The sequence below is a fragment of the Pteronotus mesoamericanus genome, unplaced genomic scaffold (genome assembly GCF_021234165.1).
Source record: "Pteronotus mesoamericanus isolate MK-2021 breed Mesoamerican mustached bat unplaced genomic scaffold, CSHL_Meso_final contig_164, whole genome shotgun sequence".
Lineage (NCBI taxonomy): Eukaryota > Metazoa > Chordata > Mammalia > Chiroptera > Mormoopidae > Pteronotus > Pteronotus mesoamericanus.
This window is the reverse complement of record NW_026555065.1, coordinates 23,999,431-24,137,748: the sequence shown is the minus strand read 5'-3', so window position 1 is coordinate 24,137,748 and position 138,318 is coordinate 23,999,431. Positions and strand designations below refer to the sequence as shown.

The following is a 138,318-nucleotide window of genomic DNA, read 5'->3' as shown; positions in this document are numbered from 1 at the left end:
GGTTTCTTCCCTCCCTCTTGCTGGCAAAGTCCCCATCGCCCACTGGCTGCATTGCTGGTAATGGGTGCTCAGGAAGTGTTTGTTGAATTGAGAGAAACCACAGCTTGTGCAGAGTCTGGATAATTCACCAGACGGTGGGCCTTGGAGGAGGGGCAGGAATGAAGACTTAAGTAGAAAGACAAGTCCTGATGCCCTGTTTAGCTGGAGTCGCTATCTCTTATCTCTCAGAGCCTGCCTGAGTCCTTGCTTTTGCCTGACCACGGTTTGGCGAGGTGGTGGGGAGAGGAAGTAGGAGATGGCAGGAAATGACCCTGGGCTACAGGACTGCTCTCTGACCCCCATTTAGGGTACTCACTGTCTGACCTGGCATGGGGACAGGGTTCCCTCTTGGTAAGCTCTCCCACCTACTGTAGGGAGAGGAGACTGTCTCCTCCCCACCCAGCCTCACCCCTTTTCAGAGAGGAGACCTTTCCAGGGGAAGCCTTAGCTCTGCTCTTTCAGCCCCAGCTCAGCCCCTGCCAACTGTGGCCTCCCTTTCTCTGGCCTTCAGCCTCCTCAAGGCTTCTGGCTGACTGGTGGGATTCCCCTGGTTCGGCCCTCCTGAGTCTGGGGCTGTGAGTCAGCTGGGCGCAAGGCAGAGGTGAGGGCAAGGACCCAGGCCTGGGCTGGTCATGCCAGCTGCTGAGGCAGCCTGCACCGGAGGAGCTGGCAGCTGGAGAGGGAGGCAATGCGAGCCAGGTGCTAAGTGCTTCTCAGCCTTGCTTTCTTGCCATGAGGAGTAGGGGGGAAGCTTGTGGCCTAGGCAGCAGTAGACCCAAGCAAGACAGGGCTTACCAGCCTCAGAGACCAGGTGTGGCAGGGGAATACACCAGGGGCTGTACCTGCAGGTGAAAACACTCATGTGCACGAAGGTGTGTGCACATGAGGTATAGGGAAGGACAGCTCCCTGCCCTCACAATGTCACCGGGCCAGAGAATTTGCCAAACTGCTCAGCTAGACTGCCACAAGCCACCAGCAACAAGACACCCTTCACAAAGAAGGCTCTTGACTCTGTTCTTCTCTCCTCCTCTCCCCAGCCTGGCCCTCCTTCTCCCCGGAGCTTTGCTCAGCATCTCCCTGTGGGGCCAGGGACCCCTGTCCTGCCCCTCACACCTCCTCTGCCCCTCACTCTTTGGCCAGTTCCTCTGGGAGGCCTGCTTCGTGGTGCCAGGCCCTGCTGGGCCTCAGCCTTGCCAGACTCATCTTTTCTGGGTTCTAAGGGCCCTGTCCCTTTTTGTGACTCAGAGTAAGTCTGGACTTCCTGCTCAGCCCGGGAATCATTCCACCCCAGGGGCTGCTCGGAACCATCCGGCCAGGACGTCGGACTCTCCTGGGCCCCAGGCCTTGGACTGAACACACCCACGCTCTTCCCAGGCCCAGGGCTACTGGTGCCTCCTAGAGATAGGTCAAGGGGGACCAAGTCAGAGGTTAGTGCAGCGCCAGGGGCCGGGCTGGCTGTTGGAGCTCCTGACTCCCCCTTTGGCCCCTCTGGGGATGCTGGAGCTGGGCTGGTTGCCGGGGCACTCGGGGGTCTTCCCTGTTCCATCCTGCTCTGTGTCTGTGCATGTTCCTTCTCGTTCAGAGTCTGGCTGGTGCTTTGACTTCCCTGAAACAAGAGATTGGCCCTGCTGGCTGGCAAATCCAGGGCTCATGTCCCTAGCCCTCCCCACTCTCTGTCCAAGTACCCACCTCCGGGCTTTCCACCTCCTCCTTATCTTCCTTTGTCTCCCACCTGTAGAAACACAGCACAAGGCAGGCCCCACCCTTCCCACCCCACATCATGCCACCAGTACCGTAGTTGGTGGCCTATGTTCCCCAGGGTTCAGGAGCATCAGAGCCAGAACGAGGCTCCTGGATGCTTCCCTTCCAGCCCAACCCGCTCCCCAAATTCAGCCGTTTCCTCTGAGCATTGCCCTCCTTAGCCCCATCCCAGGTCCCCAGCTGCTGTTTATGCCAAGCCTGCAGCACCTTGAGTTCTGTGGAGACTGCAGGCGTGTCCCTGCCTGCGCTGCCTGGGAAAGGCACCTGACTTCCCGGGGGAAGGTAACTGCTGTAATTACCACCAGCCTCCCTGGGCACCAAGCTCTTGCTGCTGCTGCTGCTGCTACCGCTGCTGCTGCCGCCACTGCCGCAGCCTCTGCTGATGGCCTCTCCCTGCATCTTATTAACCTGCCACCAGGCAGCAGTCAGCAGTCAACCAGGAGGCAGAGGCCCCAGGGAGGGCTGGAGCAGGCACCAGGCCAGTGCGGGTTCTCAACTCCCAGGGCAAAGGAGAGCCAGCAAATCAAGAAGCCCAGGTGCCTCCCTGATTTTGCCCTCTGCCACCTGTTACCTTCGGGCCCTGCCCGTCAGCCTCTCCGTCCCTCGAGCTTTGCTGCATACAGCTGGTGCCACCAAGGCTCTGCTAGATTGCCCACCCCGAGTAGTGCCACCTGCAAGAAATGGCCCACAAATCAACGAGTGAAGAGGCCCTTAGCCGCCCAGCTCCTTCACCAGCTCATGGGGTCCTGCTCCTCCTTCTCTCCCAACTCACCTTTGCCGTCAGGGGGCAATGGTGGAGACTGTAGTTTCCGCTGGCTCCTGGGACCTAAGCAGGGCAAAGGAAACAGGGAAAGGGTGTGGTAGCAAAGGAACCAAACACCAGTTTGGAGCAGGAACACAAGTTCTTCCAGGGCCAGGAAGCTGTCGGTCCTTCTCTTGGTCCAGTTCTGGGCTTTCTGGCCCCCTAATAGAGCCCTGGCCTGGAGATCAGGAGAGCAGGGTCCCTGTGCTCACTGCCACTCCTGGCTAAGTGACCGGCCAGCCTCTCCAATGCCAGCCTCCCCATGCGTAAAATAAGAGGACCGGAATTCGCAGAGCTCTGTTCCTACAACGGGTCAGGCCAGGGAAACTAGGGCTTTCACCCCCGAGGAACCAACGACTCAGCGGGACCCCAGCACAGACTTCCTCATGAGCCTTCTCCGCAGATGTTCAGGGGTCAGAAGTTGGGGCAGAAGCTGCGGTTTTGGAGGGTGGACAGGGAGGTCATGGTGTCCTACTCTGATAGCAAGGGAGAGGAAGGAAGATTTTCTGGCGTGCTTCCTACCAGCTCTGAAAATGAGGGGTAAACCAAAAGACAGAGAAAAGAGAGGAAGAGGGGGGCAAGGGGTAAAAACGCCAAGGGGGGAAGGGGTCTGAGGTGGGGCGCTGGCTCACCCCTGGTGCCGCCGGCCCTGCCCGGGCCCTCTTCCCGAGGCTTGCTGGGGCCCTGCCGTCTGTGGGGACAGAGAGGGCAGTCAGGACGCTGGTGCAGGGCAGACAGAGGCTGCAGCAAGATCCATACCAACTCCTCCTTCCCCACCCCCAGCCCCAGAACTGAGGGCAGCAGGGAGACGGTGGGCCCAGGAAAGACGGGGGACCCAGTGCCCGCAGAGCCCTGACCCGAAGGCCCAGGCAGACCCTCACCACCCTGGGGAGAGTGCCACCAGGCCTCCAAGAAGCACCCACAGTTAGCCCTACCCCAGGCCCCACAGCATGTCTGCCCAATACGCCTCCCAGCCCTGCCACCCACGTGGATTTGGCCTTGTCCAGGTCCCACGGGCGGCGCCAGTCACCCTGTGCATCTCTGTGCCGGGCGAGGCGGGCCAAGTCGATCTGCTCCCGCTCCTGCTTCCACTGGGCATAGTCCCAGCCCTGCTCCAGGGGCCCCCACGCTGGCCGGTGGGCGGCTGAGCCGGGGGCCTGGCCTGGACTCCGGGGCTCCCGAGCACCCTGCTAGGAGAAGACACTTGGCACCATGGGGTAGAAGCAGAAAGAACCCTGGGCTTGGAATGGAAATCCAGAGTCTACTAACCCCTTCCTCTCTCAAGGTTTTGCCGTCCCCATATAAAAATTCGGTGTGTTCCATCTCTAATGTGCTGTTTGCCATAGGCACGGTTTCCATCCACTTGCTAGCTGTGTCTTTTGGACAGGTTACTAAACCTCTCTGTGTATCATTTCCTCATCTGTAAAATGGGGATAATAATAGCACCTGTCCACAGGGTTGCTGCAGGGGTGTGTGGCCAGGCCCGGAGTGGAGAAGCACCCAGCAGTTCTGAGCAGAGCCAGGACTAGGGGCTGCTGCCACCTAGAGGTCAAACCTGGCACAGGGCCAGTCCTCTGCACCCTCCTGGCCCCACCCACAGCCCCCACCCAGTAGCCACCAGAGGTCCAGGTAGGGGACGGAGGTGGAGGTGGATCACACCTCTGGCTTACCCTGTCTCTCAGGGCAAGGCCCACCCAATGGGGGGGGGCTGGCCCGAGGAAGAAAGGATTCTTGCTGGGGCTGCCTGGGCATGTCCCCACAGATGGGGGGCATATGTGACTCAGCGTCTTGGCCTCTCAATGGGTACCGCCACATCCATGTCCCCATCCCCTCTTGAAGACACACCTTCCGTGCAGAATCCAAGCTGGCAGCCATCTGCATGGCAGAGCTCCGGCCCAAGCCCTCGCCGGGTGACCCTTCTGCTCCCTGGCTCCTTGTTCTGGTGGGCTTCTCACTGACGATCCGTTTGGCCTGGAGGCGGTGAGTGTGGCAGTGTGGCAGAGCTGGGAAGAAGGGGCTACACACCTGATATCGGGCCTCCCGCGCCCACCCTGCTCACCTCGGCTTTGTTTTCCATGGTCACGGCCAGCTCCACCCGCTCCCCTAAGCAGAAGGTGTCAGTGTGGTCCTCCAGCTCCTCATCCGTGAGCGTCTCGTTGGCTGCTCCAGGCCCAAGGGGGCTCCTTGCCCAGTTCTGGCTGACTACCCGCTTCTCCTGCAGAATGAGGTGCTCTGTCCTCAGGTCATGCGGGCAGGGCTGGGCAGGAGCTGGGGGCTGGGTCCTTTGGGTGGTTCCCCAGGCCAGTTCCAACCCTGGCCCTCCCTGGAATGCCCACAGAGAAGCTGACTCCAGGGGACGTTCACATGCCAGTGGCATTAGGTTATCCAGGCCCAGGGCCACTCTGGGGCCCAAGATGCCACAGTGACCCGTCATCTCCGAGCTGGGAAATCCAGAGCACTCAGACAATGAGACTTTGTCCCTCGTCCATTGTTCCTAGCATTCAGCCCCATTTCTCTGACCCCTGGGGTTTGGGGTTGAGGAGTGGCCTATGCTTTGAGGCATATGCACGGGGCTGTAGAGCTGGAAAAGCGTATGAGGAAGCTTCCATTTGTTGGCCTTTCAACTGTGGCCCTTTGGTGATGGGAGCACAACAGTGACCTGGGCTGCATGAGATCGGGAGCTGGAGAGTACCCAGAGCTGTAAGTGGGAGAAGCAGAGGAGCAGGGGCAGTCGTCCCCCCGGACATGGGGCGGACACCTCCGTGCCGCCCTGCCCTGTCTCCCGGGTGGGGCTTACCCCGGGAACCTGGCTGATGGTGATGGTGAGGCCGTCGGGTCGGAGGAGCTCCGGCGCGGTCACAGCCATGCCCCCCTGCTCCGCCTGCCGACGGTCTTCCTGGATCTCCTGTGGGAGGGCCTGGGGTCAGCACAGGCCACGGCCCCCCAGAAGTACAGAGACACAGACGCTGACAGGCCTACACAGAGAGACACCAGTGGGACACCAGGGGGCAGAGACACCGCACCACGGAGTCCCCCAGACCCTCACAGAGCCTCTGAGATGGACCACACCCACCCTCACCCTGTCCCCAGGCTGAGCCTGCAGGGAGAGGCCAGCACACAAGGGTCTGTGGGTGACGCGGGGAGCGCCAGCCCCGTGAACCCTCCCAGCCCCCGGCACAGCCCACTCACCTGGTACCTGCGTAGTAAGGCCTGGTTCTTCTTGCGAAGGGCAGTTATCCTCCGGTCCAGCTCGGCATCCTTCTCTTCCTGCCTGCTCATCAGGGACTCGGTCCCGTGAGGCACCTGCAGAGGGCCCAAGCTCCTGACCGCGGGGGTCACCCCTTACCAGTGGCCCAACCTTCCCACCTAGCCAGGTTCTTACCACCTGAAGAACAGACCCCAGACCTAGAGCTAGGGTCACAGGAGGAGATGACACACAGAAGGCCCCAAGCCCCCACCCCACTAGGCCTGTCTGCCTAGCCCTCTGCATTCTCGGGCTCAGGTCAGGGCCTCGTACCCAGGCCCACAGCTCCCAGCAGTGGGCTGCCCCTCCCCCGGCTCTCTAGGGAGCTCCACTGCCGAGCACAGCCTGGAATGGGAGTTATAAATGGCTCTGGCAGTGGAACCTGCCGTGACTGGGAAGTTGCCAGGGGATTCAGGAGGTCGAGGAGGGAGCTGTTTGGCTCCCAGGCCCAAAACCACAGTAAGAAGAGAGGCCCCTGATCTGTCCTGAACTCCCAGGCCCCAGACCCCACTCCTCAGGCCTGTGCCCAGCCTGTGGGAAAGAGCCACTCCCAGGGGCCCAGCAGCTCCGGGCCGTGAGCTGCTGGCAGCGAGGCACAGGAGACAGCCAGCTCCAGGGAGGCCCAGGTCCCTCCCTCTCTGCCCGCAGGATCTCCTTTATCACCCATGCCCCTGCCCAGCCCCCCCCCCCCCCCCGCCTGCCTAGGCACAGCCCTCTTCCTCCCAGGCCCAGCTGTCCCCAGCTGCTCCCAGAGTATGGCTTCCCGGTGTCCCAACCCTCTCCCAGCCCTAAGAAGCCCTCCGAGGGTGAGGTGCCACTCACAGCTGAGTGCATGGCAACAGCGGGCGCGAAGAGAATTCCAGAGCAGCCCTGGGGGAGCGAACGCAGGAGGGACACGGGAGCCACCGGAGCCAGGCCTCTGCCGGCCTCTCCCTGCCGGCTTCGCTGCTCAGCACACGAGATCATGTTGTGATTACAAAAGACTCCTCTGGGCTCCCAGCCAGGAACGCCTTGGCCACTGCCCCCACCCATCCACTCTCAGAGGGCGAGGACCAGGGCACTGGCAGCCAGCTGGCCCTGCCCAGCACCTCTCCCTGCCCTGCCCCAGTGTCCCTAGGCAGACCAACAGGGACCTCTCCCTGGCAGGTTGAGCCTACACAGGGGACCTGCGGCCCCAGGCCCTGCTTTCCCCCAGGCCCCGCGCCCCAGCCTGGGCCTGCCGGCACACAGATGGACGGCCCACGTAGGCCTTCGCCCCTCCCAGGAGTAGAGAAAGGCCTACAGGACCCAGTCCATCCGGCTCCCTAGCCCGGGGGCCCCCGCCTCAAACAAGCCTCCCCTCACTCTCCTCACCAGCCCTAGTTAAAATCATTTGAAGAGATCAAGAAGCTCACCTCCCCTATGCTACCAAATACTACCTCATACCTAAAATAACACCATTAGTCATTCATTCCTTTAGGTTGAATGTTGTCTTTCCTGTATTTTAAAGTACAACCACCCCTGTACTTTAGAGGCTCAGCTGTTCGTGCCTTTCTTTGGTAATGGGGTGAAGGACCTTTGACACCACAGCTCACAGCCGGCCCCCAGCCTCCCCTCCTCAGGCTCCTCGCCTCTGGGCCCTTCCTTGGCCTTACTCTCTAGGGCTGGCCCTTTCCCCCACTCCAGCCCAGAGAACAGAAGCAGACTTTCCTGGGAAGGTCCCTCGCGAAACTTTCCCTGTACAGCTGAGGCTGGCCCCTCTGCCTGGGGGAGCAGCTTACCTGGCCGTCCCGCCCTGAGAGCCTCTGGGACCTGGGCATGGGGTACTGGGAAGAGGGGTGGTGTGTCTGTGCCAGGAGCGTCCGGGGTCTCGTTCAGTAGTTACAGGGCCCTCACCTGTGGACCCTGAGGGTGTCAGAGGCCCCTGCATTCCCTACCTCCATGATTGACCAGGCCTCAGTTTCCCTAATCTCATGGCATAACTTGTCCCTTTCTGTCTCCAGAGCAGAAAGCCCCACTGCCCTCTCCGTCTTCCCCAGACCAGCCAGAGACCCAACCTCTGCTCCCCTTGAACCGCCTCTTCCTGTCCACTCTCCCCTCCTCACCACATTTAGTCTCTTTCCTGGCCAGGCCTTCACACAGCGCCCCTGACCCTACACCCCATCTCTGCAGCCCCAGAGTTCCCATCCTGCTTGGAAATGCCACTGCTCTCTCCCCTCCTTTCCTGCCGGATGTTCCCACTGAGTCAGATGCATCTACTTCCCCAGCAATATGACTCACCCAGGCTTCTTGTCCTAGGCCTCTCTCTCACACATCCTCGCTCCCTCTCCCACCTTCTCTGTACACTGCCCCCCACAGGCTGCAGAGCCCCTGAAGTCCAGGGGCAGGGCTCTGGTGGGGTGGCAATTAAGCTTCCCATCACCTGCCCACACCGTGTTGTTGGAGCTGGGAGGCCTGCAGAGCATCAGCCTGCATCATCATCAGGGGGAGATGCAGCTGACATTTAATGTTCCCCATCATGTTTGGAACCCAGGCTCCCAGACCTGAGGAGGAAGGGTACAGACAGAAGGGGCTGCAGGGATGAGGCAAGGTCAGCTGTCCCCCTCAGTCCCGCTCCCAGCCAGGGGAACAGGAGGCACTGGTAGAAATCCAGCCACCCCATGCAGAGGGTGACCCACCTCTCCTGGAAGCGTCTGCAGGGAGAGCCTCCGCTGACCTCGTGGCAAAGGCCTATAAGCCCGTCAGGCTGGAGGCCTGTGTGCCCAGAACAAACCAACAATCAGTCAGACAGGGCCCCACAGTTTCTGGCCCTGTGCTTCCCAAGTGTTACAATATCACACCTTGGAGCAGCCTCCACGTTCTCCTATTTTCTCCAGAGTCTGTGATTTCCTTGTCTGCCCTCCCACCGGACAGAGGCTGTCTGAGGGCAGAAATGGTGTGCCAAGGGCCTTTAGATCCCCTTGCAAACTACAGACCCTCCCACCACTTGCAGAATGAATACATGAGCGAATAACCCATGCAAGCCTGGGCACAGTTGTGAGTATCTTACATATAGGCTGTGACTGCCTTTCTTTCACCCAGAACCCATGCAGCCCTGAGGCAGGCCGTCACAGGTAAAGGCCACTGTCTGGGGGAGGCAGGGAGATGACCAGCATGTTGTTCGCCCTGAGACCCTGTCTCTGTTACTCCATGCCACCACTAGGGGCAGCAGAGTTCCAAAAGCCCAGTTTTGAGGGTGGGAGGGGTCTTCCCCGCCTCTCCTGCGCCTGCCGCAGCAACTCTACCTCAAGTCTCCATAAGCCCCGCCTCTCAACTCCACCAGGCTGGAGAAGTTACGCAGTTCCAGATTTATGTTATTAATGGGGAGGCCTAGAAAGATAGCCTCTTCTGCCTAGGCTGCGCAGCCTGTTTGAAGCACAGATGCGGCTAGAAGCCAGTAGGGCACCTGCCTCCCTGCCTGGCACTCTTACTCCCCGCAGACCCACCAGCTGCCCAGATACTTCACAGGTCACATCTCCTCCCTTTGGAAGGTATTATGGGCCTGTGGTACAGACCCAGAGCAAACCCTGGCAGCAAGTCTGGGAATTCTTGTTGAGGAAGAAAAGAAGAGGGAGGCATCCAGGGAGCAAAGCCCCTGTGGACCACACACCGAACAGGGGAGCAGAGACCTGGCAGAGGCCCCACCCATGCAGCCTGCATTACTCAGACCTTGTTCTCTGTTTCCAGAATGGCCGCCCCTGAGGGTGACTGATCATTAAATATAAGCACTCCAGCCTTTGCCCTTGTCCTAAAATGAGACAGAGTGGAAGAGTGGATTCCAAATTAACTTCGCCCCTTACCGGCTGTGTGGATTTAAGTAAGTCCCTTCTGTCTCTGGTCCTTATCTGTAAAATGAGGTGTACTTAATCCACCGTGCCACTGGCAGATGACATGAAATAACCCGGTAACACCCCTATGTATCTAGATTCTAGAACAACATGTGACCCAGAGTAAAACTCAAAATAGTTTTCTTCTTGCCTCAGGTAACTGTGATAGCCACCTTCTGGATGTGACCCTCACAGTACCCTTTGAGGCACCCCAAGGCTGCCTCCCGCCAGCCTTCAGGGGACTGAACACACTGAGGACCACCAGGCCCTAAGGTATGGACACCTATTGTGAGCTGGCTGGGGAGATCCTGAGGCACGCCCTCAGCATTCTCTCTACACCTTCCTTCACGTTATTCCCTGCCCCACTGATCCTGCAAGGCCAGGCTCCTGCCCCGCCCCCTCCAAGGAGTCCTCCCTGCCTGCCCCTCCCCCATGCCCTGTCCCCTCTGAAATCCTCTCTGGCTGCCACCTCTCTCCAGCCAGCACTGGCGCTCCTGGAAGCAGTCCCTATGCTTCACCTGCCTCTCTATCCCACCAGGCTCAGGTCCAGGCTCACATCCCAATGCCTGGGAACCATTTGTTTTGCCTGGGGCTGAGCCCTTAGAGGTCACTGGTGCCACTTGCCAGGCCTGGGTGGGTGGATGAGCATTGAGAAAGAGGGTGAGCAAAGCTGGCGTGCATGAGAGCCCTGCTATTAGGCAGCAGCCCAGTGAATGGGAAGGGGCAAGAAGGCGGTTTAAAGTACAGTGTTCCTTTCCTACAAACCCACTCCCTCCACTCCCTGCCCTACCCCCACTTCCACCGTGGCCATACCTGGGTCAAGAAACTGCTGTGCGAACTTCTACTGACTAAAGTATGTGCAGGCCTTACAGGTCAGGCCAGGCCTGGCCCTGGGTGGAGGAGACTCAGAATGCAGGAGATCTGGCCAGAGGGACCGGCCCTAGGCAGGCTCGAGGCGCCAGAGACGAAGCCCCGCCCCACCTCCCCCCAGAGCACAGAGGCTAGAGTAGGCCAGGGCCAAAGCCCTCTGAGGCATCAGGAAGCAGCAGGGAAACTGGTCTGGGGACCTACCCTTCCATTCTGCTCTCCAGGGCACACCCTCTCGTGCTTTCCAGCTTCAGGCCCAGCAGTGGGCGGTAAACCCTTGTGTGGCACTGGACCCCTGGGGTCTCCCTTGTAGGGGACTTTCTTCTCCCTGGTAGCTGCGAAGGTGACTCAGACTGTTTTTCCCAGACCTGCCCACATCAGAGGCCCCTGTCAGTGCTGGCCCATGACAGTAGCAGCACCTCCTGTGTGCTTCACCTGGCTGAGGCTATGCGGGGACAAGGAGGTGAGCGCCCAAGCCCCACTTCAGAGGCACTTGCAAATGCCAGGCCAATGCAGGAGGAGAGTTTTCCAGGAGATGAGCTTTAGGGGATGAGCAAGACTCAGCAAGGGGATGGTAGGGAGAGGACATCCTGTCAGTGCAGCGGGGGAAGTGGCGGTGGCTCTCACCAGCAAGACTGTTAGGTTAGGAAGGTGCAGACCAGACCAGAAGGACACTGAACGGCAGATCAAGTGGGTAAAGTGGTCCGAGAGGGGCTCAGTGGAGGTTTTACCGCAGGGTCTGAGGAGGCTGCGCAGCGGCTTAGGAAGCTGAAATCAGAATGGGTCACCCAGGTAAGGCATGGGGGAAGCGAGATGGGGCCGGAGGGAAGCATACGCATAGGAAGCTGTGCCTGGAGCCTGCAGGGAGGGGTCTGGGCCAGGCAGAGCAGTGGGGGCCTAGGCAAGAGTGAGCAGGAGGCGAGGCCTCAGGGCGTTAGCAAGGCCGGGGGTGGGCACGGCGGAGAGGGGAAGGGCCAAGACAACATCAAGGATTCAGGCCTGCAGACCCTCATGGATGTGGGGAGCAGATTGGGCTTGCCTGTGTGTGCCCAGGTGCTCCTTCCTCTGGGCAGACAGAGAGGGTTGACATGAGACAGACAGGCTGTCTTTTCCCTTGACGCTCATCCCAGAGGTCTCTCAAGGGGGTGAAGTATAGGTGGGGTTACATCTTCTCACGAGAGGGAAGAGGTCTCGCACAGTTTTGAGGTACAGAGAGGATAGAAACCCAACAGGAGCCTGAGGGATTGGTGAGGTCTGACTGGCCCCACTGAGAAGAGGGCAGCGTCTCGGGAATGGCCCGGGGCGGCATGCCCCATCGCTGGGTGGCGTCCCTGGATTAGAGGATCCAAGACAGGTAAGGACAACTAGGATGAGAGAAGAGAAATGCTGAAATGCCTAGGATACCATATTCACCAGAGAGAAGAGGAAGCCACCTGAAGGTGGGGAGGGCAGTAATGTGACCGACTGTCCCAGTTTGTCTGGAACTGACCCTGTTTTAACACTGAAAGTTCTCCATCCAGAAACCCCTCAAAACCTGGACAATTGGTTGATTTCGGGGGAAGCAAGGTGTTTGTTGCCAGAGCCTAGGACAGGGAGGGAACTTCTCAGGAGCCTGTCAGTGAGATACTCTGAGTGATGCCAGGGGCCAGAGGTGGGGCCGCGTCCAGCAGGAAGAACCCTGTGTGAGCAAGAGAAGGAATGGAGAGGCCAGGGACTCAAGTAAGGCCTCAGTGCTAACCCTGACACAACACCTTGCTCTTACATCTGACATTGCCAAACCCTCGCACATGTGATGCCATTTGATCTCATCAAGCTCTGAAATCTGTTAATTAGCCAGGACAGGTGTTATTAGCTTCTCTTTGGTGATCAGGGTCGGTGACCTGCCCAGGAGTCTGGGTGGAGGGGTGGAGGCCTTCCCACAGCGACTGCCCCAATCACTCAGGCCGACGCCCCAGCGCTGCAGCACGCTCTCCAGCGCATGCCCAGGGCTGGCCACGTTGGCTCTCCTGCAGTGAGAAACCTGTCCAACCAAACCATGTAAAGGAGCCTGGCCATCCTGCCTCCCTCTCCACCCAACAAGGCAGCCCAGGAGCAAGGGGCCTTGCTGGATCTGCTGAGAGAGATTGGAGGTCACAGAAAGGGACATCCTGCATTCTGGCCTTCACTGTCAGTGGGCACTCTCCCGAGACCCCTACCCATAGCCTCTACCACTACAGGAGACGCCCTTGAGCCTCTCCTCTCCCTGAGCTGAGCCTCTCACCCCAGCAACGTCTCCTTTGCTCCTTAGGGCTCCTTCTCTTCTAGGTGGTGTCTTTCTGGCAGGTAAGTGCCACCTCTCTCAGCCAGACCATAAGTTCAAGCACTTGGTGAGTGCTTACTACCTGTAAGGCACAGTGCGGAAGGAAAGAAGGGACACACTTGCGGCTGACGCTCTGCTTGCCCACAACACCTTAGGGCTTGGTAGGGAAGATCCAGAACATCGTAGTCAGCTGTAAATTCACTCCAACATGCTCACCCTGCTGTGGGCATCCTCACCTCCCTCGGGCCTCCCGCCCCGCCCAGGCTGCTGAGCCTGTCCTAGCTTCTCTATCCACCTCATCAAGACAGTGCTACAGCCTCTGTACTTCCCACAGGGTTAGCACTGAGGGAAGTACTCCGTACTTTCTGTGGTGACCAGGGCCCCGGGCTCAGACCCTGTTTCCAGAGATGATGAGAACCCCTGAACCTCAAGACCAGAGCAGTCCTCAGCCCTGCAGCCCCTCAGTCCCCTTTGAGGGTCCGAGAGGACACAGGCCTCCCCTTCTAGTTTCCTGCCATAGCTGAGCCCTGGGGTGGGGTGGGGAGGTCATGCTGTCAGGGTCCCTGAAGGGGAAGAGGAGGATTCCTGGAAGAGGCGGGTGTGGAGGGCCTGCGTGGGTGCAGGCAGGCCCTGCGGTTCAGGTGGCGTGGGCTGAGCGGTGGGAGCACTTCGGGCACCCCCGCCTCTGTATGCTGCCCTGTGGACCTCTGCCCTCCATGCCCTGGCTCCCCCAAGCAAACGTGTAGGTGACACAGTAATAACTCCCCACCTGGTCATTGACCAAAGCTCTTTGCCCGCAATGTTACCAAAGAGCATGAAATTTTTCAGAAGAGCGTTTCTGAAAGGAGAGACAACGGTAAGGCTAGACTCAGAGGGTGGTGACTGGGACTAGCTGTACGCTGGCTGGGTGACCTCAGGCAGGTTTCTCAATTTCTCTGAGTCCTGGATTTTTAAAATCTACAAAAGAGGGGAAGAGAACACCCATCTCCAAGAGCTGTTGTGAGATAACTGATGTTATAAAAGAACCTGACACACTGAAATACTTTTCTGCGGACCATGGAAATAATGGAAAATTACTTTTTCCTTCTCTCCTTTTTTCAAGTTACTTTCTGATGTGGATATTATTTGTTTTTTACAGCTCTAATTGAGACCAAATTGGCATTCCATAAACGGCACAACTTGTGTGGTTTGATAAGTTTTGCCATACGTATAATCTATGAGACCATCACCAGAATCAAGACCATGAAAATACCCATCAAACCCAAACGTGTCCTGGTGTCCCTTTCTAACATCTCCTTCCATCCGCTCCCCATTCCCACCCATGTCCCCAGGCAACCATTGGTCTGCTGTCATTATAAGTACAATAGTTCACATTTCCTAGGATTTTCCAAAATTCTAGCATTTTCTAGACAGAATTATACTGTATGTGTTCTTTATGTGTTGCTTCTGTGACTCAGCAGTTATTTTGAGATTCAATCATGTTTTAGCATATAGCAAAGTTCTTTTTATTGGTGAGTAGAATTCTATCAAGTGCATACACAACTTGTTTATTCATTCACCTATTGACAGACATTTGAAAAGTTCCCAGTTTTTAGCTTTCTCAAACGAAGCTACTCTGCACATTTGATTATACACCTTTGTGAGGATCTGTTTTCATTTCTCTCAGATATGTTACTTTTTTCTTTTTTTATTAAATTATTTTTCAATTATAATTGACACACAATATTATATTAGTTTCAGGTATATAGCGTAGTGATTAGACATTTGTACCTTATAAATTGAACACCGCAGTAAGTCTAGGACCCATCTGGCAACAGGTATGTTACTTTTTATTTTATTTCACTTCATTTTATTGGGTTTAACAGTTTATTATGATTTATAAATGTCATTTTTAAAACATTAATCCATTAAATCACATAGAAATAAGTGTGCAAGAAGTCTGCAAAACAAAACATACTTTAAACATGTGTAAGTATAGAGATTATCCAAAATTCTGCATTTTTCAGTCACTTCACTGTTAGGCAACGGCAGCCGAGTAATCCTTGACTTCCGCCGGAGCGAGCCTCCTAAATCCAGTTCCATTGCAGATTCCAGCTTCAATGTTATCCTCTGTCACTTGCCCTTCAGAGCTCTCCGTTAGAGTTAATATGGCTGTGTGAATGGCATCTTCATGTTCTAGATATTTCTTGTATCTTTTCTCAAGGAAAGTTTTCCCAGTCACATGGTTCTTTTCCATTGCTATGGCTTTCTGAGCAAAGTAAGCTCCGATGGATCTGACAGAAATAAATGTGGTCATCCCTCATTCCAACCATAAATGAGTAAAGTAACTGCAATAACGATAATATACCTGACTAGGTATATTTCTTGCGTCCCAGAAGCTACCCTCTGTACCAGCTGAGCTGTGGGCATGGGTTCTTAGTAAACAAGATAGTGTCGCTGAGCTAGTTTCGAGCTCTGTGCACAAACACTCTGTCATCTGGGCCTATGCCTACGTGCTTGGTAATTGGCTCCACTTTGTGTACACTTTGCTCATCATACAGAATGGATTTCTGTTTCTTCTCACTTCTAATACCGCATGATTTGCAGCTTTAATTCCCACTGAAGGGGTTCCTCCAGTTACAGCAGCCAAAACACATTCTATCTGGACAAGTTTACCAGATGGGCTGAACATAGTCAACGAAAAGCTCTGCCATCTTTACCCAGAGACTAAGTATATTACTTTTTAAAAATGAATGCAATGCCATTCATGTGCAGATAGTTCGTTCAGGCTCTTTACAGGAAAATCTGGAACAGCGACTGTTTTAACTTCTCTGCTTTCTTTTTCATGATTTCAGCTTCGCATGGTTCTTGCTCTCCTTGATGGAAACAGAGGCCAGCCAAGCCCTTTGCCTACCTGCGAATGGGAGTCTTAGCTGGCCTCAGTTTCGCCCTCCGTTGTGAGCTCAAGGGCGGGCAGCATGAGCTCAGGTCACCCAGGGGCTGCAATCATGGAAGACATTCTCCTCCTTTATCCAGAAAAAAATTAATTTTTAAAAATATGTAAAAGAGACAAAAAAATGAAACATAAGCCACAGAAATGGAAGCATCAATATTATAATACTTCCATTATTACCCGATAACTACACTCCGACTTCACCAGGTAACTGGGCGCCTGCCGAGTGGCAGGAGAACTGCTAAGGGCCAGCCTCTGTAAATACAAAGGCGAGCAGACAGTCCAGCCGGGGCAAGAGGCATTAGAAGAAAGGATTCAAGGGGATAGCAGAGCCTGTACCAGGCGTAGCTGGTCTGTCTGCAGGGGACAAGGGGCAGACAGTGTGGCCAGCGCACACAGAGCAAAGGGTTGTGTCCCACAGCAGAGGTCAAAGGGCTTCGTGGAGGCCAGAGCACAGGGGCTTGCAAGGTGCAGAGCAAGCTGGCAGCCTAAACTTCAAAACCCCAGGTTCCCTTCCCTCTTGTCTAGATTCCATCGTGGAAGTGCCCTTTTCTGACTTGTTTGATTTCCACTCACAATAGGGCTCCCTGGGTGTGGGCAGCATATTGGAGAACCCAGGACCGGGGCTTGGTGCCCGGGGCAAAGATCCTACCAGTTTCTTCCACCAGGGTCACTACATCCTCTTCCACCCAAGGAAGCAGGTGAGAATCCTATCTCTTTTGTAGGAGTCAGCGGGTTAACTAAAGCGCGTGAGGCTCAGGGCCTGGCATTCAGGAGCAGCTCCACAAACATTTACAGCCAACTGGGTGCTGAACAGCCTTGCCAGGGTTTGGGACCCCTGCCTCGGTTCTATGCATCTTCTTACCAGACCCATCAGAGAATGGGTTGTTTCCAACTCTCTCTGCCTGCCCCTCCCCCCACACGCAAACTGTTTCCAGCTGCTCTTTGCCCAGATAAGATTAGCCCATCCCCCTCTTGTTCCCTCACACCCTCTGCCCATGATCCTTCCTGTGTACCTGACCCATACCACCTCCTCCCCACCCTATACCAGTGATTTTCAAACCTTTTAATCTCATGGCACACATAAACTAATTACAAAAATTTTGTAGCACACTAAAAAATATTTTTTGCCAATCTGACAAAAAAATAAGTGTAATCTTGATTCATCCACACCAGATGGCTATTGCTGTACTGGTTGTTGTCATGGTTTTATTTGACAATCTAAGAGAAAGGAGGTCAGTGCCCCCGACTAAATAGTCAAGTAACGCATGTTTTTAAGAATTCTCGTGGCACAGCGGTGTGCTGCAGCGCGCCATTTGAAAATCACTGCCCTGTACCAACGCACCTGAGGACGGAGAGCCTCAGACTTCCTCCCGCCCCTGTCCTGCACTCTCAGGTAAGGGCCCCGCTCTGCTGGCTGTGGGCAGGGGACAGAAGGGGCTCTCTGAGAGAGTGCGTGGTGTGCCTGTATGGCCACGGTCTCTCTGGGTAAAAGTGTGTGTGCACTGAATTGGTATCGGTGCCCCTGTGTCTCTTTGTGTGGGTGTCGTGCATCTGTGTGTGTTAGTCTGTGTCTCTCATGAATACAATGTGGGTCTGTGTGCCATATATCAGTGTATCTGCATCCATGTCTGTTCACCAGCCCTGGTCCCATTCCAAGCCAAGCCCCTGAACATCCGCTTTCTACTTGAGTTATAATTGAATTTACAGCCTCTGCCATGTCAGGCAGAGGGGTTTTGCTGAGGATTGAAGGGATTGGATGACTATTTTCCTTTCAGAGCCACCAACTCCTGGTCCCTCAAATACCCTGGGCTGAACTGGGGAGAGAGAGTCCAAGGCTCCCTTTTCTTGATGTTTAATTGATACAAAACACATTAGTTTAAGGTGTGCAACAGGCTGTGCCTTCTGATCCTCTTCACCCATTTCATCTACACCCTACTGCCCTGTCCCTCACCACTACCTCCGATAAGCACCAATCCATTCTCTGTGTCTATGAGCTGAGGGTGGTTTTGTTTGTTTTTGTATTCTGGGTTTTTTTAGATTCTATGTATAAGTGAGATTTGTCTTTCTCTCTCTGACTTATTTCTCTTAGCATTATGTCCTCAAAGTCCATCTATGTTGTTGCAAATGGCAAGATTTCCTTCTCTTTTATGGCTGAATAATATTCTTCTGTGTGTGTGTGTGTGTGTGTGTGTGTGTGTATGTGTAATCACATTTTCTTTATCCATTTCATCTATCAGTGGACACTTAGTTTGTTTCCATGTCTTGGCTATTTTGAATAATGCCACAGTGAACATGGGGGTGCATATCTTTTCTAGTTAGTGTTTTCATTTTCTTTGGCCAAATAACCGGGAGTGAAATTGCTGGGTCACAAGGTAGTTCTATTTTTAATTTTTTGAGGAACCTGTTTCCATCTGTTTTCCACAGCGGCTGCACCAATTCACATTCCCACCGACAGTGCACAGGCTTCCCTTTTCTCCACATCCTTACACTTGTTATCTCTTTTCTTTTGATGCTATCCATTCTAACACGCATGAGGTGGTATCTCACAGTTTTTATTTGCATTTCCTTGACAATTAGTGGTGTAGAGCATCTTTTCATGTACCTGTTGGCCATCTGTATGTTTTCGTTGGAGAAATGTCTGCTCATGTCCTCTGCTCAATTTTCAATTGACTTGTTCGTGTTTTCCCAAAGCCTATCTTTTCTCTTCCAAGGCATATTCTGACTTGCCCTAGGTTTTCTTTAATGCTCCCTTTCCCAAGCCCAGCCCCATGGATCTCTTCCAGACTCATAACTCATGAAAGCCAAGGATCAGGTGCAGGAAGGACCGTGGACATAGCTTGGAGGCTCACTTCAGATGAACATTTGTGGTACAAGTAGAAGCCAACAAAAATAGGTGGCTCAAGAGATGCAAGGGGCCTGTCTTGCAAGGGGCTGGACTCTTGTACTGTGTGTGTGTGTGCATGTGTGTGAACATTTGTGTTTCTATGTTCAGCAGCTATATGAGTACCAGAGACCTCAGATGTCAAGTATTTGGTCTTTATATTACATAACGTATTCTGATTTGTGGGTCAGGGAAAAAAATGAATGTACTGTGTGTGCACTTGTTCCATTTTGGGTTGTCCATTGTGACCTACACACCAGGACCAAACAAGATAAGGCCAACCTTGGCACTAGGGTACCTCAACAGCACCATCCAATGAGAATACACTTATTGGTAAATGACAACCTGGCTCAGACCCTAGGCCTCCTGCCAACTTCTAATCCTGGTGGGGAGAGACAGGAACAAGTAGCCAGAACCTGGGAAGGCTTTCTAGTCACCTGCAAAGATCTTCAGGTCCCTGGATCTTCCATAGACCCCTACCCACTAACCCTCTCCTGCTCTTCCCTGCTCTGGGCAAACTGATCTCACCAAGCCACCCTCTCCCACCTTTATGCCAGGTGTCTACACAGGGATAAGAATCTATAGGGACTGAGTACCATGACCCACAACATGAATGATTAACATGACTGACAGTGACCCAAGTGAAATTGAAGTAATACAGGATTGTGAGTCTGAGGTCAAGTGTGAGTGTATGGGGTTCAGGGATTAGTACACAATGTTTTCATGTCTCTACCCACCATGTGGGTGAACCCACTGTATCCATTCACCACCCATGCCTGGCACCTACTCAATGGCCAGCTCAATACTGGGTACAAACTAAGCCAAAGGGAGCAGTTTTATCCCTTTTAGTCCTTGAATGGACTGTGTGTTCACATCCCTGGGCGGGAATCAGGAAAGACTGAGATTTAGATCACAGTAAACTAAAATTTATCGGTTGAACCACTAGTCACTCTCTTTTGTCACTCTCTGTACTTGCCCAATAAAAATGGAGCCAGGTAACTGCTTGGCTGGGAGGCTGTGGGGTGGAAGAAGGAAGAGAGAAGGAAGGAAATGGTAAAGGCAGGGAGGGGCAATCAGCGCCTATATCTACTGCATGCCAAGAGCGTGTGTTTGTATGAAGGGGGTGATAAGGTTCCAAACGAAAACAATCTCTTATACTTTGTAGAACACTGCACAGTTTAAGAAACATTCTCAGGAGTAAAGCAGACAGGTGCTTCTCCCATTGGACATGTGAGGCCCAGAGAAATTATGGGTTATACTCAGGGTGAGGCTATGGAGGTGCAGCTAGGTGGGGGGCCCAGAACTCGGCTCTCAGTAGCTGTGCGGTTGGCTTCCCTCAAAAGGGACAAAAGCCCATTCTGGCCCTCAAGGAATATGTCTCATCGAGTAGGCAATTCCCACCAAGAGAGCACTTTGGAACACCCAGGACCACTCGCATTGGTTACTGAAGAATGACCCCCTTGGACCTGCAACTGGGCAGGCAAGGCAGGTGGGGTGGCCCAATCCAAACAGACTCCCTGCAGGAAGGCAGCACAGAGTTGAACAAGAGAGATTTTCAAGTGGCAGGAGATATGAGCAAAGGTTAAGAGAGAGGAACAGAAGGTCATAAGCAGGAGCCAAAAAACAGCTGAGGGTCTGGGCAGAAATGGGGCTGAGAAAAGTGGGATTTGTGGGAAGCGGCGGATGGGAAAGCTGGATGGGGCCTTTCTGGAGGTGGAAGCAGAAGAATCGGGGTTTGCCAATCAGAGTATCTCCCTTAGTGTCATAGGATTTGGCTGAGGTTTGGAGGGCAGGCAGCTGACAGGGTGGGGACCACAACCCACACTTCCTAACCGACTCCACCCCACCCAGGAGGACTCAGCCAGCTCCTGAACAACCAGGAATGCACAGCTGAACTCTCCATTGACTTTCAATATACATATATCTGTTGTTGAGTGAACGAAGGAAGGAATGATGGTCAGGCTCGTGAGGAGCCTTGGAAGTGGGGGCGGGCACAAAATCAGTACCAGGGAGAGGACAGACCTCTCACTGCAGAACCAAAGGACAAAAGCTACTGCCTTCTTTTTCCCTTCCTCTTCCACAGACCAGGAGATAGGAAAGTTTCCCAGTCCTCTTCCCTTTTTCCTCCCTGCTGCCGTGTTCTCCAGACCTCTAGCCATCATCCTAGACCTTCCCAAATGAAGAGCAGGAAGCGGGCTCAGCCACCAGCCCCGCAGCGCTCATCCACCCCCTGCTGGCTACAGCCTTCTCTTCAGCTGCTCTCCTGTTTTCCCATCTGTCTCTCTCCTTTCCTCACATCCTCTCCCTGCCCCAGCAGCCCATCCTCTCTCCCGCTGCTTCCCCGCCTGTTCCACGCTTCCGTGCCTTCCCGGCTACCCCCACAGGAAGCCTGCTTTCCTGGATGGCTGACTTGCTCCCAGACCCCAACCACACGACAGGGCCCCCCGTGACCTGCCTAGGCCAGAGAAGGGAGGCTGCCAGCTCCCCTCCCTGCTCCCCCAATCCCTCCGTGGGCCACCACTGGCAGACCCAGCTCCCAGGCCTGAAACTGGTCCCAGCATAAAAAAAAGAAAAGAGTCATAGAAGGAGAGGCAGGCAGGGGAAGGGGCTCTTTCCAGGCAACTGAGCCTGGATGGTGCAGGGGCTGCTCTAACATGGTGACAGGAAAGCCCCTAGTCCTGGAGCCTGCCCCCTACCCATGACCACCCCCAGCCCCCGAGACTTTACCAGGCCCGAGGAGGCAGAAGCAGGCTAAGAAGTTATCCCGTCCCTAGAGCAGGGGCATAGCCCTACCCCTGCTCCCTCAGGACCTCAGGAAAGGTGGTATCTCTGACCTCTTCCCTGCCAGGTGTCTACACAGGGACAAGAATCTATAGGGACTGCGTACCATGACCTGGCATGTGGTAGACCCACAACATGAATAATTAACATGAGTGGCAGTGACCCAAGTGAAACTGACGTAACACATGATTGTGAGTCTGAGGGTCAAGTGTAAGAGTATGGGGTTCCCTGGGCCTGTGGCAAAAGGCAAAGAAACTCCTCTGGCCTTGGGGCCTCAAAAGTGTTTTCAGCCAAGACAGAAGGTTACACCATCCTTTTTCCAGGTCTCTTCTGGCTGAGGCAGCGAAGCCTTGATTTTATTTTCTATTCTTCCTGGCTTCTTGAGTCTGGCACCTATTGAGAGACAGGCACTGGCTCACACACACTCCCATTATCTTGTACATACAGCCATGCACAGGCACCCATATGCATGTATCTGTGTACACAGCAAACATGTATATGCACCCACCCATGCACATGTACACAGATATAGCTATTTGTATGTAAATTAGCATACACACTTGTACCTACACATATGCATGCACTACCGACACAGTGAACATGCACACCCTTGCCTTGCCACCTCTTGCCTTTGATCTCTTCCCAGCCTCCAGCTGCCTTCTTCCTCCTCCCCTGCTCCGCACATCCGCTAACACTGCCTCCTGTCTCTTCCTTGCCTTGGGCCCACAGCGAGCTCTTCTGTGGCCGCCTCACTTCTAAGTACAGTCAGCTTGCAGTTCCCAGCATGGCAAAGCTCTAGTCACTCTACAAGGATTCCTGGGTGATGGAAGGGAGAAGATGAGATAATTCTGCTTCTTTGTTACAGATAAAATGAACTGAGGTCCAGGGAGTGGAAATCATTTCGCTGCTCAAGGAATGGAGACCAATGAATCTAGCTTCCTCCTGTTTTGTCTGCTCTGTGCTCTGGCTTCATCAAAGCAAAAGGCCCAAAGCTAAGAGCTGCCACTGCTGTCCCTACCTCCCAACTCTCCACCATGATCCCTTGCTAGTGCCCAGGAATCTTGAGTCCTCTACAGAGGGAAGGGAGAAGAGGAGGGGAAGTTGACTTGGGGTGACATTGGCACTGACTCAACATCGTTTATTTGGCTTCCCCCAGGAGCACTATCACGGTGGTGGGCACGGCCATGCCCCTGGCCCTGGACACTGCCCTGGAGGAAGCCATCCTCTAGGGCCCTGTGAGCGCCCCCCACGGCCACGGCCAGGGCACTGTCATGGGGGAAGCCCCCCCAGGGCACTGTGCCCACCTCCGATGCACATGACTGAGTAAGCAGAAAAAAACAGGACCCAAGAATTGGGAGCCTAAGTGGGTTGCCCTGCTGACCTGACATGGAGCCTGAACCAGAATCTTCTTTTCCTAATAAGCAGTCTCCTAAAGGCCATGTTTTATACTTAAAAAAAGTCTGTCTTCCTTTACATCCAACCTGGCACTCAGGAACCCAGTGGTCTCTCTGTTCGCTAGTTATGAGAATGGGGTACCCAGCCAGGCATTCTCAGAAGCTTGACTCAGTTGTTCCCATAGCATATGGTTATATAAGGCCACCTCCTTTCTTTTTCACTTTGCTTCTTCCCGTCAAAGGGCCTAAAATGTGGCCTCATCACCTCTAACCCATCATATATACCCAGACCTAGTGGGCCTTCCAAAGTTCCATCTTGCATGCCTCACTCTATAGACCAGAAGCCTTTTATGCAGGGGTGTCCAACACTTTGGCATCTCTGGGCCACACTAGAAGAAGAACAGTTGCCTTGAGCCACACATTAAATACATTGTGACATGTAATCACAAAAAAAATCTCAATGTTTTAAGTAAATTTACAATTTTGTGTTGGGCCACATTCATAGCCATCCTGAACTGCATGTGGCTCATTGGTTGCAGGTTGGACACCCCTACATAAACTACTGTCCAGATGTATTTCTCACCATTCCCTAAACATACATTGAACTTTCCAGCTTTTTTAACTTTACACAATTCCCCACCCACCCACTCCACACCCAGGTCAGTAATGCCTTGCTTCCAAGCCAGCCGAAGCTCTACCATCAATATGAAGCCTTCCCCAAAGCCCATTAGGAAAAGAGAGGTCCTCTGAACACTGCCTCATTCTCTACAGCTTATGTCAACTATTACATGGGTATGACCACACCCTACCCAGTCAGCACCAGCTCACGGGCTAGCCTTTTATTTCTCCGACAGAACTGAGATACTCAGGGCAGGCCCACCACTTCTACACTCTAGATTCTCCCACCTCATTCTCTACTGATCTGTGTCTTTCACAGGGTGGTGTTTGCACACAGTTTAGAGATATCTATACTCCAAACGCTTTTGGGTTCTGACTCTCTCCCCAGCCCCATTCTTCAGCCAAGGTACCTCCCTGCACAGCCATCCAGTCTGCTTGTTGTGAAACCCTTTCTGCTCATGCAAATCCCAGACCCTCTGCACTTGCCAACTCCCAGGCTTCTTCCACTGTCCCTATCTATTCTAGAGCTACCACAGCCCTCTAGCCAGGCCTGTCCACAGCCCATCACTCCTCCCCTCCCTCACAATCATTCCCTTACGGGGGAGACAGCAAGTGCCCTGGAGTAAGTGGCTGCTAGGTACTTCCCAGGCTGAAGTGGGATGATTATAAGAAAAGGAACCAGGGATTCTCTGACTATCTCTCTTCCCCCTCCCCTCCCCACCATAGCCACACTTGAATAACGGAATTGAGGTTCCATGGAGTCTGATGGGAACAGACTCAGGTCCAGGTCCAGATCCAGATGAACGTGAAGGAAGACCCAGCTTGAGCAGTTGCCTGAACGGAGCCGAGAAGCATGCGGGACTAAAGTCATCCGACCTCTCGACCCCTCATTGTCCTGGGTTGTGAAATGCAGGCGTGGAGCTACTCCTTCTTTCCCACTGAAAAAGTCTGCATTTCAGGTTGTGAGGCTCCCTGATGCAATCTTGGGGGTCGCGCTTCCTGGTTCCTTACGGAAAGACCGTACCAGTCAGGAAAAGCCAATGTACTGACTGCAGCCAGAAGGCCAGACTCCCAAAAGAAGCTCTGAGACTTGGCGTGATTAGAGGAGCCCACACCACCAGCCCACCAGCCCACCAGCCCACCAGCCCACCAGCCCAGGGGTCTTAAAGACAGCAAGTCTACAGCTCCAGGCAGCCGAGCGGCGGGAAGCCTCTGTGCCCGCCTCCGGCGCCACGCCCATTGGCTGGGATTCTCTTCGGCTCCGCCCAGCGAACACGCCCGGTGCTTACGCATGCGCAGAAGCCCCCCACCGCCACCAATTCAGCACCAGCGCCCGGACAGCGGCGCCGCCCACGGGCATGGACGGAGGTAGCTGCAGCAGCGGTAGCGGTCCGGCTCCCGGCCCAGGTCCGGAAGGGGAGCAGCGGCCCGAAGGGGAGCCCTTGGCCCCAGATGGCAGCTCCCCGGACAGGTAGGGCGAAACCTCCCCAGACCCAGCTCACAGACCTTCCCAGCACCCCCGCCCCAGGTATTCGCAGTAGCCGCCATACATCGCCCCATTCATTCTCTAGCCCCTCTCAGAGCCTCTTCCGGCGCCTCCACCCTCCAGGCCCCCTGGCCACGCCCTCGTTCTGCCAAGTCAATTTTCTTTCTCCCGGCTACCCCCTACCATCAGCCCCACCTTCGCCCTCACCGCCCTGGGTTCTTGCCCCACCCACTGTTCCAACCTTACCCTCTAAGGCCCGGGGTTCCCTCCCTCTGGCCTTCCGAGCCCCTCCCTCTAAACCCTGCCCCTCGCATCTCTTCTGTAAGTCCCTAGCCTGCGGCAACCTCAGACTGGGCTCCTGTGTGTCAGTGGGCTGGAGGGTGCGTGTGTATCGCAGATGGAAGGTTTGCCAAGGTGTGTGTCATGGGGAGGGCAGATACTCGGTGGCCACGCCAGGGACTGTCTTTGTCCATCACCATCATCTCCACTCTGCTCTGCATGGCCAACTGCACACGTGTGGGCCACAGTCCCTGCATGTGGCGTCTACCTGCACTCACAGAAAGCACTAAGGTGGGCAGGCTCGAAGGCTCAGGCTACAGTCAGAACCAACCCTAAAGGAGCCCCAGGCTGGCAGGACAGGAAGAACACCTTTCGGCTGAAAGCCCAGATCTTGGTGCCTATCCTCTCTCTTCCTCCACCATATGTGTGAGGGACTGCCCAGCCAGGTAGCAATATGGCGCAATTTCTGTGCCCTGCTTGGTCTGCCACCTCCAGAATCCTTCCCCTGACATGACACTGCCTTTCTATTCTGCCTGGACTAAAATAAGAGGCATTCTTTGGAGGCAAAAAGCAGAGATAGACACATGGTCTCCAGACTGCTTCAGTTAAAATGTGCATTCTGTACTTAGAGCAAGAGGAGCCCCACAAGTGAAATATTTTCTTCCCTGTATTGTTAACAACACATCAGCCTGGACAGATTTAGTCACGCTTTCTTATGGAAGTCACAGGGATCTCTTCAAAGAGATGGGACACAGGATGGATGTGTTCCCTGGACCAGGGTCTGCGTGGGACCATGGCTTGACAAAAGAGCCAGAGGTAGACAGGACAGAGCAGGGATCTGGGGCCAGAAGCCTCCCTAGAAGGTGCTGGAAAGTCATTTCTTCCTTGGATATTTTGCCAAGGATGAACCCTGTCTGGTCTGCTTGCTTCCCCTGCACATGAGGGCCATTCTTGGGCACAAGAACTACTTTCTCTCCTCTAAAAACTCCTGGGCCCTCTGGCCCCTCTCTATACTTCTCCAGAGACCCTGGATACTAATCAGGCAAAGGGACTCACTTAAATTCAAAAACACATATATGCTCCTGCTGAGCTACGTAGAACTCTGAGGATAGATACACAGTGAATATGATGATGTGCACACACACAGTCCTTTACTAACACACTGACTACAGAGCAAATTGAGATAGTTCATTCTTTGTTTTTAAAATTATCGTTTTATTTTCCTAGTGGTGTGAGCTACTTCCCTATCTATCCTGGCCACTCTGCAGGATCACATGGATGTCCATATGGCTACGTGTCTGTGGGCTTGGGGGCAAGGTTGATGACATATACATTGTCCCTTATGAGGGTCCCAAGTGGGGTCTCTGTCTGGGGCCCCGTCAGCTAGGCACTGACTGCTGTGACTTTGGCCCCTTAAGGAGGTCTGCGTCACTACTGTCCATTCCCCTGCCTGCCCTCCTCAATCACTTCCTTGGCTTACAGGCCAGCGGGTCCAGACAGGCAGCCGAGGAAGCTGCTCATCCCAGTCAGAGCCATGGAGCTGAGAGGGTGAGAAGGAAAGCCCCCTGGGGAGGCAAGGCCTGGAGTGCTTAACTCACGTTATTACTAGGTCTCCTGAGAATGGAGGGCAGCAAGGGCTGGCAAGAGAAAGCTTTTATTCTAAGAAGAGTTTGGCTGTTCTCCTTGAAAGAGTTGAGGCAAAAGCCCGGTCCTGCAGCAGTCATAATCTGGAGGATTTCAGATTCTACCATATTGATAATGACGGGCACAGTCAAAAAGAGTGAGAGTTGGGAACAACTAATCCTTGGTCCCTGGAGAGGAAAGAAGGGGTTAAAAGGAAGAAGACGGGGCCAGGAAGACCTCAGTAGAAGCAAACCAATGGTAGAGGCCGGAATCCCCCTTGAACAGAAGCCACCTAAGGAAGGAATTGGGCTTAAGGTTTGGAAACTGGTAAAGGGAACATGCTTATGTTCTCCTCTAGCACCTTCTTAATGAAAAAGAAGCTGACACTACAAGCAGGAGCCTGGCTCCTAGGACAAGTCCAGTGTTCAGTGAGTGTTTTAAGCAATGGAAAGTTAGAATAGATGCCCTGGTTGCCCCACTCTCCTGACCTCTGGAAGGCAGGCCCCACCCTAAAGAGGGAAACCAAGACTCATGGGTCATCTTCATGCCTTCAGGATTCAACTTAGACCGAGCAGTGCCCAGCATGTGGTAGGTGCTCAAAAAAACACCTGCAGAATAAAAATCTTAAAGAGGTAGATGCCCGCACTTATACACAGAAACGCAGGCCATATATCCAGCTTCTTTTTGGTCCATGGTGATGGGCCCAAAAGATCTTTTAACTGCAAGGGTACTGGTTGCTATGTTATTAACTTTATGGTGTTATCTGAGGTCTTGATTTAAAACAATTTTGTTCAAATTCCTATTTTTCTAAATGTTAAGTTAGTAAAAAACAAATATCAGTGGTTTAAATCATGAGATCAAATTCTGATGCAGCTTTGGGATAACAAAAAGGAAAGCATTTATAATTATATATGTAGTGAGATTCTCAAGGTATGAGGAGTCCTCAAATAGAGATTTACTATCTGAGGTGCTTAAAGAGGCCAAATTGTAGATATAAATATGCTTCTTAAAAAGAAAAAAAATATGCTTCTTAGACTACATGTTCCCTGCAGCCCAAGTGTGAGAAGGGGCAGGAAAGCAAATGTGTCTTCCACATGCCAGGCTCCATGCCAGGCACCTCACATATGTTATATCAGTTAATACCAAACCTGGGAGGAGTCACTATCACATCCTCACACAGCCGACTTGGATGCCAATGCCCCAAGAATTGTGTGCCTTTCCCAAGGTCCCAGAGCTAAAGGATGATGGAGCCAGGAGCACACCTCCACCGCTTCCCCCATTTTATTCTGAGCAAAAGGGCCATCCTCCCCCAACTGCTATGCCAGCCAGCCTTCTTGGAGGAAGAGGATGAGCTTGCCTATTCTTTCCAGTTCTTTTACTTGGCCTCTAGGCACAGCCCAGCCTCTGTGGGCTATGGTCACTTGCATCAGGACTCTGACCCACAGCCCCTTCAGCAGTGTAGCTGGCAGGACTCGAAGCCAGGGTTGTTGGTTCAGTATACACCTGGCCGCTCCAGGGAGCTCTGCAGGCTCTCATGAGCCAGGTGAGCCAGGGAGATGGAGGGAAAGAGACAGGGCTATGCCAAGGTTGCCCATCCCAGAACCCCTAGGGAGCTCCCCACTCTGTTCTGTGGCCACGTTCTCTTATCCTGGGTCTGGCAATCCCATCACTGGGGTGGGATCCATCTACCCCCACACCGAAGGAGTGGGGCTGGGTCCCTACACTGAGCCCTGCCTTCATTAGGAATTTTGGAAGAGGAATCTATTTCTGACTCCTCCCTAGCAAGTTCCTTCGGGGTCCAAACTCCATTTCCCATCTATGCATTCCCTTGCAAAACAAACGTTCTTTCCCATGGCTCAACGTTGGTGGAAGAGCAGCAGCGGCCTCTGCCAAACTCTCCCTGACTGCCCCCAGCCCTGTGACGGTCGGGCCCTCCTCTGGGCTCCTTCAGCCCCCTATGACTTCTTCTCTCACAGCACCCAGCATGGTAGATTGTCCATATCTCCCACCTACTGTGAGTACCTAGAGGACAAGGACTGGGCCTTCTTTATCCTAGCACCACTATTAGCAGCCTTTCTGGCTCTCAGTATTCATTCAACAAACATTCTCTGGGAACCTCTTGTGTGCAAGGCACTGAGGATGGAGAGATGTACCAACGCACCGGGCCGCTGCTCTCCCAGAGCTCACATTCCATATGAGAGACAGGCAATAAACACGACAACTATAATATAACGTCCAGTTGTGGCAAATGCTCTGAAGAAATATAAAGCAGGTAGGGGGATGGAGAACTGGTAGGTGATTCTTTTGAGAGGGTAGTCATGGAAGGCTTCTCTGCAAAGGTAGTTGTTGAACTGATAATGGAATAAAGAGAGTGTGAACCATGCAATTATCTGGGAAAGGAGCAATGCTCTGTAGGGACAACAGTGCAGCAGGTGCTCAATAAATGTCTAAAAAGAGAATGAACTATGACAGTAGCAGAAGGAGCCCAGGACTAGAACTGGGTTCAGGACCCAGCTCTTCACATCTCACTGAACCTCAGTTTTCAAATCTATAAAGGAAAGCACTTCTTCAGTAGGTTTTTGTAAAGAGTAAATTAGATCATACATGTAAAATCACATTTGTTGCTTAGCACAGTGTCTGGCGTATAGCAGGCTGCCAATAATTTTTTTTTTTTTTTTTTTTTTTTTAGTGTATGAGTGAATAAGACAATGGACCCTAAGAGGTAGGCAGGGGATGTAGACACACAGCCCCCATCCTCTTTGCCTCTCCCCCAGGACTAGCAATAGAAAAATCCTACCAATGTGCCCCACCCCAATCTTCCCCATCTCTTCTCCCCCCAGGTCCCAGAGCAAGGATGTGGCCCCTGAGGCAAGCCCAGAAAGAAGCTGTTCCCTCCACAGCTGCCCCCTAGAGGACCTTTCCAGTTCTTCGGGACCTCCACCAGCAACTTCTACCCTCCAGCCTGTGGGCCCATCCAGTCCCTTGGCCCCTGCCCACTTCACTTATGCCCGGGCACCACAGGAATCCCGGGGGGGCAGTTCCCTGCCAGGGCTTGGGGACCGGGCAGCTCTGTGCTCCCATGGCTCCAGCCTCAGCCCTTCCCCAGCCCCGTCACAGCACGATGGAGCCTGGAAGCCACCATCTGTGCAACGCCATGTGGTCAGCGTCAGGTAAGAGGGGGTTCGGCAGCCTGCCAGCTGCCACTGGAAGGTAAGCAGGGCTAAAAAGTGGGGCCAATCCCCTGGGCTCTGGACTCCATCATTAGGAGGCAGTCCAGGATGTCCTCTGCCTCTGATGAAGGAGGCAGCTTGGATAGAGAGCTTGGAAGAATTGTAGGTGTGGTGTGGGAAAGCCTAAAAGGGTTAATGCCTCTACCTCCCTACCCCCACGTCCCACCCTATAAGAGGACTTTGGCAAGCAAGTAAGTGTCTTTCCTTCTATTCCACAGGCAGAAACAGGCCTTCCGGATGCCAAAGAGGTAGGCCTAGGCCTTTTCTTGACCCCTAGGGTGGCCAGGCTGTGCCCAGTATAGCCCCACCACCCCTTCTGGGTGGCTCCTAAGCTCACCCAGCCCCTGCCACCACAGGCAACACTAATTCATGCGGGCTGTCTTCCTCTTTCCCAGCTATTCCCAGCTGATTGCTGAGTGGCCAGTGGCAGTGCTGCTGCTGTGTCTAGCTGTCATCCTCCTCTGCACCCTGGTTGGACTCCTGGGGAGCCACCTGCCCGACTTCTCCACGCCCTTGCTGGTGAGGACCCAAGGGGAGGGAGGAGGCCTCCACATCTGGCCACCCCAGCTCAGTCAGGGGCAACAAGGTGGAGGGGCCCAGCTGGGGATGGGGTGGCAGTGGTGGGCTCTCAGCCCACAGAGAGTGTAGGGAAGATGGTATAGAGGTGATACTCTTGTTCAGCAATCCAGGCAGGCAGGCTGGCCTTCCCTGCTCCGGGGAGCCAAAGGGGTAGAGCCGAGAAGGGCCAGACGGAAAACCTCGCCTCCTGCTTGCCTGATCTTCTCGGCCTTCCCCCTACAGGGCTTTGAGCCTCGGGACACAGATATTGGGCGCAAGCTAGTGGTCTGGAGAGCACTGCAGACCCTCACGGGCCCCAGGAAGCTGCTTTCCCTTTCCCCAGACCTTGAGCTGAACAGGTAATGGGTTCCCATCTTTCCACACCATTGGGGGAAATGGAAGAAAAAAATGAGGTGTCTAGGGAGAGGCCATCAAGTGACCTCCCCAAAGGCAAGTCAGAGGGGCTTGCTGGGGACCTCTGGGGGGTAATGCATAGCCTCCTCTGAGCACCCCACCCCTTGACGGTGCTTGGCATTGGTTTTCTCTGTACCTCAGCTCAAACCCACATACCACCCTGAGCCCTGAACCCTGGAGCAGTGCCCAGGAGGGCATGGTCCGGCCCCGGAGGATGGTGGAGCCCCTAGAGGACAGAGGGCAAGAAAGTTTCTTCTGTGGCCCCCCTGGTAAGCTTCAGCTTTACCCCCTGGTAAAGCCAGGAACTGGCTTTACTAGGGGTCCCCACCCCACCTCATAGAACAGAAGGGCCCAGGAGAACAAATTTGAGCAGACAGAAAGGAAAGGAGGCCAGCTGGCCACATTCAAGCCAAGGAAGTTGGGTTATATCTAGGAAGATGAGGCAGCTCCCAGGTGATCCTGCCAGGTAGGGTCAAGCTGGGTGTGGGTGGGCACAAGAGCTGGGATGCAGGCCCAGGACGAGGCAGCCAGGAACAGGTTTCAAGCTCCTGAGAATCTGAACCATATATGGCTCTGGGTAAGAATCTTTCCTTTGGTAGGCCCAGGATCTGGGGCCAAAGGGCTGAACTCTGGGGCGTGTGTTGCAGAAAAGAGCTACGCACAGCTGGTGTTCATGTCCACCTCAGCGGGCAGCCTGTGGAACCTACATGCCATCCATTCCATGTGTCGCATGGAACAGGACCGGGTGAGTTGGCTGGGGAGGTATCAGGGGCTGGGTGTGGTGCAGGGGAACAAGGACACCAAGGAAACACCACTGAGCCAGGACTGCCAGGGTGGACTGGGGAAGAGCGTTCCCTGCTTAGAAAATTATTCCAATGCAGCTGAAAGGCTCCAGGTTGGGGTAGGAAAAGAAGAGTCAGCTGTTTTCAGAAGAGCCAAAACACAAATGTTGGAAGACAGAACATACAGAGCTTGGGGATTTCCTGAAGGTCCTGAAAAGGAGCCTCAAGGTCTGTGAAGGTGGCCCCCGCCCAAGGCCCCCAGCCCCAATCAATCCAAGCAGTGCCAGTGCAATCGTTGCTGACTAGACAACCACACACCATAACATCCACGGAAGGGTTTGCTGTTAAAAACAGTGTGAACGCCACAAAGTGGCCCAAGCCACTCACTTCACAGAAGGGTGTCCAAAGTGCCAAAGACACTGGTTAAGAACAGGTGCTCTGAAGGCAGATGCCTGATTTCAAGGCCATCTCTAATACTCCCTAGCTGAATTCAGACTGCTGACTACCAGGTGCCCTCCCTCAAGCTGTGTGACCTCAGGCATGTTTCTTAACCTCTCAGTGCCTCAGTCTTTGTACATATAAAATGCGATAAGAATGGTACTTTCCTCATAGGGATGTTGTGACAATTAAGATGGAATTTGTTAAACTATAACATAATGACTGACAATAGTATTTGCTCAATAAATGTTACTATTGTCACCATGATCTCAGACCCAAGGCCATACATCCAGTTGGTAGCAGAACAGAGCCTCTGGTTCCCAGACAGGTGCTCTCTGTAACTGTACCAGCCATTGTGATGTCAACAGCAGGGGGAGAGAAAAGGAAGCAGGAGGTCTGAAAAAGAAACAGTGCTGTGCCTAAGAGGGTTAAACAGCCTAGCAGACAGAGGGAAGGGGCTAGGGTTTGGCAGTGACCCTGATCCTGGAATGTTTTAGCCTCCGCTTCTCTGTTTGCTTCCACTTTCCTAGACCTTTGACCCTGTTCCATCTGTGGCTGCCACTTCCACTCATACTCCCGGCTCAGGCAGTGCAGAGTTGGGGTGTGTGACCTGCAGGGGCCCGTAGGGCAGGACCTCTCAGGCTGGGGCCTCAGCAGTGTCTCTGCAGCTCCTCTTTGATGGGGTCAAAATGTAACTGCTGACACCTGGGCCAAGAGCCAAAGGCAGCCCTGAGTCAAGCCAGTTCTGCTGGGCTGTTGGGATACCTATCTGCCTCTGCCCTGCCGCCCGAAAGGAGGTGAGAGGGCCTTGGGCGGGTCTGGGGGAACCTGGGCCCCTGCACTGCCCCTGAGCTCTCTCCTGCTCTCCGTGCCCTATAGATCCGCTCCCATACTCACTTCGGGGCTCTGTGCCAGCGCACAGCTGCCAACGAGTGCTGCCCCAGCTGGTCCCTGGGCAACTACGTGGCCGTGCTCTCCAACCGCTCCTCCTGCCTGGACACCACTCAAGCAGACGCAGCGCACACACTGGCCCTGCTTCGGGCCTGTGCCCTCTACTACCACCGTGGTGCCCTGGTACCCTCTTGTCTGGGACCGGGGCAGGATAAGCCCCCACGCTGTTCCCAGGTACCCACCAAGTGCTCCCGGAGCAGTGCCATATACCAACTTCTGCACTTTCTGCTGGACAGGGACTTTCTGAGTCCCCAGACTGCTGACTACCAGGTGCCCTCCCTCAAGTACAGCCTGCTCTTCCTGCCCACCCCAAAGGGTGCCTCCATGATGGGCATCTACCTGGACCGCTTAGCCACCCCCTGGGAGCTCTCAGACAATTACACGTCCATCACCGGCATGGACCTGGGCCTCAAGCAGGAGCTGCTGAGGCACTACCTGGCCCAGGATACAGTGTACCCCTTGCTGGCCCTGGTTGCCATCTTCCTCAGCATTGCCCTCTACCTGCGCTCTCTCTTCCTCACGTTCATGGTGCTGCTAGGGGTGCTGGGCTCCCTGCTGGTGGCCTTCTTTCTTTACCGAGTGGCCTTTCGAATGGCCTACTTCCCCTTCGTCAATCTGGCGGCCCTCGTCCTGCTCAGCAGCGTCTGCATCAACCACACTCTTATCTTCTTCGATCTCTGGCGTCTCAGCAAGAGCCAGCTGCCCTCTGGAGGGCTGGCGCAGCGCGTGGGCCGCACCATGCACCACTTCGGCTACCTGCTGCTGGTCTCCGGACTCACCACCAGCGCGGCCTTCTACGCCAGCTACTTAAGCCGTCTCCCAGCCGTGCGCTGCTTCGCCCTTTACATGGGCACAGCTGTGCTGGCGCACCTGGCGCTCACGCTGGCCTGGCTGCCTTCCTCCGCGGTGCTTCATGAGCGCTACCTGGCGCGCGGCTGTGCGGCCCGGGCGCAGGGCCCGTGGGCCGGCAGCGCACCCCGGCGGCTAGCGCTGGCGCTGCACCGGAGGCTCCGCGGGCTTCGGAGGGCCGCGGCCGGCACCTCGCGCCTGCTCTTCCAGCGCCTCCTGCCCTGCGGCGTCATCAAGTTCCGCTACATCTGGATCTGCTGGTTCGCGGCGCTGGCGGCAGGGGGCGCCTACATCGCCGGTGTCAGCCCCCGCCTTCGGCTGCCTACCCTGCCACCGCCCCGCGGCCAGGTCTTCCGACCCAGCCATCCCTTCGAGCGCTTCGATGCAGAGTACCGCCAGCAGTTCCTGTTCGAGCTGCTACCTGAGGGCGAGGGAGGCCACATGCCCGTGGCTTTAGTGTGGGGTATCCTGCCTGTGGACACTGGGGACCCCCTGGACCCTCGCAGCAACAGCTCGCTGGTAAGTGACCCTGCCTTCTCAGCCAGCAGCCCTGAGGCCCAGCGCTGGCTGCTGACCCTCTGCCACAGAACTCGGAATCAGAGTTTCTTTGGTGCCCAGCCCGAGGGCTGGCCCACAGTGTGCTTCGTGGAGACCCTCCAGCACTGGATGGAGAGCCCTGGTTGTGCCCGCCTGGGGCCTGGCCTCTGCTGCGGCCACTCAGGCTTCCCCTGGGCACCCCAGCTTTTCCTGCACTGCCTCAAGATGATGGCTCTGGAGCAAGGCCCGGAGAGCTCCCGTGACCTGGGACCCCGCTTCAATGCCCAGGGCAGCCTGACTGCCCTGGTCCTACAGTTCCAGACCAACTTCCAGTATAGTCCAGATTACAACCAGGCACACCGCTTCTACACTGAGGTCAGCCACTGGCTGGCAGCAGAGCTGCGCAGGGCACCGCCCGGCCTCCGCCAAGGTTGGTTCACCAGCCGGCTGGAGCTGTACAGCCTTCAGCACAGCCTGAGCACCGAGCCTGCTGTGGTGCTGGGCCTGGCTCTGGCGCTGGCCTTTGCCACACTGCTGCTGGGTACCTGGAATGTCCCACTTAGCCTGTTCTCTGTGGCAGCTGTGGCAGGCACTGTACTGCTCACCGTGGGGCTCCTGGTTCTACTTGAGTGGCAGCTCAACACTGCTGAGGCACTCTTTCTCTCTGCCTCTGTGGGCCTCTCGGTAGACTTCACTGTCAACTACTGCATCTCCTATCACTTGTGCCCACACCCCGACCGCCTGAGCCGCGTGGCTTTCTCACTGCGTCAGACCAGCTGCGCCACGGCCATGGGGGCTGCAGCCCTGTTTGCGGCTGGTGTGCTCATGCTGCCTGCCACAGTGCTGCTCTATCGCAAGCTGGGCATTGTCCTCATGATGGTCAAGTGCGTCAGCTGTGGCTTTGCCAGCTTCTTCTTCCAATCTCTCTGCTGTTTTTTTGGACCGGAGAAGAACTGTGGTCAGATCCTCTGGCCCTGTGCCCACCTGCCGTGGGATGCTGGAACGGGGGAGACGCGGGGCGAGAAAGCAGGCCGCCCACGGCCAGGGCCATCAGGAGGGGCGCCCGGCTCTTGCTCAGAGCAGTATGAGCTACAGCCCCTGGCACGGCGCCGGAGCCCCAGCTTTGACACCAGCACAGCCACCAGCAAACTGTCCCACCGGCCCTCAGTGCTCTCCGAGGATCTACAGCTGCATGACGGCCCCTGCTGCTCCCGTCCCCCACCGGCCCCTGTCTCCCCAAGGGAGCTGTTCCTGGACCACAAGGCAGTCTTCAGCCAGTGCCCAGCCCTGCAGACCTCCTCCCCTTATAAGCAGGCTGGCCCCAGCCCCAAAAACCAGGCCGGGCAGGACTCCCCAGGACAGAAAGCTGAGCCTGCGCAAGCTTCACCAGACGCCCCAGACCACGCCCCGGAGCCTGAAGCCGCAGAGCCACCTGATTGCCTCTGCTCCTCAGCCAGCACCCTGGAGGGGCTCAGCGTCTCCGACGAGACCTGCCTAAGCACCTCTGAGCCCAGTGCCCGTGTGCCAGATTCCATGGGTGCCTCCCCAGAGGACCTGGATGAAACTGAGCAATCAGTACCTGAGCGGGGCCAGCTGAACGGGAAGCGGGACACCCTGTGGCTGGCGCTGAAGGAGACTGTGTACGACCCATCACTGCCTGCCTCCCACCAGAGCAGCTCGTCCTGGAAGGGCCGTGGGGGGCCCGGGGATGGCAGCCCTGTTGTGCTGCCCAACAGCCAGCCAGATCTGCCAGATGTTTGGCTGCGCAGACCCAGCACCCATACTTCAGGCTACAGTAGCTGAGGGAGGCCCAGGGAGGCCAGACCAGGGTACAGAGCCTGTCAGGGATGACAAGGCAGGGACAGCCATCCAGCTGGAGCCTGATGGTACTTCCCCATGTCAGCATGGAGAGGTCTCACCCTCCAGCTGTGGACTTTAAACCCTGCCAGGTGTCTGGAGAATTCAGTGGGCAAAGTCTTTGGAGGGAAATGCCAAGCTCTCCTTGTGACCTGCTGAAGGCTTCTGTGCCCCCACAGTGCCAACCAGGACCCACCCTGAGCAAAAGAGTCCTGGGGAATCGCAGCAGCCTCCGGGGCCTCACACTTTCCAGGAGCTCTTTATCAGAATCTCTTTGGGGAGATTCTTTGTGCCAGAATTGGGCTGGGGACTCTGTCCTGAACTGCCCTTCCCCCTTCATGTACCCCAATCTGACCAGAAGTTCACAAGGCCAGGCAGAGATGGGAGGAGCAGAAGGAGGAGGGCTGGTCAGCCTCGGGCCATCCCTATGATGTGGCAGGCTGGTCCCTCCTAGGAAGCTGCTGTGGCAGGGAAGAGTGGTCTCCCCTGTTAACAATCAGAGTCCTTTCCATCCCTGCCTCTTTTAATTTACAGAACACTTCTGTTCCTGTTGTCTCCTTGGGCTGTCATTTCACTATGGGGTAGCCTGCAGTCGGCCACGTTCTTTTGCCTCCAATTCATAGGTAAAGATGTTTAAAATAAGTAAAGTGAAGTGATTTGCCCAAAGTCACATAGCTCATTAATGACAGAGCAGGTTTCCACACTCACTCCACCACTGCAGTTCCCACTCTCCTCCTCGTCACCTACCCCAAGGACATTGGTCTGTGGCTCTCCTGATCTTTCACCCCCAGCACCCTCCTGTGACCTGCCTTCTCAGGTGTCTCTGAGTAAGCTCTCCTCCAGCCTCCTTTTAGGCCTCCATCTCCGGAGAGAGCTGTGCTCTGAGCGAGCCTGGAGTTCTTCCGCATCAGCCGGCTGAGACGCCTACTGGCCATGGGGTACCCTGGCTACCCCGACTTCCAGGTTCAGAGTCAGTGGCGTCCTCTTCCATGGCCACAGTATATGGAGAGTCCCTGCCAGGAGAGACACTGGGGACAGTGGAGGTGGAGCAGAGTTCAACTAAGGCAAGAACTCAGGGCTGCCCTTTCTGGGACTACGTGGACCTGAAGCTATTCTCCAGGGAGGGTCCCCAGCTTCCTAAGGATGGGTCGATCAGCAGACCAAAGGTTGATTCCTCCCTGCTAAATCAATGAGTCTCTCTGAAAGGTTTGATCCCATGTAAGAGCTCATGACACTGGGAGCATCAGCAAGCCTACGGAATACCTGCTCTGCATTTGGCACTACCAGGAGGCAGAGATATGGAAGGAGAATCAACATCTTCCCTCGAGGAGCCCACCCTCTAACTGGGGAAATGGTTCGCATGTCCATGCAGACATCAGTGGGTCTCTGAGGGACATATGCCTGTCACTATCAGTATTGCTGAAGCTCAAGTACCTGAGACTGGGTAAGCAGGAAGGCTTTCTGGAAGAAGAACGACTTGAGCTGGGCTTCAGAAGTCTAAGTATCTGATTGGAAGGAACTTTAATGATCATCCATTCCAGGAGTTTTCAAATTTGGTAACCTCAGGACCCTTTCTTCAAAGATTCCTTGTATGGGAACACAGTATATAAGACAGATAAAAAGCAGCTACTCTGGTGGGTGCTGGGTGGGAGGATATAGAGCCTCTCTTTCTGCTGTGCCTCCCTGGAAGCCCTGGGGAACCCTCAAGCTCCTGAAGGCTCCACAGAATTTGGTGTGAAAACCCCTAATTCAGGCCATTTTACAGATGAGAATCACAGAGGGGAAGAGAGTTTTCTAGGAACAGTCTGTGGCTGAGCTGGAGACAAGTCAAGGAGTGTTTGGTTTTGTTTGGCTTTTTTCTGTATTATTGAGACTCACCATCCACCACAAGTAACCCATGAAAGGTGGGACAGAAACCCCAACGAGACATGGACGTTGTGGAAGACATAGAAGACCGTGGACAGGAATGACAGAATACTTTGCAAGATAAATAAATGAAATGTATTTGACTCCTAGGAAGGGAGGGTGATGACGGGGATGTAACTTGGACCTGCTCCCTGAGGGATCTGCTTGGACGTCTCTCCATGTCCAAGTAGAATTCGGCCTCTCTGGTCTAGGGCTGCTCGTGGGGTCCTGCCTTCTCTGCACCAAGGACTGTGTCCCTCTGTTATCACACAGCCAGGCTGGGAGAGCCCTGGGCTCCCCTGGGACAATCACCATCCTAGGGGAGGATGGGTGAGCCCTTCCTCCTAAGCATGAGCAGACGTCTGGCCTTGACTCAAAAGAGAGTCCAACATCTTAGTTGCTTCTCAGCAACTCACCAAGTCTCTTTGGCCCCATGTTGTGGGAGGACAGCAAGGACCTGGACCAAAAGAACCTGCTCCCCTACACCCTTTTTTGTATCTGACAAAGGAAAACATTGGCGCTTCAAATACTTTGCCTGAACACAACCACCGAAATGTTCTAGCATGGGGTGGCGGGTCACTGGGGGTGCGGGCACACCCAAGGCCCCCTCAGGGATTCTGGGCCTCATTCTTGCAGGCCATGGCCACAAAACCCTATAGGAAGGCAGGTGAGCCAGAGCAGTTGAGGTGCTGACTGGATTTGTTCTTTCTGCCTCCAGGCCCAAAGGACTGGAAAAATCCAGTGGCCATCAAAACACTTCACCTTGCAACAAGGATGGCCCAAACCAACAGCAGGCACCCCTCTTCAGTGGGTAATTCAGCCCACCTCTCTAGCCCCAGTGTTGGAAAGCAGGACTTAGCATTTTCAGTTTCCTTTGACTTTAGCAGGTCTATTCACTTTATGATTGTTATGGGTGGTTATGGTGAGAGTGTGGCCCCGGACCCAGGTGGGGAGAGGCTTGCAAGCATGCTGTGAGGCGGGGGAAGACCGGCCAAAGCGTTCATGTTTGCTCGGGAAAATTCAAGAAATGGTTTCTTAACGCTGAGACACTTTAAAATAGAACTATGTTAACACTCATTTGGGAATTGAGAGTCCTTCTCCTATTTGTGCCACAGATGCTTGAGCTCACATTCAGGGTATGTGTGCCATATTTTAAAAATGTAACTTGGTATAGCCTGTGACAATGGGAAAGCCCATCCTTCCATGGCTGTGGCGCTTTGATGACAGTGGTAGGCACAGACTGATGTGACTGGAAGAATGTTAGATTATTCTGGCACACGGCATATCCCATACCATAATATTTAGTCAATATCCCAGCCTGAGCCTGAGTCTGAAAGAGACATCTCATAAGAGGTTTATAAGCCAAACTTCCTCAGCTCCCTCCAACTCATTTCATTTTTTCCCCCAGTATACAGCAGGACAGGGAGGCAGGTGAGGGGTATCAGGAAAGAGGATAATGCGTTGACTGATTTACAACCTTCGCCCATTATCCAGAGAGTTTCTGATCTTTTCTTCCATGGTGGCCTTATCTCAGCCTTTGATAACACACGTGGGCATTGACAAGCTCTCTGGCACCCCAGGCCATGCATCAAGATCCTCTTTGCTTGGGAACAGGAAAAACAGACATTCCTCACCCTTTCTACCCTCTCCCTTGTCCACAGGGGTGACTGTAACTCAAGGTCTGGAGGTGTTTATGCTTAAGAGAAGAAATTGTAATGCAGTTCACTGGGAAGATGAGAAACAAAAGAAAGCTATTATGTTCTATGTAAATGGCTGGCAGTCCAAAGCCACCTTGTACTAAAGAGCCTGGGAACGACCTTGATAAACTTAAAATTATTATCAGGCCTCTTTGTGATTATTCACGGAAACCCTCAATAGAGAGGAAAGATAAGGGTCTTACCAAATGCACAAACATCGAATAAGAACTTTAGTATTGCTAAAGAAAATCACACAGTGGGGCAGATTGATGTAGGTCTGAATTCATGACCACCAACCTCCAACTGGACCTTCAGCCCTGCCTAGCTAGTTTCCATTCTAATTACTAGTTTCCATTCTTTGTAAGGACCATTTCATATTTTTTCTACCTTCCTCAAGTATCTGATACCCACCTCCACCTTCTGCAACCCCCCTGTCAGTAGACAACTCATTCTTTGTAAAGAAAACTGGAAATTTACTCACCTTCAAGGCTTCAGGTCTCCAACTTACCTACCGCTGCTCCTGCCTACTTCTCTCCCCATCCCTTCCATTACAACAAAGGAAGCAGTAACGGTACCATCTATGACTTCACACACTGCACCCAGGGCCTTCAAATGAGGGCTTGCGTTTCCACAGGGACCTGAAGACTTTCTAAAAGGTATGTGGACACAGACAGTTTTAACGGAATCGACTTTCAGAGCTTCGTCCTTCACATGTTTCCTTTCTTTGTATTGATCAGCCTGAGAAGGAGCCTTAGGTCAGTCAGTTCTCTATCTCCACTTTCCCAGTTGACCACTTCCTTCATTTTGAACCCTACTCTGGCAACTCACTCTGCAGTACAAAAAGAAAAAGGAAAAGGAAAAAAAAAAAAGGGCTACTTGAGAATGCTGTGCTTGAGCAAGTCCTTGGGAAAGCAAAGTCTAGAGAACTTCTATAAGAATTTTCAAAAGGGGCATCCTTATAGCTCGGTTCTGTGCCTTCCTCATTTAATTCGAATTATTTGAATTGAAAAAAAATTAAAAACAAAAAAATTTAAATAAAAAACTCAGGCTTTTTCTAATAGAAAGTCAATCTGATTTGGCTGATGGGCTTGACATAGAGGCCTGGCTTTGCCAATAAGATACATGGTAGATATCTTTCAAAAGTGGATTCATTTAAATCTAATGCTTCATGGTTTGAACAAAACATATTTAAAGTACATATACAACCTCCCCTTCTAGCCAAGATGAAGTAGCAGGGACCAGATTTACTCTCTTTCCTGAAACAACAACCAAACAGAAAGAAAAAACATGAAACAGTTTGATGACATTGGGTATCAGACAACAAAGGACAGTGACCCGGATGCCCAAGAAACAAAGGAGGTGGGCCCTGCCGCTGCTCAGCTGACTGCCTGAGGGCGATTCCAGGGTACAGTGCAGGGGGGAGAGCCCAGGCAAGGCCATGCAGACTTCCTGAGCTGAGGAGATGGCTCAGGGTTTGGGGCAGCCAAGGGAGCTGGAGCGCTCAGGACAGGATACTAGAAAGGAGAAAGGTGCACAGAGAGAGAGTTCTGGAGATCTGAAAAGGAACCCTCGACGATTCTGCAGAGCACTGCTCGTCATATAAATGTGAGGGAACCACTTGAGACCAAGGAAAGAACCACCCAAAATGATTAGAGGGAACAGTGGCCACTAGTCACACACGGCTGGAACATTGCCTATTCCCATTAGCTACATGGGAAAACCTCATAACTTAAGGAGCATTGGTTAGAATTTTCAAAATATGCGTGACTCAGTAGTGGAGACTCGTTAGTCCTGGTCTAAACATTGATTGTTCCCACCTAACGAATCTTTAAAGCAAAACCTGAAGGGACCATATTGTTTCTAAGTAATGTAACTGCAGCCCAGAACAATCTTTCAGAATATTTACAGGAATACAAAAATAACCAGAACCCAAAAACATAAAATTCACTATGTCCAGAGTCTAGTAAAAAATTACCAGGTATGCAAAAAGGCAGAAAAATATGACGTATATTGAGGAGGAAAATCAATTGACATCAACCTAGAGCTGTCACTTACATGAGAATGACCTGACAAGGACATCAAAACAATTGTAACTGTTTTCTAAATGTTACCATAGCTAAGCAGAAACTTGGAAGATATTTTTAAAATACCAGAATTGAACTTGGAAAGATACAAACTAAAATGCCGGAGATGAAAAACTACTGGATGGAACTTACCAGTATTTTAAATTATGAAAAAAATTAGTCATCAACTAAAAATGGATGAGAAGGCACATAATTTTTTGTTTCATTATTTTGTGGGGTTCCATGAACAGAAGAATTTGAAAATGCTGCTCTAGATCCCATCTTCCTTCCCTCTTTCTCTGTGACTTTGCTTCTTTGATCATCCCCTCCCCCTTCTGAAGCATCTTTTTCTTCCTCTCAGGTGGCTCATTCCCAGCAGCACATGTATTGACTAGTATCTGTATCTTCAAGATGTGCCCCGCTAACCCACCTTCAGTTACTGCCCAAACGCTCTACTCCATTAACAAACTCTAAATCCATACCTGCCATCTCTCTCTTCCTCCTCTCTCATGTATTCTTCGACCTGTTCCAACGTGGCTTCCACTCAAACCTCTCCATTAGAATTTCTCTTCCTATACTCATCAATGACTTCTTTGTTGCTAAATTAAAAGGATTCTTTCTATTTCTGATCTCACTTACCCTTTCAGTTATTTTCAATATTTTACCACTCCCTCCCTCAGCAGTTTACCACGTGTTCCTTCTTAGCTTCTAGGATACCACCCTTTTTTTTTTTTCTTTTCACTTCTCTGGCACCTCTTTATCCTGTTTCTTGCCTGGCATCTTCTTATTGCAACTCCTAAACACTTCTGTCCCTGTCCTTGGCCCAAAGGCTCTTTGTACACTTCTTTCCTTGGTGATCTCCTCCAATATCTGGTTTTAAATGCATCTATATACATGTAATTCCTAAAAGTGTATCTCCAACCTACATTCTCCTCTGGGCTCAAAGCCTGTATTTCCAACTGCCTACTTGTTACTTTAAACACTTGAATGTCTCAGAGGCATTTCAAGTTTACCAAATTCAAAACTAAGCATTCACCTGCCCCCCCCCCAAAAAAAAACAAAATAGTGACTCTATCAACATAATTATTCAAGCCAGGGAATCATCCTTAAACTAGGAAAATTATCCCCACAGGCTCCGCTGCCTGCCACCACAAAGCCAAACTCATGAGACAGGTGCTGGTGCAAAGGAAAGTGGTTGATTTTGAATGACGGCAACCTAAGGAGGTGGCAGGCCCCGTGCCTCAAAAGCCATCTCAACATCTCTGGTCAAGCCAGTGATTCTTATAGTGAGTTGGTGGGAATTCAGGAGGGGGAGAATTCCTAAGGCTGGAATTCAGACATGCAGTTTCTCTTGAGAAAGGGAATTGGGAGCGAGTGGAGGGGGGAATGAAGCGGAGGCATGCAGTTCTTGCTTGGGCTCATTCTTCTCTTTCTGATGTTATCTTGTGATATAGTTAAGCTCAATGCCTGTGGTCCACTGCTTCATTGTCAGTGTCAGCGCCCCTCTTTCCAGGAACAGGTTATTTGACTGTAACAAGAACTTGGCAAATGGGAGTGAAAACACAGAGCTGATTAAAAGCACAGGGTTAATTGTACACTTTGATTTGTTACAGAATGCATAACTTTGATCACTAAACTAGTCATATTAAGTCACAGTTACAGTCCTTCAGATCTATCTCTCCCTTATTCCCACCCCCCTACCCCACTTCCAATCTAGCACTAAGTTCTGAGATTCAGACTCCAAAAATTGTCTTACATATATTTGATTGTCTCGTCATTTCCACACATACCACAACCATCTTGGCTAAACCACCATCTTCTCTCACTTGTATGATTAAAGTAGCCTCCCAATTGTCTTCCTAGCTCCACTCTTGCTCCCTTCAATCTATTCTCTGAGGTAGCCAGAATGAGCTTTTAAAAATATAACTTCAAGAATACTCTCCTTCTCTAATACTTCAGTGACTTCCCATTACTCTTAAGATAAAGTTTAACTTCTTTTCCTTTGGCCTACAAAGGCTGCCATTCTTCCAGTTTTAACTGTATCACTCTCCTCCCATCTTTCAGTCCCAACTAGGAGAAGAGCCCATTGCTGTGTCTGGACTTTGCATTTCTACCTCCTCCTCATTGTTCATCTGATTAACTCCCACTTATCCTTATCACCCTTGCATCCTGGGATGTGTTCCCTGACTGCCCAGTTTAAACTTGCTTGCCCTGCTTTTCTCCCTCATAGCACATTGTATTTTTCCTTCATAGTTTCACTACAGTTGGTAAATATATATTTACTTGGCATTTGTCCAGCTTAATTGAGATACAATTAGCAAGTTCATATGATTATTTGTTTACTGTTTCCTAGATTGTAAACTCCAGGAGAGCAGAACCAAGGTCAGTCTTGATATTTGCTGCCCTACCCCTCTGTCCCCGCACCAGTCCACTTAGAATAGCGACTTGGCACATAGCAGAGCTCAACATTTGTTGAGTGAAATGAATGATGCAATAAGTGCTTGAGAACTCTGCCCTGTTCATTACGAGTAGCTTTGAATCTCTGCTTAACTGCTATTAGATAATCTGGATAACTGATATTAGAGTTAGAATTAGGGTAGGTGCTTCAGGTTTTTCAGCCCACAGAACCTCTTGAAACCTCATCTGCTACTCCCCACCCTGTAACGTGCAAATTTTACACCCAGTGAAATACCTTTTGCGCCCGGCTGTCAGACATCATGCAATATCCCCGACAATCACGGACCAAACAAAGAGGACTGTGACATGGACCCTAAACGCGGCTACGTTTTGCGTCCCAAGCTGGAATGTGCCGTCGGTAGTTCATAGCTCCATTCAGGTCCGCAACCTGCACCACTTCCCTCCCCAACAAAGACCCGTGGGGTCCAAAACCCACTGCAGGGAAGCTCAGCTCCGGCTAGGGCTCCAACCTTCCGTACATCATGGCAGCCCCCGAAGGCTTCGCTCCAGACATTGTCTTCCGTACAACATGGCCACCCACAGGACGCGCGCCGCAGCCCCTCCCACCCGGCCACCGGAAGTTTCCGTTTGAAATCCTGGCTGCCGCTGAGCCTGGCAGTGAGGCGGTTGCCGCGGAGCGCTTTTTGAATCAGAACGACGAGGGTTACGGGCCGGAGCAGCAGGCACCTGGGTTCGGCTCTCCCGGGGCACGGGACTGGGCTGATGGGAGCGGAAGGGTTGGGCTGGGAATGGATGAGTTTTCTCCTACTCCTTCCTTGAGCCGGGGCAGACTGTGTCGCGCTCTCCGGGGGCCCTCCATCTGTTTGGGGGGCCCCCGATCCACCACGAGGTAACTTTCACCTTCCACATTCCAGGGCCCAGCCTTGCCACCTCGTTACGATGACCAGCGTGGTTAAGACAATGTACACACTGCAGCCTCCCTCAGTGCCGAGCGGCGGCCCGCCCGCAGGTCGGTGTGCACGCTGCCCCCTAAGAGAGTTCGGAGGAGCAAATCTAGGCCCGGAGTAGGGAGCGCGGGCGGGGCGGGTGGTGAGGTGCGGGGATGGGGGCGGTGGGGAGGGCATTCTGTCTGCGCTACCTGCTGATTCCTCTAGAACCCGACTGTCTAGTTTAAGATAGGAGTTAGGGACTGAGGGCCGTGCGGTAGAATTTTAGTCCTGTCCTGGACCCCTGCTTCCCCAAACCTAACCGTGCTGCGTTACCAATTAGATTTAAGCTGTTGATTGTTCTACAGTCTTATTCCCATTAATTTAGAAATCCCTTTGTAAATAAACAATTACCGATTTTATTTCCAGACCTGCGCTACCTGGAGGGACTGGGTCTGTTGTCATGGGGAGAGAGGAGAGCCATTTGAGAAGCTAGATACTTAGGGGGAAGCACTAAGGTTCCCCACCATGTCTGGTTCACATTGGTATCTCCACAGTATCTCTCATATGGTACATTTCTTAGTAAACATTTGGTGAGTGAAGTGAGAGAAAGGTGTCAGGTTTAGCTAGAGCATTGGAGAAATTTGGGAGAAAAGACATGACAATTTTTTTATTGTTTTGCCATCTTTATGTTACATGTCTTATGGTTTTAAGTCACTACCCAGGGTCTGCAGGTGTCCAGCTGCCTAATCTAGAAATTGTAGCACAGAATAAGCTTCAAACATCAGAACCTGTTGTGGGAGATTTTGAAGCAGCTGTTTAAGATCCCTTCCCAGTCACGCCATCAGCTTGCCGATGAGCAGTAGCAGGATTGATCCACGAAGTAACTAAGCTTTTCTCCAAAGGTTTAAAGGGTTGCCCTCCTTGCCTTATGTTGTCTCAGAACACCTAAATGGGAATCCTGGCATCAGCAGGGCCTAGGCGTGGTTAGGGGAACCAGAGCCACCCCCGTTTACACTGCTCTTCCCTTAAAGTGCAATGCCCCTCTGTCACACCGGGGAGTGACTGGCTCTACCCAGCAAAGTTGAAAGTTTTTCATCTCTTTGCTTTATATCCCAGTCCCAGCTTTATGATCATATGTAACTTCAGTAATTTAACATTTTTAGGCAGTCTTCCAGGTTTTTTCTTTTGATTTTGGGCATGGGTTGGTTGTTTTTAAGTTTCAGGTTTTTTGCTTGTTTTTATTACAGTCACTGGGGTAACATTGGTTAATAACATCTAGATTTCAACTTTAAAATACAGGGTCTGGCAGAAGTAATGCCTGCTTGAGTGTGGTTAGCAGGGTAATATTGGTGTAATAATTTATAGTTTTAATTTGAACATTTTATCCAAAGTGTCATATGGTGTGCTTGAGTGTGAATGTTATGTTACAGAATTACATGCTTATGATTTTGTAATAAAAAGTTTTGTAATAAAAAGGGGCATTATTTGTGCCAAACCCTGTATAACATCTGTATACTTTATTGTGTGTTCAGCACCTGAAGTCTAGTCTTCAGCTACCACATATTTGACCCCCTTCCACTCTGGTAACTGCCATTCTGTTGCCTGTATTGATGAGTTTGTTTTTTGTTTCTTTTGTTTATATAGTTTTTTGCTTTTCGTTTTATATACCACATATGCATGAAATGGTATGGTTGCCCTTATCTGTTTCACTTATTTCATTGCATAATACTCTCAAGATTCATCCATGTTGTCATAGATGGCAATAGTTCATCTTTTTAATGGCCGAATAGTATTCAGTCGTATATATGTACCACATCTTGTTTTTCCAGTCATCATTCAAAGGGCACGTAGATTGTTTCCATGTCCTGACTATTGTCAGTAGTGCTGCAGTAAACAAAGTGGTACGTGTATCTTTACAAATAAGTGTTTTCACTTTTTTTGGAAAAGATTTTTAAAGTTTATTTTTAGATAAGGGAAGGGAGGAAGAAAAAGAAGGAGAGAAACATCAATGTGTGGTTGCCTCTGGCTCATGCTCCCAACTAGGGACCTGGCCTGCAACCCAGGCATGTGCCCTGACTGGGAATCGAAACAAGCAGCCCTTTGGTTTGCAAGCCAGCGCTCACTCCACTGAGCCACACCAGCCAGGGCTGTTTCCACATTTTTAAGGTAGACACCCAGAAGATGGACTGCTGGGTCATATGGTAGCTCTATTAATTTTTTGAGGAACCTCAGTCCTTTTTTCCTTAGTGGCTACATCAATTTCCATTCCCAACAGCAGTGTCCGTGTTCTCCACATCCTCTCTAACACTTGCTACTTGTCTTCTTGATTACATCCATTCTAATGGGTTTGAGGTGGTATCTCATTGAGGTTTTGATTTGCATTTTCCTTATAGCTAGTGATGTTGAGCATCTTTTCACGTAGCTGTTGGCCATATGTATCTTCCTGGTAAAAATGTTTATTCAAGTTTTCTGCCCATTTTTAATAGGGTTTTTTAATTGTTGAGTTGTATGAGTTCTTTATATGTTTTGGATGTTAACCCCTTATGATAAGCAGCATTTGCAAATATCTTCTTGCCTTTTTGTTTGGTTAATGGTTTCTTTTGCTCTGCAGAAGCTTTTTAGTTTGATATAGTCCCATTCTTACATGTGGCTTTCCAGTTTCCCAACACCATTTATTGAAGAGACTTTCCTTTCTCCATTGTATGTCTTTGGCTCCTTTGTTGAAAATTGGTTGCCCATATATATGTGAGTTTATTTCTGAGCTCTTAATTCTGTTCCATTGGTCTGTCTGTTTGTATTTCTGCCAATACCCTGATGTTTTAATTATTGAAGGTGTATAGTTTAGTTTAAAGTCAGAGAGTTTGATACCTCCAGCTTAGTTAACCTTTTTTCTCAGGAGTGCTTTGGCGATTCTGGATCTTTCATGACTCCATACAGATTTGAGATTTTTTGTTATATTTCTGTGAAAAAGACTATTAGGATTTTATAGGGGTTGCATTAAATCTGTATATTGGTTTAGGTAATATGGCCATTTTAACAATGTTAATTCTTCCAATCCATAAACATGGAATATCTATCCATTTCTTTATGTCTTCTTCAGTTTCTTTCAACAGTGTCTTGTAATTTTCAGTGTACAGATCATTCACTACCTTTGTTAACTTTATTTGTAGGTATTTTATTCTTTTTGATGCTATTGTAAATGGGATTTTTTAAAATATATATATATATAGTTGTTAGTATATAGGAATGCAACAGGTTTTTATATGTTCATTTTATATCCTGCAAGTTTCCTGTATTTTTTCTATTGCTTCTAATATTTTTAGGATTTCCTACATAGAGAATCATGTCATCTGCAAATAGTGAGTTTTACTTCTCCATTCCCAGTTTGGATGTCTTTTCCTTCCCTCCTTCTTTTCTTCCTTTCCTTCCTTTCCTTCCTTTCCTTCCTTTCCTTCCTTTCCTTCCTTTCCTTCCTCCCTTCCCTCCCTCCCTCCCTCCCTCCCCTAATTGCTCTGCTCTGACCAGGACTTCCAGAACTATACTGAATAGCAGTGATGAGAGTGGGCATCCTTGTCTTGTTCCTGAGCTTGGAGGAAGTTTTCAGTTTCTCACCATTGAGTATGATGTTACCTATGGGTTTGTCATATATGCCCTTTACCATGTTGAGCTCCTTTCCTTCTATACCAATTTTATGGAGTATTTTATTATAAATGGATGTTGTAGCTTATCAGATGCTTCTTCTGTATCTATTGTTATAACCACATTGATTGATTTGTGGATGTGGAACCATCCTTGCATCCCTGGAATGAACCCCACTTGATCGTGATGTATGATTCTATTTATGTATTGCTGTATTTGATTTGCTAGTATTTTGTTTAGGATTGACTTTGCCTATCTATCAGTGATATTGGCCTGTAATTTTCTTTTTATTTTTTTAAAGATTTTATTTATTTATTTTTAGAGAGAGGGGAGGGAAGGAGAAAGAAAGGGAGAGAAATGTCCTTGTGTGAAAGAAACATTGACTGGTTGCTTCTTACATGCCCCAAACTGGGGGCCTGGCCAGCAATCCAGGCATGTGCCCTGACTGGGAATAGAGCCGGCAACCTTTTGCTTTGTAAGCTGATGTTCAGTCCAGTGAACCACAGCAGCCAGGGTTTATGTTCTTTCTAATGGAGACAGATAGTTTTTATATAGTTCTTTCTTTTTTTAACCTCTTAGTTCATTCTGTTCTTCCTCCTGGGTCATTTCTAGGTTTCTATCTCAAGCTTGTTAATTCCCTCTTCCATCTTGTCTGCTCTATTTCCAGTGCTTTCTAGAGCATTCCTCATCTCATTGAGTTCTAGCTCCAGAATTTCTGTTTGGTTCTTTATTATAGTTTAAATTTCTTCGGTAAAATACTTTTGTTAATTAATTTTATTTTTGAACTCAGTGTACTACCTTTCTGAGTTCTCTTGTATCTTACTGAATTTTTTCATAACTGCAACCTTAAATTTTCTGTCATTTAAGTCATGCTCTTCCATGACTTTGACTTTGGTTTCTGGAGACTTTTCATTTCTTTCTGTGCTCCCATATTATTTGGGTTGTTCATGGTATTTAATGAATTGTTTCTCTGCCTGCACATGTGAGGGTAGTGAACTCTTTTCTTGTTTTATATGCTGTTTTGCTCTCAATAATTCAGTGATTTGATAGGTAGGGAACTTTATTTTGATGGTATTATAGTTTAAGTTTTTGTTGCCTCTTACCGCACTATTTGCACCTCTGGGATCATGGTGGAGCAGTGTCACTTCAGTTAAGAAAAATGGCAAGTACCCCCTGGGATGCGGGGTGTCCCCCTGTGACTCGATGGCCTCCGTTACAGGGCACCACCGCTGCAGTGGGGAAGTGTGATGGGTAGTGGAGTACTGGTTTTGCCTGCTACCTCCTTTTTTCTAATGGTCGCTGGCCCTGCTGTACTTTTGGAGGCCTCTCTACCGGTTCTTCCTGGCTCTGTCAGGATGGGTGGAGCAAGAAAGGCAAGTTCAAGACCTTTTGGCTCTGCCCCTCCCTGTTGTTGTCACCGCTGCACTGTTTAAGGTTCCCAGCCGCCTCTGTCTGAGTCTACCACAGTGGGGAAGGGGAAGAGAGATGGCCTTTCTCAGGGGAATACCACTTCCGCCCCTCTTACAGCCCTAGTGTGAGGGCTGCAGCTCAGCTTCTCCACTGCTGCCACCCTCACTGGAGCCATGGTGGGCCACCATCCTGTATCCCCCGCCCCCGTCCTGCCTTCCCTACTCGTTCCAGTACACCCACTTTCAGGTGTCCCAGGGTGTGGATCTTTGCGGCATTTTGAGCAGAGGATCCTTTGTTGAGGTATAGTTGCCCAACTTGTAAATTTAAGGGAAGAGCCCTGGCTGCTGTGGCTCAGTGGATTGAGTGCTGGCCTGTGAACCAAAGGGTTGACGGTTCAATTCCTAGTCGGGGCACAGGCCTGGGTTGCAGGCCAGGTCCCCAGTAGGGGGCGTGCAAGAGGCAACCACACATTGGTGTTTCCTATTTCTCCATCTCGTCCCCTCTCTAAAAATAAATAAATCTTTTTTAAAAAAATGTTAAGGAAAGAAACAAAGGAGCCTTCTTACCCTGCCATGATGCTGACGTCACTCCAAATTTTATGTAACTCCAGGTTTCAGTTTTTTGAGTAGGTAACGTACGTACGTGTAAAAACGATTCAGAGTTAGGAAATGATATGTAGTGAAAAACCAGTTGCCTCTCCTTATTTGAACACCAGCCATACAATTTCCCTCCTAACATACCTGATTTTAAGAAGATAATCTTGGTTAAGGCCTGCTAAATTTTTCCTACAATACAATCCTTAGGCTCTAGCAAATATGGATTATTGGAACTAATTACAGTCAGTGAAGAGTGTTAATTTTGACCAATTTACTATTAACACCTTTTTCCATAGGGTACATTTGTTATGTGTAACTTATAAATACTTAAGAGAGAAGAAAAATATATTCCCCTAAGGTTACCTTTTACTTTAGACAGAGACCTCAGAAAGAAACCTTTAACCTTTGTTTTATGAGTAAGAGTATGGAAAATAGGGTGTAAGTGCCCAGTGAATATACCTGTAAATGAAATAATTTGTTAACCTGAGAAATGATATTTATTCCAAACTGTTTTATAGTTAGACTCATCAAAATAAAGTCTTTTTCAAACACTGCTGATTTTAAATTAAGGAATAATTGACTGCAGCGGTATAGTTTCAAGTGTACAATATAATGATTGGATATGTGTGTATATTGCAAAATGTTCATGACAGTAAGTCAACATCCTGATTTCTTTGTCCATTAGGAAATACAAAATTTCCTAATCCCTGTGATCCAGTGCTTTGTACCTCATTTCTTCAACCTGATTTCATTCTTACGGCACTTTATTTAGGTTAAGATTAAATGAGCCATTTTACAATGAACAAAGTAAACTAGTGTAAACTAGAAAACCCAGTGTGTGTGTTGTGGGGAGGATGGGGTGTGCTTAACTCCAGCACACATGACTGCTTTTGGTTATGAAACATCAATGGTAAGAACTTAGTGTCTAGTGAAGGGAAGCATATGGGTCAGGGGGAAAATGCTCCCTGGGGAAGCTGAGTGTCATGGCAGGGCTGTTTCTCTGGCTGGCAGTTGCCCAGCAAGAAGATCAGAAGAGAATGTAAATAGGGAACCTCTAAACTTAATGATGTATAAACAAATTGAAAGGGCTGGCAGTAAAGGTATCAGCATGGAGGAGGGAAAGAAGACTAGGGATTGTTTAGAGGTGGTCTGTGAAACCTCTGTTCGGATGCCGCCAGGTACTCTCCTAAGCACTGGGACACAAAGACATATTTTAGAGTAGTTAGGGAGACAGTATGGTCAAACCAATTAAAGCAATAGTTGAAAGAGAAACTCGAAGCAGCTTGAGTGTAGCCCTGGGAGAGCGTGCAGAGTGCTTAGAAGCTTAATAAGATGGTTCAGTTCCTCTGGCGTGTGATGAAGCATTCGGCTGCATTTTGCCCTGCTGACTGCCACACTGCCTCTTCTGTAGCCCTTTGCTTGTGTCAACCTTCACTTTATATCCTGTGGCCATTCCGTTTGATGTGTCATCAAGCTTTTGGCTACCCTTATACACTGCATTGTCACATTTAAAGAATTTTGGTTTCAATCCCCAATTAGTCTAGAATTCTCATTTTCCTGAATTAATCTTCACATATTGAGATTGGCCAGAACGAGATACAGGTTTCTGACAACTTAGAATAGAACTCTGTTACAGAGTGGCAGCTGTTGGGTCATGATACTTGAAGTTTTACCCTCCTCTTTTCCTTTGGCAGACACACAAATTCGAGCCACTTCTAAGAGCTTATTACCTGTTAAGTCTAAAGAAGTCGATGTTCCCAGACTTCTTCATCCAGGTGTTTCAGAGAACGATGTTATGAAAATCATCAAACCAAGACGAGAGAATGGGTGGGTCATATCATTGGTATCCAGTTAGAACATCTTGCTAGAACCTGCTCAGTACCAAGAATCAGAAAATCAGGGTTTTCATGAGCACAAGGCACCTGAACAATTGGCCTGCAGTCAGTGGCCCAGCGCAGTGCAGCATTGCCGAACTCTTTGCCAGGAGCCAGAACCGAAGGAGTCTCTTCGGTCCTAAAGAGACACAGCAACAGTTATGATAAGAGGTGTTTTTTCCTTTCTCACCACTTGCCCTGAGTGTACAAATGTCATTACTGTGGTCACACACCAGCCCTAAATGGTAGCCATGGTGGGTGGACGCTAATTGTTAGCCTATTTTGCTGGTCTGCACACGGTTCAGCCCAAGGTGCGTGTGTGCCTCCATCCAGTGCTCAGTCCCCATGTAAGCGAGGTTGACATAAGATAGCCACTCCATTTTGAGCAGGAGGGGAGTTCATTCTGTATTAATAAGACTTTTTCAATAATTGGGCTGAAACAACAGTGCGTGGGCCCTCGGAGCTTATCAGTCTTGTACTAATTGCATTATATAAAATCTCTGGTTCTTTCCTCAGAAGACCAGGCTCTTTGTTCTGCTTTGTTCACAACACATATAACAACATATTATGATTTTCTTATTGTTCCCTTTGCTGCTGATTTTAAATTAAGGAATAATTGACTGCAGCGGTATAGTTTCAAGTGTACAATATAATGATTGGATATGTGTGTATATTGCAAAATGTTCACGACAGTAAGTCAACATCCTGATTTCTTTGTCTTTGCTTCTCTAGGCAGGTGAAAGCTGCAGACACTGCCATCAAAAGGAACGTCAAAAAGAGGTGAACATCAGGTTGTATGAAGGTTGGGTACCATTTTAGTGGCTCTCAGTCCTGGTTGTACAGGATTTGTTGGGACTTGTTTAATGAGTTACAGTTCAAATTTTGCAGCCCCCAAAATCTGGATGGGATTTTCAGGGGCGAGGCACAGCCAGGTTTGAGAAGTTTTCTCAGGGCAAAGTGCTGCTATCTTTAGGACCAATCACGAGCTTCTGTGGCTCCATGCCAGGGCCACTGCCGACTGGAAATCAAACCGAGCTATGACCTATCAACAGGAGTGTAAAGCCTTCGGGATCGGAGGGGCAGCATGTAGTTAGTGATTTCAAGATGGTGTTTCCGGTGGTGCTGCTGCTGCTGGGGCTGGTGAAGGCTAAATCCAGGAGAGGGATTTATCTTTCTCTCTTTGAGACTAGCTTGGACATTTTGCAGTCCTGAAGACAGAAATAACACAAGCTGAAAATCCTGTAGAAATAAGCTCTGATTCCAAATCTGGTCATGTCTTAAAAGTTCTGAAAATAAAATACTATCAAGAACTCTGAGAAATTTGAAAAGAACATTTAATGGTGATAATGGCTACTGTTTAAGTGTTTGCTATGTGCCAGTAGCTGTGCTGAGGATGGTACATGTATTCTCTCTCTTATCTTTCACAACAGTAATAATATGAGATGCAGGTATTATCTTAAGTCTAGAAATGAGGAAACAGAGCCTCAGAGAGGTTATGCAACTCAGTGAAGGTCCTACAGCACTGGGAATGAAGCCAGAGTGAGACTACAGAGTCCATACACACTCTTACCCCCTCCACCACTTCATATATTCAGTGCGTACAATTACCAATTAAGCTACAAACCATCCACCACTTCATATATTCAATAAGTACAATTACCAATTACAGCTACAAACCATTGAGTAAGCAGAAATCAGAGGAAGAGCTCAAGGATAAGAACCAGCTCTTAGAGGTCGTCAACAAGCAGTTGCACCAGAAGTTGACTGAAACTCAGGTAAGAGGCCACCAGACCTCTGCCATCAGCTGCATTGGGCGGTGCAGATGGAATCCCGAGGGACAGCCCCTCTGGTGGGAGCAAGGCCGTAATGCCTGCGTACCCAAGGATACCTGCGGTACGGTACCTTGCCTGAGTACCCAGGTAAGATGCCAGGCTTGCGCTGTGGCTGTCTGAGAGCATGGGCAGTAAAGGCCACTCCTGAGGTACGGAGTGGGACAGGCCTGAGCTGTCTGCATGCATCCCAATAGGGAGAACTAAAGGACCTGACCCAAAAGGTGGAGCTGCTGGAGAAGTTTCAGGACAACTGTTTGGCAATATTGGAGAGCAAGGGCCTCAATCCAGGTAAGAAACAGCACACGGCGGCCTTCAAAGGAATCAGTGCCCTCCCCTGGAATGATTCTGGACTGTGGGTTCAGAGTGCAGCATGGCAGGCAGCTGGCCTAGTCAGTGTAGGGGGTTGAAGCTCCTCTTTGTTCCCTTGTGATGCTGACAGGGCCTGAGCAACAGGTGGGTGTGGAGAAAGGATTATCGTCTCTTTCTTATTTGAACACTTTATGGAATTCATTTGGCCCTCAAAGATATGACCTTGCAAGTTAGACCAGAAATACTTCTTTTTTTAAGAAAGAGCACATGTGAGTAACTCTTCCGGGTGGGAAAAGAAAGAGATGATGCTGTAATATCTGGCTAATCCGCAGAATCACAGTGATTAAAATGTGATTCTTGCTTTGACCTTGTCCCTAGAGAACAGAGTCTGGAATGAAGAGAGCACAGGAGGAATTGCCCAAGAACTGCCAGAGGGCCTGGCACTGAGCCGTGGACCCTGAGCATGCCTGGGGAAGGGCCCCGCGCTTCTCTGAATTAAGAAATGCTGACTTTGCTACTGGCTAACCCGTGCATTTTTAGGATATATTCTTTATAGTCACCATTTGTGGTTTTACATTATTTTAATTTACTATGTGTATGCACTACTTTTGCCAAAAATAATATTTAAGGCCTGAAAAGCTTTAAAAAATAGCTATGTGTTTTATTAACAAAAAATCCAACCTATGCATTTCCTTTTGACCAATTTTTTTGCTGAGGAGAAAGCAGGATTAATTTTTGGCCATATCCAAACACAGAAAGGAAGGAGGTAAAATGTGTCCATGAAGGCAGGTATGGGCAGCACTGCTGAGGCGAAAACTAGGGGGAGTCAGGGAGCGGCTGCTTAGACAAGTTTCCCTCATGGAAACTCTTGTGCTTGTCTGGGAGATGGAATTTATTTCATTTTATTTTACTTTGTCTAAGGTACAGTTCCCTAAGCAAGGCTGACTTTGTTGACTCCATTACTTGTAGGCAGTGAAACTCTGACATCACAGCAAGAATCCAACACGGATCACGTGGACTCTGTGGTGAGGGCATGGGTGTGAGTGGGCGAAGGCCGAGTGACTGTGGGGCCCTGCAGCTCTAAGGTCTCTGCCATACGATCAGTAAACCCCGAGGAGCAGCCTTTGGTTACCCAGGATAGAGGAAGCAGAGAGTAGTGGATGTGCACTTATAGTAGCATATTTATTAGACAGGTGACTTTGTTCTTACAAAATGAGTAAGTCTGAGTTGAAAGTGTACTACTTTAAAGCATAATAGGATCGACCTGTATAGCGAGCTTTCTGGTTTCTCTATTGTACACTATAACAAATTTCTCTCCTTACTCCTTTGCTGAGAACTTTGTAATACAAAGGTTCAGCCTGAATTAAATTTGGCTTCTCTTGGTTTCTTCCCTGAAGAGTAGGAAGGTAATTGTTTGGGATTAAAGTCTTCTGAGCTTCTATGATCTCTTCCCCAAGAAGATCAGTTGTCATCTTAGAATCATGGAATATGAGGTATGGAAACCATCCTCAGCTCTCCCAAGCTAATAGTCACCCCTTCAGTGGCTACTATGTTTTGTTTATTGCTTGTGTAGCAGATCTTGTAGAAGCGAGGTAATCTGTTGTCCCTCTAGGGGATGGAGTTCTGTCAGGGTGCCCAAGAGAGAACCTGGTTTGTGTGTGGGTGCTCAGCAAATAATTGAACGATATTAGTAACCATCTACTTCAATGCTCCTTTCATACAAAGAGATGAACTTACATGAAGAAAATGTTCACATTTCAATAAAGATTTGTTACTATATTGTGTTTCCTCTCAGTTGCTGTTAGAAACTTTGCAAGATGAACTAAAGCTTTTTAATGAAACAGCCAAAAAGCAAATGGAAGACTTACAGGTAAGAGGCCAACGTCACCTGGAGGTAGAATTACCATTGCCTGCCACCATGGGTAGATCTTTGGAAGGCTCTTTCTTATTTATCTATTTCTTTATTTTTAATAAATTATTTTGTAATCTAGATTTACAGAATAGTTTCAAAGAGAATACAGAGAATTCAGTTCCTGTACTATTAGCATCTTATATTATCGTGAGCCATTTGTCAAAACTAGGAAACACTAACATTGATGTATTATTATTAACTAAATTCCAAGACTTCATTTGATTTCACCATTTTTTTCCAACTAATTTTCTTTTTCTGTTCTGAAGACCCTTTAGAATTGTTCAGATCTGCAGGGCATAAGACAATGTGCAACATGCAAGGTTGCTCAGAGTTGAGACTTGTGTGAAATCCATGCTGTAGAAACTTGACACCTTAAGGAAACCCAGCTTCGTGGGACTGCTTTGGGTTGCTTGGATGAATCATGGGATATGACACTGAATCCTAGAGGATTTTATTGCTCCACTTTAGATAGAGGAGTCTATAGCAAAATGGGGCAGTTCCTAAAACCAGCACAGATAAACAAACCTAATGTCAGTATTCCTCTGGTCTTCAATGGAATGGAAGCATAATGTTTCAAAGTTTTGTGTTTGTTGTTTTCTCTTTTTGAATATCTTTCCAAGCAGGCCTTAAAAGTAAAGTTGAAGATGAAAGAAGAAGAGAGGACCCGGTTCCTAGAACAGCAGACCTTATGTAACAGTCAAGTAAATGATTTTACAACAGCTCTCGAGGAAATGGAGCAGCTATTAGAAATGTGATAAAAAGCAAATGACCATATGGCTGTCTCTTGGGGATTAACGCTAAGAGGAATCCACTGAGGACATCTACTTCTTGGCCATGATCTTCTAGGACTCACCATCCCCAGAATGAAAATAGTTTCTGCAGTAGGCTTAAGGACAGTTTGTGTTGGAATAGCAGTTTCTCTTTTAAGTAAGTGTTCTAACCTTCAGATTGGTCAGCTCTCTGAAGCTATCATGTACATAATTAAGATCTACAAGAGGGCTGCCTGGACACTTGGATCAACTGAGGCAACAAAGCAACAGACGCTCTGTTAGAATTGGGAGACTAAACCAGCCACAGCCAGAGAATCCAAAAGGTCACATTCAGATGTACGGGAAGAAACCCTTAGTTGTACACTGGAGCACAGGTGCTCCACAGGAAGTATCACTGATGAGCCATGCGTTCTCCTTCTAATTTGGAACATATTCTGTCCCATCCTGGTTGGGCTCTATACCTCACTGTAAATTTATGAACTTAAAGTTACTTGAAATAGCTTAGTAAATGGGTTGAAGGTTAATAGCAATAACACCTACCTGAAACAATACACGTTGGAGCTTTTAATCTAAGTTACTTCTGGTTTTTTATATATATAAAAAGAAATATCTAATTAAAAGAGATATTTCTTTCTATATATAGATATTTCTCTATTCAGATTGCAATATGGAGAAGTAAAAAAAAAAAAAAAAGTAAAAAAATGACCTTTTAACCTAAATGTGTTCACTGACTACTACTAAACTAATCTAGGAGTTCACAGTTCCACCTCAATTTAACCCAGAATATTTCTCTTCCATCCATTAATTGCTCCATGCCCACCCCACCCCGTCTTCCAGGAACATGAGCCGGCTTTCTGAGGGTGCCCCCTATTTGTAGCAGTGGGCACCACACTCCATCGGCCAGGTTTGCGTCACCAGCTGTCTCCCTGCACTCCTAAGCGCGGTTATGTACCTGCTGTCTGCTTTGCACAGCCAATCCTGACTTGGTTCATGGATCCTTAAACAACTGAAGTCCATGGCAGTCTGCCCCAACCTGGTTTACCAAAGACACAGCCATATTTCATTTCTTCGTCAAACTACGCAGTCTTTGGCTATCTCCCCTTTTTTCTGCGCCTACTAATTTTTTCGCCAAACCCACCCACCATGCAGGATTACTGAGGTGGCCCAGAGCCACCCATTCAGGCCAGCTAATGCCCCCACCCTAACTTAAAGGGCTAAAAATCTTTGCCTTCACACGCAAACATTCGTGCAGTTGGTTATGTCCCAAATATTTTGAGGGGGAAATCCAGTTAAATAATTCACACAAATGAAAAGGGCTAAACATTTTCTTCTACCCATTTTTAGGATGTTTATAGTTTAAAACATTATTTACCCAAATGAATTTGTAATTGCTCATTCAGGTCAAAATAAAGTTTTACTTCCTTCTTGGAAGGAGAGGGTGGGAAATTCAGTTGTGGGATTCTCACCTCCTTGTCATGCCACCCTCGTTAACTCCTGAGAAAGGAATTACCTCAATGTCTGTGGTTACTCATCTTCCCCAATGTAGAGACCCTGCTCCTTTGTGTCCTGGTCTCACCAAGGGGCTCCCACTTCATAGCTCTCCTTTGCACCGCCAGCCAGATTTGTGCGCTCTTATTTCTTCTGACCAGTGCTGCTGCTCCTGCCTTTTGTACATGTGTTAATATTCTGGATGCTTAACCTGACCTGGAGCCTGAACAAATTCATGCATAAACTTAGTAAATAGTGATCTGCACCTTCCCACTTTACTAGATGCCATAGGAAACTTTAATGTAGCATTACATTCTTCATTTCAAAGATGTGTTCAGTCTATTAGGTGAAACAAAAAATGTGCAGGTCATAAACAAGTTAAATAACAAAAGGCACTACTTTACTAACTGAGTTGTGTGGTACCGTTGTATAGTATAGCAGTTAACTGTGAGCTAGGCTTATGGAGGAGGTAGACTGGAAATTGAAGGCAAAGTAACATTTGAAGAGGCTATAGCTAGAAAGTTGAGGACCTTCCAAGTTAGTGAACACATGGAGATTTGAGGGGAGTGCGGTGCTCAAGGCATGGAAGCTCCATGTCCTTGACGTTGATACCTTTCCCTACACTTTTCTTCCATCTGGCTGTTCCTGAGTTGTATGCTTTTATAATAAACCAGTAATCTAGTAAATAAAATGTTTTGCTGAGTCTTTGAGCCACTCTAGCAAATTAATCAAACCCAAGGAAGGGATCATTGTAAACTCCTGGGAGAAAATAAGATCATGAAAGATTAGAAAAAGGGGAGCGGGAAGATGAGTCTTGGGACACTGAGTAAGAACACGGCTTGTTCAGAGGGTTCAAGATGAAAAGGGATTATGTCTGACGCCTAATTGAACACTTGTAATAGAATAATCCAAATGTGATGTTATGTTCCTCCTTATGTGTCACATTCCCATGTAAACCTCATCACAGTCATACAACGTAAAGCGCTATTACCCCTTTCTTTTTACAGGTAGGGAAATGGGCTTAGAGAAGTTAGGTTGAATTGCCCCAGGTCAAACAACGAGAAGTATTGGAGAAAATCTCAAGCCAGGGAACAATAGGGGTGGGAGATAATGGTGTTACCAGAAGTTTTGAAGAACCTTTAATGCCATGCTAAGAAGTGTGGGTTTTATCATTTAGGCCATAGGTTTCCAAACTTTCTCAGTTCGTATGTCCCTATTGTCTCAGTAATATTTATCATCAACTGTGCAATTTGTTAGCACTTATTAAGTGCAAAAAAAAAAAAATTCCAGAGCAGAACGATTCGCCAGTACCATCAAGTTTCACATCTACCCTTTGTCACAGAGCAAGAATATACTTCAGATCAACTCAAGAAAATAACTTCACAGAAACATGTTCACAGAAGAAATAACCATATCCATTTATCATACATTCCAGTGCCTTATGGTCCCCTTTGTGATTGCCTAACTCTTAACCCAGTTTCTTTTTATAGTCTGAAAACAAGGAGTCAAGTGAGATACCCCTTCAGAGCATTGCTGAAAATATATTAAACATAGATATATCCCAGATCCCTGTTCTAAATGTTAAATATATTAAATGAACACATAAAAAATATCTGTAAGTGTAGTCTGTTATGTTCTAACGAGTTTTTGTTTCCTACTTTTTGATAATGTCTTCAATTTCTTCTGAGACCATTTGTAGTCATTGGGTTGTATTGCTTTTAACTTCATTTGATACTCCAATGGCAAACTACTCTCTTTTGCGCCCATGTAAAGGACCTTTTTATACTAGGGTTATTTCTTTTCCTTCCTGAGTGTAAACATTAATTTCTTTTGGGACGTGTTCCTATTAACTCCTCTTGCTTATCCAGAGAACTTAAATTGCTTTTGTTCATTTTCCATACTACTCCCCAAACTTCATAGCCAGGACTTTGAAAAACGGTAGCTATACACCTATGCTAAGTTTCATTTGTTTTGCCTTGGGAATTGCCAAAGTCCAGCTTAAAATCCTGTAACTGATTAATCATTTGCTTGATAACTCTTCCCCTCATCTCAACTATTAATATAAGTATCTGAACTTCTTTCCCACATTTGGGGAATTTCCTACCTTATGTGTCTGGAGGGTAGAGTGTGCCAGAGCCAGACTCCCAGTTTTAAAGCTTTGAACCCCAGAAGGCAATTCTCCAAATTTTGCTTGCAGTCAGGGCAAGGGCACATGGCCAATACTTTGCCAATCTGGACAACTTCTGGGGCTTCGAACAGTGCTCACGACCGCAGAAATTCCCCTCTGGTGCCTGGTGGTGGTGGCCACATCTGGGTTTCAGGAACTGCAGGGGTGTAGTGGCAGTAGCAGACAGGGTCCGGAGCAGGCATTGCTGGCGATGCATGAGGGGGTGTCCACATTTACCAAGTTCAGCACGGGTGTGGCCCTGGCAGCCTATGCAGTTTCTGTCCGTGACACTGGCTGTATTCCAATTGCCACGCCTCCCTTTTTGCCTGCCTATAATATCGGCTTTGTGGTCCTTCCTGGTCATTCTGTAAGCTCTCCAGCAGCCTTCTATACCTTCTTTTTTCTGCTTCAATCAGCCACTTCCTGTTGCTTGCAACTAAGAACACTGTGGGAGGGCCACCAGCAGGCCAAAGGGTTTCGGAGGGGGATCCACTAGTCAGCAGGCTGCTGCCAGAGGCAAAGTACAGAAAATGCTGCCTCCTGCCCTGCAGGTCCTTGTTCGCTGTGTCCCGCCAGGCGCCAGCAGGGGTGTAAGAAGAGACGATGGTGGCCAATGACTCTAGCTCAGTGGCTGCCGTGCCACAGCCTCTGGAGTTAGGGAAAAGGCAAAAAACATGGACCCCATTATGTCAGTAATATTTTTTGATGCCAAAATAAATACCTAACAATTCTACTTTAAGTAGTTAGATCCAAATAAGTACTTATGTCCTAACAACTTAGAATAGCTATTTGAAAAAATAATACACAAATCTAAAAAAACATGTCATTGTTCAATAACTACAAGTATTTACTAATAGGATTTTGGGCACTGCCTACTTTCTCAAGCTTTGGAGTCAAATTGGACACTACTGTCTTCATTCCCTGTTTGACATCGAAAAGAATGCAGCGTAATCTGTCGACACTGACCTCAGGCTAGTAGTGAAACAGAATAAAATGTTTCCAAAAATTGCTTCATGGAGTCAAGTCCTGCCAGAACTATGGCAGTTATCAATAGATAGTTATAGATTAATGGCCCAGGAATTACCCTCACTTCCTGTAAGTTTGTTTTTCAGATTCAAAGCCAACCCACTAACCAGAGACAAACTCAAAATACCCGGTTGAGAAAGTTCCTTCCTGCATCCCATTATAAGTGCTGTGCAATCCCAGAGCTTTGCTTTGTTGATACACACCTGGACATCAGTGTTTGTACACCTGGACACCACGTACCAGCCTGTTGCCTTTAAAACCCCTCATTAAAAGCCACTGGGGAATTGGGGTTTTAAGCGATACCTTTCTCTTCTCCTTACTTGACTCCCTGAAAATAAAACAGCTTTAATTTCCCCCTGCAAACCTTGACGTTCAGTGTTTGGATTTGCTGCACATCAGGCAGGCAGACCCTTGTTTGATTTGGTTCGGTAACATTTTCTCACTATATAAGCTGCTTTATAACATTATACGAGTACATCTGAACCTCATTTCATGTTTTGGTTTGAGTGCTCCTGGTTTGCACGATGAACTTTTACTAATTACTACTTTGGTGATACATTGGTTTTACTTTGGCTATTTCTGAACCTTTAAGAGAATAGAGTCAAGGACATCAGCAGAGCGTAGGAATCAAATGCGTAAGGGCCGAGACAGCAAAGGTGTAAAGAAAGATCTGAATCACAAGAAAATGGCAGGACTTAATTGATGGCATAGGGAGTAGGGAAGGAATCTACATACAGAAAGGTCTTCAGCAAGGGTGACAAAATAAAAGTTAGATATAAAATTAGGATGTTAAAACTTCAGTTTGCAGCCCATTCCCAGCCAAACAAATCTAAATTAAAATCCGAGCCTACACACTGTCCATCAAACTTAAAAATTGAGTCTGGAGGCTTTGGCTAGAAATAAGATTTTTTTCAAGGGTGTTAGGGTTTACAGACTAGAAACACAACTAGGCAATACCCAGAGTGTTCTGAAGAAGAAATTAAACAGGTAGAATAAAATGTTCCCCAAAATAGCTCCAAGAAAAGCCCTACCGGAACAAATTTATCCATCGAGTTAAACCCTGACAGAAAGAAAAGCTGGGGGTTCTCATAGACTGTCTTAAAATTCCTTTTCAAACCCCCCCGCCCCCTTTTTATAAGGAGAAGACAAGTGTAGGTGAGTGTTTGGAATTCTGGGAAAAAGCTAATCAAATAAAAGCTGCAGCATTCTTTCATCTGTGTCCTGGGCAGTTCACGCCTCAACCTGGAGTACAATGGCTCAGACACCACCTTGACTGCGCTGGGTCAGTTGCAAGGAAGAGATGGCGGCTAAGGCTTGGCTGCTGGGACGGCGCGCGACGAGCTGGAGGCTGCAGACGCCCCAGTCGCCGCTCGCCCGCCTCGTGAGGCACCAAGGTGGAACTGCTTATGGTCTGCTAGAGTCAAGGTGGGTCATGCCTTCAGCTCTTGGAACAATGTCTTCGTACATGCATTGATTACTAAGCTTATTATTACCTAAATTAAACATTTCCAACTCTTGAGCCCTCATCACCTCCGGGGGTGGGGGGAGGGGTATCCATTCAGCTTTTGGTTATGCTGTACTAAAATCTTTGTTTTAACCAAGTCAGTGTCCATTTTATTTATCCCAATTTTTTTTTAATTGAAATTTTCCACTCTGGTGAAAGGAGTCCCGTGACTCATCTTTCTCTTTATTTCAGCTATGTTAGTATTTAAAAGTAGGTATCTCGTTCTGTTTATTTGATTTGGGAGCCCTTGCTTTTTAAAAGCAGACAAGAGCGAAAGTATTTTCCCAGTCTGAGCTATTCCACATTTGCTTTAACAGTTTACTCCCAAGCACTAGGCATTTGGGGAGTTTTTCCCTCTGCTAGGTTAACACTTGATTTCCCACCGAAGTAGACTTCCGCAGTTAGGGGCTGCTATTTCACCACAGGGGGGATACTATATCCTCCGCTCAGAAAAGGAAGACACTTCTACCTAAGGAGGACCCAACCTAGCGCTTAAGCCACCAGGTTCCGCGATTGGTACCAACGCCTCACGCGGAGTCGGCTAACGGGGACCACCACTGATTGGCTCCGGTCTTGGCTAAGGGCATCTCAGCCTTCACCGGACAACGAAGAGTGATAGGCTGCTGGAGACCCATCTCCTCGCTGATTGGTGGGGTCCGCGAAACCCAGGATTGGTGGAACTCCCGGGGGCGGACTCCTTTCTGCTTTGGCACTGGGTCTGTTGCAAGGAAGAGATGGCGACGAAGGCTTGGCTGCTGGGACGGTGCGCGACGAGCTGGAGGCTGCAGACGCCGCTGTCGCCGCTCGCCCGCCTCGTTCCCCAACGGGCCCACTCGCTATTGCCCGTGGACGATGCAGTTAACGGGCTAAAGGAGGAACAGAAGCAGGTAGGGAGCCTGACCCCTTTCCCGGCCTCAAGGCCTCCTAGCCTTGGCCCCAGCTGCCTGCTTCGTGGTCTGCCTGACACTCTTCCGCCCAGCTGCCACGTAACTGCGGCGTGTGCCAGGCTGCGAGAGTTAGGTGAGGAGTCAGACAGGAAAGCTCCTGGGAAACTCATGGTGTTTTGATGAAGGATTGGCGGGGGCCATCTGTATGTGGCCAAAGGGTCCACAATCTGCCTGAAGTCTCCTTACAGCTGAACATTTTACGCAAGGTTGTGGTTCTCAAACGGGTTGATAGTAATCCTCAACAAATCTTTTTGAAATACACACCTCCGGGATTTTTTTATGCAATGTACTCTAACCGCCCTGCCCCCACAGGCCAAGCACAAAGTTGAGCAAAATACGTGAAAGATGTCATTACAGATGGAGCTGAACCAGAGCCCTTCCAGAGGGGAGGCGACTGTTCTCTCAGACACAGTTCCCCGCCTTAACGCCCTCTAGAACTTGATTTTTCTTGTAACAGCCAACACGTGCCAGTGCCTCCCAGAACTCTTAACGCCCCTTTGCATTTACAGACAGGAGACAGAAAATCGCCCTGGAAAACTAGAAATCAATTCTAGTTCTCAAACTTTCCTGCCAAGAAAAGTTTCTAATCTCTTTGAGTAATCCCTTTCATTTATTTATTTTTAATTAATTCATTCCTTCATTCATTTTTAGAGAGAGGGGAAAGGAGGGAGAAAGAAAAGAAGAGAAACATTAATGTGAGAGAGGAACATCTAGCAGTTTCTTTTCCTACACACCTTACCAGGGGACATGACCTGCAGCCCAGGCATGTGTCCTAACTGGGAATTGAACCAGACATTTTTTGGCGGGAGTAATCCCTTTTAGACAAAGGGCAGAAAAGAGCCTGACAGGCTCCTAGATCTGAAGAGGGCACAGTGTGTCGGGGGCTAGGGTATTGAGGAAGGCTGGAAGGGTCAATGAAGGTCAGCACATGCAGGACCTTGGCATCCTAAGTACAAAGGAAAGTCATGGAATGATTTTATGTAGGGGAGTGGCATTTTAAAAAAATCATTTTCAAGCTGTCTCTTTTTAGGACCTCAAGACAGAGAGGTGAAGCCCTGACTGGGATGGCTCAGTTGGTTGAGTGTGGTTCCACAAAGCAGGGGATTGCTGGTTCAATTCCTTGTCAGGGTGCATGCCAGGGGCATGTCTGGGTTGCAGGACATTTCCCACTTGGGATGTGTGTGGGAGGCAGCTGATGGATATTACTCTCCCTCTCTTTCTCCTTCCCTTCCCTTCCCTTTTCTTCTCTAAAAATAAATATATAAAATCTTTAAAAAAATGCAGAGAAAGTGGGGTGAACATATCTCCGAGGAAACATAAACTAAGTGCTTCTAAGTTTCAGTCTGATGTTGTTTGGTGAGATATCTTGGGCCCTGTTTGCCTGAATGTGTCCTCAGTAGTGGGGACACTGTCTTAAGTGGCAATAATGTACTGTTTAAGAGGCATCCTTGTCTACCTCTCTCCCTCTAGCTTCGTCAGACCATGGCTAAGTTCCTTCAGGAGCATCTAGCCCCCCAGGCCCAGGAGATTGATCGAAGCAATGAATTCAAGAACCTTCGAGTGAGTCTTGAGGCCCACACTGAGGGGCAGAGGGGCAGTTTGGGAGCTGGGCTGGTAATTACACTGCAGCCTAAAAGAGCTCATACAATCTTCTGGTAAATGAAACCTCCTTAACACTGCAGCCCCTTTCTGTGAAACATTTGGGTCTGTTGTTCCAGGTGTTCAAGTACTGTTACTGGCTGCCTTCTCACAACTCATTGCACTCACTCTGTTCTGCTGACAGGAGTTTTGGAAGCAGCTGGGGACACTGGGAGTCCTGGGCATTACAGCCCCTGGTGAGTATAATTTCATTCCCTAAAGATAACTTTTCTTGTCTGCCCTTTAACACCAGTCCCAAATGAAGTAGGAAAGGAGTAGAAAGATTGTGCTCAAAGAAACCTAGAACTTCCTCCCCCTTGGTTCTGGGAAAGCACCCATAGACTGTCAGCCGTTCTATTTCATTAGGCAGTGACAATGAGAAAGCAGAGAGATTAGGCCACTGTGGTTCACTCAGATTAGGATCACCTGGACTCTTGAAGTCTGCGTGCTTAATAAGCTCCCCCATGTGATTTTAGCAGCTGTCTTCGCACCTCAGTCCAGTCCCTAAACTCTACTCTGCCAATATCACATCTAGACACATAGCCTGGCCCTGGGGCTCATTTGGGAACAGGTGGCAGTATGGAGGACAGGGATGCCTGTCTGAGCCTACACCTGAGGTGGCCGGATGATGTGTTCAATACGTTGTCCCTGGGCCTGCCCTGTGTCCCTTGTGGGTCTTACTGCTTGCTTTCAGGGAAAAAGGGCAGGGAGCTGGTGGGCTCTGATTTGGGTGTTGGCCTCTGAAGGAGAGACCCAGCCTGTCTTACATTACCCAGTAAATAGATGAGCCTATGGTCCCACCAGCCAAAGCCTGGATGGCACAACCTGCTTTACTTTATAGTCCTCGGGCATTGGAATAGAAGTAGCACATAATATACTTCTTAAATCTTCCTCTCACTGCCTGGAGACAGTTCTTGGATTTGAACTGATCATAGAAAGTTACATCATGAGTAACAATAAAAGGAAGCCAGTTCAAAATTGGGGAAGGCCACTGGGAACTCCCAAACAAGGCTGTTTCTTCCACTGTTTCTTGGAGGCTGTGAACCACCACAGAGGATATGCTTCTGAATCAGATGGCATTTAATAGAAGAAAGAGGTAGTTAGAAATCAGAACCTTGAAAAGAAAGCGAGATATGATGCAGGATGGAGGAGAATAAAGGAGAGGGACAACTGTAATAGCATAATCAATAAATATATATTAAAACATGCAAAAAAAGAAGAAAAAGCCAGATATGAGTTCAGGGCCTTGGATGAGCCTTTCTTGGTCAGAGTGAACACATGCAGAGGATCTCACAAGGGTTTACCAAAAAAGCAGAGGAGGGGGTTGGTACCGATGACCCAGCCACTTTGATTTTGGATCTACTGCTAAGGAGAAGGCACATTTTTAGGAGGAGTTCTGAAATTCCCTGCCAGCGTCTCTTCTGCCCTCTGCTGCCCACTGGATTTTCTCTCAGGCTTTGACTCTCCTGTTCCCTGTTAGTAATCTTGTTTTTTTTCTTTTTTTAATTTCTTATTTTTAGAGAAAGGGGAAGGGAGGGTGGAAGAGAGGGAGAGAAACATCAATGTGTGGTTGCCTCTCGTGCGCCCCCATCCAGGGACCTGGATCGCAATTCAGGCCTGTGCCCTGACTGGGAATTGAACCAGCAACACTTTGGCTCGCAGGCCGGCTCTCAGTCCACTGAGCCACAGCAGCCAGGGCTAATCTTGCCTTTTTTATTTTATTTTTTAAATTATATTTTGTTGATAATGCTGTTACGGTTGTCTTGATTTTTGTCCCTTTGTCCCCTCCCACCCAGCATCCCCTATTTCCTCAGGGAATCCCCCCACCATTGCTCATGTCCATGGGTCATGCCTGTAAGTCCTTTGGCTACTCCATTTCCTGTACTGTACTGTACATCCCCGTGGTTGTTCTGTAACTACCTCTTTGTGCTTCTTAATCCCTTCACCCCTTCACCCATTCTCCCCTTCTGCCCTCCTATCTGGCAACCTTCCAGAAGCTAACTTCTTTTCTCTTATTTTTAAGAGTCTCTCTTTATTTTTAACCTTTGGCCTTTTAATGATGTGTTTTGAAATGGGCTTCTTTGCATCCATCGAAACTGGAATTCTGCGCTTCCTGGACTGGCATGTCTGTTTTCTTCACCAAATTAGGGAAGTTTTCTTTCACTGTTTTTTCAGATAGATTTCCAATTTCTTGCTCTTTCTCTTCTCCTTCTGACACTCCTATGAGGTAAATGTTGGAACTCTTGAAGTTGTCCCAGAGGCCATTTATACTATCCTCATTTTTTTGGATTCTTTTTTCTTCTTCTTTTGCATGGTTGTTTCTTGCTTCCTTATGTTCCAAATCATTGATTTGATTCTCAGCTTCATCCATTCTACTGTTGTTCTTTATTTCAGTTAGTGTATCCTTCATTTCTCACTGGGTCTTTCTTATGCTGCTGAGGTCCTCACTAAGTTCCTTGAGCATCTTTATAATCAATGTTTTGAATTCTGCATCTGATAGATTGCTGATCTTGCTTTCTTTTAGCTCTTTTTCTGGAGTTTTGATCTGTTCTTTCATTTTGGGCCTTGTGTTTTGTTTGTTTTGGGGGTTTTTTTTGTCTTGTTTTGGCAGCCTCTGTGTTTCTCTGTATTAGGTAGAGCTGCTTTGACTGTGTCTTGGTAGTATGGCCTAATGTAGTAGGTGTCATGTAGGGTCCAGTGGCACAGTCTCCGCCATCACTCAAGCTGGGTACTCAAGGTGCGCCCTTTGTGTGACTTGAGTACACACTCCTTTTGTAGTTGAGCCTTGATTGCTTTTGGTAGATCAATGGGAGGGATTTACCCAGGCCAGTCAGCTGCAAAGACTGGCTGTGACCACTGACCACCAACCTCTAACCTCTGTGGAGGATCAGTTGTGCAGGGGCAGGGTGGTGATGCTCCAACATGGACTGTAGGTGTCCACTGGGTGCGCTGGCCCTGGGGTTTCCTGAGTGGTGCAGGCCAAGGTCAGCTGCCACCAGTGTTCCACCCAGGCATGCTGCCTGAGCTATAAAGCAACCTGAGACAGCTGCTACTTGTGTTGGGCTTAGACATTCCCAGGTGAAGCCAAGCAGTGACTCTAATCTGGTTGCTGCTAGGGCTCACTGAAGCCAGCTCTTGCTTGTTTGATAGGATTTAGGAGCCAAAACCAGCCATTCTGGAAAAGTAGCTTGGGTAGGGTTGAGCCTCTGTGATCCCCAAAATGGGTCAAATGGCAAGTTTGATTGAGTCTCAGATATGGCACCAGCCTACTGACTCTGTGGCAGGGAGGGCTCGGCAAAGGGACAATGGCCTCTGCTCACCCCGATGCTCGAAAGCCCTGTGTACCACGGGTGCCCTTCAAGCTACCACCCTGGCGCTGGTGCTCAGAGGGAGCAAGTCTGAGTAGGTGAGTCCATGTGTGGGTTCCCCAAGAGGGACTGCTCAGGGCTCCAGCAGCCTTCTCCACCAACTCAATCCCGGCTGGTTTTTGCAGCCATAAGTTGTGGGGACTTACCTTCCTGGCACTGGAATCCTGGGCTGGGGGACCTGGTTTGGGTCTGGCACTCCTCTTTCCCGAGATATTCCTCCCGAATTTCTATCCACGTGGGTGTGAGGCCAGCCTGTTCTGCATCTGCACCCCTCCCACCAGTCTGGATGGATGTGGCTTTTTTAATTCCACAGTTGTCACACTTCCATTCAACTTGATTTGTGATGTTTCTAAGTGGTGGTGGTTCTATATTTTAGCTGTAATTTTGACATGGTTGTGCAAAGAGGCAAGCCCTGTCTGCCCACATCACCATCTTGACCAGAAGTCTCTCTTTAATTCTTTTAACTTTTCTCATTGAGATATAATTGACGTGTAATGTGTAAGTTTAAGGTGTACAGCATGTTGATAGTCCAAACCTATGCTATGAAAATCTCACCTTCTTCAGGCCTTTACAAACACATCCTTTGCTTTGTATCTGTTCTTCATACTTTGATCTTCCCTCTTCGTGTTTCTTGGTTAAACTCCAGATCCTCTTTAGTCATCTGCCTCTGCACCTATACTTTCAGAATAGCCTGTACTCAGGTTCTCTTCTCTTCATGAAAAGGTCTGTCTGGGGTAAAGTGGAAATTGCAATGACTGTTTTCTGAACCACACCTCAGCTGACAGAGGCAGCTGGCAAAACCAGTTCTGTGTGCTTGTAAGCAGAGTCCATGGCATCAGCCTGTTGACTGTTAGGGGGAACTTAGACTTTGTTGTCAATAAATGTTAGGTTCCTGTCAATGTCCTGGTTTAATCTGGGCTGTTTCTTCTGCTCCCCTGAACAACCTCCACTCCCAGTCCAGTATGGTGGCTCTGGCCTGGGCTACCTGGAGCATGTGCTGGTCATGGAGGAGATATCCCGAGCCTCTGGAGCGGTGGGACTCAGTTATGGTGCCCACTCCAACCTCTGCATCAATCAGATTGTGCGCAATGGAAATGAGGCCCAGAAGGAGAAGTACCTCCCCAAGGTGAGGAGATGGGAATGGAGAAACACACGCTGCTCTCACTGTACAACCACCATCCCCAAGGCACGCTCCCCTCTTGGCGAGAGCTGGTCCAGCTTGCCTTCTGTAGCATGCTGCCTGAACTAGAATGATTAGGAAGGGATAGGGGTTTGCTTTCAAATACTTTAGTCAAAAAAATTAAAAATAGGGCCAGACCTCCTGAATTCATCACTAGACAACATTTGCAGAGAGCACTTAAAGAAACTGAAGACTAGGACTTGCTTCCTATGCAAAGAGGATAGGAAAAGCAGAAGTATTTTCAGCCTTGAAGATCCTGGACTTCTCTTGTAAGACTTTACCAATACCCTAGTCTTTGAGAGAAGTCTGAAGGGGTGTCGTATGAACAGGCAAGAAGTATCTGAGCTCCAGTAGGTATTTCTGAAGTCATAACCAGGCCCTCTGGGGTTTCCTTTGCAGTTGATCAGTGGTGAATACATCGGAGCCCTGGCTATGAGTGAGCCCAATGCTGGCTCTGACGTTGTCTCCATGAAGCTAAAAGCAGAAAAGAAAGGTGAGGCCTCTCATGATTTAGGGGCTGAAATGGACAGCGGGACAGACCTTGTCAGGGTGAGGGAGCAGTAATTGGGGGTGGGTGGCCTCTGCTAATTGTCAGAACTGTTTCCAGTTGGGCAGCTTCCTGCTTAGCAGGTCTGGAGGCTGACTGGCTGAGATGGGCCAACATTGCCGGTGTTTAGTAGCTGAGATCCTGTTTTTAGGAGATTACTACATCCTGAATGGCAGCAAGTTCTGGATCACCAATGGTCCTGATGCCGATGTCCTTGTTGTCTATGCTAAGACTGATCTGGCTGCCATGCCAGCTTCTCGGGGCATCACAGCCTTCATCGTGGAGAAGGTGAGTGGAGAGGGTAGTGCACTGTGGGAGGCCTTTGTCTCCTGACGGTCGTGCCAGAGACAGATTTCTTCAGCTGGTTCCAAACCACAACCCTGTGTGCTCTGCCAAGGCTCCCTGGGATGTAGGTGAGGCAAAAGAGCAGACTGAAAGGAGAGTGGCCAAAAAGTGGAGTCTAGGAAGGATGGGTCAAGTCTGAGATCAGTGGAGCAAATTTTGGGGGAAAGTTTAAGGAAAATAGGAGAGGGAGAGCTTAAGATGTGTGCAAAACACAATGGAGAGCTGAGGGAGAAGAGGTAAGGCTGGTTACAGGTAATGGGGAAGGAACATCTGCCTTGTGACCTTGAGGTGGAAGGCCAGGACACCTGTGAGGGCTGGGAACCACGGGGTGAGGGAGTGGGTAGACAGTTCCATGAATTAGTGTCGTGAAGGTTTCTCATACTCTAGGGAGAGGGGGAAAGTAGCTGACTAGGACTGGCAGACAAGAGTAGTGAGTAGCCCAAAGGACCTGGCTAAGATCTGAAACCTCAAGGTTGTGTAATGCCTCTCTTAAGCCAGGAGGTGAGGGGAGGAACTCGTTCTCCTCTGGTACTTAACCACAGTGTGCCTGATTAGCCCAGGTCAGAGCACACAGCACAGGTGGTTGAATTGATCCCGGCTGGGACTCAATTAGGTACAGATGGCTGAGGAACAAAGGGCCGAAGGAATTGAATGGGCTGGTGAGAATGTCTTGGAAGCGATTTCCCTAAGGAAAGGAAACAAAGCCAGGAAGGGTCAGGAGGGCCCCAGGGATCAGGCATTTGAGAAGGAAGTGCTCCTGTGGAAAGCAGGGAGAAGGCCAGCCAGCAGGGAGAAGGCTGGGGTCCGGGGCGGGATGCCAGGGCCGGAGCTTCCGGAGCTGAGTGCCTGTGTACTGGTGGGGGCGCTGGGCGGGGAGTTCCGGGGTGCCGTGCGAGTGCTGGGACTTGATGGGAAGGTGGGTGTGTTGCAGGGATCTTCCCTTGCTAGGCCCCCTTGGGGCCTGCTCTGTAATCAAGGCTGCCTTCTGTTTCTGTGAAGAGTATGCCTGGCTTCAGCACCTCCCAGAAGCTGGACAAGCTGGGGATGAGGGGCTCTAATACCTGTGAACTAGTCTTTGAAGACTGCAAGGTTCCTGGTGAGTGTCTGAGAAAGGGTGAGCCCCTGTCCTGACCCCTTCAGAAGCTGGGAAAGCCCATCTCTGGGTTCGAGAGGCGCCCCATTGTTAGCCTGCCACTGACTTGTGGCTCGACGGTGGGCCTGCCACTGCTCTGGCCCATGTGTGGGGCTCTGGGGCTGTTGGGCAGCCGTCTTCCCCGTGTGCCCGACCGGCTGCAGTCCAAGGTGGTGCTTCCCGTGTGGATAGCACACTTGTGTCTGGGGTTGCATTCCAGTATCTGGAATTGAAAGATAAGATCTGCCCTTGCCCGCTAATGTCCTTCAAATGTCCTTGTTTGTGCATTTCCCCGTACAGCCTGTGTGAGGTATTCATTAACAATGCTAAAAAACCATCCAAATACACTGGTGGAAGCTGGACTGTGTGAAGGGAAGGCAGTTCAGTTTCAGTACATTCTCCCCTGAAGTGTAACTGAAAATGTGACACATTGTGGGAGAGCCAGCATACCCTTCATGTGCTAATGAGACCAAGGACACAGATTTGATCACCAACCAGGTTTGTTCTGCACCTCAGCCGTAGACCAACCCCTCAGTGCCGTGATCTGCCTTCCAAGAAAAGTGCTACAAAGAAGCATTGGAGGAGTTGGGCACAGGGCAGGTCCTTCTTTGTAAGCAGGAAAACTCTCCAGGGTCATCCAGGGCCCCGGCTTCTGGGGTGGAGAGGTGCTCAGCAGTTTCTGTCCCTAGTACTGAATGGCCCATCTCCTGGACAGTCACTTTTCTAGGGACCACCTTTGGAAGGGAGAAGACAGGTGATATGGGACCAGAGCAGGCTCAGCCTGGGGGAAAGAGTCATGGACACAGGTGTTTAAAAAACAAATAGACAAACGAACACCTAGGAAAGGTTTGGCTGACTTCTAGACCAAATTAGCTTTTCTCCTTTCCCATCCAAGGCAGTGGAGGAAGAGGAGAAGGAGAAAACCTAAGGACTGGGCCTTGCTCTGATCTTGTGGATAGTAGGGGGTAGGGTTCTGTCTAGCAAACATACTTCTGACTCAAAGTGGTAATTCCCATCCTTTTCTCTTACCCAGAAGCACCCTAATTGAAGGGCAGGTGATTTTTTTTTTTTTTTTTTTTAAAGAGGGTGTGAGAGAAACATTGCTTTCTTTGTTCTACTTATTTATGCACTCATTGGTTGATTCTTGTATGTGCCCTGATGGGGATCGAACCCACAACCTTGGTGTATCAGTACAACGCTCTAACCAATTGAGCTACTCAATCAGGGCCAGGAGTGTTTTCTTTTTAAGGTGGTTAAATATATCAACTGTTTTTGTGCGCATGTGGCTTCTGGGATTTAGTCATAGATTGAAAAAAAAAAAAGATCTTCCCACTTTAAGGGAGGACCTCTAAGCAACTGAGCTACCTGGCCAGGGCCAGGTGACATATTTTAATGCCTCGTATGAGAGCCGTGGTACCAATCCTAGTCGCTTTTATAAAAGTGAGAAGTCTGTGGACAGCCCTCTTCCCTCTGACCAGCACTTTTCCCGGCAGCTAAGAACATTTTGGGCCATCTAAGTAAAGGTGTCTACGTGCTGATGAGTGGGTTGGACCTGGAGCGGCTGGTGCTGGCTGGTGGACCCCTGGGGTGAGTGTGGGGTGAGTGTGGGGCTCAGGGATGGGGCTGGGCTTTCAGCCTCCTTGGCAAGCGGTGCCCTGGCAAACAGCAGCTGCAGCCTTCCCCTTGTGGGCCAAGGGAACCCACCCCCTGGCCAGTACACCTTCTCTCCTGGAGATTAGAAGAACCTCCTTCTCCCCCGTGTAATTTCTTCATGATAAAGGGAAAGATTAGTTGAAAGACAAAAGGCCTGGGGAGCAATACTGCTTAGTTACTCAGGATATGAAAAGTGGACACCCAGGCGTTAAGGCCCCCTATGCAGGACCCCTGCATAAGCCCTGTGCAATCAGTGCAGCGACTGAGCAGGGATAACCAGTGCCCTTACTCTCCTTTTCTCCTCCCCAGAACTCCAGCTCCTTGTCTCAATGGGCTGCCACCCCCTGCCCCAGGCCTTTTCTACACTGGCATTTTGCCACTCCAGCTGCAGCTGGGGGACAGTGAGGCACCGCCCCAATGTCTTTCTCTTGCCCATAGGCTCATGCAGGCCGTCTTGGACCACACCATTCCCTATCTGCACGCTAGGGAAGCCTTCGGCCAGAAGATCGGCCACTTCCAGGTGAGTGGAATGCTTTGTTGAAATGTGCTCTTCCATTGGGTTCAAGTTTTCTTTAACAAATGAATATAGAGGAAATGCTCTATGGGGCATTTACTATCCTTCCCCAGCAAAATGAGTTTGAGTGCTTGGAATGCAGTCTTCTTCAGCCTGCTATTTGGCCTTTGGAAGTTGTCCGGAAGTTCATCACATGTCACCTCACTTCCTGTTTGAGTTGAATGAACTAGGCATTGTGAGGTTGGAGGGTGAGGCATGCAGGTTTGGGGAGGCATGGGGAAAGGGAATGGCATTTCTGGTCTGAAGAGCTGCAGGACATTAATCAGGGTGGTGGTGGGTGGGGGCCACTTCAGGGTGCAGCGGCAGCCCTATGGCCTTAACTCCAGACCTGCTACCATCTCTGTCATCCTAAGTAAGTCCTGTCTGCTCTCTGTGCCCTGATATTCCCATTCTGGCTCTTAGGTTGCTACTGCTGATCTGCTTTTGGTAACTAGGGAGAGTGTCTGAGGAATGTGGCTCTAGCATGTTGACTTATGACCTCCTTGTGTGCCCAGCTGATGCAGGGGAAGATGGCCGACATGTACACCCGCCTTATGGCATGTCGGCAGTACGTCTACAATGTTGCCAAGGCCTGTGATGAGGGCCACTGCACTGCCAAGGTAAGGCCTGCCCAAAAGGAAGCAGCGGGTGGGTTGCTGGGCCCTGCTGACCTGGGACCTCCTCCCATAGGACTGCGCGGGTGTGATTCTTTACTCAGCTGAGTGCGCCACACAGGTGGCCCTGGATGGCATTCAGTGTTTCGGTGAGTGGCCCCCACTCCCACTCCCGGGCTTCCCTTGCTCCCAGAGCCCATGGCTGCCTCCAGAAGGGGATCCCCTCTTCCCCCCTCGCTGTGACCTCCAGTTAGCTGCAGCTGGGCTGGCTCCCGCCCATAGGCTCCTGCCCCAGTTATTAGGAGAACATGGAAAAGCAAATGAGAAAATTGCTGGAGGCCACAGATTGCTACTGCCTTCGGCAACACTCCCCTCACACCCTCACCACCCAGTCCTCTGGACATGGGGAAGCTGAGAGGGAGAGAGATACCTCAGAGATGGGACAGCCTTGTTTCAAAGTTACACAGACTTGAGCCAGATGGGCTGAGTTTAAATTCCTCGCTTTACCACTGACCAGCTTTGTGACTTGTGCAACTTCCCTCCTCTGGTGCTAGCCCCCAGTAAGTGCTATGCAGTATCTCCTTGTCCCCCTTCTCCATGCTTGCCAGCGGTCCTCCCCTCTGCCTGCCTGCCTGCCATCCTCTGCACTCTGGGTGGCCTTCCAGCCCCTCATCCACTGTCCTTCCAAGTAAGGTATTCCCCATACCCTGCCCTCTCACCGCCCGTCACTGGTGCTCTTTAATTGGTCCCCCCTCTTACCTGTTTCTTTATCCTTCCCCTTCTGCTTTCTTCCCCTGCTTTGCCCACGGCCCATCACTTTTCCTGTTGTACTTCTCTGCCCAAACCCCGGCTGCAGGTGGCAATGGCTACATCAATGACTTTCCCATGGGCCGCTTTCTGCGAGATGCCAAGCTGTATGAGATTGGAGCTGGGACCAGTGAGGTGAGGCGACTGGTCATTGGCAGAGCCTTCAACGCAGACTTCCACTAACCCCGAGACCTTCACCCCTCTTCTCAGCACCGAAAGGCCTTTTTTGGAATTGGAGGTGTGGCAAGTCCTACTGCTTGGCTGCCCAGCACTGGGGGCCTCAGAGCCAGACCAGCCAGCCAGCCCAGAAAATGCGTTCAGTGACTTAAAATGGACACGGCAGGAAGCACAGTGGCTTTTCTGGGATTATTAGGATGGGCTTCGGTGACCCTGTGCCCTTGCTCTCTAACTGCCAAGCCTGACGCACCCACCTCCCAGGGTGGTCACGTGGGGGTGGGCAGCCAGTAGCCTCTTTTTTGGCTGAGCATCTGGCAGGGAGCCCTCTGCTCATCTCCTTGATCGGTGTCCGCTTCCAGAGGGGGAAAAAATCCCAAAACATAGCCTTTGTTTCTGGCAATTTCTAGAGGCCTCAGTCTCCAGCAGCTTATGAGCAGGTACCCACTTGGCACAGCCCCTGCATCCCTCCAAGGGCTTCCTTCTTTAGGGCTGAAATCCCACCATCTTGGGGTAGAGCTCTGGAAATAGGCATCTCAAAGCGTGTGTGCCGTCCAGAGTCAACAATGGGGCAGAGGTCGGCGTGCTTGTAAAGGATCAGCCTGACATTGGCTTCTGGCAGCACCTCTGAGTCCTTCAGCGCTGCAGTGCCATCCCCACCACCCAGCCCTGGCCATGTGACAGCCCGCAGCTGACCGGGCAACAGGCCTGCGTCGGCTGGCTCAACTCCAGCCAAGGCTGCCTGCATACATTTCTCTGGACACCCTGTGGCTAATTTTGTTACAACTGCACAGCGGCTGCTGCCATTTTATATTAAACATATTATGAAGCAGACCCATCTGCTTCTACATTGGTGTTTTGGGGGAGAAGCAGTTGACTTGCTACAGCCTCCTGTCTGGCTCTAGCCCCATGTCCTTAGTGGCTGCTCTGGGTCCTGCTCCTGCCCTCCAGTCTCCTCACAGGTGAAAGGGGAATATGGATGGAATCATCACTTAGGAAAGAAGAGCTCTCAGCCTCCATTTTCCAAATTCCCGGGGATTTTTTAAAGGAATTTGGAAGCCCAAAGTGGTAAGAATCTTAGAGCTAGAAGGAAGCTCATAAATTTTTGGAAACCATCTCCATGTATTTTAAAAGATTAAGACAGATTTTTTCAAGGTCAGACCTGGAGCTAGAATCAAGAGCAGTAGAAACGGGGATTCTGAAAATTCCCTCCGGGGGCCCCACTGCACAGCTGCCTGGATGCAGCTTAGGGAGGACCAGGTTTGGGCTGTTCCATTTAAGTTCTCTAAAAGAGAGAACTAGTTTTCTTGGCTCTCAGCCCAGCGATGCCTCTTCTGACTTCTGGTCCTGGCCTGTAGCCAAGAGCTATTCCATACCTACCCAAGCCTAGCGCCAGTGTGAGGGGGGAAAGACCCAGGGCTTGTTGGCACTGACCCTTAACTTCTCCACTCTGCCTCCTGGTATGTTGATGGATGTGGCTAAAATGGTGGTCTTGTTGGGTTTAAAGTGTAGTTAGAACCACATTCAGAATGCGGTTCTTCGTCCAGTGAAGTTGAGGTACAAGGCCTGCCACCAGCTTGGGGAAAAATTGATTGTTCTCCTGATGCTGTATATGAAAAAGATATGTTTAAAAATAAAGCCAAAAAAAAAAAAGTGTAGCCTGAATCATGAATGGAAGAGCAGGGGGCCCTTCCACTTTGGTTCTTTTGGGAGTTTTTAGTTGTTTACACCCACTGTGCAATTCTACAGCATCAGCTGCCAACCCTTCTCCTTCCTGGGGCTGCCTGTAATTCCACTCCAATTTTAGGCAGTTTGCACTATCAGTTCAAGCTCCCCTGTTGACTACCATCCCTGCTTTCCTACTGCTTGCCCTGTGGGATGGTAATAGAAGCTAAGGGAATGGTTCTCCCAAGTGTGGTCTGGGCATACCCTTTATGAGAATTTGGCAATCTGTTTTAAAGAGAAGAAAATGCAGATTCTTTCATGGGCCCCAAACGTAGTCCCATCTCCAGGGGTAATTCTGAGGCACAGGTAACCTTTCAGAACTGGCCTATCTGGGGCCCAGAGGATGCTTCCCAAGAGGCCCAAGTCCTAATTCCAAACCCATATAATCTATTAATGACAGCCCTCTCAAGTCTCGTTTTTACATTAGCTCCTTGATCTTCACGACAACCCCGTTCTGGAGACAGGGTTGGACATGGGGCCCATCCAAGAGACTTGGGTGAGCGGCCAAGGGGCACGTGAACAAACCAACCGCAGACCAACCAGCCCCTCCCAGACACTGGGTGGAGCCAGAGCTCGTGTAAATGAGGTGTGGGGGCCTGTGAGGGGCTCACACTCCATGTCACTCCCAACCGAACCCTGACCCAAGACCCAGGTGGCCGATAGTTGCGACTGTCAGTTTAAGGTAGGTTCAGGGTCCTGCGTCTGCTGCTTCCCCCCAGGCATCTCGCTGCAGAGTGCTGCTCAGGCTCTCGGGGCTCGGGCGGTTCCGCGGGCCCTGCATGGAGCTCGCCTGACCCCTGCCGGCAGGCTGCGGGGTTGCCGGCGCGCAGAGCGGCCCTGGGCCGTGGTCGGTGCTCTGAGCTGTTCCGGGCTCAAAGACCTTTTGCTTTACCGAATGAGAGCGCTAAGGGGGCGGGGAGGGGGGGCGCGGGGGAGGGCTGGCTATCCTTTATCTTGTATCATTTCATACAAGAAAGGCCACTTTTAGAAATTAGAAAAGGTAGAAAGGACTTAAACTAGAACAAAGACCATTGGGTTATTTTTCCCCTTAATTTTGTGTTTATGTTCAAGGGTTTTAAAATATAATTTAAAACGCTTATTTAAAAACCTTTTAAAGGAAAAGAAAACCCTTGTTCTTGATGCTTCACCAGCCCCTCACCAAAAAACAACAACGACAACAACAAAATACACTTGAATCTTTAAGAGATTTCTTTTGGTAATTCATTTCATGCCTCGAAGTGATATGCTTACTTACTGATTTAATTGCAGACACTTCTAAGGATAGTTCTTTAAAGTGCATATATTTGACCCTGATTGGTGTGGTCCAGTTGGTTAGGCACCATTCCCCAAAGCGAAAGATCATGATGGATTCCGGTGGGTGCACATGCCTGGGTTGCAGGCCAGGTCCCCAGTTGCAGGAGGCAACTGATCCTTGTTTCTATTGCACACATCAACGTTTTCCTCCCTCTCCCTCTCTCCAAAAAATAAATAAACACACATCAATGTTTTCCTCCCTCTTGCTCTCTCTAAAATAATTAAATAAATAGCATACATTTGGCTTATAAGAAGCTCATGACATACCCACCCACATTCCCCTCACTTTCTCAGGCTTGTCCACAGGCTAAAATTTGGGAGCCCTGAGATTAGATGTTACAGAGTCCCATCCACATTCCTGGCTGTCCCCTGGCTGCCCACATTTAGTGCCCCCTATTACCCAGAGCCCAGAGCCACACTGGTTCCAGCTGGGAGCCCACCCCTCCCTGTGTGCTCCACCTGGTCACTCCAGCTAGAGCTGTTTTCGAAGCTGGTCTCTCTCATACCCCCGCTCCCCACACACACTCTCAGGCACAGCTAGCCTGTCTAATATTTCTTGGATCCACAACAATCTGACAATTTGCCTACCTTCTTCCCATCCACGCCCCTCTACCCTTCTTCTATACCAAGCGAAAGTGAACTACCAAGCTCCCCCTAAATACTTCAGGGGCTCCCAGCACCTATAAGCTCTAAGATTTGTCAAGGCAAGTGGGAGCTCTGATCTGCTCCCACCTTTCCCTCCTGCGGCTCCTCTCCCCATCCCTGTGAGGACTTGTGTTCAGTTGCAAATATTTGCAGTGCTGTTTCTTACTGCTGTGCCTTTGTCCCGGTTGATCCCGCTGCAAAGGATGCCCTCCTGGCCCATCCCCTGAGTTCAGGAGCTGCCGCCCTCAGGAAGACCTCCCTTCTCCAACCTCTCCTCGCTGCTTGTCCCCATCCCACCCAAACTGACTGGGGCCCCTTCCTCCTTCCTCCTGGGTATACCTACATGGGTGGGCTTGCCCCACTGTTACATTTATCTTGTTTATGTGTCTGTTTCTCCTGCATTGGCCTAAGAACTTAAGGGCCAGGATTGTGATTTAACTGCCTTTATATGCTCACCATCCAGTATGGCTTCTGACACATAATAGGGGCTCAACAAATATTTATTGAAAGAGTAAATAGGTATCATGTGACACTTTGCTCACATTTTGCTGGTACCATAGTTATTTGTGTATGTGATCACCTCTGAGTATATTGCATGATCTTTGAGGTCAAAGACCATTTCTCACTTATCTGAATCCTCCCAACAGCACCCAGGGCTCACAGAAAGCTATGTTCATGCTGAATGAGTGAAACAACAGGTGGGCCAGAGCCTTAGCCTAATCCCCAAAGTTGGCAGGAACAGCAGAGCCAGCCGGCCTCGCCTGGCCCTGCCTTCCCCAGGCCTTCTCACCCTGGAGTAGCCAGGACCCAGCTGCAGAGGGGAGGCCCTCGCTTCTTCTATTCCTCTGGCCCACTCAGGAACGGAAAGGAACTGTGATGGGGGACACTGGCCCCTCTCCTGTCAGCTGAGGAAAAGAATGGGGATTGGGTGGAGAAAGGGAGCTGAGTTGGGGCACACGACATTCTTTTTTTTCCCTTGTGTTAAATGTATGGTATATACCAAAAGGTATGTAACATGCATATGCAGTGCAGTGCAAAGAACAATAATACAATAAAACAAATTCCTATGTACTCACCACCCAGGTCAGCAAGGAGACTATTCCAAGTTCCTTAGAAGCCCATGTGCCCCTCCGCGACACATTTTCCCCAAAGGAACCACAACCCTGAATTTAGTGGCAATCCCCTTCTCGCCTTTCTTTATGGTTTCCTACCACTGTATGTATCCCTAAACAATATTGCTTAGATTGCGTGTTTTTAAACTTTTGACAACTGGACTCCTACTTAACATATTCTTCTGTATCTTGCTTCGTGGGATCATTGTATAGGTTGCAGAGATTTCTTCATATTAATGAAAAGAGCTGTAATTTGGTCAGTTTTTTTCTTGTATAGTGTTCCCTTGTGTAAAAATATGACAATTTGATATCCATCCTAGTGTTCATGGACATTCGTGTTGTTACCAGCTTGGGGCTATTCTAAAATCTTCTGTATGTGCCTTCTGGTATATGTGTGCAAGAGTTTCTCTAGGTACATTCCCAGGAATGGAAATTCTATCTTACAGGGTATATACCTGATCAACTTCACTATGTAATTCCAAACTGGTTTTCAAAGTAGTTGTGCACCTATACCTTTTAGAATAATGCCGCCAGAGGTGACCTAGGCAGAAGTGGCATGTCAGCCCCAGGGCCAGCTGCATGAGTTTGTTTTCAGCAAGGGAGAGAGGCCAGGTGGCAAAAGCGGGTGCATCACTGCTTCCCTGTTCAGGCCCATCAACTGCATCATCAACACACCTTTACAGACAAGCTCAGAGCCATGCACTGCTCCAGGGGCTGGGAGACAGCACTGGGTGAGTGCAAGCAGCCTAAGAGAGGGACAGTTGTGTCTCCACGTACTCTGCCAGGCGGCCCTACACACCTTTGCCCTGGAAGACATGGGGCAGTAAGGGCTGGATGGGTCAGGGGGAGTTTCTTAAAGAGAGGAACAACATTCCAGCCCCAGGATATCCTCAGCACGGGCACTATCATCCTCCTCAGGGGAGGACAGTGGATCAGTGGAGGAAGGACAGAGGGCTGCCCTTCCATCACTAGAGGGAGGGAAGGAAGAAGGTTGGGGCTCTCCGAACCAGAGATAGACATCTCTCCATCCAAACACACCTGTCCCTTTGTGCCCATCCAAGGGCAAACGTGGCGCACACACATAGACCTACACATAGCCACACCCCCCGAGAGACAGGCTGTTAGACGTGCTGCAGGAGCAGCGGCCAGGAGCGGGAGCTTGCAGCTGCCTGAGGGAGATAAGCCCAGCGCAGGGGCTGGCTGCCTGGCCTGCCCTGAGAGTCTCCCTGGCACATCCTCCTGGGCTCCAGGAGAGGCAGCCTCTGCAAGGCTGAGTGTTCTCAGGACAGCCTGGGGACCCCACCCCAAATGCTTGCTCTATTTATGGGAATTGGGGTAGTAAAGTCTCTTAGTCCGCACTAGAGCCCCAGCTGATGCTGTTAGGCCGGACAGGGTTGTGTATGCACTAGATCCCTTTACTTGGAGAAGTAAAATTATTTAATTAAATTTATTATAAGATGCATTAAGATTTAATGTAGGGGGAGGAGGGCTCTGAAATGGAAAAAGGCTAGCGAGGTGAGACTCTGTCTTTCATAATTGGCCTGCTGCCTGCCTAGTCCTTCCTTTCTCTCATACTCCCACTGTTGGCCCAGAATGGAAGGGTGGGGTCTGTTGACCCAGAGTAAAAGGGTGGGGTTGGGGCCATTGCAAGGTTGCTAATTAAGGCTGGAGGTATGTGAGTTTTCTATAACTGTAGTTGCCCGAGAAAGCAGGGATGTGCTCCCCGATGCTGAGACTGCTCCCAGTGGCCGAGGGGGCCACGGTTCAGGCTAAAGAATAACCACCCAGATACTCAGACTGAGCAAGCAGCAGTCCCTCTCACTACCGATCTCCCAGCCCCCGTTTCCCAGGTGCCCCTGGGCAGAATACACCTTTTGGTCCTGCACGGCTGCTAAAAGGCGGGAGCGAAACAGGTTGGTCTTTGGGATCTCCATCTCCCTCCGGTACCTCCTCCCCCGAGAGGCTGAGGGGCTCCGGAGTGAAGGACTGTGAAGTCCTCACTGGAATGCGAGTGGGCCCCTCTTAGTCTTCTTCTGTACCATGATACCCAGGTGCTTGGAACCCTGCCGGTCACCCCTCTAGGTCCCCCTCCCCATTCATTGACCCTAGGGGCCAATCGGAGAGCTTCATGCTGCAGCTTTTCTGCCCTCCCCTCCGGGTGACCCACATCTCCAAAGGGGTAGAGCCTTGTGCCCCGGACTCCTGAACCCTGGAGAGAGGCCGTGGGGGTGGGGCAAGAGAGCTGGAAGTGCCTCAGAGTGTGGAGCCTGTTGTCAATAGGCAACAAGACAATCTGTAAGGCTGTTAGCGCTCCCTGAAGAAGGGTCAAACAGAAATGCTGGCTCCTCAGTCTTAGTTCAGAGGTAGATCCCCTCACTAATAGGTAACCTTCCCTATCTCATGCTCTGCATTCCTAAAACTTCCTCATTCCCCTCTGCTTCAAGTGGACACTCCTGTGGGTTTAGCCCTCTCCTGATTCCCCACAAGGTCATCCGATAAGCCCTTTCCCTCCACCCAGCCCCTCACCCCAGCCTATCCTTCTCACCAGGAACAGCCACCTAAATCATTTCCCCGCTGCCTCATGGAAACCTCATCTCTCTACATCTCCTGCGAGGATTTTCTGGGTCCATCACCCAGTCCCCAGTCAGTGGATGGACCTGCTCATCCAGCTTGCTGCCCCCAGCCAGCACACTCCTGGCTCAGCCCATTGAGTGACCCATCCCTGCATCCGCCAGTCTCCAGCTCAGAACAACCGGCATTTACTGAGTGCCCACTATGCACTACGTGCCAGGGGTGCTGGGGAGTCTGAGAGCAGTAACAGTTCTGGGGCCAAAGGAGCTTACAATTTAGTTGAGAAAACTGACATAAAACAGATCAGTTCAATCACTCCAATTAATGCTCATGTTATTTCTTTTTTAAAAATTTTACTTATTGATTTTAGAGAGATTGGGAAGGGGAGGGAGAGAGAGAAACAGTTTGTTGTTCTACTTCTTTATGCATTCATTGGTTGATTCTTGTACGTGTCCTGATGGAGATCAAACCTATGACCTTGGGGTATTGGGGTGATGCTCTACCCAACCGAGCTACTGAGCCAGGGCTGATGCTATTTATTCTTTAAGACCTAGCACAAGCACCATTCACCCAAACATACCCTGTCTGTGGTTTGCTGCTGTATCCTCTGCATTAAGCCTGGCTTGATGGAGGTGCTTGAATAAGAAATATTTGCATGATGAATGGCTGCCCTGGGGGGCTGCAGAGGGGACCACCTCTCTTCCTGTCTCTCTCTACTAAGCTTATCTAAATGAAATCAGATTTAACTGAAACATCAAGGGGAGACTTGCAGTGGGGAGGAGCAGAAATGGGCAGGGGAAATCCCAAGGCTTTGCCTTGTACTAAATTCTCCGATCTTTTTAGTGGCAGCTAAAAGATTGGGGTTCTGGGGCCACAGACTCTTAACTTCTTGGAGAAGCCATCTGGTCTGCCAGAGCCAGGACTGTAAATTTTATGTCTCCAGATTTCAAAGGATCTGCCCTGTCAAACCCATAACTATCGGAATCCCAGTCACTGCATTCATCAAGTCAGTAAATTTTATAGTAAAAATGTACACAAATCACAAAACCCACAAATATCAGAGACTTAGAGGCCAAGGTAACATCACAGTTACTTCTGAAAATAGGCAAACTGAGCTGGGAGGAGTGAGTCTAAGGGCAGCAGCCAGGGCCTGGCACATAGTGTGGCTACAGGAAGTAGTTTCCCAGCACTGTGACCACGTGGCAAAGCAGTCGGACTGCAGAGCTGAGGTGGCACAGGCAAAGGTTTAATTGCTCTGCCAGTTGTTCATTTATTCATTCATCATTCGATAATTGTTACTGAGAGCCAACCATGTGTAGTACCCTGCCAGGCCGTGGTGAAACAGCAGGACCCAATGTAGATGTCCTCACCCCAGCCTAGTGGGAGACAGGCCTTACCCAGGAACCACTCCCTTGCCAAGCTGGGCTTGGGAGGGAGGGAGGGAGCATCGCAGGTTCAGGAGTGACAGGAGGGGGGGACAGGGGTGTAGGGATCCGTGAGTCTCTGGCTGAGGCAGCCTCGGTTGTCTGTTTCAGATTCGGATTTTGATCCTGGCAGCCAGCAGGAGCCACAGAGGGGTTTAAGCAGGAGAATGATATGCTGCGATCTGTTTTGAAAAGATCCCTCTGGCTGCTGCAAGGGAAAGTCTGGGGGGCGGGGATGGGAAGGGCAGAACGGATGCGGGAGGCCAGGGCTGCGGTTGCAGGGGTGGGGAGGAGGAGGTGCAAGGAGTGGAGGTAAATGACAGTCTGGCTGCGGTGATGGATTAGATATGGGTGGTGGCGGGGGAGGGAGAGGGAGAGGGAGGTGCCAAGGATGACTCGCAGGTTCCTGGCTTTTGAAACTGGGTAGGAGGTTGTGCCTTTACCCCAAAGTGGAAACACTAGGAGAGGACTTGGTTTGCCTGTAGTTGGAAGTTGGTTGAAGTGTATCTGATGTTCCTAAAAGACCACATTGTTATTTCAGTGTCAAAATGAGTGCAGAGGGCAGGGAAAGGGTACTTTTGATGAGACTTTGCACAAGGAATATTCTTTTTACAAAGAAACATGACAAGAAGCTCGCAACATTTTGCCTCCAATCGAATAGTGGCTCACAGCAACTTCATGTGTAAAATCCAAATGATTTGCCAACAGATGGTTGGAAAACATAAGAGTAGAGAATTGTTAGGGGAAACTCACTCAGGAACAAGTGATGGAGGAACAGTTAAAAGTGGCAAGGCTGGGATCCACCACTTACTAGCTGTGTGACTGGACAAGTTACTGAAACTATGCCTCGGGTTCCTCATCAGTAACGTGGGAATAATAACAGTACCTATTTCATAAGACTGGTTGAGGATTAAGAGAGTGTATATTCTTTCCATCGGTGCCAAGCCTTGGGTATTTCTTGGGACAACTGGCACAGCGCTGCAAGACCAGGGGCAAGAAGCTGCCCCACCACAAGAAGCGAAGATATGAGCTGGGATGCCCTGCTGCCGACACTAAGAATGGTCCCCTGCTGCATACACGGTCCATGTGTGGGGAGGCAACAAGTACTGTACCTTGAGCCTGGACACGATCAACTTCTCCTGGGGCTTGGAGTGTTGTCCTCGCAAAACACGGGTTATTGATGTCATCTGCAGTGTATCCGATGACAAATGGGTCGCTACAGACACTCTAGTAAAGAGCTGCATCGTGCCCGTCGACAGCATGCTGCACCCGCAGTGGGCTGAGTCCCGCGAGGCACTGCCCCTGGGCCGCAGGAAGGCAGCGGAGCGGACTCCTGAGGAGGACAAGATTTTAAACAAAAAAAAGATCAAAGAATATTCAGAAGAAATATAATGAAAGGAAAAAGAACGCCAAAATCAGAGCGAGCTCCTTGCGTGCATCGCTTCAAGACCAGGCCAGTATGGCCACACAGATGGTTGTGTGCTAGAGGGCAAGGAGCTGGGGTTCTAGCTGAGGAAAAGCAAGGCCCAGAAAGGCAAGTACACACTCTTCCCTCGTGTAATAAAAGTGTTTAGCCTAAAATAAAAGTGCATAAAGAATTTAACACAAAGCCTAGCTCATGGAATCCCGCTAGGAATGTTACCTATCACTACAAACCACACTCCGACAGAGAGAAAGAAATCAAAAAGGCAGTTGCTGACTTACCCATATGCTTTTCAATAATAGAGAAGAATTGTCATATAACTAAGCATGATTTTCACAAATCCCCTTATAATATTTTTTTAAAAAGATTTATTCACAAATCACGAGGGAACGATTTTGTCAGACCTGGTGCCTGAGTCTAGGTGTCACTTACCCAGCTGTTTATCACTTGGCCCAACCTTGCTTGGGTTATGTATGCTTTGCTCGGTCCTTTAGTTTCAGAGGGTCTCCGCATGGTGGAACGGAAGCTTTCCAAGGTCAATGTTACCTGCGTCATCTTCCAGGTCCTGTGTGTCCCTGAACAGTGCTGAGTGTGAGTGGTGCTGTGGTTGGTTAACAGTACTGCAGTGTGGAGACCACTCCAGGCAGGGGTCTGTGCTGGGAGGGGCTGGTCCCACCTCCTGTGGGTTCATTACAGTTAAAGGAAAAAGGGCAAAAGAGCTACAGGCGACTCTTCCTCTGCTCTTCTTTTCTGAAGACTAGAGAGACCGCTGGCTGTGACTGAAAGCCTGTAAGAGATGGAGCCACTTCGCCTGGGGGAATGTGATTAGGGATGCCACCAAAAATCTTCCCAAATGTAGAGAGGAAGATGGCCCTAGTTTGGGGAGGGTGGAGTGGCAAAGTCATGGGGAGGGAGGCTGGCCCCTTTCCAGACCCAGCAAAGGGAGGCACAGCCTGACCAAGGCTAGAGTGGGACCCAGGCATCTGGAAGGGTAGAGCCACGGATAGCACAGAGTAGGAGCTCCACATGGGAGGCAGAGGGGCAAACAGGTTGCAGGACCAGATTCCAGGAGCAGGGCAGACCGCAGGCTTGGTCTCACAGGGGCATGATGAAGTAGATTCATAATTGCTAATGTTTGGAGGGCATTTGCTGAGAGTCATGCGCTATTCTAAGTATTTTGCATGTTTTAAGACACTATAGAGCCAGAACTCCAGTTCAGGAAGTCTAGCTACAGAGTTTGTATTCTTTAACCACTACATTATGTGAAATGTAGAAAGAGTAAGGGTTTTTAGACCTATGGAGGGTTAAATCTCTTTAACCTCTATGCTAACTGCCATATTTTAAAAAGCAAAGGTCTGGAGCTACTCTCAGCCTGGGTGATCTTGAGCAGTTACTTAGATTCTCCAGGTCTCTGTTTCCTTATTTGTTTGTAAATTTGAGAATAATATTTACCTAAAAGGGTTGTTGAGGATTAAATAAAGAGATGCATGTGAGTGTGTGCCCATGCCTTCTGTTAGACCTTGGACTTTGGAAGGCATTGCCTATTTTAGATCTGGGAGTCCTAATCATCCTGGGAGTCTGCAGGTCTAGGTTCAAGGAATCACAGTGGATGTACTCCTGGACTTCCTGCCCACGGCCTCTTGGGTATCTCAGGGAGGGGTCCTCTTTAACATACTTCCATTTGATACCTGAGCAAATAAAGAATCCTAATAGCAGTGACCTTGAGGAAGCTGAGGTCCCAAGAGACCACATCCAGATCATCACACATATTTCATGCTTCTTGGAACTGTCATCCTTTACCATTAATTTATTTATTCAGTTGCTATTTACCAATCATTTGCTATTCAGCCCATAAAATATTAGTACACCTACTCTTTGCCAGGCTTTGTGCCATGTTCTCAGGAGTAGTCACCTAGAGGAACCCACAGGTGCTGGACCGTGTTTAGTATCCCGTTCCATCTCCATAGTTCCATGGATCTTGGAGAGTGCTCAGCAAACATCTGTATTCGAGGCAATAAAGGCACTATTAGAGATGGGCTATGAGAATGTAACAAGGAGCTCTGAGTAGGTGCAAGGGAGGCAGACACTCCAAAAGCTCAGACACCCATCCTTGTCTCTGTGGCCACAATGCAAGGATCACAAACCTGAAAACCTTTGAGTCAGGCAGCTCTCATAAGTGCCTGAAGAGGGCAAGGTGGGACTATGACAAACTAGAGCATGCCTGCCCCATAAAGATGGCACTTGTTCTTGGTACCAGCCTACTGTTGCAAATGCAAATGTGGGCCCAAAATAGCCAGACCTTCTGACGTTTTAAAATGTTTTAAAGTTATGTTTATTGATTTTAGAGAGAAAGGAAGGGGGAGAGAGATAGAGGGAGAGAAAAAGAAACATCAGTGTGAGAGAGAAACATGATTGGTTGCCTCGCATTCACCCCCTGACCAGGAATGGAACACCCAACCTTTTGGTGTATGGGACAATACTCCAACCAACTGAGCTACCCGGCCAGGGCCAGATCTGATTTTTCAAGAGAAACTGGAATTTGTATTATTTTTAAGAATCTACAAAGTTCTTTTTTAAAAAAAAATCAACTTTAGAGAGAGGAAGGGAGGGAGGGGGGGAGAGAGAGAGAGAGAGAAAGAAACATTTATTTGTTGTTCTACTTATGTATGCATTCATTGCTGATTCTCATATGTGCCTTAACTGGGGATCTAACCCAAAATGTTGTCAGGATCAGGAGGATGCTCTAACCAACTGAGCTACCCGGCTAGGGTGGAACTTTGGGTTTTCATTTTAAACCTCCAAAAACATAGGCATTGGCTTCTCATTTTAATCTTTTTTTAAAGTCCTGTGAGACAAGAACGTGTCAAAACAGAAGTTGTCTGCCTGCTGAAGTCTGCTTAAAGGTTGTCATTTGGGACCCTTGAATTGATCTGCAGAAGGGGAGAGGAAAAGGGTTTTGTGTCCTGGGGCCAGGTTCCGGGAGACCTCGAATGCCATCCTTCCTTGGGTGCAAGGATATGCTAGACACACCAGAGGCTGTAACGGGGAAGGGGAAGCCAGAGCCCTGCCCTCCAGAGGTCTGCAGTCTCATCACAAAGACCCAGGCAAAGCAGCAGATGCAGAGGCTCCTAGGAATTCAGGGCATCAGGGAGCAATGAAGACTTCACTTTGGGAGAACTTCACCTGGGCTTTGAGTGACTTTTCTCAAGAAAATCAGTCTTGAGACTCAGGGGATGAGGATTTCAGAGACAGAGAGTTCACAGAGCTCCGGAAACAAACCTGTACAGGCACGACCTATGCTGGCGACACCAGAGAAAAGCTCCAGAGTTTTCTTTCAGGTGTCATGGGAAAAGCCTCCCTGGAAAGGGCAGGGCTATATATTATAAGGCTTCAGTGACACCCCCACACCCTGTCCTACTTGACGTGGCCATCCCTGACCGGTGATGGCAGTCGGGTTCTGACTGGGCAGGCAAGCGGCACAAGGCTTGTGGAAGGCAGTACAGTGAGCTGGAGCCGGGGGAGGGGGGGGGGTCCAACCCTGATCCGAGAGTCAGGCAGACCCGGCTATAAGCCTCACTTGTGTGACTTGGGACAGGCATTAAGCGCTCTGAATCTCGGTTTCTGAGCCTGTTCTGTGAAATGGTGACAGTGAGCCTAGCTGTCTCCTAGCAATGATTGGGGTGAGGAGGGAAGGAACTGGCTCCCAAAAGTCAGGTGCTTGGTCTGATGCCAGCCCCAGGGTCCCAGAGAGGGCCGTTTGCCAGTGTCTCTATATGGTTTTTATTGGCAATGTCCACTGCCGGGGAATTCTAGTCCCATGTCAGGAGGGGAAAGAGCACCTGGAGGGTAAAGCTGGTCCCCATGGTCTTGCCATTTTTTATTGTCGCTGTTACAGGAAATGGCATTGATTCTGGGAGGACTGCCCAGAAAGGGTTAGGGAGGAGATAGATGGGTTGGGCCCTCCCCACCCCTTCTCTTGGGAGAAAGGAGGTAGACCCCCAGCTTCGGGGTGGGAGCAGCGCTGGGACAGGACTCTTCCCCAGGGTTGGACCCTTTCTGCCTAACTCCCACCCAGGAGGCGGAGAGACTCAAGGTTACATATCTTTCCTGGAAGACAGGACTGGATGGAAGGCAAAGTGGAACCCCTCCACCCCCCAGCACTAGCCACACCATCCTGCTTGCCCATTTGCCTTCCCAGATCTCTGTCAGACACGGATCCGACCAGGACCCTGCTTCCCTTAAAATCCTTCCGTGCCCCCCGCCCTCAGTGCTTTTGGGGTGAACATCCTCGGCAGCACTTAAAAAGCTTCGTGGCCCAGCCACCTCTCCACCTTTACTTCTAGCCTCATCCCTATTTCACAGCTCTGCGCCTTTGCTAAAGCCAGTACCCCTGCCTGGATGTCCTCAACTTTCGTTCTGTCTCTACCGATGACACCTCTACACGGAGAATGGTGATCCTTCATAAAGATTCTGCTCTCGGCTTAGCCCCTTCTCAGAACGTTCTCGCACCTCACTCCAGCCCCACACCAGGGAAGACCTGCACTATTCCGTTTGCTTCCTCAGCAGCCATTGTGTGTTGCTGTCACGAAGTTACGCTTATCACGCTGTTTTCTGTCTACTTGTCCCTCTGCCCACAACACATCCCAGCCTTCCGACTGGAAGCTTCTCGAGAGCAGGAAAAGTCTTGGTCCTCGTGGTAACCCAACAGCTGGCTAGCCCTCTCGCCTTGGACATTCTGGCCACTCCACACGGGATGGACGACGGGAGGGGGGCACGGGCGAGTGGGCGGCTGGATGGAAGAACTAAAGCAATGGATGGAGCTGCTTTTTTAGAATCCGCGGGGGTGGTGTTGAGGTTAGCACTTCAGCCTCTGCAGGAGGCTCCCGCCGATTCCAGCCCACCCGGCCCAGCTCCCTCCCGCTCCGCCTGCCCAGGCCCACCGGGCCAGGTGATCTCGAACCTTCTACCTCTCACACCCAACAACAAACAACCCTCACGCTCTCCCTCCGGAGAAAGGAGGTGGAGCCTGACCTCAGCCGGAGGCTGCAGCAGCTGCCGGAGGGGGGTGGGGGAGAGCTCGGAGCTCCAGTTCTTGGGGGAGTCTCTCCAACAGGGAGTGGCGGGGTGGGGGCCTGGGCGAGTTCCCGAGCGCCCGGGAAGCCCTCCCTCGGCAGCCGCGACCCTCCTCGGGTGAAGGGAGGAGGGGCAGAAGAGGTGGCTTCTGTGAGTGCCTGCTTCCGACTCTGTCCCTCTCTCGATCTGGAGTGTCTTCGAACCACCCCCCCCCCCCCAGCCCGCCCCGCCTCCGCCCCATTCACACCCACCCTTCCTCGAACCCTGCAGCCCGAAGGGCCGGGTCAGACTAGGAGCCTGGTAAACCGGAGAGAGAGGTTGCAGCACTGCGGGGCTCCCGGGAGCCGAGGTGTGCCCATCCCCCACCCCCTTGGCTGGGTGGGGGGTAGGGGGTAGGGTGGTGAGAGGGACCCCAGGAACGCTCCGACTAGAGCAGAAAAGGGCCTGATATGGGATGTAGTCTGTAGTTGTTGGGGGCTGTGGTGGAGACAACTTGAATAAGGGACAGAGAGGGCACCCCCAGGGGAAAGCGTGGGGTTCCAAAGAGGGTAAGAGTCCGGAGTTGGGAGAGAGGGAAGGAGAATGCATAAATAGCTTTTTTGGGGAGCGGCAGCTTGCAAATACTTCCCTTGGCCAGCACTCTGGAGGTTAGCATTGGACACATGGGGGTTTTTGGACACTGCCAAGGGCATGTATCACCCAAAGTCTGAGAGCATGTAGGCGCCCCCCCCCTCCCGTTTTTTCTTATGAAGGTCCTGGGCCCACACAAGCCCCGGCTTCACTTTGACCCCCAACCCCCATCCCCAGGCTGCAGTAGGTGCCATTAGAGGAAGAAGGAAGAGATCCTGTTCTTTCCTGGGCATTCAACAGCTGGCTCCTGGGCAGAGCCTTGCCCCTCCAGCTCAGAGTCACAGGAAGAGTACTTCTGCCTCCCCCATCCCTAGGGAAGGGGCCCCAGCAAGTAAAGACCCAGCAGACGTCTGCACTTGCTTTTGCCTGAGGGCAAATAATTTCTGGAGATCCCTTTAAGGAGGGGGTTCCGATCCCTTTAAGAGGGAGTGGGTCAGATAAAAGAATTATAAAGTCCACCTTTCATTATTTCCCCTGAGGTGGGGGTGCCTCCGGGGCTTCCTATGATGGGGGAGGGAGCAAGTGCTGCAGCCGCATTTAATTGGTGCCCTGGTGTCTTTTCCCCAAGGAGCTATGCCCTTCAGTTTGTCCAGTGGGTCTGAGAGGCCAAGTGGCCCAGTGTTTCTGGGACCTAGAGTTCAGGCACTTTAAGGGGGCGGAGGAGCAGCTAGCTGCCCCACACCCTGGAAAGATGGGACCAGGGCTTGGAGTGGAGAAGGGGAAAGTGGTTATTGCCACCACTGCAAGGACAGCAGCGTTGCCCCACTGGGGTGCCCTGCCTGGTGCCAGGTGGCTGGAACCGAGGGCAGGCGGTCTGCAGGGACTGCGGCAGCAGTGGGGGAGGTGCCTGGCGACTGGACAGTAGAGATGGAGCAGCCAGTCTGTCCCGGCTGTCAGTCTGGTCGTAGGTGGTGGGGGAGGGGTGTGCGGTGTGTTTTCTCCAAGCCCTGGATGTTTTCCTCTCTGCATCTCCCTCTCTCTGCTCTGCTCTCCTGCTCTGAGGCACTTAGCCCTTCCTGATGGGTCTGGAGGTGCCTGGGTAGGGAGAACCCCGTCTGGAGGAATGGAGGGGGTGGGTCCATTTCTCTCTCCAAACCCTGCCACAAACCCTTTTCCTTTTCAGTGGGGAACCTCTGGGCTGCTGGGTGTGCCAAGGTGAGGAAAAGTGATGGGACCCAGGCTGTGGCACAGCTGCCCTAGTGGAGTGGGTTGGGGGCAGTACTCATTCAGGAAAGGTTAGAGGAGATCAAGGAAGGAGGAAGAGGTGGAGTCCTTTCCAGGTGTGGAAAGGCTCTGGACTGGGAAGGAGGCCCAGTCACAGAGGTCCCTGGAAACAGGGTGAAGGACTGGATGAAAGATCCCTTGGGGATAGGCAGGGTGTGCAGCCCAGTTTCTCTTCTTCCCTGGCTTGTTGATCGGCTTTAACAAAATGTGGGGGGAGGGAATGGGGGTAGATCAGTGGGCAAGTATAGGAGGAACACCAAGTGCCTTTAGCCAGTCTGTGTCTCTGAACCTAGCCCACTCAGAGCCTCCTGGGGCAAAGGACACAGCCACCCACATGGGGGAGGCTCTGTGGGTAGAATTCCTCCAGCGGCCAGGCAAGGCAGCCTGGGCAAGCTTGAATGGGTTCTCATGACAACTCAGCCTCCTCTCCAGTCAGTATTCCCTTTTTGCCCTCCCAAGAGGGCCCCATATAAAGATAACTCTCTCCCCTAACCCCCAACCGAGGGCCACTGGATCTTCACTCCTATATGCTGGGGAAAAGCCCAGTCCTCCGACCTCATCCTGCAGCCACTTGCTAGGCCGATCACGGGCTTCCTGCCACTTGGGTCTCCTTCCCTGTGACTAGGTCCATTTCCCTTCTGACCCTTTTGGTCCCAATCCCTGCCCATTCATGGGCATGAACCCAAGGTCGGCACCGGCTGAGCTGCTTACAGGAGCCCTGTCCCTTCTTCTTTCTTGGCTCCAAGCAATCAATGGCCACTGCTGCTGTGATCCTCTACCACCAGTCTCTGATGAGGGGTGGGGGCACATCAGTCCATGAAGACTGGAACAAGGGAGAGGGTGCATTTTGTGAGGTGGGAATAGGGCTGTGATGGGGGACCAGACTGCTAGAAATCTTGGTCCTGGGAAGCTCAGGGAGGGGAGAATTATCAGTCTTCCGCTTTTATAGATTTGGGAACTTTGCTTTCTCAAAGGGTGGGAGATGGGAGGAGTAGGGGCAGTTGTTCTAGGAGAACCTCATTCTTTGAGTTTCCCTAACAGTTTTAGCTTCTAGCTTCCATTCACACACCTCTCCTTCTGGGTGGCTCCCTCCTTTAAACATTTCCCCAAATACACCTAAAACTATCCAGGCCTCACAGACAGCTCTAGAGGCAGATGGGGAACCATCCTTGAGTGTGCTATTTCCTAGCCATAGGGGTAAGCAGTCCTGATTGTCTTCAAGACTGCCTGTGTGTGGATGCTTGCATGTCAAGGTCTAGGAAAGGCTAGATAGTGTGTGGGGTGCAAAAGAGCCCCTCAGCCACACTCCAAGGCTGGGTTTCTCCTCTACCCTAGGCAACCCCAGGATTCGAGGGTGCTTCTCTCTGCTGGAGGCAGTCCCTCCCTGGGCTACTCCCAGCTCTCTGGTGACCTGACACTACCCAATTTGCTGCTGCTCCTTTTACCTCCCAAAGCTCCCCTCCCCCTCCTGAATGGGGAATGAGGCTTTGTTCTGGGGTGGACTCAGCATTTCTCAAGAACCTACTATGTGCACATTTAGTGCTGGTTGAGGTGAATGAAATCCTATTCCCGTTCCGGTGATACAAGGTGCCCAAGACACAGCCCCTTCCCCTCACCTCACAGGGACCTCCCACACCTCCATGTGACCTCAGCCTGCTGTGCCCACCCACCCCGCTGACCCCGAGTGCATGCTCGGGTTTGGAAAGACGCGATTGTGGGTGTGAGACGGAGCCACAGCGTTCGGCGACTACGGGGAAGCCAGGTAAGTGTCCATGCTTGATCCCATCCTGGATTGGGGACGAAAGGGAGTCCAGCCTGGGCTGTCAGGCAGCCCCCCCTCCCACACACCACCCTGCTCCCGCGGAAAGCTCAGATGTTCCCCGCGGTGGTGGAAGAGGGTATGTGGGTGTCAAGGACTCACAAACCAGGCTCTGCTGTCGGCTGTTAATGGATGAGGGTTCCACACTCTGCTTCTGGGAAGGGTGAATTAGGAGCTGGAGTGGGGGGCGGTAGGTGAAGGGGAGAAACAGGAAAAAGAGATGCGGGCGAGGGGTTACCGAGCCAGGACCGACCTTGCTTGAAAGGAAAGGAGACGTGGCAGGCTGGGAAGTCGGAAAGATGAGGCAAGGGCGGGAGGGGCTTCTCAGCAGTCGGGGCCCTTTCGCTGGAGTCTGGGGCCCTTTCTGCAGGAAAGGGGGGGTTGTCCTCGCTTGATTTTCGTCTGGTCTTCCCGAAGCTTTGCCCTGGGGGCAGCAGCCGCTGGCGCGGGTTGGGGTGTTCCTTGGCCCGCAGTTTTCTACAGTGGGTGCTAGGGAGGAGGAAGCGGTATGTAGAGGGGTTACGACCAGGGCGGGGGCGGGGGGGGGCAAGATGATTTCTCGGGGTGGGGGTAGCAGCTGGGGGATTGGGATTCCTGGATCGGGTCACCATGGGATACAGGCTCAGGCTCCGCAGGCGAGGAGAAAAACCCAAGAAGCCGGCAAAGAAAACCACCACCCGCCACCACCCTTGGCACCGTACCCCTCCCCCAAGGCCCCACCACTCCCCGCACCGCCTCCCCCAGCCGCCTCGTGCTGCCCCCTGCGTTGGGACGACCGACCCACGGTTCTGATTGGTCGGAGACTGGGAGGGGGAGCCGAGGGCCGGATTGGCTGGCGGGGCCAGCGCAGGGCGGGGTGGCTGATTGGCGGAGGAGGCGAGGGGCGTTCCGCTGATTGGTTGAGGACGAGGAAGCAGGAAGGAGGGTGGTGGAGGCTCCGCTCTCGGGGAGTTTGTGGAGGAACCGCGAGCGGCGTAGCGGATCCCGGAGCCCGGCCCCCGCCGTCCGCCCGTCCGGCTGCCTGCCCCGCCCGTCCGGCCCTCGCCGTCCGCCCGCCCCGGCGCTCCCGCCCCCCCGACGGCCCCGCCCGGCCGCGGTCCCCGCTCCGCCCGCCCGGCCCCGGCCCCCAGGAGGAGGCGCTGACGCAGCAGCGTGGAGCCCGGGAATTGAGCGCCCCCGGGGGGTTCCAGCCGCCGGATTCCAGCCCGGCTGGGGCCTGCGGGCGCCCAGAGCTGCGCCGTCCGCGCCGCCGTCCCGGTGAGCTAAGGGCCGGGGTCGAGCGGGGGGGGGGGAAGGGGCGAGCGGGCGGGAGAGAGCAAGCGAGGGAGGTGGACGAGTGAAGAGGGGAGAACCGGCCGCCCGTCAGCGCGCCCCACCGAGCGCGCCGCGCCGCCGCCCCCGCCAGCCCGGGAAGGGACGGACGGACGGACGACGCGAAGCAGGTGCGGCCGCCCGCTCGCTCGCGCCTGCTCCTTCCCCCGGGTCCGGCGCCACGGTCCCGCCATCGGGGAGCGCGGCACGCCTCGAGGTGACAGCCCCCGGGGGCTGCTTGCTTCGAGGGCCGGGGGCGGGGTGGGTGGCGGCCGCAGGCTGGCAGCTTGGCCGTGCGGCGGCGGCGCGGGCGTCCCGGGCGTCCCGGGCCGCGGAGGGCGGGAGGACGCCGGTTGTTTCCTTGCCGCGGCGTAGCCGGCTCGCCTCCGAGTGCGCGGGCGACGCGGCCCTGGCCCCCCTCCCCCGCCGCGCCCCCTCCCCCATCGCGGTCCCCGAGGCTAGGGGCCGAGGCCGGGGGCGGCGCCGCGGGATTGCACGCTCAGGGTGGGGGGCGCCCTCCCGCGCTAAGAGCTGACCGGTTATTGCTAGATGGGGGGGCGGGCAGGGGATGGGGGCCGCGCCGGGGTGGGGGGTAGTGTAGACCCGATGGGATCGGACTGAGAGGAAGGGAGGCGCCGAAGACGGAAGGGAACCGGTTCGAGAAGCGAGTGTGGGCCGCGGGAGGCCCGGCTGGGACCACGCAGAGCGGCGGCCGAGTATGAGGTGGGGCGGAGGGATCGAAGTTGTCAGACCGCCTCCAAGTGACAGCGGGACCCCATGCTCTGGGCCCGGCCTGGTCCTGCCCTGTCTGCCTCGCCGCCGCTCCTCTGGGGCCGGGTCAGGTCGGGCCCGAGGGGCCCGCTCGGCGTTGAAGCGCCGGACAAAGGCGGCGCCGGAGCGGGCGCAGGTGGTGGCGTCGGGGAGGGGAGCGGGTCCGAGCCACCACCCCGAGGGGCGGGCGACAGGGCCGGACTCTGCCCCGGGGATTGCGGGGGCCGAGGTGCCCGCCGAGAGGAGCTGTGGCACTGGTTCACCGCTCCAGTCGCGGATCCCCGCGAGGTTCTGGGAAGAGTGAGGTCGACCTGGCCAGGATGGAGGGGCACAGGGGCAGAGGTGGAGGAGTGCATACCGTGGGCCTGGCTGGTAACGACCAGGTTGCTGGACTCACCGAGGCAGGCGACAGTCCGGTGAATCACTCTAGAGCCTGCTAGGGATGAGGGGTTTCTGCAAGCAGTCTGCCCACTGGTAGAGGTTTAATCCCACCTGGGACTTCTCCCAGTCGCCCATTGTCGACAGTTTTAAGAGGACAGATCAGTTGGAGTGGGGACTAGGAGACACCCTCCAGATGTGTGCCAGCAATCCATCCTTAACTGCTTTCAGCACTTTTTTTTTTTTTTTTTTTTTGAGCCAAAGAAGGTACCCACATAGGGAAATGAGAAGCTGAGTTTATGAATTCAGGCAGAAATTTAATGATTAAATAAAAAAGGCTTCCAGTTTTTTTCTTTCATGCCACCTGACGGCCTTCGTGTACTTACTACCTTCTTCATCCCCATGTTTTCCTGAGAGGGGACCCAGATGGGACTGCATGTCCTGGAGGGACATGTTGTACTTGGCCAGCTACAGGACACTTGGGAACCAGTGGTTTAAGTTGAGTTCCTCTAAGCCCACTAGTGATCAGCTCTAAGGTAGATGCTGTTTTCCCATTTGTAAAAAACCCCTCAGAGCTTCCATGTCCCCTCATGTGACCCCAAAATGGAATAGTTGGGAACACAAAGACATGGGACTCAGGCTGTTTAGAATGCAGACTTTGGGTAAGAATCTGGGTTTGTGTCCACCTCAGGTAGGTGTTGGTTAAGAGCTGCTCCCAGCTGTAGTTGGCTGTAATCTCACCCTTGGGAAAGCTGTCTGTCAGCCTTGCTTAGTATGGGCACGGAGTTAATTTATGGCCACCCTCCATCCTCTAGACCCCAGCCTGAGTGGAGTTTGAAGCTTGTGGGAATGTGATGTATTACCTCATGCAGGAGACTAAAGTTTGTTCTGAGATTAATTTAATTGTATGTCTAAGATTCAGAGAATGATGAAGGCCCTTGTGCCTTCGCTGAGGCTACACAGTATGTGATTTCTTTTGGTGGCAGTAAAAAGAGGGTGACCTGGTCTGGCCATTGGATGGAAAGGAGAATTAATTGCCAAAAACAATGGTTTTCCTCTTTGACAGGCTCTTACCTGGCCAGGAGTCTCCTGTCAGTCAGATCAAGTGATTAGGAGGGTTGGCTCTGAAGAGGTTAGCCAGTGAAGAGGTTTTCTCTTTTTATATCTTCCTCCTTTTTTTCCTTTCTGTTGTCCTCCTGTTCCCATTTCAGACCTATGTTGTTATGGCCCCCCATTTCCTCCTGCTTCATCTGATCCTTCTGATCCAGTCTGTACACAGCTAGTAGATGAATCTTCCTAAAGCACCCTTTCCCCTTGTCATTCCCCTGTCCACAGATTCGCAGTGGCTCCCCTTTCCCTAGAGTCTGATCCTGGGCAACTCCCCTGACTCTCATAGCCATGCCGTGCACATTTATCTCCCTGCATCTTTGCTCTGCTGCTTTCCCCAGTTTTCCCCAATGAGGAGCCCCTTGCCGCTTTCTCCTCCCGCCTGAACCCTATTCATCCTTCCTCTCCCTGTCACTCAAACCACTCCAGGCCCACATTGACTGTTAAACCTGTATGTGTGTGTGGGGGCGCATGAATATTCCAGGATTTCTGATAGAGTGTCATACACATTGTTTTTGTTGAATGAATAAATGCAGTTGACTGCTTAGTTGGGTGGGAACAGAGGGGAAGCCTTCCTTTCTGCTTCCCCAGCAATGCTCAGTATGGAATCCTTTGTGGTTTCCAACCTTTTCTGTCAAAGGCATATAGATAGCATATGTTTGGGGTGCTTTAGCGTGGGGAACAAATGAAAGTTAGCTGTTTCTGTTATTCCGTCTGGTGAAAAGTCTGTCCTGTTGGATTACTCACATGACACCATATAGACATGAATTAGAAAAAGACTATAATTCTGTTTTACTCCTATCCCACCAGGCCATTCTCTCCACCCAGCTTTGCTGCTCTTATGCAGTTTTCCTTGTTCATGCTAAATGAATCCATATGTTTTATCTCTTCACAATCCCAGGTGTAAATAAGGGAGAAAACAGGGTTCTGAGAACAGAAAAGAAAAAGATTCCTGGGTCTGGCCCATGGATGGGACTTTGGGGACTAGTGTTAGAAGAGGTGTTTATAGGGGCATCGCTGATGTGGGAGGCATGATCAGCGCCACACTGGACCCATCAGAAAGGAAAGCCGTGATCACAGCTGTCTCAGAACTTCAGTTTTTGTTTACCATCAACCCCAGACCATGTGGGAAATGGGGACGAAGACTGGTGACTGGCTTGAGTCTAGACAGTGAAAAAATAAGTTCTGCATCCATCCCCTTTCCCCCAAACCTCTCTTTTGTGCCCCAGTTTGATGATTAATGGACCAGCATTTCCCTTCCAAGCTGGAAAGCCACCCCTCACAGTTGCCATGGCAATGGAGACCGCTCCCCGTCAATTAAAAAAAAAAAAAATCCCTACTACTTCTTTCCTTGCTTCTACCTTAGCAGGAGACAAGCTACCTCAGAATGCAGCTCCTGGGCTCTCTCCTCAGCTGCTCAGGTTGTTTTTGCTATGTGTTCTAGAACATGGTCTTTGCTGTCTTTCTGGGGTTTGCCTGAGTTTCTTCACCCTGAGCAAATTGTGCCCCCTCTTAATTCCAGCAAAACCTGAAACACTTTTATGAAGAAGCAAAAAAAAGAAAAAAAAATAGATGTTTTTTAAATTTATCTGCCATGCAAATGAAAAACCAGAAAGAGCCCTCTTCTAGCTATTCCTTTCAGGTTAAAAAAAAAAAAAATCCCATCTACACCTTCTCTGATATGTAGGGGAGTATAAGTTAGGGAGCATTTTGGCATCCATAAGGGAAGTTTTGGTAAACCCAGAAGGAATTTAACCTTCTACTATACTTCATATTGGGATTCTGTGGGAATTTTCAATTTACTTATTTTCATACCTCTCTGTCTCAGCATTCAGGAAGATTGTGTGTTTTTATTTTATCTGTTCTTATTCCTCTTGGCCTTGCTTTGGCAACATCTGGCCTCAGCACCGTGTTGCAAGGTGAGTCATTAAAGAGGAAAAAAAAAACTTCAGGGAAAGAAAGCTCTGGAATAGAGAAGTAGCCTGTGTTGAACTAAGGCTGCCAGCCGAAGCTGCCAGGTTTATGGAGCATTATACGGACAACCCCAACATTAAAGGGCCTCCTTTTTTATGAATGGGTTGTGAAGAATGTAAATAAAGCAACATCTCTCGATGGGGAAGCATTGCACATAAGCAGTACTACCCTGGCCTAAGTATTTATGGGAATTTGCTAGCACAGCCTGGCAAGACTCACTTCCTTTGTGAACTTGCCATTGTGCTGGGGACTTTGAAGGGACAAGGAGAGTGTGCTCCGATACTCAGGGCAGACCCAGTACTCCTGTTCTGCAGGTCCCTGGCCTTGACATGATGGACCAGCTCATGGCTAGAAGTGCCTGTTAACCCTGAAAAGATGGAAAATACAGAGTGTAGTCAAGAGCTTGTGATGATTGGAAGCACAGGCTCTGATGCCTGGGGTCCTGAGATTCTGTAGCTTCTGACCCTTTGTGCTGCTTCGACCTCCCCAAAACGGGACAGAGATGACCTGGATGATGAAATGCAGCCTGGTTTAATGGTAGGCACCTAACTGGAGTAAAATGGACTGGTTTGAATTTCAGTTCCTTTATGTTTCCCCTGCCCACCTCCTGGTACGGCCACTAATGAGCAGTAAACCGGCTAACAGGGAGGAGGAGGAAGAGCAGGGGCAGCCAGGAGGCTGCAAACTGCCTGCTCAGGGCCCAGCCTGTTCAGGGGCAGACGAAGAGCTGCTGAGCACCAGCGGGGGCCTGGGGTTTCACTGTGGGGAGGGGGGTTGGTGCCCTGCCCTAGGCAACTTGGTCTAGAAACGTGAGCAGAGGACTGCGTTTGGTGAGCCAGCCTCAGGGAAGCAATGTCCAGGACTTTGTGTTGTGTCCTGGGAAGCATTTTCGTCCAGATTCCATGTTCCCCAGTGGAATACTCCTGCAAGGATGGTTGGTTATTTACCTAATTCAGTGTGCCCCCACCCTCCCCCACACATGAAAAAGATAAGAAATAACATTGTCCTTGAGATGCTCTGCAAGCCCAGTTCACCAAGAGTAAAAGAATGGGCTTGTCTCTTAGCCTCTCTGAGTTGTTTCCCAATGCACCAAGTTATCTGAATGAAAAAATGACAAGTGACTCTTCTTAGTTAACAGGATGGATGCAGACAGGAACTTGGGGTCTAGAACTTCTTTGTTATATCAGCTTTTCTAGTGGATTTTGCGGGGGCGGGGGGAAGTGCTTCCATTGTCCTAAGTTAAGGAGAAGGGACCTGTTGAATTTCTGCTTTTTGTGACCCTGGGATCTCACCTGGTGTGGTGCCGATTGCTCCTACTTCCAGTCCATCTCCAATGCCTGTTTGGGCCCCTGTCCTCTCTAGACTCAGCTTTCAGTTTCCTGCCTGCAGAGGAGGAGGAGGGTGGCCCACATGTAGGCCCTTCTCCAGCTCTGGGACCAAAATGTTTGGGGGAAATTTAGTTTATTAATCACATTCTTACTTGGCCAAGTGGTATAGAGGCAAATTAGCAGTTTTTGGAGGATCTTTTTAGAAATTATGGGAAAAGTGTTAGGGTACTGCTTGATGCCAGGATATCCTGACAAGTATGCCAGAAGGGAATATTCACATTTCCACTATAGGGCCTCGGAAGTGAGGGGTGTTCCCTGCTGTGCATCTGGAGGGGTCCACACAGTTTGGGTATAATGTAAAAGAGAACTCTGCCCTGACCTGTGTGGCTCCATGTTGGTTGGGTGTAATCCTGCCAAGTGAAAGGTTGATAGTTGGATTCCTGGTCAGGGTGCATGCCGGGGTTGTGGGTTCTGTTCCCCACCTCGGAGCACATACAAGAGACAACCGATGGATGTTTCCCTCTCTTTCTCCCTCCTTCCCCCTCTCTCTATAAATAAATAAAAATAATCATAAAATTGATGAAATGACTATAAGAGATGATCTTCAGAGAAAATTGAAAGGACATGGATTTATTTGGCCCCAAGGGAGGTAGCCAAGGGGCAGTGACTTCGTCTTGAAACACTAAAGTGATTTTTTGGAGTATTACAGATTTCAGTCTTCGTTGCAGGTCGGGCTGAAGGAAGGATATTGCACCTGATTAAAGAGGTGTGGCTAGGTGTGTGGGGGAAGTCTGTAGACTTCTTTTTTGGATTTGCTGTAAAATCAAGACAACATACCTTTGAAGCCTTTACCCTTTTCTGGGATATTAAATGAGTTTGTTTTCAAAAGTACATGTAAAAATTTTGGGAACTTTGAGCAGACTTTTCCATAGAAACAGTTTGTAAAATTATGTTCCCTGGCCAGCTCACCAATGTCATTTAATCAGTCTTCAATTCCTTGTATGATGAAAAGTCAGGAAAGACTAATAATGTGTTGATGCCAATAATTAAAACAACACAGAAAAAACAAAATTGAATGTGTAAGTTGATCTTGAATGTTGCTCTGTGACCCAGCAGCTGTCCTGTGTCGCAGTGGGGGTGTACAGAGAGGTAAAACACTTTGCCTCTGTATACCATTGTTCCCCCCCCCCGCTTTTTTTTTTTGGATGAGATAATGACAGCTATCCTTGTGAGCTGCTTGTGAAGATAAATGAGAGTAAATGTAAAGTGCTTAGGGTGGTGCCAGGCGCATAGTGAATGCTTGACAAACATGAGCCATCCTGTTCAACTAGAAGCCTTCGCAGTGGAGCAAGACTCTCCTACCCTGCATGTTTAGGGGATTTGGAGACTGATAATGTTAACTCTGGTTCTTTGCTGCTGAGGCCACCTTAATATTCGTGACATTCCTAGTCTTGATAGAAGTGTGTTTCTTGTTTTCTCAATCCTTTTTTCTTTTAAGAGGGGAAGGGAGGGAGAAAAGGAACCAAACAGTGATGTGTGAAAGAAAACATCAGTTGGTTGGTTGCCTCTTGCACACCCCCAACCAGAGACTTTTGCCTCTCACACGCCCCCAGTCGGGGACCTGGCCCTGTGACCCTTTGGGTCACAGGCTGATGCTCAATCCACTGAGCCACACAGCCAGGGCCACCCTTGCTCTCTGAATGGTTTGGGAATAAGAAGTGGAATGAGAGGAATATTTCCTTGAGATACCTGGGAGAGAGAAGAAAGAGAATGATAGTGAAAGAGGGTGTGTTGTGTAAATATGAGCAATTTCCTGAAGTAGCCCTATTTGTTGAACTGTGGATTACACTGAAGAGGCACAGTGGATTCCTGAGGATGGGGGAGAATTTAGAGGTCAGTTTCCTGTCCTGGGCTCCAAGTGATGCCATTTGTCTAGGGTAGAAATATTATATAAGGTGGGGCAGGTGGGCAGCCAGATCTTCATTCCTTCAACAAACTCTTACTGAGCCCTATGGATGGAATTTCATGGTAAGGAAGTCAGAGCCTGCCTGTCCCCACAGAGCTTGCATCGTAATGGGGGTGCCACTAATCACTGAAGTAATTAGTTAGGTGTGAAATAGATAGGTAGGGTGCCCATAACTCTGGTAGGGTCTGCCTTGTGGTTCTGCCCTTGCGGATAGAGCACAGGGAAAGAAAGTCTTGTCTTAGGTCTTATTCCTCATGTCTGGTTCCTTCAGGAGGTTAAGGCATACTGGGGGGGCTGAGGGCAGAGCTCCCATCCCTGCCTGGCTGGCCAGTTTCTTCTGTTCAGGATGAAATAGCACCTCCAGTCTTGGCAAGGCAGCTTAGAAATCTAAGTTGTTGGTTCCTAGAATGTCCTGGTGGTTTAACCAACACATATCCTTTGCTACTCCTGGACACAGGCCCAGAGCAGGCTGGTGAACTATTGGTTGTTTTTTTGTTTGTTTGTTTGTTTGTTTTTTAAGAATGGTGCATTAGTAACATGAAGTTTACACCTAGTTCTGCTGAGGGCCTGTTGCTGAGTTTTGGGGAACCCAGCCCTATTTATGTTTTATTTCTCCCATGCCGTTATTTGCCCAGAGCAAATGAGTCCTGCTCCAGGAGGAGATTTGCTTCTGGCTCTGCCTCGGCACTGCTCAGTCTGAGCAGGAGGGTCTGAGGGAGCCTTAGCCTGGAGCTCCCTTGTCCCCTGAAATAGGGAGCCAGCAGGGCTGAGTCTGGGGAAAGGTACATTTGTCTCCTGTCTCAAGAATAGCTTTTGTCTGTTGTCCCTTCCTGAATTCAGACATTTGTGAAACGAATTTCTCAGAGTGCTGCCCACTCCCTACTGGGCTTTTCTGTTCCTCGGTAAACCTGGCATGAAGGAGGCCTTCAGTGTCTGAATGAGGTCTGGGCTCAAGTGTGCCCTCTGAGTCTGCCTTGCAGTGAAAGCTCTCTCCACCAAGCTCCGAGCACTTCGTCACAGCCCCTGTCATACTCTCTTGTCCTCTGTCTTCCTACCAGCCCAAAGCTCTAATTTCTTAGGCCTTTTTTGCATTTTTTATTTAGCGTTTAGCTTAATACTTGAAATGTAGGGAAAAAGAATGAGCTTGTATTGATCATTTTTTGTATACCAGGCACTCTAATAGGCACTTGGCACACACTCTCATTTAACTTGATCCTCCTAACAACCCTGCTGTATAGACAAGGGAACCAGGGCTCAGAGAAGTTCAATTTGTTGACCAAGCCCACTAGGCTTAGCAGCAGCACCAAGTGGCTTCTAGAACCATGTGAGTTTTGCCTCCTCTATGTTGAGCCATGGCGAGGGGCCAGCAAATGTTGGCTGACTGAGCAAAGGTCACAGAGGTGCCGTGTGCCTGGGATCGCGTCTCGGGTGCTCTGGCTTAGCTAGACTCATACCTGCCGGTAAAGGTCTACCTTGGGCACATAGGAGCTGTGCACTGGGGAGAAGCTAGGGCAAGGCAGATTGTTCAAAGTAGGGGTATGTGCCTTTAATGAAAGCTGCAAATACTAGTTTTGTATTATACCTGATTACCTTCTAATGTCAGGTTAGTCAGGTTAGAGTTTTTTAAAGCAGAACACTGTGGTATGAATAAAATACAGTGCTCTCTGCCCACTGTCCTAGTTCAGGGGTCTGCATGTATATATTGACTTCTAGCTCTAAGGGGTACACTGTCTCTCTCAGCCCTGCTACCTGTAGGAAGGACCTTGCCCTAAGACTAGGACACTGGCAGTTTCCAGTGAGGAGGAGATTCCACCAACTCTACTGTTAATATACAGGGGTGGCCAAAAGTAGGTTTACAGTTGTGAGTACATGAAACAGTTTATTCTTGTATTATTATTTATTAGTATTTTTTATTATTTTCTATATAAATAACTGCAAACCTACTTTTGCCCACTCCTGTAGTTGTATACTTAATTACAGTACCGATATAAAATGGGGGGGTTGCTTTATGATAATATGAGTTAAAATTCCCTTGCCCTGACTGATGTGGCTCAGTGGGTTGGGCATCGTCCTGCAAACCAAAAGGTCACCAGTTTGATTTCCAGTCAGGGCATATGCCTGGCCATGTCCCTAGTTGAGGACGTGCAAGGGGCACCCGATTGATGTTTCTCTCCCACATCGATGTTTCTCTCCCACTCTTTCTTCTTCTCTAAAAATAAATAACTAATTTTTAAAAACAAAAACATCCCTCCCTCCCCTCCCCACTAAGATTTGTGTTCCTTTACAGTTACAAGAGACTTTGTGTGTGGAGGTTCTGAATACTTGGTGCAGTTCTGAGCCTGTGTGTCTGAGCTGTCCTATTTGGATGGTCAGAATAGAGAGGAGTAGCCAAAGATAGGGCCAGCTGCACCCCAAGCCCCACGTGGGGTGGGTGTGGATCTTCCCAGCAGGGCTGCTCCCATTTCTCAGCGCTCCTGGGAGTCCCCAGTGAGGAGTGTGAAAAGCAGGTGGTCGGACAGGCTGTAGATAGGGTCGGTGCCTCCGAGGGGCAGGCGCAGCCCGCTCCTCAGATGGCTGCCAGGCCTGATGGTGGTCTATAAAGCAAGCTGTATCCAGGCAAGTATGGCCGTTTCCCTTTGGTTGGGAGGCTGTGCTTCCTGCCTGCATGTTTGTAGGATCTTAACTTGATTTTAGTGAATTGAGATCCTGCAGTTAAGTGAGGCTGAATGGGCACCAGGGCGGTGGGGCCCCAGGCCTTGAGCTCATTCTGTGCTACCCGCCAGGGACTTCACCTTTGTGTGGGTGCCCGCTGTGAAGCAGCAGTCACATGGCAGGAACAGGCAGAGTGCAAGCCCTCTGACCCCATGCCCAGGCCTTGAGCATCTGGGGAGCTTACCTTTCACTGTAGAGTTGAGTGTTTCTCGGAGGCGTGGAGCGCTTGTTGGGATTTGTTGGGATATGGTTTCTGCCCCTTGCCGCCTTGCTGTGTTGTAAACTGAACCCACCACAATTCACCCCACAGGGGGTCCTGTGTGGGCAAAGAGTAGCATCTCCATCTCTCTCTGGGGTTGATGCCTGGGAGTTTTTGGTGAACTAGTAGCACAGCAGAGTTGAGGTACTCTGGGTTTCACATTTCTCACAGAGGAAGCTTGTCTCCTACTGTGGGGAACTGCCCAGACCCAGGGCAGGTCCACCTGTGCCTGTGGGTCCGGAAAAGGGGAGGGACATTGGTTTCTAGCCTAGTAGGCTCCTGAACAGGGTGACTCCATCATCCTCACCACCACTCTTAAGTTAGGTTCATTTTTAGATGAGGACTCTGAAGTTCAGAGAGGTAAGTTGCCATGAGGAGCAGAACTGGCATTTAAGTCCAGGTCTGCCCGACTCCAAGGTTTGGTTCTTTCCACTTTGCCAGCTCCTGAGGATACCAGCCACGTCTCTTTACCTGGCTTGATCATAAGAATTTCAGCAGCTTCACCTTTCTGTTTTCCCATGAACTAACATCAACTAAATTAAAATGAACAGGAGCTTGCCTTTGCGCTCTTGCTTTTCTTCTCTGATAGAAGATTGAAGAAATTCAGTGCTCATGGGAAAGTGTTATTCCTTCAGTGGAGGAGGGAGGTGATTCCAGGAGAGAGTGCAGAGGAGGGCAGTATTCACCTCTGTGTCAGTTGTGTGGCTTTAGTGTAATTGGGAGGTGCCTTGGGTCAGGGCTCTTCTTGGCTCTTACCCTGGTGACCACCTGGTCTGCCCTTACTTAAGACCCCCTTGAATACTTCCCTCCCATTAAAAATAAACCAGAAAGCCTTAAAAGCCAATTTTAAAATGCAGTGGATAAGAATGGTGTCAGGAAGGGCAGTAGGGCAGAGCCCTGAGTCTGGGGGCGGGGAGTATAGCCTGGAGCTGGGCGAAAACAGGGAGAGCCGTGGCCAAGGCTCAGGACCTCTTCCTGCCGCAGACCAGTCTCTGCTTTTGGGAGAAACCCGGGCTTGACCTGCCTGTCCAGGCTCCGCCCTGGTTTTCCCCTCCGTGGTGCCCATAGCCCACACTCTTCCAGGCCTCTGACCCTCCCTTGCACACAGCCCCTTGGGTGTGCTCCACCTGTGCTGAGGGGAGGTTCACAACGCTACTGCAGTTTGAGGTCAAAAAGGAAATCCTCCCTCCCTTTCTGTTTCTGTGGAGATGAATGCCCCCAGCCCCACGGCAGCTGGGGCGGCAGCACTCAGGCCCAGACCCTGCCTGGACTCTCTAGCTAGGCCTGCTCTCTCCCTTGATTTCTAGACCCCATGTACCTGGGGCTGAGGTGCTCGGTTGGCTGGCTAGAGTATATCTGTGATTTTGGATTCAGCCATGTGGCTTGCTGGTCTTTGGCTTGGAGAAGCCAGCAGCAGCAACTATCCTTCATGATAGCTGGCCGTTTCTTCCCCAGAGCTGGCAACAGACTGCTTTTCTTCAGGGAGAGCTTGCTTGACATGATATAGGTGAGTGGTAATATGCCCTGGGGAGTCCCTCCTAGGAACCTTCTCCCGAGGGGGCCTGGACTGCCCGTACCTGAGAAGACAAGGCTTCCTAGAGAGGAAGAGGGTAATGCTGCGAGCAGCCTGGCACCCTTGTCTCCTGGCAGTGGTAGAAGTTCCTGGTTGAGCTGGTGCATAACTGGCAGGGACAGGACAGCAGGAGGACTGGCAGAGCTGGAATGAGAACCAAGCCTACTGCTTTCCAGGATTCTTTCCCCAAGGAGCTGGGCTACCCCTTCAGCACCCCCCGCCAATCCAGCCCCACCTGCAGGGGACCTGGGGGGTGCTGTGGCCAAGGTTCTTACTTGTCTGGCTCTCCTAAAGTTGGGAGTGCAATGAGGCAGGCATCAGAGACCTCAGCCTCTTCTCAGGATGGTGAGTGACATTGCAGCCTTAGGCGCCGCTTGAAAGCCTAAGAGTTGTTTTGCAATGTGCTTTTGATGACCTTGGGTGTTTTCAGTGGGTGACAGGATTTGGTAGAGTCGTGGGAGGCTAGCAGGAGGCTCTTAGCTTGATTTGGGAATGTGACTTGCACTCTGTGATTTAGAGGCTTCCTTGATAGATAGTCAGCCCATGAGCAGGGGGACGGACGGACAGACAGACAAGGACAGTGGTTGTCCCTGAGGGACTGGAGGTAAAGAGAGATACTCTAAGGGAACACATTCCCAGGTTCTGGGGACATGCTCGTGAAAGTGGAAGACTCCCTGCCCCATCTCTCCCTGTTTGGGACCTTTCGCATGTTGAAAGTAAAGACTGAATGGGGAGAAAGTGTCCCAGAATCCCATCTACCCACGCAGCCAACAAACTGGGGTGGAGGGCAGGCGAGAAGTAGGGGCAGACCAGTCAGCCTTGGCTAAGGGACCTTTTGCTCTTTCGCTTTCCAGGCTTGAAAGCACCTCCCTGTGCTCCCTTTCTTTCCCTTTCCCATCCACCCGCTCTTTGCTCTTTACTTGTCCATGTCCTTCAAGGCCACAAGCCCAGGTGATCTCAGCCTTGGCGCACAGCCTTTTCCAGACCTGACTCCTATGGTAACTTGGGGCCTGTTGAGGAGCTTTGGACCCTGCTCTGCTGTGTGGTCTGTTCACTGTCCTTCATCTCCAGGCCCTCTGGGGGCGAGAGAAGGCTGGGCCGAGGCTTTCCTAGGAAATACAGATGTGCTTCTCCTTGTTGCTGCCCCACCACCCCAGCCCTCAGGCCTGGACTTCCAGGGTTAAATCCTGGCCCAGCAGGAGTGCCCCCAGCTTCTTTGGAGTAAGTGTGAACAACTGCAGTGGGAAAATTTAGCTTGAAAGCCTGGGCCTGCTGGCTGGGGAGGGCATCCCAAGGTGCCAGGTGAGGGCAGGGCCTCATTAGGCACCTTACTTGACAGCACCTTGTTTTGGATCGGGAAGTAGGTGAGGCGTGAACAGCTCGGTAGCCTCTGACCACCAAGCCTCCCCAGTTCTTCATTGCCTGAGCCATACCAGTTTCTAGCGCACGCCCAGCTCTGGCCTCTCTCATTCAGAATGGGGCTCAGCTGCCCAGGTACGTAGGGGAAGTATTTGACACGCAAAGTTAGGGGATGATGCTTGGTCGAGGTCATTTTCTGTCATGGGCTCTGGGCTTCCTGGCATTCCCCCCCTCCTGCTTCCTGCCTGGAGTCTGGCCTACCAGGCAGGAGACCTGGGGAGTAGGGCAGGGGTAAGGAGGCAGCTTTGGTTAGCCCCCAGGTTAGCCTTCTCTTGACACTTTCTTTTCCCAATTCTTAGTGGCTGTTGGTGGGGGCAAGCGGTGGGTAAAGGTGTACCACACTAGTGTGGGGTCTCTGGGTTTCCAACCCAGAAATGCTGGCTCTGGCCTTACCAACATCCTTTCCCTAGGCACTGGCACTATTTAGGCTGCCCTCCCCTGGAATCTCTCGAACCAAGGTGGGTGTGGCTCTAAGGTTGGCTGTGACCTCCCCTGACCACCAGCTCCGCAAAGCCAGGCCTTTACCCGTCCTGAGCTTTCCCAGCTAGACCCAGGTTATAGCTGTCTTGCCGCACATGCTCAGCAGGGCGTCCTCCCAAGCCGGACTTTGCCTCCTCCAGGCCCAGGAGGCAGGTTTCTCATCTCAACTTCTCACTGTCCATCTCCTTATCATCCTGTGGCCAATCTCAGAAGCCCCAACACAGGGGAGGGGTTGGTAATATTGGGTTGGCCAAAAAGTCCATTTAGTTTTTTCCATAAAATACACATTTTTTTCATTTTTACCAATGACTTTATTGATTTGGATATTTTGAGTATGTCGGCTATCTCCCACTTGGTGTAACGTTGATTATTCTCAATTAATGTGTCAATTTGATTGCTATCAACTGCATCTGGTTTACCTGACCCCGGCACATCGCCCATCAAGCAATCTCTAGAACAAAGCTTCACAAACCACTTTTGACATGTTCGATCAGTCACAGCACCTTTTCTAAACACCGCACAGATCTTTTGCGTTTCAGTTACATTTTTACCTTTCTTGAAATGATAAAGCATAATTATTATGTGCCAAAAATGTTGCTTATTTTCTTCCATCATCAGTATTAAAATGGCTACACAAAAATTTACCAGTTTTGATTTTTTTTAAATGCATGCTGATATGACAACTATCAATACAATCTAACAAAATTGTTTCCAATGAAGTTAAAGACAACTAAGTGCTACTAGAGCTACCTCATGGAAAAAAGCAAACAAGCTTTTTAGCCAACATATTTTTGAAGGAATAAATGGGCTACCACCACCCAAATCCCTATCCTGGCTCAGTGTCTTCAGATCCTCCTTCCGGCCTCAGAGGAGTATCAAGTGGGAGAAAAACAGAGAGGACCGACTTTGCCCCTAGCTCCTTCTGTCTTCCGACCCTAGGGCCCGTATTGCTCTGTAGCCTCTTCAGGGGCTTAGTTCACAGAAGGACTCTCAGCTAAAAGAAGAATGGGGCAGCCATTTCTTGCAAAGCTGCTGGTAGCCTGACCTCACTGGACCTTTGCACTCTGGAAGAGGGGTCCCCGGGAAATACAGGCTGGAGAAGGGGTGAGGGTAGGCCAGAATTACTGTAGGTGGGGCTGGATGGACTGCAGTGGAGGGGAGAGCAGGCAGGGCGGCAAGCCAGGGCGGGCTTCTCTCATTGTCTCCCTTCTGTCCTTCAGATTGTAGATACTCCATGACACACACTCGGAGGAAGTCCCTTCCCATGCTGAGTTCGGGCCCCATTGGCCGCCGGGAGCCCCTGCAAATGGAAGGCAGCAACATGGAGCAGGGAGTGGAGGGTGTGGAGCCAGGCATGCCTGAGAGCCCAGGGCATCTCACAGGACGCCGCAAGAACTACCCGCTGCGTAAGCGCCCCTTAGTTCCTGAGAAACCCAAGGCCTGCAAAGTGCTGCTGACCCGCCTGGAGAATGTGGCCGGTCCACGGAGTGCAGATGAGGCTGATGAGCTGCCCCCTGACCTGCCCAAGCCCCCCAGCCCGGCCCCATCCAGTGAGGACACTGGCCTCGCCCAGCCCCGCAAGCGGCGTCTGGCCTCCCTCAATGCCGAGGCCCTCAATAACCTGCTGCTGGAGCGAGACGACACCGGCAGCCTGGCAGGCAGCCGCCGCAGTCGAGGAGGAGACCCTCACCACAGCCGGGACCGTGACAGGGCCACAGGGGGCTGGTCTTCCTCCAAGAAGCGGCCCAAGCTGGGGGACTTCGGAGAAGGAAGTCGGGATCTGTCCCCAGAGCCAGCACCGGATGAAGGTGCTCGCCGAGATGGTGACCCAGCTCCCAAGAGACTGGCCAGCCTGAATGCAGCTGCCTTCCTAAAGCTGAGCCAGGAACGGGAGCTACCCCTGCGACCACCTCGTGCCCACCCTGAAGCAGAGGGTCGCTCCACTGAGCCGCCTGCACTGAAGGCCCTGAGGCCAAAGTGGGCCAAAGTCAATGGCAAGAACTATCCCAAGGCCCGGCAGGGGGCCGGCTCTGGAGAGGCTGCAAACTCACCCAGCTGGCAAGAGTGCCCTGAGGAGCCATGGCTATCGGCCACCCCTCGAGGGCCATCCAGCCAGCTACCTTATCAGCCCCTGAGTAAGGCTCTGGAGAGCCCCTTAGGGCTGCGTCCCCACCTGCCCCTGCTGATGGGTGGGCAGGCAGCCCTGAAGCCAGAGCCTGGGCGCCCAGGAGAGGAGTCACCTGCCCCCAAGCAGGAACTGCACCAGCCCTCTTTCCCTACACCCCAGCTCTCCCCCCTGCCGATGCCTGGCAACCCCGCCGACTACAGCGGCTTGTGTGGTCGGCCTGAGCTCACTGCGCTAGGCAGCTTCTACCTGTATTGCAGCCAAGATGGGCTGCAGTGTGGGGGCTACTCCCCCTGCCCTATGCTCCCTGAGGGCAAGCTGTCCCCAGTGGCTGCACCTACCGAGGGTCTCCTCTTGGCCCCGAGATCAGTGCCTGCAGGCACCCCTTTCCAGCAGCCTCCCTGGGGCTCTCACTACTGCTCCAGCGAGGACGCTGAAGTGAATGGCTATAGCATCTGTGAAATGTTGCCCCCTACTCTTACCCACATTGGCACTACCTGTGGTGGCTGTTCCTACAAAATGCCTTTTGCAGCAGGTAAGCCTTCCCGGGGATAGGATGTAGTAGGGAATCACTGGGAAACAGTGACCCAGGAGGGTGGGTCGTGGGGTTCCCTTGGGGTCTAGCTACTGCATGGGAGGTAGGGAGTTTTGAGGGGGGAATACTTCCCGCCTTTTGTGCCCCAGGTTTAGGAACAATCCCAGGAAAGGGGCCCATGGTTAGCTTTTAGCAGCCTTGCTCTGTCCCCACTGCCTACGGAGAGTTCTTGACCTGGCAGGTAGGTAGCATTTTGGTGGTGGAGGGGGGCAGAAAGGGCCTCTCTTCCCTCCCCATTGGGATTTCCAATCTTAGACTCTGAGTAGCAAGTTAATGAAATTAGGGCTCTTGCCAAGGTGTCTTCATGTCCCTTCTGCTCTCCTCAAAGCTAGAATGTCTTGCCTTCCAGGAGCCCAGACCATCTGCATGTCAGCCACGTTCAGCATTCACAGGGAGGGCGGGGGCTGCCGGGCCCAGTGGATGGTGCCAGCTGTGGCAGAGCATCTTCACCCTGGCTGTACAGGCTTTGAAAGAGAAAAAGTGGCTAGACTTAGCATCACCTTGCTAGGGGTGGGCGGGGTGGGCACACCCCAAAAACAGGCAGAGTTCCTGGCTCAGACAAGGCGCTCTCAGGGCCTGTGGCTCTGGTGTCTGCCTTCTTGGCAAGACCCAGACACCCGAGAGGCTTGTGATGCAGCTCATGAGACACCCCCACAGTGATCTCTCATCCCTCAAATCAGCAGGAGTGTCCTCACATGCCTTTCCAGGCTCCCTTCCTGGCTCCTGGGTGGAAACAAGGTGACCAGAGTCATCCTGGCTGGCAGGTCTGGCCTGCTGCTGGTGAAGTGAGAGGCCATGGCTTCCCAGGGCTCTCCTTCCCCCCACGCCCCTTTGTGTGGGGGTCTATAAAACAACTTTATAGACCAGTTGACTCTGTCCAGACTGGTTGTTTCAGATTCTGGTGTGAGTTGGGACTCAGAAATGAGAACAGGGCTCTTCTTGGGCTTTTGTTTCTCTTTTGTACCACTTTCCAAGTCTAGACATGTAACTGTGGGACCCAAGGCCCTTATCCCCTGCCCTGGGACACCAGTACGCCCCGTGTGCCAGGCTCCTCTAAGGTGCTTCACAGATGGGGGACCATGCGGCATGTAATTGAGCATAGGCTGTGGAGCCAGCCTTGGAGTGAAATGTTCTCCCTCACTTCTTAGCATGTAACCATGGGACAAATCAGTCAACTACTTGATGTCTTAGTTTCCTTAACTGTAAAATGAGAATAATGATACCTGCGTCATAGGGTGGTTGTAAGGATAAGTTAATACAGTGGTAAGAGGAACACCTAGGACAGACTACATGATATTTGCAACTAATGTTCTTTTGCAGGGCACTGAGAGGTAAAGTGATTGCCCGAGGTCACACAGCTGGTACATGGCAGGTCTGGGATTCATATACTGGGCTGATTCCAGCTCCCCTGCTCCTAAGCACTGTAGAAGCCTTAGAGAAGATTAAGTCAGAGCTACAGAAGTTGTTCCCATTACTCACCCCTTTTCATCTTTCAGGCTAGAATGTGAGATGGCAATGTCTGTAGGTCTCCAAGGTCAAGAAACATCCTTGCTTGGCCGGTCACCCTGACAATACACCTTAAAGGCCCCTGACCCAGCCTGCCACTTCAGAGGTCCTTTGGTTCACACTTAGAATTAAGACAGGGAGCAGGCTCTGAAAGCGGCCAGGGCGAGGTTACTGCTTGTCCTTACCTGTCCTGACCCCCTTTCTCCTTTCCCCAGAAGGCTGTAGGTCCCTGGGCCAGCTAGAGTTTCCTCTTCCAGAAGCTGGCCACCCAGCCTCACCTGCCCACCCCCTCTTGGGATGCCCTGTGCCCAGCGTGCCACCTGCAGCAGAGCCCGTCCCTCATCTTCAGACACCCACCTCGGAGCCCCAGACAGTAGCCCGCGCCTGCCCTCAGAGCGCCAAGCCTCCCAGTGGCTCCAAGTCAGGTCTGCGCACGGGCTCCAGCTGCAGGCACACTGTGAGGAGCAAGGCTGCCCGCAGGCCCAGCCACCCCAAGCAACCACGTGTCCAGCGCCCACGTCCCCGCCGCCGCCGCCGCCGCCGCACTAACGGCTGGGTACCTGTTGGGGCTGCCTGTGAGAAGGCCGTCTATGTCTTGGTGAGTGCCGGGTTTTAGCTGATAGGGAGAAGAGAGGGTGGGTTTGGGGACATACAACCTGCAGTGAGGTGGGTCCCAGGAGCCCTGGCTTTAGCTACTCTGACAGGTGACGAAGGGCTCCAGCTCACTTGTGCTCCGGGAACCAATTATGCTAGCCCAGCCTGCTCCCCGACCCCTGCTGACCCGGTACTGCGCCCCTCAGGGAGGTCGGGGATGCACACAGACCCCGTGCTGGTGGCCGCCGTCTCTGTTGCTGACTCTTGGGGAAGTTATCTAAAGTGTCTTCATCTCTTATCCCTGCTCACACTGTCGCCTCTACTCTGGATTTTTAAATGCAAGATTTTTCGTGGAGGCTCTTTGGATAAGTATGTCTAGGGAAAACTTGGACAGGCAGAGGAAGTCAGTGATATAGGAACATCAGGGATGATGCAAAGAATGTTGACTAAAATTTATTGAGCACTTCTTAGGTGCCAGAACTGAGCTAAGCACTTCGCATGCATTATCTGCTTTCATCCTCACCACTACCCTATGAGGTACATATCCCATGTTCCTATAATTATCCTCATTTCACAGGTGAGGAAACTGAGGCTTAGCAGTAGATTGAGTAAATTGCCCAAGGCTCCACCACTTGCAACGGTGGTTGAAGGGTCAAAACCAGACTGTCCCACTTTCCTGCCCCTGTTCCCATTTCTCATCCTGTATCCAGCCGTGAGGACTCCCCACCTCATCCTGCCCCTGTGAACCAGGCTTAAGGAGAAGAGGCCAACCTGCAAACTGCTCTGCAAAGCCTTAGTGATTTGACTACTGTGAGGAAGGCATAGAGAGGATGCCATTTGCTCCCTCCCTCCTTCCCTCCCGCTCTATCTAAATGTGGCCCCACAAGCCTGACTGTCACTGGTTTGTAACACAGGATGAACCGGAGCCAGCCATTCGGAAAAGCTACCAGGCAGTAGAGCGCCATGGAGAGACCATTCGGGTCCGGGACACTGTCCTTCTCAAGTCAGGCCCACGGAAAACGTCTACACCTTATGTGGCCAAAATCTCAGCCCTCTGGGAGAACCCCGAATCAGGTAGGCCCTGCCTGACCCAGCATTGATATTCCTGTGTTGTTCACACAGTCTGCCTTCCATTTAGTCAGGGTGTATCTGCTGCCAGGGGTCGCAGACAACCTTGTGGCTTCGGTTGGGTCAGTTCATTAACCTTTCCAGTCACCAGAACCTGGGCACTTGTCTGTCCCCCATTCTCAATTGTCATTGCTTTTCTCCCTTCTCCCTTCTTGCCTAATGGCATTCCAGGCCACTTGAATGCCAGGCTGGACTTGAGGCATAGGAAAAGGGGGCTGGAGCCTATAGGATTGGCCCAGCATTGAAGTTGGATGAGCCTCCAGGGCAAGTGGCCAGCCTGCCTGCCTTGTCTAAGTAACTCTGGGGTTGCCGGTTCAAGCTGTGACTGCTTCTTTTGTCCCCCAGGAGAGCTGATGATGAGCCTCCTGTGGTATTACAGACCAGAGCACTTACAGGGAGGCCGCAGTCCCAGCATGCACGAGGTGAGCTACCAGGCAGATGGGATGGGGAGGGCAGGGGCGGCAGGGGGAGAGGTAACACAAGAAGGTGGAATGGGAAGGGCAGACATGGGTAGTTAAGTCCCTAGACTTGTCACCTTGGATGCCAAAGAACCTGGGGGAAGCACCTGGGTTTCAGCTTTTCTTCTCAGCACTGCCCCAATTCATGTTTCAAAGGGAATCGTAACCTTTATGTAGAAAGGGAGCCCTTGTAGGCAGGGGGTGCCAGGATGTGTCCTCCTGTCAGCCAGAAAGGGGAAGCGAAGCGGCACACCTGCTCCCCTTTGGTGCCGCCTGCAGCATGGGAGGGAGCACGGGAAGCGCGCTCCACCTTAGCACCAGACCCAGAGGTGTGCTGGGAGTGCTGATGCCCTCTGTGTGTAGTTTCCCCCCATCTGGACCCGCTTTTACTCTGTCCTCTGGGACTTTTCGAGAAGATGTGCATCAACTCCCCTCTCCTTTCCTGGCCGGCAGTGGGGGTTAGGAAGCTTAACAACGGGCTGGAGGAGCTACCTGGCTTCTCCAGAGCATCACAGAATCTGGGAGGAATGCAGTGGGCTGCCAGGTGAGAAGCAGTTAGGTACAAATTCTAGGGAAGCTCCCTAGCTTTCCGGGCACTAGCTGGAGTGACCTGGGGTCAGGAGTCTCAGCAGAGGGGCTGGGGTTAAAAATGTCCACCTTTTCCCTGGAGTTAGGTGTTTCCAACCCTGGTAACTGATCTCATCCTATCTCCCCTTGAGCCTTTGCAGAATGAAGTCTTTGCATCAAGACATCAGGACCAGAACAGTGTGGCCTGCATCGAGGAGAAGTGCTATGTGCTGACCTTTGCGGAGTACTGCAGGTACATGGGGCCCTGTGTCTCCAGCAGGCTTCTCCCCAGGGCTGTTGGGGAGCTGCCAGTGATCCCCAAGGGGATCTCACTGGGCCTGGCCTCCCAGAACTTTCTTCCTTACAGCCTGCTTCCACCACCTGACTTTTTTAGAAGGAAAAAAATTTGTTGCCTGTCAGAGGGAGAGTGGTTGGACAGAATTGGGGGTGGTTATAGTACTGCTTTCAAGAGAAAATCATGGCAGGTAGTCACGAGGGAGGCCCGGGCAGGTGTGGTTCCTCAGTAACAGAGAAGGGATAGCCCCCTGGACAGGGATGGAGGCGGCACCAGCCCTTGTGGGCGTTGGAGGCAACTCAACTTTCCAGCTCTCTGAACTGGGTGGGGAAGGAATTGGTCTTCCTGCAAAGGTGGCTTTGACGATGACAGTGAATGGCGTATCGCTGCAGATTCTGTGCCATGGCCAAGCGCCGAGGCGAAGGCCTTCCCAGCCGGAAGACAGCACTGGTGCCCCCTTCTGCGGACTACTCCACGCCGCCACACCGCACAGTGCCGGAGGACACGGACCCCGAGCTGGTGTTTCTTTGCCGCCATGTCTATGACTTCCGCCATGGCCGCATCCTCAAAAACCCCCAATAGCCTCCTCCTGCCCACATTGGGGCTGCCCACAGGCAAGTGGGGCTTGGGGCAGGGAGCACTGCTTGAAGCACAGCACTTGGTTAAGGGGCCACAGGGGCCTGAGGTTGTTGGCCTGTGGTTTCTCTTGGGGGGAGGGCAGGGGCCCCTATGGGTTCTGGGTCTTACGGGAGGGGAGGGGAGGCCAGGGTATAAGAAAAGCATCAGAGCCCTCAGATTGGCCCAGGGTACCACTCTGTGGTCCCTGGGCAGAGACTCCTAAAGAAGCAGTCTTCCCTGGGCTGGGCCAAGCCTGAGGGACATGGAGCCTAGGGGGAGGCAAGAGATCCTTCAGGAACCAGGCCCAACAGGGCCTTCTTATCCTCCCCTGGGCCCTTCAAGGGGTAGTGGGAGCCAGCTTTACCTCACCCACTGTGACCCGCTGCTTCCCTATCAGCCTGGGACCAGCCTCTTTCTGATTCTAGCACAGCTCCCAGCTCATTCCTTTGAAGCAGAGAGAGCCAGAGTCTGGCTTCCAGAGCATTGACTTCCTCTTCCTGGATTCAGGGCCTTTCCCTGGCTTTCCTCCTTTGCCCCTGCAGTAGCCCCTGGTGCTGGGACAAGTTACCTGGCCCTCACAGTCATGGGTGTCAGCTTCCTGTTCACCTCCTGGTGAGGGGCCACCCGGCAGGTCTGGCTTCCCTGAAGTTAACTGATCAACATGGGGTTTGTCATGTCTGGGAGGGCAAAAGGGAGCTGGGGGGGGGGCAGGGGGCAAGAAAAATTGCTACCTGATTTATTGAAGACTTTTCCTCTTGCCTTACACTTGGAGGTTCTAGGAAACCTCTTGCAGAACTTCACACATGACTCTTCAAGCCACACCCACCTGAAATCAAACCAAAGGCGTGCTGTGGCTCCCCTTGCCCTGCCACCCCTCGCCCTAGTCTTTTGTAGATTGCACTAATTTGCATCCCAGCGAGAAACAACACTGTACCAGTCCACAGACCTGCTGAGCCGCAGCCACTAGCTGTAGGAGCTAAGGACCGAATTTTGTTTATTCTTGTTGCCCAGGGGCCCTGTTCTCACCCTGCTCCCCAGAGTAGATTAGGAGACTCGGCCCCCTGTTGTCCTTGCAGGGATTAGGCCCTGGCCCTGGGGCTCTCTGTGAGAGGGGCTGGAGCAGCCTGGTCCTTTCCGATTTGTACCAAAGAGGAACAGGGTGGGGAGAGGGGGAGGAGCCCTGTGTGGCTCGGGCCTGGCGCTGGGAACCTGCTTGTGAGCACATCCCTGGGGGCAGGAGTCAAGGAGGGCCGCCCTGGGTCCTCCTCCCCCAGGCAGGGGCAGACAGTGACCCAGCAGGCTGGGAAGGTGGCCCTGGGTGAGGACAGCCTGGCAGGGTCTGGAGAAGGAGGTGGAAGTGAATACTGAGGGCGCTCCCAGCAACCCCGGCCCTGTGCTGTCCCTGAGAAAACTGGGTTGCTCCTGCTTGGCACTGAGGTGGGAGAGGCTTGGAGGGCTCAGAGGTGAACTTACACAGGGAAGGCCCAATCCCAAACCTGAAGAGAAGGGACTCGGGTTCCCTGGTATGGAATAAGCTGTTTGGAGGAAGGCATCAGTCCAGAGGACTCTGCAGTAGAAGTTGGCAAAACAGGGGCTCCGAAGAGCCTGTTGTGGAGCCTGCTGGTTCCCAGGGTGCTGGGCCCTTGCCACCTAGGAGCCCAGCCCCGCCCAGCAGGAGGGATCAAGGCCCCTCCTCCCCAGGTCTGCTGCCCAGAACTTAAATGCTTTTGAAATCTCTTAGATGTGGAAATATTTTTTCGAACCTGAAAATGGAGCTGGTAGAATTTCGATGGAAGCATAATTCATGTAAAATATATTTTAGTTGATAATTTTGTAAAATGCACTTTTTGTGTGTGTCGATCTTGGTTCCTCAGATCTGTATTTCAGTGTTTACAAGGGAGGGAGGACCTTTCCTCCCCTTCCTTTTGACAGAGATTAGAAGTACTTCTTTAAGAAAAAAAATAAATTTGAGAAATTGTATTGATTTAGAAAAGGATCATTCTCTTCGTGTCCTGTCATCTTTTTGCGTGTGGTTGTGGAGGGGCTCACTGCCCTTTATTTTGGGAGCCTTCCTTCACCCTTCTAGTATGGGACTCGCTGAAGTCAGTGAGCAGAGAATAGGAAAGGAGGTGGAAAGCCGAGGGCAGGGCAAGGCTGGGGGGAGGAAACAGAGAATGGGAGCTGCAGCCACCTGCCGGGACCGAAGTCCTTCCATTGCCAGCCCTCACCTGGCCGGTGACCTGGGAACTGGTCCCCAAATAGGTGCACAGTGAAGGTTGTACCTCATTGCCTTGGGTCATACCCTTGGGGAACTGGCCAGCAGAACGTGGTCTATGGCCCCAGTATACCGGCACTCCTTGCTGAGAGAATGAAGGCTCATCCTATGTGCTTTCCTGTTAGGATTGGGAGGCATCCAGGAGCCTTCTAGCTTCATTTCCATCCCTCAGAACCCTTCATTCTTCTGAATTCACCTGATTAGCCGCAGTGCCATTCTCACACCACCCTCAAAGCCTCTGGCTCTACTCCTGTTCCGTCCCTCCCTCACAGCGTGCCTTGGGTCAGCTGCTTCCTCCCTCCTAACCATTCTACTTTTGTGCTCCATTCATCTCTGAGGGATGGCGATTAGGAATTTAGGTTTTAGAATCAGACTGACCCATAGAGTCTCAGCTTTCCTGAGCTTCTGTTTCTTCAGCTGTACAGAGGAAATGCCCGTAGCACCTCCCTCCCAGGGTGACTGATGGATGAAGGAGAGAATATAAAACACTGAGCAGGCACCTGCCTCAGTAAATGTGGACTCTAATCAATTACTGCTGTGCTTCGGAGCCTCCCTGACTCTGCACGTAACAGGGTGAAATCTGGATACTTAACCAGCTGTCCAGTTCAGGTGAGGAAAGGCTGGCCACAGACATCCAGGGCATTCCCGTATCTGCCTCTACCCCACGGGGCCAACCTGGTGCCACTAAACATATGTTTGGTGCTCCGCAAGGAAGCTAGCTGCTGCTCTGTGAGCCCCAGCTGCTCATCCGTGAAAATGTGCGCTGACCATTGGTCGGGAGGCACCAACTTGTTACTGGCCCCTCACCAGAGAGTGTCCCAGTTATCCCATCTCTTCATGCCTGGAGGAAGGACATTGAGCATTACTCAGTGGGTAAATATTGTAATCGGCTAAGTACAGTTAAATTTAAGGGTCACCATGGAGAGGAGCCACTGATCAGTGCCTGACAGTCTTGTTCCTCTTTACTGGGGTGGCCACGATGGGGTGGGCATGGGGAGCACACTGGGGTCTCGTGTCAAGCTAGAACCGGGCCTCTCAAAAGTTTGGATTCAGAGCATTGGGGGCGGGTCTGTGAGGTGCCATCCCCCAGACCAGCTGTTGAAAAGGAAAGGCTCAGCCCCGCCAGGGGTAAGCCTTCCCGGGGATATGCGGCACGGTATTGGGTGAAGGCCCTCTTCATCCAGCTCCTTGAGACTCGCCGGGGCTTGGGTCTCTTGCCTTCGGGACCTCGGCCGTTTCTGTCCTCGAAACCCGGAGGACCAGGCCCACCCTGGATCAGGCCGTGAGAGTCTTGCACGTGCCCTTCCAGCCCGTTCCCTGCAGGGGTGCTCGTCCCCCCACCCCCACCCCGTGGGCACGCCCAGCGCCTGTGTCACGGCAGCCGGGGTTGGAGAGCTGTCGGGCGGGACATCCGGCCGTCTCTCGCCGCTCCCTCAAGCTGCCCGCCTCCGCTCTTGCGCCTCCGCCTGGGAGCCGACCACCCTTATCGAGCGCACCATCTTCGCGCTGGGGTCTCCAGCCAGCGCTCGCCTTCCTGACCCCCACCGGCGCTGCGGCCCCAAACACTCGGTGCCCGCCCCCAGCCCGAGCCCGCCTCCCAAGCAGGCAGCCCCGGGATCGGCTGGGCCGCGCAGGCCCCCACCTCCGGAGCACCATGTTCCCCTGCCCGCTGACCCCGCTGGCGGCCCCAAATGGCGCCGAGCCCCTGGGCCGGGCGCTGAGGCGGGCGCCACTGGGCAGGGCCCGGGCTGGGCTCGGGGGGCCGCCCCTGCTGCTGCCGTCTATGCTGATGTTTGCGGTGATCGTAGCCTCCAGCGGGCTGCTGCTCATGATCGAGAGGGGCATCCTGGCCGACATGAAGCCCCTTCCCCTGCACCCGCCCAACCGCGAGGGCACAGCGTGGCGCAGGACGGTCCCGCGGCCTGGGGGGCTGTCCCTGGATGCTGGGGACTCGGACTTGCAGGTGAGGCAGGACATTCGGAACCGGACCTTGCGAGCAGTGTGCGGACAACCGGGCATGCCCCGGGACCCCTGGGACTTGCCAGTGGGACAGCGGCGGACCCTGCTGCGCCACATCCTCGTGAGTGACCGCTACCGCTTCCTCTACTGCTACGTCCCCAAGGTGGCCTGCTCCAACTGGAAGAGGGTGCTAAAGGTGCTGGCGGGTGTCCTGGACAGCGTGGACGTCCGACTCAAGATGGACCACCGCAATGACCTGGTGTTCCTGGCAGACCTGCGGCCTGAGGAGATTCGCTATCGCCTGCAGCACTACTTCAAGTTCCTGTTTGTGCGGGACCCCTTGGAACGCCTTCTCTCTGCTTACCGCAATAAATTTGGCGAGATCCGAGAGTACCAGCAGCGCTACGGAGCTGAAATCGTGAGGCGGTACAGGGCAGGAGCGGGGCCCAGCCCTGCAGGGGACGATGTCACCTTCCCTGAGTTCCTGAGGTACCTAGTGGACGAGGACCCTGAGCGCATGAATGAGCATTGGATGCCCGTGTACCACCTGTGCCAGCCTTGTGCTGTGCGCTATGACTTTGTAGGCTCCTATGAGAGGCTGGAGGCAGATGCCAACCAGGTACTGGAGTGGGTGCGGGCACCACCCCATGTCCGATTCCCAGCTCGCCAGGCCTGGTACCGACCTGCCAGCCGTGAAAGCCTGCACTACCACCTGTGCAGTGCTCCACGGTCCCTGCTGCAGGACGTGCTGCCTAAGTATATCCTGGACTTCTCCCTCTTTGCCTACCCACTGCCCAATGTCACCAGGGAGGCCTGTCACCAGTGACCATGTGTATGGGCCAGCAACTGTTGGGGACTGGTTTTGACAATGCCAGCTTCTTGTGCCTGCCGTTCATAGAAACCCTGGCTCTGAGGCCTTGGAGCTGCTCCTGCTGTCTGGATGCCAGGGACTGCTCTCGGAAAACTGTCCAGGGTGGGTGCCCACCGTGGCTCAGAGGACGGGGTGGACAGGAGGCCTGGCGCTTTCCCCACTGGGGGGAATTCTTGGTGGCCAGTGTGACCTTTCTTGTCCTGGCAGAGCCAGATACTGGTTTGCCAGTGAAGCAACACATCTTTTCTACAGACTGACTTCAGGGATTGTGCAGTCCATTTGGTTCACCTTAACCTCTGGCCAGCCCCAGAGGGGGCACCCTTCAGGAGCATGACCCGAGCCAGTGGCCCACTCGTCCATGAGTTAGCAATCATGCCTTACAGATAACTTTTGTGCCTTTCTGCTTCAGGCTCAAAATTTCCTACACTTGTCATATTCTTTCTAGTTTTTCAAGAAAAGGAAAACTGAGTCAGGGTTCTTGCCTGATAGCATCCAAAGACCCCTGTGCCCAGCCCCTTCTTGGCACTCTGGGCACTGCCTTCCCCCAAGGTTGTGGCTGCAGCTGGTGTATGTGGCTGCCACTTTTCTGACACATTTATTTAAAATTTGTACTTTTTGATAGAATTCTTGTGAAGACTTTGTTTTCCTAATAGCTGAGTTTTTAATAAAGCTGTTTTGTATACAAAGTCAGCATCCCTGATTCTCTCTGTGTTCCTGTGCATTGAGCAGGTCTCCCAGATGTCTGTCTCCCCAGATCAGGACGGGGAGATTGCAGGTAGAGAAAGGAAGTTGAAGTGTGACTTGGTTGGGCCAGTCCACTGGGCCACTGCCATTCCATGGAGAATTTGGGGGCTCCCCATAGGCCATACCTGATCACAGACTCAGCTTTTAGGATGCCACTGAGGGGCAAACCCTTTTAGGAATGGCACACCCTATGGCTTATTCCCTGAAGAAGGAGGTGGGTATGAAACACTAGCTCTCCTTCCTCTTGGACAGGAATAGTTGACCGAGGAATGCCCCAGAGGAAAAAGGGGATTGTTGTGTGAATAAGGGGAGGTTATTTTTGGCCTTGAGAGTTATAAGGAAGGCAAAGAGGTTGAGCAAGGCAGGCTGTTATTGACTTATGTCCAGAGGAAGTTGTGAGCTATGTGGGAAGATACATACCTAGCCTTGCTATTGGCCTGACTTTGGAGGAGAGATTGGGGCAGGGGGCTTCTGTGGGCACTCGTGCTTCTCTGCCATGGGCCTTACCTGCCTTACCTGCCTTATCTGATCTCTTGCCCGGGTCAGGTGCCCCTCTGCAGGGTCTACTTGGCTCTGGGGAACTTTCACCTTAGATAGCGCTTACTGTGCTCTGTTGTAATGGCCCAGTTACTTGTCAGTCTCCCCACTGAGACTGAATTGTGTGGAGCTGAGATCATGTCTGTCTTGTTCCCAGAACCTAGTCAAGGGGCTGGCATACAATAGGCATGAATATGGCCCAGCAGAAGCAAGGTGTACATCTTGCTACAGGACAGATAGTACTGTACTTGGAGTCACCCAGAGCAATCAAGTCCCGCCTCTGCTCACGAGCTGCCTGAGCACCTCTCTGAGCCTCCACATTCTCATGGGAATAATAATACCTATCTTACGTCCATTGCTGTGAGGATTACTGATGACAAAATTTGTAAAAGATCCCACTCCAGCCCATGGTTCAATGACTGTTCTTTGAGTTGCTAGTTGAACATCTGATCCCTTCGTGGCCTGTGGGGATAGGGGAGAAGCCAGGACAGTGTGTCCACCCAGTACTGGAAACCAGAGAACCTTTGACCTGTGGGTTCACATCTTCTGCCAACCAGTCAGTCTCTCTTCAAGGTTCTGGCCCCCCAGGGGTTCCCTACCCCCGCCCTGCCCTAGCTTCTTCCTCCTTGGCTGGGAACTGCCGCTTCAGACATGTAGCAGCTAGTCAGTCCCCCTTATGAGGCTGCAGCATGGAGCCCAGAGAACCCAGAGGAGGCTGGGCCCAGCTGCTGTGTTCACCTCATCTCAGTCCTCACAACAGCCCAATACCACAGCTGTTACTCTGCTTTAGAGACATGGAAACTGGCACAGAGAGGGTAAGTATCTGCCCAATGTCCAACCCAGGCCTGCGTGCTCCCAAAATGGGAACCAGAAGTGAGAGTGGCCGAGGGGGGTGCAGGGGAGATGGAGGTTATGAAAGATGGGGGTTGAGAGAAGAGGGAAAGAATACGGAGGTTAGAGGTTAAGAAGATGAAGGGCAGGTGGGGGTCATAGTTAGGGGCATTTGCACACATTCTCCCTCCTCAGGTCTTTTATCCCGCCCTGCCCTGCAGGAGTGAGAGACAAATGAAGTCCTTGATGTGGTTAGCTTATTGACCACTCGCCTCTCAGGCATTAAAGGGGGGCAGGCCGCAGAGCACCCTGGCAGGCACTGTCGCACTTGCCGTGTGGGGAGGAGGGTTTGAGGTAAGAGCCTGAGGGGGGCTGCTGAGACAAACTGTCACTTACTGTCACTTTTGTCCCTTGAGTTAGACTTTGAGGAACTTAACTTGTCATTTACCCTTCCTTTCAAGAAAATAGACTTCTAAAAGAAACTACCAAGGAGGTGGCAAAGAGTTGTGGGGGTCCAGCTGGCCCTAGTGTGGCTTGCCTTATATTGGGCACCTAGGCCAGATCTGGGGGCTGGGGTAGGGGCAGGCTCTGGGTTGCTGGGGCCAGACAGGAGCACTCTTGAGACTGGACATCTGGACATGTCTCCTGGGACTCCTGCATTTGCACCGAGTCGGCTCTCGTCCCCACAAAGGACCAAGCCCTACGCCATGAGGACAAGGGTTCCCCCTTCCCAACTCGCTCCATCCCAACCACCCAGTTCTCCGGGACACAGGGGATGGGGCTGGCAGTTGTTTAACTTCTCTCTCCGCCAGACCCAGACCGCAATGAACAAAGGAAAGGGGAGGAGCTGGAAGGGGCCTGGCCTTCTGAGTCTGGGTCCGAGTCTGGGTCCTGACTCCACTTCCAGGCTCCAGTTCTGGTCCTTTTTTCATCCTGTCTGATAAGACTGCCCAGAAACCAACTCACCTTAAATTCTAAGGTGGTTTCCCCTCCCTTTTCTCCTCACACCTCTGTTGCCTCCTTCCAGCGGGGTCCCCCCATGTACACCCCCTACTGGAAGCAAGACCTAACTGGAGCAGCTGCCCCTCCCCCTGGGTGAACACAGAGCCCTCACCCTTCCCAGGGGTTCATCACCAGAGGGGCCGAGCCCCCAGGCCCTCTCTCAGGGTGGATCCCATGCCTTTCATATTGAACCAGCTCCTGCCTGGCTTCAAGCAAGAGGGAAGGCATTCTTTCTCTTCCTAAAGGAACATACTAATAATGAACAATACCTGCTCTGAAATGAGAGCACCTGTGCCAGGCACGCTGGTAAGTACTTTACATGCATCCTCTTCATTCTAACAACAACCCAGCAAGATAAGCAAAATTATGTCCATTTTTTAGATGAGGAAATTAAGCCTAGATGACTTGCCCAAAGAGATGATGTGGTTGGGATTAAAACTCAGCCCCATCTAATTGCACTTGCTGTGTCCGTTTTCTCTGATTTCTTTGCACCGCAGAAAACGTGTCCGTTTTCTGTGCACCCACCTCCAGCCCTCCTCTCCAACACGCCACAAGCGATTCTGTCCACAGACCTCTCCAGCTATTATAAAATTCCCCAGATTTGCCACCCGGAGAATCAACGTTCCAGTAGTGCTGGGCCCAGATCATGAATATACTAGACTTTCAGTTTGGGTCCTCTGAGAAGTAAATGCCAAGGCAGAATTAGACATGCAAGAGATTTATAGGGGAAACAGCTGTGATGGATAAAGGGGAAGGGAGTAGGAGTAAGCTGGACGAGCCTGACCCTGTGAAAGGAGAGAGGGAAGGAAGAATTGCGTGGGAAGAGTCTCAGGTTTCAGTGCAGCTCTAAGAAAGTCTCTGCACAACCAATGGGGAATCCCCTGCAAAGGTTACTTATTGGAGGAGTCCTCTTTGGGCAGAAATGGCGGGCGTCGGGGGTGGAGGGTGGGGTCGGGGGTGACACTGAGGCAGATCAAAAGATAGAAAGCTGTAGCAGCAGCTGGGCGCTGTCAGCCAATTACACTTCTCACAGCAGGTTGTCTTGAAGGAAGATGTGAACATAGCACCTCCACGACTGCCGCACAGGCCCGGCGTGGCCACTCTGACTAATGGACATTGGTCCCTAAAAGTTCTGTTGACATATGACCTTTTCAACAGCCAGAAAACAGCTGTTGGCCTAGCAAGAGCCTCTAAGATGTGTGGGGGGTACGGAGAGCCTGAAGTCAACTCTTTCTCATGGCCGCTCCTTGGCTTCACAGCAGGACTCCTGCCGCTGCCTTCATGTGGGCGCTAGAAGACGTGTGCCATCACCATGCCCAAATGCCCAGGTATTTTCCCTGCAGTTTACCCCGCTTGCTGCAGGTTTTGATTATCCTTGGTCTGTGCCTTTGTCATAGACTGGGTGGATATTGATGATCACCTTTGCCTAGCTTCTGTCTTTCATAGGCTCACATCCTTTCAGGGGACAGCAGATGCACCTCGAGGTTGAGTCTGGGTGCTAGAACCCCAGGCCTCTCAGGGGATATAGTCTAGGCTTCTTCCCAGTCTGAGCATTCACATAAACTCCAGGACAGCCTGAGAGGGAAGCAAAGTCTCCCTAAAGGGAGCTACCCGGACCGGCATGCCCAGGAGCTTCGGGTCTTCTGTACCATCCCCTACTGAGATTTTTGAGCTTGTTTCATCCCACTCCTGGACCAGTCTGCATAAGAGTCCCAAAGAGACATAGAGAATCACAGCATCAGTCCCGATTGTGCCATTGTGAGGGGACAAAGAGGACCAGGTCAGGCCAGGTTGCCCCCTGCCCTTCGACTCTCCAGTAGGAAAGCTGTGTCAGCCTCAGCCTCGGGGTGGGGCTCTGGGGGACAGAACGACATGAGGGCCTTCAAGAGCTCGGGAGAGAGGAGCCTGTCATGTCCGTCCTGCCACTGGCTCAGCTGCTTCCTGAGACCTGCCAGGCCGCCACCTCTCTGACTATTTGCAGGTGGAGGGGAACCAGATGTCCACCTCACAGCAGCCCAGGGGGCAACCACTGGATCGCTTCTCTGTCCTCTGTCCTGGAGAGACGGAGCTGCCCCAGGACCCTGCCAGAGCCCCAGAGATAGCAGAGCCCCCAAAGTCCAAGCACTGTCCAGAGAGGCCATCAGAGCAGAGGAGTCCATGGCAACTGAAGATCAATCTGGCCCCCTAGCGAAGGGCCACAGGCCGACTGGAGGAAGGCCCCTGAGGCAGGCCCAGAACAGTGAAGCTGGCAGTGCAGGGACAGGGGAAATGCAGCAAAGCTTTCTGATGGAGGAGCTAAACCAAGTTGGGGGTTAGCTGACCACTGGCAACCCAGGCATGCCTCCCCTACCCACCAGTGAGAAGCTGTAGTGAGCATCTTCCACAGAAGCTGCTGAAAACAAGGGCAGGGTAGTGCCCTGGTAGGGCGGGGGTCTCCTGTTGTCTGGCTGCAGGTGGCCAGTGACGGAGAGCTGTTCTGATAGATGAGAGAGCTGGCTTAACTAAAGCAGGAAAGCCAGGAGGGAAAAGCCAGTCCCGGTGCAACTTTTGGGGAGGACTCTGATTTTTGTTTACTGGGACTACCCTCAGCCCGAACACCCACATATAACAAAATGAATAGATGGAGGATAAGGGGAGAGATGGGCACAGAGGAGGAACAGAACAAGAAAGGGGACTCACAGTCAGAGCTCAGTTGCCTGGCCCTCTTGTGGCTTTTCTCAGCTACTGACCAGTTAGCCTCTCCCTCCTCCCCTGGTCACTAGTACTGCACACTTTTAGGAGAGCTTTTAACCCATGGGGTTCCTTGTCTGTCCCTGCCCTATAGACTAGGAGTTTCCCAAAGGCAAGGGCCAGGCCTTGTTTCACAGAGAAGGTGCTCAATAAAGGTTGAATAAGTGGAAGGTCTGATGATTGGATGGATGGATGAATGAATGGATGGATGGATGGATGGGTGGGTGGGTGGATGGATGGATGGATGGATGGATGGATGGATGGGTGGGTGGGTGGGTGGATGAATGGGTGGATGGATGGATGGATGGATGGATGGATGGATGGATGGATGGATGGGTGGATGTGTGTGAGTGAGTGTAGGTATATGTGTGTGAATTAAAGGATGGATGGCTAGATGAAAATGTGGATGGATGTAAGGATGGGAGGGTGGATGGATGGATGGACAGATGGGTGGATGGACAGATGAAGGAGTACGTGGATGGATGGATGAGTAAATGGCAGCAGGAGGACTAAAGGAAGAGGGATTTCTGCAGGAAGAGAAATCAGGAATCACAGCGGACATCTGGTAGTTAGCATATTGCTTCTTAAAAGGAGAAGACTGGAAGGAAAGAGAGATGTTCCACTCAGGAAGCAAAAGCAGAGGTTTGGCAGATGGAGGAAAGTGGCCCAGGCAGGGCTGGGTCCTGGGCTCATGAAGATACAGGAGGGAAGGGGGGCCACTTGGACTGGCAGGAACACAGCCAGGCGAGGGACAGATGTCGGGAAAATGGGGGTCAAGGGGTCACCATGAGAATTCCTGAAAGGGAGGAACTTCCAGCAATCAAGACAAATGTCTTCCCTAAAACAGAGGTAAAAGGAGTTCACATTCATTTGTTCCTAATCCACCTGGGCTTCCTACAGGAGGTGGGTTTTAGCCACCAACGGTTAGTAGGGAGGGAGTCCCTTGGGGTATTAAGGACCAGATTCCTGCATTCCAGTCCAGACTCTGCCACAACCCTCTGCTGATCTTGAGCAATTCCCTTTAAGCCTCAGTTTTCTCACCTGTCACCTTTACTACCTCATGGGGACTTGCAGAGCACATGAGGAAAGCAGTTTTACATGGCATAAAACTCTGAGCATGCAAGAGGCTGGAGAGAACAATGGGATGAGGGTTTAGGAGTCAGGGAGTCCTGGATTCAGATACTTACTGTCTTGCTCAGGCACTCACTAGCTGGGCCAGCTGAACAAGCCTCTAAGCCTCTCTGAGCCTATTTCCCCAGAAGTGAAATGAGCAAAATAACATCTATCTCAGAGTTGTCGTGAGGTTTCAAAATAACTCATAGAACATGTCTGGTATTCAATAAATGGAAGTTAACATTACACAGAGGGATTAATCAGGGCTGCTGCGTGCAATTGGGCAGCAGGTGCCCGGACACAAGCTGGGTCTCCCAGAGGAGGGAGCACATCTTTCTCATTCTCGAAAAGGTGCCGTCCGTTTTCCAGGTTCTGCACTTGGAGGCCTGTCTCCACCAAGCCTGGAATTAAAAGTGTCATTTCCATGTCTATTCTCTTACCTTCCCCAGCTGACAAGCCTGAAGGCCAGGCTCTGAACATGGCCCATGACCTGGGCAGGGTGGGTCCAGACCAGAGTGTGAGAGAAGAGCTCCCTCTCCCTGTCAGAGGACACTGTCATCGCCCCTTAAGTGTCCAGGCAGAGTCGGGTAGGTTCCAGCAAGGCTCCGTAGCCTGAGTGTTGCCACCATCCAATGGCGGAGCTTGTCATTCCACTGTTGCACAGTCATTCTTTTTGTTTAAGAAGTCACCTCCATGGAGATGCAAAAGTCAGAAGATCATAGTAAGAAGCCGTCACTTATTAACTGCCTCTTTGTGCCGGGCCCTGTGCAAAGAGATTTCTATACATCTTTTCTCCTATTTTTTGAGAATGTTCAAACCTACATAAAAGTTGTAAAAATAGTACAGCGAAACTCATAGACCTAGATTTACCTGTTCACATTTTGCCACATTTGTTTTATCTCTCTCTATATGTATGTTTTTCTAAACCATTTTGGAATAGATTACAGGTTTGTCATGCTTCACCCCCAAAATAGTTCAGCATGTATCTCCTAAGGAAAAAGACATTCTGTTATGTAACCCAATACTATCATCAAACCTAAGACATTTTATAGTAACATAACAGTATTATATAAGCCCACATTTAAAATTTTCCCAGTTGTCCAGATAATGTTTTTTAACTTTTTATTTTTTAAATCCAATTAAAGATCATGCACTGTATTTAATTGTCATGACTTCTTAGTCTTCTTTCACCTAAAACAATGGCCCCGCCCCCTGCGCTTGACCTTTCATGCCATTAACATTTTGAAGCATTTAAATTAGTTGTTTGCAACTGTTCCTCAATTTGGATTTTCTGATGGTTTCCTCATGGTTAGATTCAGGTTGACCTGAATGTTCGATTCTCCTAGTGACTTTCTGATGGATTTTACAACTTTATTTTACAGAAATGGAGGCTGAAGCTGAGAGAGGGCTGTCACGCAGTCGCCTAGAGGCTGCCCAGGAAGTGGACGCAGGGAGCATGGTTTTCAGTCTGTGCTCATACTCCACACTGCCTGGAGCAGCTGTGAAGTCCTGTCAGTTGGGTTATATGATGGATCTGTTTATGAGCCTCTTTTGGCACCTTGATCATGAATGGAGAGCAGATTCTGATAGGACTGGGTGTGGGAAGAAGAGTGATATCCCAGGGGAGGGACACCTCCAACATACTTTGCAGTGAGTCCCAGTCCCCAGTCCCAGGCTGGAACCCCAAATGGTCCTTTAGGCTGTTTTAGGAATTTGACTTTTGCAGCCCTTTCTAGACCTCCAGAGAGAGTGATGCATCACAGCGTGCGCGCACACACACACACACACCACATGCCACACATTACTAGGGTATAACAGTCTTCTAGCTACCATCATAGGTGACTGCTGTCCTGTTGCCTAGCAACCTCAGGGCATTTCCACCCTTCCCAGCCAGAGGGCGGGTAGAGAGGGCAACCACGTGACTGGCTGGGAGTCTCTTGCAGTGGAGGTCTCCTGGCCTGCTTCCTCACGACCAGTTGCCTAACAACCATGGAGGTCCTTGTCCTCTGAGGAGTTAGCTCATAGGGGATGAGCAGTGCCTCTTTAGAGTCTTTCCTCCTGGCTAAGGAGCCACACAGATACACTCTAGAATGCAGGGCTCCTCCCAGGGAGCAGTGCCTGACAACTAAGGGGAAGATGCACACCTCAGCTGGCAGTGAATCTTTGAAGAGAAATGAGTAAAAGGAGATTCTGGGTAAGAACCTCATTATGCCAGGACAGTCAAGCTTCTTGGCTTCTTGTGGTTTGGTGCCACAGAGGTTCAGAGACCTGCCGGCCAAGAGTGCTGGGTCTGGGCCCTGGCCATACTCCTTTCTGAAAGGAGAGGATGGTCCATGTACCTGGGCAGCTCTTTAATCATCCAAACCTGCAGTTAATCTTACATATGTGTGTATAACTTTAACCATTTTATTTAGGTAAGATTTAGGCCAAGGGTCCTTGTGGGGGATCCTCAGGGCCCCTGAGGGGTCTGTGGACAGAATTCAGGGGATTGGTAAACCTGGGGAAAAGTTACATCTTTATTTTTGCTAACTTATTCTGAAATGTGTGAAATATTTTATGAAATATTATAAGTTCATAGTTTTATGAAGTAGGAAAGTTGGTGACTTTGTCATCTCTAGAAATCACAGATACTTTTGTATGATTTTACAATTTAAGATGTCACAAACTATTGACTATACCAATAACTAAGAAGTTAAAATAGTTATTAGGCCTGCCACTAGATCCTTAATGTGTTCATAAAGAAGCACATTATCAATATCACACTTTTGCTTTTCAGTGTTTTGACAAATTAAATTTCAATATAATTGGTTTCCTTTGCAATCCTATGCATTTTTTTAAAAAGATTTTTTTAAAATTTATTTTTAGGGAGGGGGAGGGAAGGAGGAAGAGAGAGAAAGAGAAATCTGTTTCCTCTCACTCACCCCCAGCTGCGGACGGACCTGGCCCACAACCCAGGCATGGGCCCTGAGGGGGAATCGAATCCACATCCTTTTGGTTCGCAGGCTGGCACTCAATCCACTGAGCCACACCAGCCAGGGGCTACAATCCTATGCATTTTTTAAAAATACAAAACATGATTCTGAGGCTTCACCAGACCACCAAAGGGAGCGGTGGTGCAAAAAAAAAAAAAAAAAAAAAAAAAAAGGTAAGAGGCTCAGGTTTAGATTCTGGAAGTTTTTGTCAGACTAAGACCCAAGGACGTATTCTGAGGAGTCTTCTAATTTTGAATGTTCAGTCTTGACGCTAACCGAAACAGATCACTGTGTAATCTTCCTGATCGTCTGAGGAACTGCCTTACTGTCTGGTACCGCCAGGCCGTCTCAGCTTCTGAGTTTGCATTTATAGCAGAGGTGGTGCCCAGCAGCTACCTGAATTGTTCCATTCTGATTAGAAATAGAGACAGATCAACTATGTAAATGATGACAATACAAAAATAAAATGATGAGGAAGTTGGCAGGAGGAAGTGTGTTGAACTCGAAGAGCCTGCAGCTTAGAGGTTGGCACCACAGTCAGGTAGGCAGAGTTCAGTTACAGCAACGCAGTAGCCTCTATCACATAAAATTAATCACTTTAAGTTGGATTATTTTTATAATAGTTGTAATTTTGTTCTGGTTTCCACAGTAGTAGAATAAGCATTAGCATAAATATATTTGGCTTCATGTTTTGTACTTACTTGAGTAGCAAGTTGACTCCAGATATCTGAGCATTTTTTCTTCTTTAATGGGGGTATATTACCCAAAGCTGAGACATGCTGCGCTCAGATACTTACTGACAAGTTCATGTTTTCTTCTCTAGCTTGCCCTCTTTTCCACTGAAGAATGACTAAGCAAGGGTGTCAAGCTTTAGAGTGACTTAATTTCAAAGGTTTCCCAGCTACACGATTAAATAGCGAATGACCTAGTAATAATACCTGGAGATGTCAAGTGTATGATTCCTTGATTTCTCCGAGGTCTCTCTAACATCATGAGCACTGAAATACGGGTGTTTTTATTCCAGTGAGCATTTTACACTGTGTTTGACTTCCTCCAGATACGGCTTCCTTGTGATGCAAGCACTGACCGTGAGGGTGGGGGAGCATACTGTCACGAAATCAAGGGACAGGCCACCTGGAACATAAGGTGTACATGAAGTATTCCTTTTTTTCCTAATCTACTCTGGGAAGCATTTATGTCATGTTTCCTATAGTTTTATCATATATATATAAAACCTAGATAGGCTATATTTATGGTAAATATGTATTTTTCTTTATTTTTTCTTTCCTGTAGCAGGGCCTGAAATTAAAAAACCTACAGTGTCAGAGGGTTCAACTTTGATTGAGTAACTTTAACTCTTTTATGGATCAAATATCAAACAGTTTACCATTGTTCATGTTTTAAAAGGGTGTGTAGCCCTTGTTGGACTCCGGGTCCCATTCAGTATGGCAATGGCGTGCCCACCAGAGCTGGAGGCTTCCTCTCTGAGAGTCCCAGCTGCTGCCGTTGCCTCTCCACTGTGTGGGGGCTTTTCCAATTGTCCTAGTGACCTCACTCTGTGTTTCTCTCTCTCTCTCTTTTTTAATATTTTTACTTATTTTTAGACAGAAGGGAAGGGAGGGAAACATCAATGTGTGGTTGCTTCTTGCACGCCCCCTACTGAGGACCTGGTCCTCATGGGGACATGCAACCCAGGCATGTGCCCCGACTAGGAATCAAACTGGCGACCCTTTGGTTCACAGGCTGACGCTCAATCCACAGAGCCACACCAGCCAGGGCTCACTCTATGTTTCCAGGCTACTCAACAGCCTGTGGAGAGCGATGGCCAGCCTCAGACAGTGTGTGCCCTTCCTCGGGGCGGCTTCCTCTTGACACTCCCTCCTCCCCACCTGGCTGGTGTGTACTCTGTGCTGGCATGTCCTTACTTGCAAATACAGATCCCCGTGTTGCCATGCCTGACTCTTCAAGGTCGAGGTTGTTTCTCATCAATCATTCTGGTTCTCAAAGTGCCCAGAAAGCTCAGTTTTACATTCCTTTTCTAGAAGAACTTGGAAAATAAGTCTTCCCGGACCTGGTTGGGGGACACTGCTTGAGGAATATCACTCAGAGCACATCAGATGAGGTTCCGAGACAAGAGGTAGTTTTGTGCATGTGTAAAACAAAACAAAACAAAGCAAAACAAAACAAAGAAAACCCATAAGTTTATCCTCTTCACAATGTTAAAAGAGCACAGTACGGTAATGTTAACTATATGCACACTGTTGTATAATAAATCTCCAGAACTTTGTCATCTTGCATGACTGAAACTATATCCATTAAACAGCTCTCTATTTCCCTCCCCCTCAGTGCCTGGCAACCACCATTCTACTCTCTATTTCTATGAGTTGACTATTTTAGATAAATACCTCATATAAGTGGAATCACGCAGTACTTGTCTTTTTGTGGGTAGATTATTTACAGAGCATAATGTCCTCAAGGTTCATCCATGTTGTAGCATGTGACAAGATTTCCTTCTTTTTTTAAGGCTGAGTAATAATCCATTCTATGTATATACCACATTTTGTTTATCCATTCACCTGTTGATGGACACGTGGGTTGTTTCCACATCTTGGCTGTTGTGAATAATGGACTTGGGGGTGCAAATATCTCTTCGAGAACCTGTTTTAAATTCTTTTGGATGTATACTTAGAAGTGGGATTACAGGACTATACTGCAGTGGTTTATTCATTTATTTAGAGGAAACCCCACAGTTTCCTATTGCAGCTGCACCATTTGACAATCCCATCAGCAACGTACAAGCGTTCCAATATTGCCACATCCTTACCAACACTTATTTTCCTTTTTGATAGTGGCCATTCTAAGGGGTATGTGGTGACATCTCATTGTAATTTTGATTTGCATTTCTCTGATAGTTAGTGATGTTGAGCATCTTTTCATATTCTTGTTGTCTATTTGTATTTTTCCTTTGAAAAATGTCCACCCAAGTTCTCTGCCCATTTTTAAATTGCATCTTTTTTGTTGTTGAATTTTACAGGTACTTTATACATGCTTTGCAAATATTTTCTCCCATTCCATAGGTTGGCTTTTTATTCTGTTGGTTGTTTCCTTTCCTGCACAGAGTTTTTAAGTTTGATGTAGTCCCATTAGTCTATTTTTTCATTTGCTTTGTTGCCTATGTTTTTGGTGTATCTATGAAATCATTTCCTATTCCAATATTAGGAAGATTTCCCCCTATGTTTTCTTCTAGTAGTTTTATAGTTTCAGGTATTATATTTAGATCTTTAATCCATTTTTAGTTAATTTTTGTAAATGGCATAAGGGCCCATCTTCATTCTTTTGCATGAAGATACCCAGTTTTCCCAACACCATTTGTTGAAAGGCTGCCCTTTCTTCATTGGGTTGTCTTGTCACCTTTATTTAAAATCATTTGATCATATACACAAGGGTTTATGTTTGGCTCTCTATTCTGTTCCATTGATCTCTATGTCTAGCTTTATGCCAGTACCATACTGTTTTGATTATTATAGCTTTGTAGTATGTGTTGCCATCAGTAAGTATGAGGTCTCTAGCTTTGTTCTTCTTTTTTAAGATTGTTCTGGCTATTCAGTCCTTTAAGATTCCATATGAATTTTAGGATGGCTTTTTCTATTTCTGCAAAAAAAATGACATTGGTAGAGCAGTGGTTCTTAACCTGTGGTCCTAGAATCCCTGGATGGCATTTATGGTGCTGAGAACCTCCTAGAACTATATGTTCTATAACACTAGTTCTAGAACTAGGTCTGCCTCTGACCATTTTTACTTGGACTCTGCTCAGATATCTGAGGGTTTCCCAGGAGCCTGCAGATTGGGCTCCTGATCACACACCCCACAAATGTCAAGAATGATGGCCATTGGCAGTGGATTTGTCATGATACAAGGGGAAGTTACACATAGGCATCAAATCCAAAAGAGCTCATGGAATACAAATGCAGCCTTTTTGTTAACTAGTATTGTTGTTGGAATTTTCAGTTACCATTATTGACAATTTGGGGACAATACTGCAATCTTTTAAAAAAATGATTTTATTTATTTATTTTTAGAGAGAGGGGAAGGGAGGGAGAAAGAGAAACATTAATGTGTGGTTGCCTCTTGCACGCCCCGTACTGGGGACCTGGTCCACAAGCCAGGCATGTGGCCTGACTGGGAATCGAACC

General features: G+C 50.8%; 6 protein-coding genes and 2 pseudogenes across 10 annotated transcripts in view; 5 read left to right on the top strand and 3 right to left on the bottom strand.

Moving 5' to 3' along the window:
• CCDC9B (coiled-coil domain containing 9B) overlaps positions 1-6,812 on the bottom strand; it is an 8,934-nt gene extending 2,122 nt beyond the window's left edge. The window contains exons 1-11 of one of the 2 annotated variants that reach the window (XM_054565589.1): positions 6,669-6,812; positions 5,792-5,905; positions 5,400-5,507; positions 4,662-4,817; positions 4,448-4,573; positions 3,590-3,789; positions 3,235-3,293; positions 2,573-2,626; positions 2,372-2,471; positions 1,729-1,771; positions 1-1,645 (exon numbers count right to left, since the gene is read on the bottom strand). The exon at positions 1-1,645 is cut by the window's left edge and continues 2,122 nt beyond it. In XM_054565589.1, the coding sequence (XP_054421564.1) occupies positions 1,106-1,645; positions 1,729-1,771; positions 2,372-2,471; positions 2,573-2,626; positions 3,235-3,293; positions 3,590-3,789; positions 4,448-4,573; positions 4,662-4,817; positions 5,400-5,507; positions 5,792-5,905; positions 6,669-6,812 (1,644 nt within the window). In that variant the 3' untranslated portion in view covers positions 1-1,105. Of the gene's footprint in view, positions 1,646-1,728; positions 1,772-2,371; positions 2,472-2,572; positions 2,627-3,234; positions 3,294-3,589; positions 3,790-4,447; positions 4,574-4,661; positions 4,818-5,399; positions 5,578-5,791; positions 5,906-6,668 lie in introns of those variants that run through there. The other variant, XM_054565590.1, reaches the window with a different exon arrangement.
• Positions 6,813-14,874: 8,062 nt separating this feature from the next.
• On the bottom strand, positions 14,875-15,683 carry LOC129063030 (proteasome subunit alpha type-2-like; annotated as a pseudogene).
• Positions 15,684-24,794: 9,111 nt separating this feature from the next.
• DISP2 (dispatched RND transporter family member 2) lies at positions 24,795-37,126 on the top strand. The gene is made up of 8 exons (XM_054565586.1): positions 24,795-24,937; positions 29,695-30,024; positions 30,303-30,332; positions 30,480-30,603; positions 30,886-31,001; positions 31,198-31,325; positions 31,704-31,801; positions 33,156-37,126. The coding sequence occupies exons 1-8, from the start codon at positions 24,825-24,827 to the stop codon at positions 36,414-36,416; spliced, it is 4,200 nt and encodes a 1,399-aa protein (XP_054421561.1). The 5' UTR covers positions 24,795-24,824; the 3' UTR covers positions 36,417-37,126.
• A 7,751-nt stretch (positions 37,127-44,877) lies between these two features.
• Positions 44,878-60,003, top strand: KNSTRN (kinetochore localized astrin (SPAG5) binding protein). 2 transcript variants are annotated; one of them, XM_054565588.1, is made up of 9 exons: positions 44,878-45,283; positions 45,468-45,562; positions 52,822-52,954; positions 53,734-53,781; positions 54,671-54,776; positions 55,028-55,121; positions 56,112-56,167; positions 56,938-57,012; positions 57,678-60,003. In XM_054565588.1, exons 1-9 carry the CDS (start codon positions 45,075-45,077, stop codon positions 57,807-57,809), a joined length of 948 nt encoding a protein of 315 aa, XP_054421563.1. In that variant the 5' UTR covers positions 44,878-45,074; the 3' UTR covers positions 57,810-60,003. The 2 variants fall into 2 exon arrangements, with proteins under 2 accessions (XP_054421563.1, XP_054421562.1); XM_054565587.1 differs by having other exon boundaries at positions 57,675-60,003.
• Positions 60,004-60,948: 945 nt separating this feature from the next.
• On the bottom strand, positions 60,949-64,644 carry LOC129063020 (gamma-glutamylcyclotransferase-like; annotated as a pseudogene).
• A 43-nt stretch (positions 64,645-64,687) lies between these two features.
• On the top strand, positions 64,688-78,620 carry IVD (isovaleryl-CoA dehydrogenase). 2 transcript variants are annotated; one of them, XM_054565584.1, is made up of 12 exons: positions 64,689-64,896; positions 66,427-66,516; positions 66,740-66,791; positions 70,919-71,088; positions 71,542-71,635; positions 71,841-71,977; positions 73,034-73,130; positions 74,660-74,753; positions 75,258-75,339; positions 75,888-75,992; positions 76,063-76,135; positions 76,843-78,620. In XM_054565584.1, exons 1-12 carry the CDS (start codon positions 64,744-64,746, stop codon positions 76,974-76,976), a joined length of 1,281 nt encoding a protein of 426 aa, XP_054421559.1. In that variant the 5' UTR covers positions 64,689-64,743; the 3' UTR covers positions 76,977-78,620. The 2 variants fall into 2 exon arrangements, with proteins under 2 accessions (XP_054421560.1, XP_054421559.1); XM_054565585.1 differs by lacking the exon at positions 76,063-76,135 and having other exon boundaries at positions 64,688-64,896.
• An 18,441-nt stretch (positions 78,621-97,061) lies between these two features.
• On the top strand, positions 97,062-121,079 carry BAHD1 (bromo adjacent homology domain containing 1). Of its 2 annotated transcripts, none has more exons than XM_054565583.1 (7): positions 97,062-97,184; positions 112,426-113,865; positions 115,647-116,029; positions 116,940-117,099; positions 117,499-117,575; positions 118,340-118,431; positions 118,866-121,079. In XM_054565583.1, the coding sequence occupies exons 2-7, from the start codon at positions 112,440-112,442 to the stop codon at positions 119,053-119,055; spliced, it is 2,328 nt and encodes a 775-aa protein (XP_054421558.1). In that variant the 5' UTR covers positions 97,062-97,184; positions 112,426-112,439; the 3' UTR covers positions 119,056-121,079. The 2 variants fall into 2 exon arrangements, with proteins under 2 accessions (XP_054421558.1, XP_054421557.1); XM_054565582.1 differs by having other exon boundaries at positions 118,331-118,431.
• Positions 121,080-123,002: 1,923 nt separating this feature from the next.
• Positions 123,003-124,841, top strand: CHST14 (carbohydrate sulfotransferase 14). Its single transcript, XM_054565146.1, has one exon. It carries the CDS (start codon positions 123,021-123,023, stop codon positions 124,149-124,151), a length of 1,131 nt encoding a protein of 376 aa, XP_054421121.1. The 5' UTR covers positions 123,003-123,020; the 3' UTR covers positions 124,152-124,841.
• The last annotated feature ends 13,477 nt before the right edge of the window (positions 124,842-138,318 follow it).

What these genes read in the sequence shown, in the direction of transcription:
- IVD (XM_054565584.1), top strand. Translation starts at nt 64,744, where the DNA reads ATGGCGACGAAGGCTTGGCTGCTGGGACGGTGCGCGACGAGCTGGAGG. An exon ending in CCTGGGCATTACAGCCCCTG is followed by an intron (nt 66,792 to 70,918) that starts GTGAGTATAATT and finishes CTCCACTCCCAG; the next exon opens with TCCAGTATGGTGGCTCTGGC. An exon ending in AGGGCCACTGCACTGCCAAG is followed by an intron (nt 75,993 to 76,062) that starts GTAAGGCCTGCC and finishes CTCCTCCCATAG; the next exon opens with GACTGCGCGGGTGTGATTCT.
- BAHD1 (XM_054565582.1), top strand. Translation starts at nt 112,440, where the DNA reads ATGACACACACTCGGAGGAAGTCCCTTCCCATGCTGAGTTCGGGCCCC. An exon ending in AGAAGGCCGTCTATGTCTTG is followed by an intron (nt 116,030 to 116,939) that starts GTGAGTGCCGGG and finishes TTTGTAACACAG; the next exon opens with GATGAACCGGAGCCAGCCAT. An exon ending in ACCTTTGCGGAGTACTGCAG is followed by an intron (nt 118,432 to 118,865) that starts GTACATGGGGCC and finishes GTATCGCTGCAG; the next exon opens with ATTCTGTGCCATGGCCAAGC.
- KNSTRN (XM_054565587.1), top strand. Translation starts at nt 45,075, where the DNA reads ATGGCAGCCCCCGAAGGCTTCGCTCCAGACATTGTCTTCCGTACAACA. An exon ending in GAGCGGCGGCCCGCCCGCAG is followed by an intron (nt 45,563 to 52,821) that starts GTCGGTGTGCAC and finishes TTCCTTTGGCAG; the next exon opens with ACACACAAATTCGAGCCACT. An exon ending in AGAAGTTGACTGAAACTCAG is followed by an intron (nt 54,777 to 55,027) that starts GTAAGAGGCCAC and finishes GCATCCCAATAG; the next exon opens with GGAGAACTAAAGGACCTGAC.
- DISP2 (XM_054565586.1), top strand. Translation starts at nt 24,825, where the DNA reads ATGGACGGAGGTAGCTGCAGCAGCGGTAGCGGTCCGGCTCCCGGCCCA. An exon ending in GATGGCAGCTCCCCGGACAG is followed by an intron (nt 24,938 to 29,694) that starts GTAGGGCGAAAC and finishes TTCTCCCCCCAG; the next exon opens with GTCCCAGAGCAAGGATGTGG. An exon ending in GCCTTCCGGATGCCAAAGAG is followed by an intron (nt 30,333 to 30,479) that starts GTAGGCCTAGGC and finishes CCTCTTTCCCAG; the next exon opens with CTATTCCCAGCTGATTGCTG.
- CHST14 (XM_054565146.1), top strand. Translation starts at nt 123,021, where the DNA reads ATGTTCCCCTGCCCGCTGACCCCGCTGGCGGCCCCAAATGGCGCCGAG.